The sequence below is a fragment of the Canis aureus genome, chromosome X (genome assembly GCF_053574225.1).
Source record: "Canis aureus isolate CA01 chromosome X, VMU_Caureus_v.1.0, whole genome shotgun sequence".
NCBI classification, from domain to species: domain Eukaryota; kingdom Metazoa; phylum Chordata; class Mammalia; order Carnivora; family Canidae; genus Canis; species Canis aureus.
The window spans coordinates 106689152-106798235 of record NC_135649.1 but is presented as its reverse complement, the minus strand read 5'-3'; the positions used below and the strand labels follow the sequence as shown (position 1 = coordinate 106798235).

The window sequence follows — 109084 nt, the reverse complement described above, 5'->3', positions numbered from 1 at the left end:
TAAATCACCTATAATGTGTAAAGGACATATATATTCTTTTCATCTCAGTTTGAAAAGACATGCAGTTAAACTTGACCTTTTGATAATCGCTCTTTTTTTTTTTTTTTGATAATCGCTCTTATAGGGTCATTGTCATCTATGCTAACAGCAAATTTTAAACAAGCACTTCATGGATACATGGCTCTTGGTCATCAGTTTGTACTATGGTATTTATTGAATGTCCACATACTAATTAATGGTGCACAGGTATTTTTTTCCTACAGATCTTTCGACTGTGCTGTAATTCATTCTTAGTATTTAACTTGAAGATACCATAGTTGCTGGCATTTGATGTTTAGCAATAAAAGAATAAATGTGTACCAGCACTCTATGTTTTATCATATCAGTGTGTTGTCTTTTAAAAAAAATGTATTCTTTTCTATCAAAATTATTCCCTTCACATACATTATGATCTTTGTTGTTTTTAAATTCCTGTTTCTAAGAACAACCTTCAGTTTTCAACCCAAGCAATCTGTATATGAAAGTTGTTGCAGGCCACAGAAAGAAGTCTTTTTTAAATGAGATTCCTGTGGTCTCACTACTGTTTCGGAAATGGCCTGTTTATGGATGAAGAAAGAGGACTATCACATTTCCTTTTAATAGTGTCTGACAGAAGTGTTCTCTGAGTCTGTTTCTTAGGAATTCATGGAAAACTATTTCAATTATCACATTCAGTTCGTCTTGACCTTTTGCTCTAGCACTTCCTCCCTTGTCCTTAGAGCCAGCTTCAATCTCTCTCTCTCCCCCTCTCTGTCTCTCTCTCCCCCTCCCTCCCTCTCTCTCTTTCTGTCTCTACCCCCTCCACCACCACCCCCCCACAGGTACATATTCTCTTTCTAGTTTACCTAAAGGCCAGATAAAATAGGCTGGAAGTTTAGCCCAAATCCTAAGTGGCTAGCATCATTCCATTCCTTTTTGCCTCTGATCCCATTCTACTATAGTTAAGAGTCACAAGACTAGGTTACTGATTATCTAAACCACTTTTTTTTTAGCAGCTTGAGATATAATTAAATACCATAAAATTCACCTGTTTAATGTATACAGTTAACTGTAAACTATTTTTCTTTTAATGACTCTTCAAATGAAAGTATACATAGGCTTTAGTATAATCTAAACTTTTAAGCAAATGAACATGTGATAAAAGACTGGGATAAAAATGTTTTATTTATTTCACAACTTTTTAAAACTCTGAAGTGGTTTTCAGTGCTGGAATAGAGTTAAATAACAAGTCTTTTTTAAGTTAAAGCATGTAGAGGAGTGCCTGGCTGGCTCAGTTGGTAGAGCATGTAACTCTTGATCTCAGGGCTGTGAGTTCAAGTCCCATGTTGGGTGTAGAGATTACTTAAAAATAAAATCTTTGGGCACCTGAGTGGCTCAGTCAGTTAAGCATCTGCCTTTGGGTCAGGCCATTATCTCGGGGTCCTGAGATCAAGCCCCACATCGGGGTCCCTGTTCTACAGGGAGTCTGCTTCTCCCTCTCCCTTTGACCCTTCTCCCTGCTTGTGCTAGTGTTCTCTCTCTCTCTCTCTCTCAAATGAATGGATAGAATCTTTATAAATAACTTAAAAAATAAAATCTTAAAAAAAAATGGTAAAGCATGTGAGGGCACCTGGGTGGCTCAGTCGGTGAAGCATCCTACTCTTGATTTCAACTAAGGTCATGACCTCAAGGCTGTGAGATTGAGCCCTGTGTCAAGCTCTGCACTGGGTGTGGAGCTTACTAAGATTCTCTTTCCCTCTCCATCTCCCTCTCCCTGTTCCCCCACCCCAAAAAAAGATAAAGCAGGTGGATATATTTTCTTTGAGACAATATGCCTTTTTGATCAGTGTATTTGCAAGCTACTCTTGCTGTTTTGGCCATGCTATTTGAATAATCCATTGTATATTTTATCAGACCATGGTAAATGAATTCATTGAAAGGAAAGCCTCTCTTTCAAAACTTAATGCCACAATAGATTATACTCAAGATGGAGGTAGGAAAAAAATGGCTAAAGGAAGTTGCAATTCTAATTACCAAACAGGTTATATTGTCTAACTTAATTTCCCAATGAAGAAAGACAAAAACATCCTGATATCTTAGTTTTATTTAGCTAAAGACTGATAAATATTCAATAATTGTCCCTTCTTATTAACTGACCATTTCTCAAATTTTTCTTTTGATGTGTTCCTGACACTTTAGGGGAGGGAAAAACCCAGAAAGATCTAAGAATAGAACCCTGTAATTGGCTGTCCATCCTACAAAATTGAAATTTGCTTTACCTTAGATTTATATAAATTTTGCACTCAATCAAGTATCAGAAAGCCAGTTCCCTTAAATATGAAACTCTAAACTGTAAAAGAATTAGATGCTAAGAATATTAATATTTTTTTCATGTCTAAAAGACATTGGTAGAAAGTTTATAACAGCTGGTCTGTAGACTAGTTGATAGTCTAGATGGTGTTTTTGTCTATTTTTAGTGAAATGAGAAAAATATATTGTATCTAATTACAAAATAAGGAAAACGTATTTGTGTTGTTTAAGGTGCCTGCTGCCCCTTATCAAGGAGCTCTCCTTTATTTGGATTATGGAAACACATACTTAAATTCACTTAGCACTTCTAGATTTCTCTACAGAATGTCTCTCTGTAATTGACACTCATCAGCTAGGCATGAGGGTTCCATGTTTCCCATGCCCTTTCCTCCACCTGAATTGTCTTTCATGTTCTCACAAATGTGTTGGTTGCAAAATGGCATTTCTTTTTAATTTGCATTTCTCAGATTAATATGGTTGTGCATCCATATACTTGTTTAGCCATTTAGATTTTTCATTTTGCCAATTGCTTATTGATATCTTTTGCCTATTGTCCATTGAGTTTACTAAATTTTTCTTATTGAGCCATAAGAATTTGTGTATTCTAGATTGAGTCAACAAACTGCAGCCTGCAAGCCAAATCCTGCTCAGCACCTATTTTTGTAAAAAAGGTTTTCTTAGAACACAGCCACATTCAAGGGTGCCTGGGTGGCTCAGTCGGTGGAGCCTCTGACTCTTGACTTCAGCTCAGCTCGTCATCTTGGGACCTTGGGATCAAACCCCTCTTCTGGCTCTGCACTCAGTGGGGAGTCAGTCGGCTGGAGATTGTCTCTCCCTCTGCCCCTCCCCCTGCTCTCTCTCTCTCTCTGAAATAAATCAATATTTTTAAAAAACTACAGGGCAGCCCCAGTGGCTCAGCAGTTTAGTGCCACCTTCAGCCTGGGGCGTGATCATGGAGACCCAGGATCGAGTCCCACGTCAGGCTCCCTGCATGGAGCCTGCTTCTCCCTCTGCCTGTCTGTCTCGCTCTCTCTCTTTCTCTCTAATAAATAAATAAAATCTTTAAAAAAACTACAGCCACATTCATTCATTTATATATTATGTATGGCTGCTTTCATGCTACAAAAGCAGAGTTGAAGAGTTGAGCAGTTGCAACAAAGACCATATGACCCACAAAGCCTAAAATATTTAGTATTTAACTGTTTACAGAACAGCCCATGCTCTAGACATCAATGTCTTGTCCATTTTAGATATTGCAAATAATTTTTCCAGTCTGTGACCCATCTATAAATTTTATTTATGAGGTTTTGTTGTTGAACAAGTACCTTTGGTTTGATATAGTCAAATCCATTAATGTTTTGATTGTTTCATGAATCATTTTGATTCATTCACTGAAAAAATGCTGTCCTGTTCCAAAGTCACAATAACAATGTGTACTTTTTTCTATTTGCTTTATTTTTTAAAAAAGATTTTATTTATGTATTTATTTATTTGACAGAAAAGGAGAGAGAGCACAAGCAGGGGGAGCAGCAGGCAGAGGGAGGAGAGGCAGGCTCCCCACAGAGCAGGGAACCTGACGTGGGGCTCAATCCCAGGACCCTGAGATCATGACCTGAGCCAAAGAAAGATACTTAACTGACTGAGCCACCCAGGCACCTCTTCTATTTGTTTTAGAGTTATACTCTCACAGTGAGATCTTTGACTTCTAGAATATATGCTATGAGGTAGGAAATCCGAGTTTATTCTTCTATATAGCATGAACTATTTTAAAAATACAACAGTATTTTCCTTTTTAAGATTGTTAAAACAGTTTACATGAAGTTCTTAATATGGTACCTGCATGCTCAAAATATTACGTACTTAAATTACTTATTTTCACAATGCAGAATTATTTTTTTAAGATTTTATTTATTTATTCATAGAGACACAGAGAGAGAGAGAGAGGGAGAGACACAGGCAGAGGGAGAAGCAGGCTCCATGCAGGGAGCCTGACCTGGGACTTGATCCTGGGAATCCAGGATCACACCCCGGGCTGCAGGTGGCGCCAAACCGCTGTGCCACCAGGGCTGCCCTACAATGCAGAATTACGACACAAATTTGCCCTGATAGTCCCCTCCACACTAGTGTCAGATCCTGCCTCCTTTTGATACGCCTTCATGGCTTCCACTGCCTTCAGGCTCACTCTGGTTGTCCAGAATGTCTTCCAGACCTTGATCCTTTTAAATATTTCCTCCTCCAATCAAAATGAACCAAAAATCTTGATACTTAAGGTGTTGGCTAAAGATTTTGCCCACAAAATAACCTGTGTTTGTGGGTATGCCCATTGATAGTAACTTAGGCATTTAAATCTGATCTTACCCAAACATTTTAACTCAGAAGGAGGCCGTGTGACAAACCAACATGAGAGAGAATCTGAGGTAGAATGGACTTTGAGGACTACATCAGACAGTGGAAAGCTGTCTACTCTGTGCACAGTTTAGGGTATTATATTTCGAAATAAGCTATTTTTTTTACATGCTCACTTTATTTTTGCATTAATTAGAAAAGAAGCTAAGCTTTCTTTTTTAATGTGTGTTCTTTTGTAGATTTTTTTTATTCACATCATTTGTCCATATTTCCCTGCAGTAATCATCACCTTACTACTTTTCATTACTCAGGACTCACGTTTGTTACAAGGGTTTGCAAATATATTTGACCATACCTTAGCTTCTCTTACAGGTCCCTTACTTTCATACTTTATTCCTAGCATTTTTTTCTTCCCTTTCAGTCACTTTGTTTCCATCCTTTAATGGCTTATAATTTTCTTTCTAGGTGTGTATCACCAGAAATTTACAATGGAAATTAGTAGCGCTTTGCAGTTTACAGAATGTTCACTTCTTCAGTACAGGGCACCCCCTTTTCTGTTATGGAAATACCTGGGAAAAATAAGTTGGTAATCAGGAGTTTAGAGAATATAGAATTGAACAGAAGAAGATAGATAATGTGATTTCTTTCACCTTTATAGAAAAACCGTTTTCTGTGGCGCCTGGGTGGCTCAGTTAGTTGAGCATCTGCTTTTGGCTCAGATCATGATCCTCAGGGTCCTGGGATCAAGTTGGGCTCCCTGCTCAGCGGAGAGCCTGCTTCTCCCTCTCCCTCTGCCTTTCGCTCCCCCTGCTTGTGCTCTCTCCCTCTGTCAAATATAAATAAATAAATAAATAAATAAATAAATAAATAAATAAATAAATAAATAAATAAATAAAGTCTTTAAAAAAAATTTTCAAAAGAAAAACATTTTCTTACTAAAAAAATGCACATTTATTATAGAAAACATGTTAAATGAAAGTAAATTGTAATTTATTGAAAAAACGGATTATATTATAGATTAACTGGCAAACTACTTTTTAAATTTGAGGTTTATAAGCAATTTTCAATGTTATTAATACTCTAGTGTTATTTAAGTGAATATATAATATTTCAGCACTGACTATAGCATAAATTTTTTCTTTTCTTTTTATTTTCTTTAAGTAAGGTCTACACTCAATATCAGGCTTGAGCTCACAACGCTGAGATCAAGAGTCACATGCTCTACCAACTGAGCCAGGCAGGTACCTCTGAATATGGCATAATTAACCAACCTCTATTATTTATAATTTTGCAATGCTATAAACAAAGCTGTGAGGAATATACCTAAAACTAAATCTTTCTGTGTATCTATGATTATTTGGTTAATTCTAGAAACTCTTAAAAGAAAAATTCCTATCTTGAAATGTGAACATTTTATATATATATATATATATATATATATATATATATATATATATATCCTTGTTGCAATTACATTTTTTTCTCTTATTTGGATATGCAAAATGGCATCTCATTTTAATTTGCATTTCTTTGATTAGAAAAAGGTTGAACATTTTTAAATGTATTTATTGGCCATTGTGTTCTCTTTTTTTATCCCCATCCTTTGCCCATTTTTCATGGGAGTGATTATTGTCTTACTGCTTTTTATCATAAGCTCAGTTCTGCTATTTGATTTGTTACATGTGAATAAATTAAAACTTCATTTAAGTATAATGCTAATGCTTATTTTTAGGTTTTTATATATCATGATCTGTCAAGGTTTGCCTTATATTTTCCACCTTTGGTAAAATGTTTTCAAAGTCTTCTCAAGATTTTATAAATATTCACAAACATTTTATGATAATTTTATGATTTCATTTTTTCAAACATTAATTTATATGCAATGTATTTTGATATTGGTGCAAAGTAGGAATATCACTTTGTATTTTGTTATCCTCAACTAATTAACCCAGTCATCTCAAAGGAGATGGTTAATCTAAAGAGGTATTTCATACCCGCCAGAAAGAGGAATAAATTTATATCCTTTGGAAAGAATAGAAATAATAAGTGAAATTATCTCTCATTTGATAAGCCATTCTTATTTATTTAGGAGGCATATATTTATCATTTACTTTTTCAATTCAGTAATACAGTGAATTGAGAATATGTCTCATACTTTAATTGACAAGAGTCCTTAAATCATTTTTTCCCTAAGGTATTTTTTTTAAGATTTTATTTATTGATTCATGAGAGACACAGAGAGGCAGAGACATAGGCAGAGGGAGAAGCAGGCTCCCTGTAGGGACCCCGATGTGGGACTCGATCCCAGGACCCCAGGACCATGCCCTGAGCCAAAGGAAGACGCTCAACACCAGTGAGCCATCCAGGTGTCCCTAAGATATGTTTATTTTTATTAAAATAGTGTTTCTCATTCCTAGATTAGATTCCTAACCTATATTCCTAAACAATATAGATTAGCAATCTGGAGATTATCCTTAATACATTATATATCATTATCTAAAGGTACCATTTCTATTAACTTCTTAATTAAAATGTTTTTTTACTTCTTAGATTTTCAAGCTTTAATTCCTCTCTCTGTGGATTGTTTAATATTAGTCTTTAAAGGTTAGAAAAATCTATCTTTGGGTGACGGGCACTGGGGGTTATTCTGTATGTTAGTAAATTGAACACCAATAAAAAATAAATTAAAAAAAAAAAGAAAAATCTATCTTTGGAATAGATGTCCTGATTTTAAAGTAAGTATTTTATCTTCATCTGTTTTAATTATATAATGATTTTAAGTTTGGAGCACTGCATTCCTTGATTACTTGTTCAAAATATGCATTTTTAATCATGGTTTAAAATCATGAAAATAAGAGGTAGCTAGGATACTATGAATTTGTATTTTATTTCTTATAAAATTTGAAAACTGCTTTTTTCCCCATTTAAAATGTTTTTCTTCTGAGATCATTGTAGTTGGTTTTTAAATTTGCCTAATTTTAGAATATGACTCTTGTGAATATGCTACTCCAGGAGATGGTTATTGGATTTAAAAGTTTCCATTTTTCTTGCTTATCCCCATTCTGTAGTCACTAGAACTGATACAAATATTCTTTCATTCATTTAAGAAGTATTTATTGCATACTTACTGTATTCATGGCATTGTCCTGGGTTCTGGGGATACAGCAATAAATAAGACAATTTTCCTCTTTTGTATTTTGTAAGGAAAATGCCATTTATTTTTTTTTTTTTTTATTGGTGTTCAATTTACTAACATACAGAATAATACCCAGTGCCCGTCACCCATTCACTCCCACCCCCCGCCCTCCTCCCCTTCTACCACCCCTAGTTCGTTTCCCAGAGTTAGCAGTCTTTACGTTCTGTCTCCCTTTCTGATATTTCCCACACATTTCTTCTCCCTTCCCTTATTTTCCCTTTCACTATTATTTATATTCCCCAAATGAATGAGAACATATAAAGTTTGTCCTTCCCATTTATTTTTAAAATAATAAATATATGCTAAGCATTACTAAGTGTTATAAGAGATTAAGCCAAGAAGGTTGGCAGAGGCTAGGTCTTAGAAATAGGTTATGGACGTTAGCCTAATTGCAAATGGGAAGTCATTGAAAGTCTCAAGCAAGGGAGTGACATAATCAGATTTGCATTTTGGTGGATCACCTTGACTAAGGGTAAAACATTGGAGGGAGGCAAGTCTGGAGGCAAAGAAATTGGTTAGGAGATTATTTCACTAATCTTGGCAAGAGATGGTGGTTATATAAAATAGAATGGGGACAGAAGAGGTTGAAAGAGAGAAGAGGACAAGGGAAAAGTAGGATCCATTGTGTTTGATGGTTTCATGTAGTTTAGATTCAAGAAGGAATCAAGAAGACTTCAGGTTTCTGGCTTGGACAATTGAATGGTAGCAGTGCCATTAACAGCTAGGGAACATCAGAAAAGGAGTAGTTCAGTTTTGTTTTTTAAAAGATTTTATTCATTTATTCATGAGAGACACACAGAGAGGCAGAGACATAGGCAAAGGGAAAAGCTGGCTCCATGCAGGGAGCCAGATGTGGGATTCAATCCAAAGACAAACGCTCAACCGCTGAGCCACCCAGGCATCCCAGCAGTTTAATTTGGAACTCTTGAGTTTGACTGCCTGGGAAAACTTCAAGTGGATTGTTGGATGTACAGGTCTGAAACTCTGTAGAAATTAGTTGGAGACACCATGTACAAGCTGATGCACCCCAATATGTAATTAAACCCATGGGAGTGGATAGTCTGGAGAGAATGTAGAATAATGAAAAGGAAAGAGAAGGTGTCCTAGGATAGAGCACTCAGGAACACCACCATGTAGGTAAAAAGGGGTTCAAGGAAGAGGAAAAACGAACTTTAGAAAATTAGGAAGAAAACCACAAGTGAGAGTTTGGTATTAGAAAAACAAAGGGAGGGACACCGGGGTGGCTCAGCAGTTGGGTGCCTGCCTTTACTGAGGGTGTGATCCCGGAGTCCCGGGATCAAGTTCCACATCGAGCTCCCTGCATGGAGCCTGCTTCTCCCTCTGCCTGTGTCTCTGCCTCTGTGTGTGTGTGTGTGTCTCTCATGAATAAATAAATAAATAAAAATTTTAAAAAACGGAAGAGAATATATCAATATGTTAGTAATGTGAGATATTACTGAGAGAGGCTGCCAGATGTCCACAGGCTTTAGCAGTTCATAGGTGATCTTGAGAGAGCAGCCTCAGTGCAGCATGGAAAGCTGAGCCAGGTTGTAGTGGATGGAGAAGTGGGGGGTAGGGGTGCAGGGAGAGGCTACAAATGCAGAAAATGTGCCCAAGAAGTTCCATTTTGGGGTGGGCGCCTGGGTGGTTCAGTCAGTTGGGCATCTGACCGTTGATTTGGGCTCAGGCCATGATCTTGGCATCATGGGATGGAGCCTGGGCATGGCACCAAGTCTGCCTGAGATTCTCCCTCTCCCTCTGCCCCACCCCTGCTCACACTTGAATTCTCTCTCTCTCTCTCTCTCTCTCTCTCTCTCTCTCTCTCTCAAATAAATAAAATCTTAAAAAGCAGTGTTCTATTTGGAAGGGGTGGGGAGAAATGGGACTTGATGTAGGCTGTAGAGGAAAGTGTCATTATTGTTGTTATTGTTTTAGCAGTGGGAAAATCATGGGTATGTTTTTGGTGCTGACGGGGAGAACCCGAGTAAAAGAAAGTAGATCATCAAGGGAGGAGATGGGATCTAGAGTGCAAGTAGAGCAATAGTCTTTACCAAGAAAGATGCCTTCTCTAAGAGGGGGAAAAAGGAAAAATGGGTGCAAATACAGTTATCTTGATTCCAAAGTGTCTAGAAGAGTGCTTGACACAGAGTAGGCACTCTAGAAATCTCTGTTGAATAAGATGGAGTCCTCATATAACTGCAAGGAGCAGTTTAGCCAACCCCCCTTCTAGATAAGACATATTGCAGAGGCACTTGAAGAACAGGTGCAGAATTTCCTGATTTTGAGAATGTTCTTTGTTCTCAGGAAACACATGGCTGAAGTATAGAAGTTGAAAGGGTCCAGAATAAGACACTGTGGCATAAAAATGATTTTGAGCTGAAGGCATTTGAGTTACTAAAATGGTTTATCTGCCTAAAAGCAGAGCTTCGCAAAGGATCTCAACTGTCATAAATCTCCTACCCAGGAGCACCTCTAATCTTCTCAAGCAGGCATTGACACAAAACTATCATATCTCCCACCACTTCTTCTAGGGGCCCATTTATTTTTCCAAAAAGTCATTTGTTTTTTTCATAAGTGCCCTCTCTCCCCTCCTTCTAAGAAGTATTTACTCTCCCAGAAGTGACCCTCTGCCCCCTACCCATCCCCTCTTAGATGACTGATAAGCCCCAAATTCTAATTGCCTTGAGTCACATTTCTCTGTGAACTCCTGTCCTATGTGTATAAATCAATGTGTTTTTCTCTTGTTCATCTGTCTTTTGTCAGTTTAATTTGCAGACATCAAATCATTAACCTAAGAATAGAGGAAAATTTTTTTTCTCTCTGATAGACTAAAGGGGCATGATGTGTGAAACTTAACTCTCACATGGTTCAGAGAGAAAGATGATAATACCAAAATGGCAAAATGTTAACAATTGTTGAATCTCAAGGGCATAAGGGAATCTTTTGTACTCTTTTTATTCCTTTGTACTCTTCTTAGAACTTCTGTTTGAAATTGCTTCAAAATAAAATGATTTTTTAAAAAAAAGAACCTGCATTTATTGAATCTATTTTTTTAACTTCCTATTTTATTTCCAATTTCAGTGCTCTTTATTTCACAACTTCCTATGAATGGCAAGAATGAGGAATTTTACTGACAGAGCTCCTTTTTGGATTCGGGCAAATTATCTCTATTTTAATTTTTTCTTTTTGAAAGTAATGCCTTCAAAACTTTGCTATGTTAACTGAAATAGTCATACAGTCGTCACTCAGTAAATGTTTTTCCCTACCTTTTCAGGACCAGATGAAATCACAGTGCCCTTATGAAACCGTCCCTCATCACCTCCATGATAAAACTTATTTTGTATTGCCCCGTACATTTAGCTAAGTGGCTTTTTCATACGTTACACTTTGAATTCTCCCAATAATCTTACGACCATTTTCTTTGCCTTATAGATTAGGACATTTAATTAAGTTAAATGATTTGGCTAGGATAACACAGTCGGTAGAAGTGTAAGGATGAGAACTCCGGTTCTTTTAGTCCCAAGTCTTAGGTTCTTTGTTACACCATAATTTGGTATATCTCCTCAAGTGTTTGGTTTTTTTTTATTGTAGTAAGTAAGGCATACAAACAAAATTTGCCATTTTAATCATTTTAATTGTACTGCATTAAGTACATTCACATTGTTATGCAACCATCACTACAGTCCATCTCCAGAACTCTTCATCTTGAAAAACTGAAATTCCATACCCACTAAGCAATAATAACTCCCATTCCCCCCCTCCCCACAGCCCTTGAAAACTACCAATTTACTTTGGCATACCATCCATCTTACTCTGGATACCTCCTATGAGTGGAATCATATAGTATTTGTCCTTTCGTGACTGTTTTATTTAACTTAGCCTAATGTCCTCAAGCTTCATCTATTTTATAACATGTGTTCCTCCCAAGTTTCATAAATATTTGTGCTCATGGCATTCACCTGTGACCTCATGTGTCCTAATTTACTCCCTAATTTATAAACTCCTGGACGGCTGTGACTCTGCTTACCCTTGGTATGGCCACCCTCATAGTGCCTAGTTCATAACAGTAGTCAATGAGCTCTCTTGAGCGGATGGCTAAGGCCACTCTAAAGTAGAACATGATCCTCTATGGTACATTCAATTTCACACCTACTCTCAACTACTGGAGATAAGAAGATGGATGAGCATAATTGTTCTACTATTACAGTGGAAGACCAGATATAACATAAGAAGTTTCCCCAGGTTGGAAGTATGGCAGGCACATGAATTTTTTTTTAAAGGTTTTATTTACTTATTCATGAGAGACATGGAGACAGAGAGGCAGAGACATGGAGAAGCAGGCTCCCTGCAGGAAGCCTGATGTGGAACTCGATCCCGGACCCCCGGGATCACACCCTGAGCCAAAGGCAGACACTCAACCACTGAGCCACCCAGGCGTCCCAGGCACGTGAATTTTGTACAGTTAGCTCCTTACTCACTGTAAAAATCATATATGGAGTGTTCTTTAAAAAGAGGAAAAAATCTTTTAGTATTATGAAGTGAGTGAAGGTTTGGTAATGTTTCTTTCCTCCCCAGAGAAAAATAAAAGTGACTCACCACATTATGGTAAGAATGAACTCTGGATGATTGGTCATCATCAATCCTTGATATCATCCTAGCATAGTGAAGACGCATTTGCCTTGTCATGTTATTTGATTATTACATAGTTCCTATAAACATTAAAGGACAAAAAGAGGAGAAGTTGAATAAGAATTATTTTTGAGTCCAGGTTTTAGCTCTACAACCTACTCGTGACATTCAGAAGGGGAAGACTTTGCCGTCCCTTCTCACTAGTACACCCATGCCTCTACCTCTGTGGAGCAGCAGAACTTTGGGGGCAAACCTGGCTTCCGAGCCCAAGAGAGAATGTAGCCTGGTCAGGAGCAGCCTAGGAAACTCAAAGGCCTTCATCTCCTTGTCTAACAGGAGATGCTGCTGGACCACGTGCCACCAGTCCCATTCCTGAAGCAGAACGTCAAAGGAGTCTGTCCAAAAAGCAGAGGCCACCTGCCCCCAGGAAGAAAGGCTATTCTTCAACCAGCCTAACTCTACTTCAAGAAGGGGCACCCAGAAGAGACACAACCTGAGGGATTCACCCAAGTGTCTCTGAGCCAGGACCTCTGGCACACTTCGGACACTGGAGGCATACAGTAATTGGATGCAACCTGAAAAGCAAAATTGTTGAATATGCTAAATGACTTCCCTCTGTATGTCTGCAAAAATACCAGTAGCACATTTTTAAACATGCAAGCTCTGTGGAGATCACGCAACACAGGAGCTCTCAAAGGATCTTCCTGACTGAAGAGAAATCAAGCAGGCTTTCAGTTTAGCAACCTACTTATAACCTTAATCTACTTGTGGTTGTTACCTGAGTAGTACTAAATATTTCTCATGCAGGATTAGGTTTCTTAAATCTCTTTTTTTTTTATTTTAAAATTTAAACAGGAAATATAGGGCCGCCTGGGTGGTTCAGTGGGTTAAGTGTCTGCCTTTGGCTCAGGTCATGATCTCGGGGTCCTGGTATCAAGCCCTATATCAAGCCTGGTTCTCCCTCTCCCTCTGCCTGCCACTCCCCCTGCTTGTGCGTGCTCTCTCTCTCTCTCTGTCAAATAAATCTTAAAGAAAAAAAAGATCTTTAAGGAAAGTTGTTCTGCAGCCCATCACGTTGTTCTAACATCTAACCTAAGTGAGACATGACACATTACAATGTAGATTGATGTAAACAGTTGGAAAAGCAATTTAGCAATATTTATCAACTAACCTCAGAAATATCTGGGGTGCCTGGGTGCCTCAGTCCATTAGGTGCCAGACTCTTGATCTCAGCTCAGGTCTTGATCTCAGGGCCCTGAGTTCAGGCCCTAAATTAGGCTCCACACTGGGCATGGAGCCTACAAAAAAAAAAAAAAAGAGAGAGAGAAAAAAGAAAGAAAGAAAGAAAGAAAGAAAGAAAGAAAGAAAGAGAAAGAAAGAAAAAGAAAGGAAAGAAAGAAAGAAAGAAAGAAAGAAAGAAGAAAGAAAAGAAGTGTCCATGGCCCCCTTTGAGGCAATAATTCCTTTTCTGAGAATTTATCCTAAATATATGCTAAGCTTTATATAGAGATATTCTGAGACATCTGCTTCTATGTCTCTGCCTCTTTGTGTCTCTCATGAATAAATAAATAAAATCTTAAAAAGAGAGAGATTCCTAAAAGTGTGATTTACCCCAGTGAAAAACTAGCAAGTACCTAACTGTACCACAATGAAGATAGTAGAATGGATAGATTAAATTGACTAACTTGACTCAGCTTTATGTCCACAGAATGATATTAAAAATTGGGGGGCCTGTCTGGCTCAGTTGGGAGAGTGTGTGACTCTTAATCTCAGGGTTTTGGTTTCGAGCAGCATGTTAGGTGTTGAGATTATTGAAAAGATAAACTTAAAAATTGTTTTACAGAATACACAATAATGTGGGGAAATATTTTCTTTTTTAAAAAAAGATTTTATTTATTTATTCATGAGAGACAGAGAGAGAGAGAGAGGCAGAGACAAAGGCGGAGGGAGAAGCAGGCTCCGTGCAGGGAGCCTGACCCGGGACTTAATCCCAGGTCTCCAGGATCAGGCTCTGGGCCGAAGGTGGTGCTAAACCGCTGAGCCACCCGGGCTACCCGGGAAATATTTTCATTAAAAAATAAAACAGAATATGAAAGTTTGTTTGCTTCATGATTATAATAGCGTAAAAAAAGAAATCATTTGGGCCTGCTCAGGGACTCCAAAAAAAAAAAAAAAAAGAAAAGAAAAGAAAGAAGAAAGAAATCAAGCCAAATCCTATAAACTCATGTAATCAAAGCTGTTTACCCAGAAATTCCACTTCTAAGAGATGATTTTAGGAAATGATTAGCAAAAGGAAATTAATCATTAAGCAAAAAAGTATGAACGACTTTAATGGTTTTTTAGTAAAAAAGTGGAAACCAGATGCCAGGCTGGACCTCACAACCATGAGATCATGACCAGAGCCAAAACTGAGAATAGGATGCTTAAGGGACTGTGCCACCCAGGCACCTCCCAGCTAGAGGATCTTGAAGAGCTAAGGAAATTTTTCCTCCCCAACAGGTGGCCTAATCCGCAGGATCCTTAAACTCGCTGGATACCTCTCACTCTGACACTGCTGCAGCCGAGAGTTCCTCAGGACATCTGACATTCAGCCAGTGGCAGGTAAGATTTCTTACCATGTTAGCCTCCCGGAATCTATCTGTGGAGGCAAATGGAACCAATATGGTAAGAGGCATTTTTCTCTCTTTCTAAATTTCGCTTAGCAGGAGAAAATACTTGTGCAACTGGTTCCTTGGGCTAGGTGACACTTTGCTACATTTGGTAGAGTACTCTTTGGTTCCTGATCCATTTCTTCCCAGAGAGGAAATTATGTCTGTCTTTGGTGTCCTTTAATGCCCACATGGAGTAAAGGCTGTTGCTAAGGGACATGTTGGAAGCCAAAGCGGCAAAACTGGTGGGTACAGGTCAAACACCTAAAAGCTGTTAGAGTGCTCAACATCTCAAGAAGACTCCCATGTTATGATAAGTTGGACACAGAATGGGTTAGGATGACACTTGGTCACCCCCGGACCTGAAGAAAATTTCTGTGCAATGAGATATACTGTAAAACAAGACAAAATCCCTAACCTCGCTGCATATCCCTCCTAGATATTAGTGTGGCTATGGCTCCAAGAGACCCAAGACCTAGCCAAGGCTGTTAATGTGCATATAAGAGATTTGTCCTTTCGTCTTGTTCTGTTTTAGGTTGTTTTTTTTTTTTTTTAAGATTATTTATTTGAGAGAGAGCATAAGTGGGGGGTGAGGGAGAGGGAAAGAATCCTACCTGACTCCCTACTAAGCGCGGAGCCCAATGAGGGGCTTAACATGAGGTTGGATCCTAGGACCCTGAGATCATGACCTGAACTGAAATCAAGAGTCAGACACTTAACCCACTGAGCCACCCGGGCGCTCAGTCTTGTTCTATGTCTTAGGAGTGTAGCCGGGAATCAGGAGTGCATTCCTTATTGCTTCATGGGGTAGTTTCAGTTTCCATCCAGGGATTCTTTGCCCTCAAGAATTTCTGCCTGGGCCAAGAGCTAAGCCAGAAAGAACCCAACTAGAAAGTTCCAAGTCAAAATGGAGACCACCAAGAGGCACCTGGGTGGCTCAGTCAGTTAAGTGTCTGCCTTCCTCTCAGGTCATGATCCCTGTGCCCTGTCCCTCTGCCTCTGCGCCTCCACCTTGCTTGTGCGCTCTCTCTCTCTCTCTCTGTTTCTTTCAAATAAATAAATAAAACCTTTAAGAGAAAAATGGAGGATGGGACGCCTGTGTGGCACAGTGGTTGAGCATCTGCCTTTGGCTCAGGGCATGATCCTGGGGTCCCGGGATCGAGTCCCGCATCGGGCTCCCTGAATGGAACCTGCTTCTCCCTCTGCCTGTATCTCTGCCTCTCTCTCTGTCTCTCATGGGTAAATAAATAAAATCTTTTTTAAAAATGGAGGCAGGGAATCCCTGGGTGGCTCAGCGGTTTAGCGCCTGCCTTCGGCCCAAGGCGTGATCCTGGAGTTCCAGGATCGAGTCCCACATCAGGCTCCCTGCATGGAGCCCGCTCCTCCCTCTGCCTGTGTCTCTGCCTCTCTCTCTGTGTCTCATGAATAAATAAATAAAATCTTAAAAAATAATGGAGGCAGCCAAAGTCTTTCATTTTCAATTATGTCATATAATCTATGTTTCCAATTGTGTCCTACTAAAAGGAAAACATTCTTATTGAATGTATCCAAATATATATTGCCATAAAAATATAAGAACACTCAGGTGCCTGGCTGGCTCAGCCTGTGGAGCAGGTGACACTTGATCTCAGGGTTGTGAGTTCTAGCTTCACATTGGGTGTAGAGATTACCTAAAAATAAAATCTTAAAAAGTTAAAAATCTTGAGATGCCTGAGTGGCTCAGTGGTTGAGCATCTGCCTTCGGCTCAGGGCGTGATCCCGGGATCTGGGATCGAGTTCCCCATTGAGCTCCCTGCAGGGAGCCTGCTTCTCCCTCTGCCTATATCTCTGCCTCTATGTGTCTCTCATGAATAAATAAATAAAATCTTTAAAAAAAAAGTTTAAAAATCTTTAAAAAAAATAACACTGACAGTTTCTGAATTCTGGAGGGATTAGGTAGGGACAAAAAAATAACTGTTTTGATTTGTTTGCAAATATGTATTTTGTCAAATTGCTGTAAATAATAAGCTTAAGAGAGTTTTTAAAGAAGATTTTATTTATTTATTTGACAGAAAGAGCCACAAGCAGAGACAGTGGAGGAGGGAGAGAGAGAAGCAGACTCCCCACTGAGCAGGGAGCCATATGTGGCCTCAGTCCTAGGACCCTGAGACCATGACCTGAGCAGAAGGCAGACACTTAACCTACTGAGCCACCCAAGTACCCAAGAATTTTTTTTAATTTGAAAAACAAAGCATTTTTTAAAAAGCAGCGTTTTAAACAGAAAGTCATAAAAATTACAATTACCTTCCTCAGTTTATGCAGTTTCATGTTATTACTTTTTGTTCTGCTTAAATCCAGTTTTCCCCCTAGTTTTAGAAATTCTTACTTCAGTTTTAGGGTCTTAAATAAAAGATTTTAAAGGCAAATACAGAAGGTCACATAGTAGGGAGCAAAATTTAGCTTTTTTAATATTAAGACTCAGGTTTTGTTTTTGTTTTGACTCAGTCTTTTTTTTTTTTAAGTTATCAAAGACCTGACAAACATAGGAAATTATTTTGGCAAAATACAGAATCCTCGTTTTTTAGGCAGATAATTTTAAAGGTAAAGAAAAGCTTTTGTTTACAATTTCTTAATAAGAGCAGACCAATAGTGCAATAAAACATCATCCTTTTAACAAAAAGAAAACACAATTTTACTTTTTAATATTAAAATTCATTTACTTACTTAAATTGATCTTAATTTTAACTAGTATTGACCACACATAAATTCCTTTCCAAAGATCCCTTTTGTATAAAACTTCTACAACTTTTTTTACATTCACATTTTGTCCTCAGTTTTTCCAAGTTAAATAACCAGCCTCATTTTAAGACAAAATCATTTTCTTTCCCTCAACTCAACAAAAATGTATTTCTATTCCTTATACTACTTCTTTCCAAAAACACGCATCTTACTTTCCTCGCATAGAGTTGTTCCCCTTATTATTTCTAGTCTCATTAACATTTATTAGCATTCATAATTTTTTGAAAACTTAGTTTCTACTAAAAACTAAATAGTAAGCAATTGTGAGCCATCAGTTAAACCATTATTCTTTACATTAGCAAATTTACTTATTATTTATTTATTTATTTATTCATAGAGGCACACACAGAGAGAGAAGCAGAGACATAGGCAGAGGGAGAAGCAGGCTCCACGCAAGGAACCCAATGTGGGACTCGATCCCGGGTCTCCAGGATCACACCCTGGGCTGCAGGCGGCGCTAACCTGCTGCGCCACCAGGGCTGCCCCATTAGCAAATTTATGAATATACTTCATAATTTCTAGAAACATGCTTTTTCATGATATAATTTTTCAGTAAAGCACAAACCAAGTGTACTAACAGACCCATATTTATCAGTAGTCTCTGTGATAAGACAAAAACAGATAAACTTATGTTTAGTACTTGATGTTTTATTATTTTGTCTTATTTAGAAAGAATTTAGGTATTCAATAAATTTAACTTAACTCACTGTTAAATTAGCAAACATTTTTAAAGCTTCAGATTACCAAAGATTTTGAAACTACTTCGAAGTTTACTTATAAACCTTTTTACCTTATTTACATCTATTTTATCTACTTGTTCTTAACAATTGTGTTTAGATTACTCACAAAACTTTATGAGGCATTAGACAAAGTCAACCATTCTTGTTTTTTGGACAAATTTTGCAACAGAGATAACAGACTTATTTGACTTTCAGTGAAAGACAGGTAGACTACAAGTTTTATATTTAATGCTGTTAATTGTAAAAATGTGTATTTTAATTTAATCAACAACCTTAAATTAGCTTTCATATTGAATATTTTCCTGGATCATGTGAACTTGAAAAATATTTGTGTTAGTTTTTGTCTTTCTGAGTTTTATTTATTTTTTTAAAGATTTTATTATTTGACAGAGCAAGAGCACAAGCAGAGGGAGCAGCAGAGGAAGAGGGAAAAGCAGGCTCCCCATGGAGCAGGGAGCCCTATGCAGGGTTGCGGGACTCCATCCCAGGCCCCTGGGATCATGACCTGAGCCGAAGGCAGACACTTAACTGACTGAGCCACCCGGGTGCCCCTCTTTCTGAGTTTTAGATGCCCAATCTTACAAGTGCTTGCCTTCAAATGACTACATAGATCTCTTTTACAAGTTGATTTTAGCAATACTGTTAGGAGCTAGTTGGGCAGTTAGGTAGTCAGAGCCAGAGTCCCCAACAAGAAAACAAGGAGTCGGGACAAGGAAAATAAAACAACACTAACATCCTGCTTCACAACTTAGATAGGACTACGCTAGCATTCTGCTTTGCAGTACTTGCAGAAGTGACTTCTGCAAAACCTCCTAAAATAAGGCAATTGACTACAAAGCACTTGCACTATCACAGGCAAAGGGCAGTTAAAACATAGCCCCCCAGATGTCAGCAAAAAAGACCATCAGCCCAGGGATATTAACCAAATAGGCAGGCAGAAACATGACCAAAGCCCTGATTGCTTAAGAAAGTTCCTCAAAAGAGGATCCCTGGGTGGCTCAGTGATTTAGTGCCTGCCTTTGGCCTGGGGCGTGATCCTGGAGTCTCCTGATCGGGTCCCATGTCTGGCTCCTTGCATGGAGCCTGCTTCTCCCTCTGTTTGTATCTCTGTGTCTCTCATGAATAAATAAATAAAATCTAAACACACACACACACACACACACACACACACACACAAAGTTCCTCAAAAGAGCTCATAAAAATCCCTAAACTTAGAAATTCCAAGAGCAACCCTCTTGGGCTTCTCTCCCTCCTGGGGAGCTTTATACACTTGTTCAATAAACTGTGCTTTGCTGCCCACCACTCTTCTCTGCTCTACCTCTAGATTCTTTGAGGCAGCATGACTGAGAACCTGAACACTAAGGGGACACGGGACACAAATCTTGTAACATTTACATGAGCAACCTGTAAACTTGGAACATAGAATTTAGGCTGGAGCCCTCCCTGTAAATCTTGTAAGGAAAGGGAAATTACAACAGGCAGATGAAGCTGGGTTTTAAGAAGGGAAATTTATGGGTGCCTGGGTGGCTTAGTGGTTGAGCGTCTGCCTTTGGCTCAGGTCCTGACCCCAGGGTCCTGGAATCAAGTCCCACATTGGGCTCCCCACAGGGAGCCTGCTTCTCCCTCTGCCTGTGTCTCTGACTGTCTCTCATGAATAAATAAATACTTAATATTAAAAAAAAATTTTTAAAGAAGGGAATTTTTGTTGGTTGTGGGCCTTTAAGTCATAAGTCTAATTTCCATTATTTCATCTTGTCATGGCAGTCCCTAAGGCTAGCCACTATGCTAATAAGACAGTTGAGAGCTGTTTATTTAAAAAATGTTTTTAATATAGCCAATTTAAAGGATCCATCCTCCAGCCACTGATGAGTAGGATGTATTAATAGCAAATCAAACCAATAAGCATCAGTGGTTTAACCAGAGATACAAGGCATACAGAGAGGGGATAGATGACACAGCATACATGATTCAAAAGTTTATTCCCAGGGGTGCCTTGGTGGTTCAGTCAGTTAAGCATCTGCCTTCAGCTCGGGCATGATCCCAGGGTCCTGGAATGGAGCCTCATGTGGGGTTTCCTGCTCACGGGGGGCCTGCTTCTCCCTCTCCTCCCTGCTCGTGCTCTCTCTCTGTCTCTGTCTCTGTCTCTCTCAAATAAATAAATAAAATCTTTTTAAAAAAAGTTTACTCCCAAAATTCATCTGAGAAAGCAAAGGCCTTCCTTGCACATGAGGTAGGGATGTGTCTCTGGTCCTCACAAAATCATGAGATGCCTCCAGTTACTGATCTGCTCATCTCTAATATGGGGCAGGCACTACTGTAGTGGGACTTGCCAGCACTGCCAAGCAACGAAGGTTGAAATGACAAGAGTTCCTCTAGGCTGGAACCTCTCATGACAAACTTCCCACAGCCAGACACAGAGAGAGAGAGCCTGGGACTCCCAGTCTATTTAGCCACCGACTGCACTCCAAAAAGTGCACCCTCTGAATGGTGGAGACCAAACAGCATATCCTCACTGGTCATAAAGCCAAGTTCTTGAAAGAGGATTTCAACTATCTCCATTTTGACCTCAAACTTTCTAATTGGTTAAGTTCTTCTTTCCGGCTCATTTCTTAACTCAGGCAAAAGACTGTGGGCAAAGAATCCCTGAATGGGAACCAGAACCAAAACTACCCCTGGAGCAATAAGAACTGCCCTGAGCCAGCAAGACCCTGCCCATGCTTGACTTGACAATGATTGACTTGACCTTTGCTGCCCACCTGCAGGTACCCACCTACCTTTGCCCCACATTTTCCTTATGTAAACCTGGAAGTATATTTAGCACTTTGGAGACTGCCTCTGAGACGCTAGCCCACTATCTTCTGGGTGTTGGCCTCACTGAAATAAATTCCTTTCTTGTTTTACCACCACTCCCTTCTCTACCTTTGGATTTTGTCAGCAGGAGTGGCCAAACCTGGTCTGTTTGGGACTGCCAGAGCCAGGTGTCCTTGCACTCCTGTGCCTCAGCTACAGAAACATTGGTTAGATTACCAGGGCTTTGACTGGAATGCCATATTTGAGAGAGACATGCATAGACTCAGATATGACCAGACGGCTTTAAGGAACTAAGGTTGACTTTGTGAAGCCAGTAAAGCCCCTTAGAAATCTCAGCCTGATATTTTGCTCACAGAGTTCCCAGCAGCCTTACCAGATGAGTAAAGGTCACTTCCTCGCAGGTGTAGAACCTCAGAATACTTGGGCGAATACTCAGAGAATACTCAGAGACAGGAAAATCTTCAGCTATTTTAAGCAAAGTCTGTTGGCAAGTATTGGGCTTTCTGGCCTCAAAAGGCTGTTAAAAGTTCAATCTAGAGATTCCTTATAAAAAAAAAAGTGCTGGCAAAGGAGTGTTTAAAGAGCCTGCATGGTCAACTGCTATTCTTATTGTACGTATGTAAATGCCCAGGCCAAGGTATTTTGAAACTAGATTTACTTAGGGGTGCCTGGGTGGCTCAGTTGGTTAAGCATCCAACTCTTGATCTCAGCTCAGGTCTCAATCTCACAGTCCCAAATTCAAGCCACGAATTGGGCTCCATGCTATGCATGGAACCTACTTGAAAAAGAAAGAAGGAAAGAAAGAAGAAAGAAAGAAGAAAAAAAGAAAGAAAGAAAGAAAGAAAGAAAGAAAGAAAGAAAGAAAGAAAGAAAGAAAGAGAAAGAAAGAAAGAAAGAAAGAAAGAAAGAAAGAAGAAAGAAAGAAAGAAAGAAAGAAAGAAAGAAAGAAAGAAAGAAACTACACTTATTTAGCAACAAATCAGTATTAATTCAGCTATCTTTGGTAGAAATGAGGGTGATTATAGAGAGAAAACATTTCAATAACATACCGTGTTAAGTATTAGATTCTTTTTTTTTTAAGATTTTATTTTTATTTATTCGAGAGAGAGAGAGAGAAAGAGAGAGAGAGGCAGAGACACAGGCAGAGGGAGAAGCAGGCTCCATGCACCGGGAGCCTGACGTGGGATTTGATCCCGGATCTCCAGGATCACGCCCTGGACCAAAGGCAGGCGCCAAACCGCTGTGCCACCCAGGGATCCCAAGTATTAGATTCTAATACTGTTCATTATAAACTGGACTAGATCCTGATTTCTTCTAGTTCCAGTGTCTGGTTACAATTCTCCAAAGGAACATTTTAAGTCTTTTCTCAACTTTCTGAGTTGGATTCATTTGAGAACTAAAACTGCCCTTTCTCTTGAAACCCTGCAAACTAAACATGAGCTACTTCAGAAATATCACCACAGTAGCTCACATATAGGCAATCTATATGTCTGTTCCTCTTTGGGCCATTCAAAAAGATCATCACCAGACCCATGGCTGGCTGTCCGTAGAGTGTGCGACTCTTGATGTCAGGGTCATGAGTTCAAGCCCCACATTGGGCATAGGGCATACTAAAAAAAAAAAAAAAAAAAAAAAAAGAAATTAGGTTTCCAGCAGTATGTAACTCTAATAGACATAATAAACCTCCTTGTCCACTTAAAGAAAAAAAAAGATCACCACAAATATTTGAACTACAAACCAAGAAACTCTTATCAGACTGACGCTGTCTGCTGTCAATCTATAGAAAGATGACTTAAGCTCAACAATCTAGAAATCTAGTGGCTGGGTAGCCTCAGAACTCAGAAAATGGTTTATAATTTGATCCAATCATTAACCACTATTTTTCTTTTGTTTCCATAGAAATGCCTCTTATTTAAAACCTGATGGCTAGGGCACCTGGGTGGCCCAGTGGGTTAAGCATCTGCCTCTGGCTTGGGTCGTGCCTGGGGTCCTGGGATTGAGCCCCACTTAGGCTCCCTGCTCAGCGAGAAGCCTGCTTCTCCCTCTCCCTCTGCTTGCAGCTCCCCCTCTCCCCTTGCTTGTGCACCCTCTGTCTGTGTCAAGAGAATAGATAAAATCTTAAAAAAAGAAAAAGAAAAAGAAAACCTGATTGCTTGAACCATGGGCCTAACTTTGAGAACAGAACTGCATCAGCGCCTCCTGAAATGATTTTAACTGAACTGACTTATTATAGGAACTGGTTCAACAAGACAGAATGACCAACCTGATCAACTTTTACGTGTGAACCTTAAGGGAAGTTTCAAAGGAGGAATCTGTAGAGGCCCAGGGCAGGCCGTCCCAAGATGGGCCAATCTGGCAGGGACGTTATTTTGAGTCAAAAGTAATGAAAACCCAGCAAATTCAGGGAAGGATCTATACCTCCCCCCTCTGCCTGCTGCTTCCAGGAAAATGGCTGTTTACAGAGATTCAACTCCATCCAAGAAACTTATCTACATAGCAGGGCCACCTTTGTTTTCCAGACATCTCCTCTCACCTTCCTGCTAGTTGTCTTTCTTCCCTTTGCTTTGTTTGTTTGTTTGTTTGTTTGTTTGTTTTGGGGTTTGGGGGGTTAAGATTGTATTTATTTATTCATGAGAGACACAGAGAGAGAAGTAGAGACATAGGCAAAGGGAGAAGCAGGCTCCCTGCTGGGAGCCTGATGCAGGACTCCATCCCAGGACCCCAGGATCATGACCTGAGCTGAAGGCAGACACTCAACCACGGAGCCACCCAGATGCCCCTCTTTCTCCCCTTTGGATCCTCAAACCCCCACCCTGCTCCTGAGCTCATATAAGCCTCATGTTGCTTGATGTCTTTGGGATTTGCGTGTCTGTGGATTCCCCGTGTTTATGAAATTAAATTTGATTTACTCCTGTTAATCTGTCTCATGTCATTTTGATCTTGGTCCAGTTAGAAGGACATAGAAGGGCACAATCTTTCACATTTACTCATGATATACTCAGCTGGGCTAAAAATGTAGCTTTCTTATTTCTCTAAGTCTGCTCTCATCTACCTTACAAGCTTCCATATCCTAGGTGGAAGCTGGGAGGAGGGACAAGATCAGGTCCAATTTATTAACCTCAATTCAATGCTATAAAATGCTTCTGTAGGTAAACAGTCTCTGCTTGGATGACTCTGTTAAGAACTCAACCAGTGAGGGATGCCTGGGTGGCTCAGCGGTTAAGCGTCTGCCTTCTGGCTCAGGGCGTGATCCTGGAGTCCCGGGATCGAGCTCCGCATCGGGCTCCCTGCATGGGAGCCTGCTGCTCCCTCTGCCTATGTCTCTGCCTCTCTCTCTCTCTCTCTCTCTCTCTCTTTCTCTCTTGAATAAATAAATAAAAATCTTAAAAAAAAAAGAAAAAAGAACTCAGCCAGTGAGATTTCCACCCTCCCTCTACTCCTCTCCAAGAAAACGTCCAGGTATGTGAGGGAAGGATGTGGCTTTTATGATCTCAAAGTGGCAAAGGGCATATGGCAATCCTCTCAAAGAAAAGCAAAATCCAGACCTCTCCATTTCTGTCTTCCGCTTTCCCAACAGCCTAGCTAACCTACTTCTTGCCCCAGTACATCATCCTGGAAAGAGCAGTTGTGTCCTGGGACCTCCCTCCCAAATTCCACTCCCTTGGGTCCCCATAACTGATCCAGAATTGCTTTCCCCCTCATTCTTTATAGCCTAGAGGGTCTCCCTTCTATTCTGCACACAGGCCCTATGTACTAAAAAGAAAGCTTTAAGGAGGGAAAATGAGTGGGGAATATCAGAGAGGGTGACAAAACATGAGAGACTCCTAACTCTGGGAAATGAACAAGGGGTAGTGGAAGGGGAGGTGGGCGGGGGGGTGGGGGTGGCTGGGTGATGGGCACTGAGGGGGGCACTTGACGGGATGAGCACTGGGTGTTATGCTATATGTTGGCAAATGGAACTTCAATTAAAAGAAAAAAAAGTAAGAAAGAAAGAAGAAGAAAGAAAGAAAGAAAGAAAGAAAGAAAGAAAGAAAGAAAGAAAGAAAGAAAGAAAGAAGAAAGAAAGAGAAAGAAAGAAAGAAAGAAAGAAAGAAAGAAAGAAAGAAAGAAAGAAAGAAAGAAAGAAGAAAGAAAGAAAGAAAACGTTGTCATTTAGAAATCCCTCCTCCAAAAAGCCTGGGTTTTATGTACATTGTCTTACTAAAAAAAGGTGAAAAAAAATCAGCTTTGAAATTCAAATAAAGGAGGAAAGACTATCCATTGGAAGAAAGACAGTCTCTTCAATAAATGGTGCTGGGAAAATTGGACATCCACATGCAGAAGAATGAAACTAGACCACTCTCTTTCACCATACACAAAGATAAACTCAAAATGGATGAAAGATCTAAATGTGAGACAAAAAAAAAAAAATAAATGTGAGACAAGATTCCATCAAAATCCTAGAGGAGAACACAGGCAACACCCTTTTTGAACTCAGCCACAGTAACTTCTTGCAAGATACATCCACGAAGGCAAAAGAAACAAAAGCAAAAATGAACTATTGGGACTTCATCAAGATAAGAAGCTTTTGCACAGCAAAGGATACAGTCAACAAAACTCAAAGACAACCTACAGAATGGGAGAAGATATTTGCAAATGACATATCAGATAAAGGGCTAGTTTCCAAGATCTATAAAGAACTTATCAAACTCAACACCAAAGAAACAAACAATCCAATCATGAAATGGGCAAAAGACATGGACAGAAATCTCACAGAGGAAGACATAGACATGGCCAACAAGCACATGAGAAAATGCTCTGCATCACTTGCCATCAGGGAAATACAAATCAAAACCACAATGAGATACCACCTCACACCAGTGAGAATGGGGAAAATTAACAAGGCAGGAAACAACAAATGTTGGAGAGGATGTGGAGAAAAGGGAACCTTCTTACACTGTTGGTGGGAATGTGAACTGGTGCAGCCGCTCTGGAAAACTGTGTGGAGGTTCCTCAAACAGTTAAAAATATACCTGCCCTACGACCCAGCAATTGCACTGTTGGGGATTTACCCCAAAGATACAAATGCAATGAAACGCCGGGACACCTGCACCCCGATGTTTATAGCAGCAATGGCCACAATAGCCAAACTGTGGAAGGAGCCTCGGTGTCCAACGAAAGATGAGTGGATAAAGAAGATGTGGTTTATGTATACAATGGAATATTACTCAGCTATTAGAAATGACAAATACCCACCATTTGCTTCAACGTGGATGGAACTGGAGGGTATTATGCTGAGTGAAGTAAGTCAGTCGGAGAAGGACAAACATTATATGTTCTCATTCATTTAAGGAATATAAATAATAGTGAAAGGGAATATAAGGGAAGGGAGAAGAAATGTGTGGGAAATATCAGAAAGGGAGACAGAACGTAAAGACTGCTAACTCTGGGAAACGAACTAGGGGTGGTAGAAGGGGAGGAGGGCGGGGGCTGGGAGTGAATGGGTGACGGGCACTGGGGGTTATTCTGTATGTTAGTAAATTGAACACCAATAAAAAAATAAATTAAAAAAAAAAAAAGAAATTCAAAGCTGATGAAGTCCTGGCCTCTCTCTTATGAGCAGCACTTGTCTGTCCTTTCTTCCCTGGGAAATTAAGCTTGATGACTCTGGCAGGAGGCTAGCAGGACATAGGATTTTTTTTTTAAGATTTTAAGATTTTATTTATTTACTCATGAGAGACACAGAGAGAGAGGCAGAGACACAGGCAGAGGGAGAATTTAGGCTCCACGTGGGGAGCCTGATGTGGGACTCGATCCCGGGTCCCCGGGGTCACACCCCGGGCCAAAGGCGGCGCTAAACAGCTGAGCCACTGGGGCTGCCCAGGACATAGGATTTAAAGGGGGGAATCAAAATGCATTAGTTTAATTCCTATAAAATATGTTCCCCAGAGAGATGAAATTGGATGAACTAAAGAAAGGAGGTTCATTTTCTTGGGTGTCTTCTGAGCTCCATTTCTTTTTCTTCATAGAAACAAAGTATAACTTTCAAAAACATGACCCTCATGAACATATAGAATTAATACTTGTCACAGGTTTTATGCATTAATGAGGGAAACAGGAGGATGGTAAATCTGGTATAAAGGAGAATTTGAAAGGTAGAGATTTATAGGTTCATAAAGGAAAAGCATGCTGAAATAGTTTGCTAGATTAGAAGCAAAATAGGACAATAAATCCAGAACCTCTGCAGAAATCTTTTCCATCTCTCCTAGACAAAAATCTACCAAGTTAACATGTCTGAACTTTAATCAAGCAACAGTGCATTCCTCTGAAGAACTAAATGTTCCTTGGGTGGGTCTGTTAGATAAAGGCCTTGAAATAAAGCTTTAGTTCAACATTCAAAGGACAAGCAGTCATCCTTTTGCTTCGGTTCCAAGTGTTGGGTAATTTTTCTTAACATAAATAACCCAATATTGCATACCTCCCACCCACCTTAAGGGTTACAAACCAAGTATGGTGGGAGCTGATGAAATAAAGGGCCGTGAATGGATTTATAAAGAACCTACAGAAATAAAAGATGTGGTTTAAAGCAAAGCCAGTTTTCGGCCTTAGGGATGCAAGTGAAAAGGTATCTTTAAAAACCTAAAATTGTGATGTTGCTCCAAACCTGCAGATCTTAGAGATATCTTTTTACTCACAAATTACTCTTTCCTTAGAATCACAATCTAGACCTATTTAATGAAGCATAAATGATTCCCTTACCAAAGCAGATTAATCTGTTAAATGAAACCATAAGGGCATGTGATTATTTTGCAATCATAGGTTACGTAGGTTACTACAGCCCAGGTAATGTAGGCTAGCCTATTCATTTACTGAAGTGACAAACATTATTTCATCAATCAGGCAAATTCAGAGTTGGCTTAACTTTAAGGAATTTCGCACAGTTCACATATAAACCACTCTTCAACTGATAGTTTCCAAAACAGATCTGATTTTTAAAAATTTCGTAACAGCTCTCTTGTAATACCATCCTCCCTATTCAGGTGGCTAATGAAGTATCCTCTTGGTTAGAGAGCAATGGAAGAAAATGAATATCATAAAAGAACAAAGCCTACTCTGAGTAGCAGTTTCCCCATGGAATTTCATTTTCTGAGTAGAGCACAAGATCATCTGATTAAAAAGCTCAAGTTTTCTAAAACTTTCTCTTGATGTCTACGGTGTGTGTAACATGAGCACGTTTCCATATTAAGGTTATTCAGCTGTGGAAAACACGAGAGCTCACACAAAGTTTTTCCTCTAAAAGTTGAAGAAATCTAAGACTGCATGTTGGTGCAGCAATGAGAAATCTTTAAATGTTGGTCACCAACTGCTTGGCAGTGGGTTTTGTTTGTTTGTTTTGTTTTGTTCTTCTTTTCTTTTTGTCCTCCAAGGAAGCAGGGACAAATATTTTGGAAAGCACTATAACTTAAAGGCATGACCAAAGCTAAGAAATTTAAGTAAGCGTGTCACAGAAACACAGGAACACAGATTTTGTTGGCTAATCCAAATAGATAATTAATCATGTTCCTGACAGTGTGGAATGCAGATTTGCCTGCTCTTTGCAGAAACTTTAGCAGGCAGGCCAAGAGCTTTCTTGAATACTGGAATCTGGAGTGGCTTGAGGAGCCATAAGACACGGATTTCAAGATCCACAGATTTCTTGGACCAGTAAAATTTCAAAATAATGTTGAAGACCAACATGGTGTTAACTTCTTATCTTGACAAATAAGAATAATATTGGGAAGGGGGGGTCTTAATATTTGTAATTGACATCCAATTATGAACTAGCCTCAAAGGTTTTGGGTTGGGATTTTTCTTTCTTTTTTAATATTTTATGCATTTATTCATGAAAGACACAGAAAGAGGCAGAGACAGAGGCAGACAGAGAAACAGGCTCCATGCAGGGAGCCCAATGCGGGACTTGATCCCAGGACCCTGGGATCACGACCTGAGCCAAAGGCAAACGCTCAACCACTGAGCCACCCAGGCATCCGTTTTTTGTTTTGTTTTGTTTTGTTTTAATTTTGAGGCTAGTTCATAATGGCTTCACCAGTAGATTTGGGGCCAAGATATCTTTGAGATAACTTCTTTCTCAAACCTTTCATTAGTGACTAACAAGCACCTTGAAGTACCTGCCACCCATGGCTGATCAAAATGAATGCTACTCCTGAGAAAGGTGAGTGTGCTAGAATTAAACTTTGGCTTTAGATAGGGTCCTGGCTCTTGAGAGTTCTTTAGGATCACTTATCTTAAGGACAATTTTTTTCAAATGGTGAGGAGATAGGAGATTTAAACATTGACCAAACTCTGACCGGGACATTTTTTCAGCTTTCTTCTGACCTAAGTGACCTTTAAGCAATAATCAAGTCAAATTCCTTGGATGTCTATTACTAAGAGTGTTGTGCTAAGCTCTGGGGCAAAATTTCTCAAACTTAAAGTCTTAGTAAATAGAGCCTGAGAACTTATCAAAAGGGCAGACTTCTGGGTTTCAGTGCTATAGGCTCTGAATGAAGTCTGAGATGGCCGCCCTGGGATCCCAGTTTTTAACATGCATAATGTAGTTTTGATGCACATGGTCCATGGATCCCTGTCTTGACAAACATTGTTCTAGGAACTATAAAGAAGTCACAATTCCAATTTCAGTAATCACATTAGCTAATTCAGATCACCCCTCCTGCTGAACATAATATACTAAAAATCTTTTTAGAAGCATCAAAAAGCTAAGGGCGCCTGGGTGACTCAGTCACTTAAGCGTCTGTCTTCAGCTCAGGTCATGATCCTGGAGTCCCAGAGTTGAGGCCCAGGATGGGCTCTCTGCTCAGCAGGGAGTCTCCTTCTCCCTCTCCCTCTGCCCCCCCCCCCCCCCGCTTGTGTTCTCTCTCTGGCTCATTCTGTCAAAGAAATAAAATCTTAAGAAGAAGAAGAAGAAGAAGGAGGAGGAGGAGGAGGAGGAGGAGGCGGCGGCATCAAAAAGCTAACAAAATATTGACAAATTCCTAGGATGAGAGCCAGAAGAGAATGGAAATCCAGAGGAGTGAGCCTGGTCATTTTTGGACATGTTCACTTTGTGGTCATTAGCTGATCCTGAAGAGAAAATTGAGAGGTTAACTGTCTTTTTAGCAACCTGATGGGATTAAGGGAACAAAAGTCAGATCAGGACCTGGAAAGAGGGACACCTGGGTGGCTCAGCGGTTGAGCATCTGCCTTTGGCTCAGGGCATGATCCCACAGTCCTGGGATCGAGTCCCACATCGGGCTCCCTGCATGGAGCCTGCTTCTCCTCTGCCTGTGTCTCTGCCTCTGTGTGTGTGTGTTTGTGTGTGTCTCTCATGAATAAATAAATAAAATCTTTAATAAAAAAAAGGGACCTGTGAAGAGTGGAGATATGGTAAGCCATCCCCCTGTTCTCCATGCACACACTTCCCTAGGTGTAAGGGCGAACTGGCAGTGGCTTGCTTAGAAAATCTCAAATTTTGAACTTGAACTAAAATGATCCTGGAAAAAGCAAATGACCATTCTCTCTAGAAGAAAATGTCAACCTGGGTGTCAGGTTGCAGTATCCTCCTTTCTAACTGATCTTTCTGATTTCAGTTCCCCCATGCTTCACATTGCTCTCAGGGCTGTTTATCCAAAGCACAAACTTGACCATGTCACTTCACCTGTTTGTACACTTTCTCCCATTTCCTATAAGTCAGTACAGATCTGGTCTCCTTTGAACCCCTGTCAAGCCGCTCAGTGCACTATGGGGCCTGAGCACACTGGGCCTTGGCAGTGTCCTCTGCCTGGAAAGTTTTTGTCCTGTCCTTGCTTAATGGACTCACTCAGCCTTCAAGACTCAGCTTAACCATGGCTCATTGGAAAATTTTTTCAGGCTCCTCTGACTTAGTTGCTTACTTATTCCCATTTCAAAAATTGATAAGTGAATGAAGTAAAGATAGAATACTAAGAACTGGGGCAGCCCTGATGGCACAGCCGTTTAGCGCCGCCTGTAGCCCAGGGCGTGATCCTGGGACCCCAGGATCGAGTCCCACATGGGGCTCCCTGCATGGAGCCTGCTTCTCCATTTGCCTGTGTCTCTGCCTCTCTCTCTCTCTCTCTCTCTCTCTCTCTGAATAAATATTTTTTTAAAAAATCTAAAAAAAAAATACTAAGAACTGGATCCCAAAGAACACACCCAGCAGAAGAGCAAACAATTTCAGAAATACAGAATTTTACAACTGGAAAGGGAACTTACAGATTTTAAAGATTATCTGAATGCGTTTTTAGATGAGGTTCAGAGAAGTTACATGACTTTCTCAGGATCAGACAGCAGAACTAGAAGTAAGACATGGGTTTTCCAGTTCCATTTTGGGTGCTGTTTTCCCACATTTTGCTGTGAACTTGTTAAAGAATAATTGAATACGAGGGTTTGTGTGGAAGGTTGAGTTTAAAGGTTTGGACGTTTTTGGCTTGTGGACTAGGTTGTATTTGAAGTCAGATACGGAATGATCAAAATGTCAGTGTAACCTTGTCACAGAGATAATTATCTAAATTATGGGCCATGTTCCCAGAGGAACAGATAGAGATCCTGTGTACATACCAACGTGGACATCAAAAACCAGAGTGTCCACTTCAAGGGCTCTACATTTTTTTTGGTCCCAGGGGCCCTTTCAGTCTGGCTTCTCAGAATAATGTCTGTTTTTTACTTTTATTTTTTTAAAGATTTTATTTTTAAGTAATCTCTATACCCAATGTGTAGATCAAGATTTGCATGCTCCACCAACTAAAATAGTCAAGCACCCCAGAAATATGTTTTTGAATGTATAAAATATCATACATAAGAATACAAAGGAAACCAATAACATTGAAAATATGGTTATCAAAGTATAAAAATTTATAAATATGTGATATGTGTAGTTGTTTATTTAATCTTCTAAGTATAAGATCTAAAAGCAGGGATGCCTGGGTGGCTCAGTGGTTGAGCGTCTGCCTTCGGCTCAGGACATGACCCTGGAGTCCCGGGATCAAGTCCTGCATCGGGCTCCCTGCATGGAGCCTGCTTCTCCCTCTGCCTGTGTCTCTACTTCTCTCTCTCTGTGTCTCTGATGAATAAATAAATAAAACCTTAAAAAAATCTAAAAGCAGTCTAATAACTACCGTGATTTTGATGTAACAATGAGCATAAACGATATTTTAAGACATCTGTAACAGGGCTACCTGGGTGGCTCAGTAGCTGAGCATCTATCTGCCTTTGGCTCAGGTTGTGATCCCAGAATCCTGGGATCCAGCCCCACATTGGGATCCCCGCAGGGAGCCTCTTCTCCCTCTGCCTATGTCTCTGCCTCTTTCTGTGTCTCTCATGAATAAATAAATTAAATCGTGAGAAAAAGATATCTGTAATAACTGTCATATGATAGGAAAGTGTGGTTTTATTGGTGACAAGTCACAGGTCTTGCTAACAGAACTGTGGTTTGATACTTATATTTGCAATTGAAGGAGACATTTTTGTTAGGGATCACTGAAAATGAAGAAGAGATGTTTTTCTCTCATGTTCAGTGACGTGCTAAACCTCAGGTTGAGAACCTCTGGGTTAGTCCAATCTCTTCATTTTAAAGGTGAGGAATCTTTTATCTGAAATATGTACAATAAGTTCAAGTAAAATTAATTCAAAGAAAACCACTGGTCTCAGGGTTCTGGGATCAACCCCATGTTGTGTCAGGCTCCCTGCTCAGTGGAGAGTCTGTTTCTCCCTCTCCTTCTGTACCCCCCCCCATGCTAGCTCTCTCTCTCAAATAAATAAATAAAATCTAAAAAAATAAAAATTTAAAATTAAAAAAAAGAAAACCATTGGTAGAGTCTATGCTGTTGGCTTCTCTCAACTCAACACACCTCCTTTAAGGAACTTGAATTAAAAACAAACACTTGGGGGGCACCTGGGTGGCTCAGTGGTTGAGCATCTGCCTTTAGCTCAGGTCGTGATCCTGGGGTCCTGGGATTGAGCCCCATATTGGGCTCCCTTGGGGGGAGCCTGCTTCTCCCTCTGCCTATGTCTCTGCCTCTCTCTGTGTCTCTCATGAATAGATAAATAAAATATGTATAAGTAAGTAAGTAAGTAAATAAATAAATAAATAAATACATTTGGAAAAGGGAAGTTGCCCTTAAACCATTTCAGCTTTTTTAAAAAATGGAAGCATAATTAACATATAATGTTACATTAGATTCATATTACAGCATAATGATTCAACAATTTTTTACATGGCTCAGTGCTCACCACAGTGAGTGTGGTCACCATCTGTTACCAAACAACATTATTACAATATTATTGACTATATTCCCCATGCTGTACTTTTCATCTCCATGACTTACTTATTTTATAACTGCAAGTTTGTACCTCTTAATCCCCTTTATCTATTTCACCAATTCCCTCTACCCCTCTCCCCTCTGGCAACTATCAGTTTGTTCTCTGTATTTAAGAGTCTATTTTTTGTTTGTTTCTTTTTTTTAAGATTTTATTTATTTATTTGACAGAGAGATAGAGAACACAAGCAGGCAGAGCAGCAGGCAGAGGGAGAGGGAGCAGCAGACTCCCTACTGAGCAGAGAGCCCGACATGGGGCTCGATGCCAGGACCCTGGGATTATGACCTGAGCCGAAGGCAGACGATTAACAGCCTGAGCCACCCAAGCACCCCATGTTTGTTTCTTTCTTTATTTGTTCACTTGTTTTGTTTTCTAGAGTCTACATATAGGCTAATCCTATGATATTTGTCTTTCTCTGTCTGACTTACTTCATTTAGCATAATACCCTTTAGGTCCATCCATGCTGCCATAAAAACCATTTCTGCTTTCTGCTCCGTGTTTCTGGTCCCTAAGGCCTGCTTGGTGCAGAGGACCTTGGGGAGGGGAGAAAAAAGAACTAAACTCAACTTAGTATCTCAATGAAAAATGCTGCCACCATACTAAGTTCAAAAAGAAAGATGACACAATTAATTAATTTGGGGGGATGCCTGGGTGGCTCAGTGGTTGAGCATCTGCCTTCAGCTCAGGGCATGATCCTGGGGTCCCGGAATCAAGGTCCACATCTGGCTCCCTGCATGGAGCCTGCTTCTCCCTCTGCATCTCTCCTGCATCTCTCCCTATGTCTCTGCCTCTCTCTGTGTGTGTCTCATGAATAAATAAATAAAAAATATTAAAAAATTAATTTTTTAACAAATGCCAACAATTGGATTAGTGATACATACAAATAGCAAACCATTATGTTGTATGCCTGAAACTAATATAATGTCATGTGTCAATTGTCAATTATGTCTCAAGATAAATAAAGGAATAATGTGACTATAGGTTTGGGATGCACATTCACCTGAACTATATTTTGGTTATTTTTTTAAAGATTTTATTTATTTATTCATGAGAGAGACACACAGAGAGAGAGAGGCAGGCTCCCTGCAGGGAGCCCGACGTGGGACTCGATCCCAGGTCTCCAGGATCACACCCCTGGCTGCAGGCGGCGCTAAACCGCTGAGCCACCAGGGCTGCCCTGGTTATTTTTTTAAAATTCAATTTAGTGTAACACCCAGTGCTCATCGCATCATGTGCCCTCCTTGGAGCCGGTCACCCAGTCACCCCATCCCTCCACCCTCCTCCCCTTCTACAACCCTTTGTTTTCCAGAGTTAGGAGTGGTTCGTGGTTTATCTTCCTATTTTCCCCCACTCAGTTTCCTTCCTTTGTTTTAATTAGGCTCCACTCCGAGCGCGGAGCCCTATTCTGGTTATTTTTTTCTAAAAGATTTTATTTATTTATTTATTCATAAGAGACAGAGAGAGAGGCAAAGACACAGGCAGAGGGAGAAGCAGGCTCCCCGCGGGGAGATACTCAACCACTGAGCCACCCAGGTGCCCCTATTCTGGTTATTTTTAATTTGACTTTAAAAAAAATTTATTTATTTATTCATGAGAGACCCAGAGAGAGAGGCAGAGACACAGGCAGAGGGAGAAGCAGGCTCCATGCAGGGAGCCCAATGTGGGACTCCAGGATCACACCCTGGACTGAAGGCAGCGCTAAACCGCTGAGCCACCCAGGCTGCCCTAATTTGGCTTTTTAAGAATACATTTTGAAGGCGCTTGGTAGATCAGTAAGTTAAAAGTCTGCCTTCAGCTAGGGTCATGATATTAGAGTCCTGGGATTGATTGAGACGCTCATCACATCAGGCTCCCTGCATCAGACTCCCTCTCTCAAATAAATAAATATATTTTAAAAGTAAAAATAAAAATACATTTCGTAGGGTGTGAAGTAAGGCTGTAAAACATTTTTTTAAACCAAATAATTGACTAAATGTGGCAAAAAAAAACTCATTGAATTCATGTCTCTATCACTGATTTATGATGTCTCCTTTATCATGTATAATATAGTTAAATGTACTAGTATCTATTTCTTGAGTGTGTGATTCTTTAATTCTTTTTTTTAAAGATTTTATTTATTCATGAGAGACACAGAGACAGGCAGAGACATAGACAGAGGGAGAGGGAGAAGCAGGCACCTCACAGGGTGCCTGATGCGGGGCTTGATTCCAGAACCCCAGGATCACGCCCTGAGCCGAAGGCAGATGCCCAACTGCTGAGCCACCCAGGCGTCCCTAATTCTTTAATTCCTATACCACTCCACTCATGTGCTATGTGTAGACTCATCTAATTACATCTCTGAAATTTTGGACATTTGAACAATAATAATAATAAAATAATAATATTTTAGAAGAAGTATTCAAAAATTCCCTGTTAAAGAACAGGATGCCGGGGCACCTGGGTGGCTCAGTGGTTGAGCCTCTGCCTTCAGCTCAGGTCGTGATCCCAGACTCCCGGGATTGGGTCCCCGCATCAGGGTCCCAGCGGGGAGCCTGCTTCTCCCTCTCCCTCTGCCTGCTGCTCCCCCTGCTTGTGCTCTCTCTCTGTCAAATAAATACATAAAATATTCTTTAAAATACTTCTATTCATTTGTTTCTACTCAATTTTAAGATCCCCTAAACTTTTAGTCTAAGCCACTAAATTCTGGAGTGGTTTATCTCGCAACTATGGATAACCAGACACCGTGGCATCACATCATGAGGCACATGATGTCAGTTGTCCCATTGTCGGTGATGAAAAGTCGGATCTTTTGGTTAAGGTCTCGTCTACCAGATTACTCCATCATAATTACTAAGTTATCTGTGGGGTGTCTCATCCTGCTACATGAACACAAGACCACCATAACTACGATCAAGGGACCCGACTTCAGAGTTACATTTTTCTCTGTGGAAATACCTGCCTCAATGCCATAGGAATACGGAGAGAAAGCAGCACCTATTGACTGATTACCCAGCAGGTGGACTCCACAGCTTGCCGAGAAGGTGGGAATCCAGCTGTGATGAAAACACGTCATTCTATTTGTAGTTCAACAGAGTCTGTGCTTGAAACAGAATGCTACAAACTCCGTGTCGGTTTGCCAACTTGTGATTCTGATCCCAAATCACGAGATTTGGAGAAAGAAAAGAAGCAAAGAGCTGTCTTTTTATTTTAGGCTTTTCATAAGGAGTTTGGATTGGATGCCCACTGAGAAAGAAGTCTATTAAGGACACTACTTCTCACTTTCAGAGCAATGCAGTTGTTTCCTAGATAGGATGAAGGTCCCACTGTGTAAAACTTGTCTGGTCTATGTGGCCTTCATGGTTATGGCCTTTGATTTCTGCTTTTAAATATATTGTCTGATGATATTCAAGCAGTTAAATCGTAGTCCTTTTATATTCCAAACTTAGAAATCCATGGCCATATCCCTGGTGCCTAGGGTGGCACATGGTAGGGGCTGTGTGCATCCATGCATATATGAATACATGGGAATTCTCGTCCTTTCATTCATTCCTCACAGATCATAACCTGCCCACTCTCCTGTTATTTCCTATGAATTGTTATCTCCAGGAATTGTCCTAGGCATTGAACCATAGAAGTTAATGAAACATATCCCCTGCTTCAGGGGCTCACAGGCGAGAGGGCAAGAGAGAAACATAAACAGTGAATTATACAATTTGGGAGGGGGCAGGCACTGATAGACATATGCAGTGAGTTTGTTTTTGTATTTATAAGGCATTGTCAATTTAGTCACGATTGAGGCACATCGAAATAGGACTCACAGGGAAGTGCAAAAAACTCACAGCGTCTTAGGAAGCAGTGCAAAGAATATATTGCAGTTAGAGAAACGGGTGGAAGACTCCACAGTCTTTTTTTTTTTAATTTATTTTTTATTGGTGTTCAATTTACTAACATACAGAATAACCCCCAGTGCCCGTCACCCAATCACTCCCACCCCCCGCCCTCCTCCCCTTCCACCACCCCTAGTTCGTTTCCCAGAGTTAGGAGTCTTTACGTTCTGTCTCCCTTTCTGATATTTCCCACACATTTCTTCTCTCTTCCCTTATATTCCCTTTCACTATTATTTATATTCCCCAAATGAATGAGAACATATAATGTTTGTCCTTCTCCGACTGACTTACTTCACTCAGCATAATACCCTCCAGTTCCATCCACGTTGAAGCAAATGGTGGGTACTTGTCATTTCTAATAGCTGAGTAATATTCCATTGTATACATAAACCACATCTTCTCTATCCATTCATCTTTCGATGGACACTGAGGCTCCTTCCACAGTTTGGCTATCGTGGCCATTGCTGCTATAAACATCGGGGTGCAGGTGTCCCGGCGTTTCACTGCATCTGTATCTTTGGGGTAAATCCCCAACAGTGCCACAGTCTTGTATACATATTTATCAATGTCATCACCATCATCATCATTTTTTAAAAGTATTAGTTGAGTTAACTGACAAGGACCTGGGATAACCAGAGTTGCTCAACTGTTTTAGAGTAGTGTGCTGAGTTTTTTTTTAATATTTTATTTATTTGTGATAGACATAGAGAGAGAGGCAAAGACACAGGCAGGCTCCATGCCAGGAGCCCGACGTGGGACTCGATCCTGGGGCTCCAGGATCGCGCCCTGGGCCAAAGACAGGCGCTAAACCACTGAGCCACCCAGGGATCCCAGTGTGCTGAGTTTTATAGGGACAGAGAAGAGGGTGGTGAGAAAAGCCCTCCTGCGCTTAACCTGAGGTAAAATTATGAAATACTTTTATGAGATTTTTCTTAGCATAAACTATGGTTTTAAAAATGAAGACAGTTGGGGGGGAAAAATGAAGACAATCAGGGTGCCTGGCTGACTCAGGCCACTGAGCACACAACTCTTGATCTCCAAGTTGTGAGTTGAGGACCCACGTTGGGCTCAGAGTTTACTCTAAAAAAATTAAAAATGAAAAGTCAAAAAAAGAAAAATATTTAAAAGTCATGCATAAATCCACTCAAAGGTAATGGTAAACATCTTCGTTTATCTCCTTCTTATTTTTCTAGAACATATATACTTTAAAATATACAAAAATGGGGGCAGCTGGGTGGCTAAGTTGGTTAAGTGTCTGCCTTGGGCTCAGGTCATGATCTTGGAGTCCTGGGATGTAGCCCCGAGTTGGGCTCCCTGCTCAGTGAGGAGTCTGCTTCTCCCTCTCCCTCTCTCCCTCCTCCTTCTCTCTCTCTGTCTCTCTCTTTCCCTCTCAAATACATAAACAAAATATTTAAAAAAATAAAATATACAAAAATAGAATCAATCTGTATATTCTCTTTTGTGACCTGGTTTTTCTCACTTACTAGTCTGTGAATGTTTTTCCACATCCACAAATATTCTCCTACGATCTCCAAGGACACCACTATATGGAAAGAGAGAATGTTGGAACCCAATTGCTAACTAAGCCACAGAGTTAGGTACAAATGTAACTCTTAGTGTCATTTTTACCAGGCAGAAATCATTTGCAATCCTACCGGACAAAAGAAATCATGTACAGTCTTACCAATCTTTTCAACAAATTAACATGTATATATGTAACTTCATGGAGTCTGGGCCGCAATCAGTAGCAATCAGTAAGTTAGAGTCACATTGCTCTAGATCTACACTATCCAGTGTGGTTTCCACTAGCCCCACATGTGGCTTCTGAGCACCTGAAAGGCTAGTGTGACTGAAAACCTGAAGTTGTTTGGGTTTGGGGGTTTTTGGATATCATGCATATGCCTCTCGCCATAATTAATTAATTAATTAATATTCAAATATAATTAACATACAGTGTTATATTACTTATAGGCATACAATATGATTCGATAATTCTATACATTTCTCAGTGATCATCATGGTAAATGTCTTTTTAACCCCCTTTATCTATTTCATCCTTTCGCCCCCCACACACCTCCCCTCTGGCAACCACGTTTGTATTCTAGTTAATAGTCTGAGATTTTGTTTGTTAGTTTGGTTTTCGTTTGGTTTGTCTCTTTTTTTCTTCGTTTGTTTTGTTTCTTAAATTCCACCTATGAGTGAAAGTACATGTTGTCTTTCTTTGTCTGATTTACTTCATTCATAATTATACCCTCTAGAGCCATCCATGGTGTTACACATGGCAAGATTTCATTCCTTTTTATGACTGAGTGCTATTCCATTATGTATGTGTATATATGTGTGTATATATATATATATATATATATATGATATCTTTATCCATTCATCTATTGATTGATAGATGCTTGAGTTACTTCCATATTTGGGTATTGTAAATAATGCTGCAATAAACAAGAATGTATATATCTTTTCAAATTAGTGTTTAATTTTCTTTGGGTAAATAAATACTCACTAGGTGGAATTCCTGGATTATATAGTAATTATATTTTTATTTTTTTGAGGAACCTCCATCCTGTTTTAATTTTTTAAATTCAATTCTATTTAATCATTTTTAAAAAGATTTTATTTATTTATTCATGAGAGACACACACAGAGAGTGGCAGAGACACAGGCAGAGGGAGAAGCAGGTTCCATGCAGGGAGCCCGATGTGGGACTCGATCCCGGGTCTCCAGGACCACAACGTGAGCTGAAGGTGGCACTAAACCGCTGAGCCACCCGGGCTACCCTAATTTAATTATTCTTAAGTTTATTTTTAAGATGTTTTTATTTTTTATTTTTTTTATTTTTAAGTTTATGTTTAAATTCTATTTAGTTAACATACGGTGTAATATTGGTTTCAGGTGTGTTCTATAGTGATTCAATACTTCCACACAACACCCAGTGCTTATGACAAGTGCACTCCTCCATCTCATCCCCTATTTCACTCATCACCCCACCCATCTGCCCTCTGCTAATCATCAGTTTGTTCTCTAGAGCTAAGAGTCTGTTTCATGGTTTGCCTCTCTCTCCCTTCGCCCTTTTCCTCTTTGGCTTTAATTTAAAATTTCACATACAAGTGAAATCATATGGTATTTGTCTTTCTCTGGCTTATTTCCCTTAGCATTATACTCTTTAGCTCTATCCATGTTGGCAAGATTTCATTCTTTTTTATGAGTGAGTAATATATATACATATATATATATGTATATATATTACTTGTTTTTCTAGAACATATATACTTTATATATATTTATATATATAAAATAAAATATTAAAAAAAACAAACGCAACTGTACTGTTTAGGTAGGACGACATTTCACTTTAACTTTTGCAACTCATAGATATTGCTGCACCATATGCCTGCAGTAAGTACATGAGTCATCTCCAGTATTACACATAAGCACATTATCACTCTAGTTAGTATCAGAAGATTGAGTCAATTATTCAGTAACTTTCTATGCACTAATTTAACATTGAAATGTGTTTGCTTGAACCTTCTGTACAAATTGTACTATTTACAGGGATACTTACATGAATCATAATTTGTAACTAAACCTATTTTTATTTAGAGAGGGAGAGACAGAGGGGAGAGGAAGGGCAGAGGGGGTGGGAAAGGAAGAAAGAGAATCTTTTTTTTTAAGATTTTATTTATTTATTCATGAGAGACACACACACAGAGAGAGGCAGAGACACAGGCAGAGGGAGAAGCAGGCTCCATGCAGGGAGCCTGATGCGGGACTCGATCCCGGGTCTCCAGAATCACTCCCTGAGCTGAAGGCAGATGCTTAACTGCTGAGCCACCCAGGCGTCCCAAGAAAGAGAATCTTAACTGGACTCCACACCCAGGAGCCCGACAAGGGGCTCAATCTCACAACCCTGAGATCATGACCTGAGCTGAAATCAGGAGTTGGATCCTTAACCGACTGAGCCATCCAGCTGCCTCTAAACTGAAATACTTCTTATGCTTTACATTATAATAGAATTAAATTTTTAAAATAAGAAATAAATATGGACCAATTTTTATGTTTAAAATGAAGGCAGGGATCCCTGGGTGGCGCAGCAGTTTGGCGCCTGCCTTTGGCCCAGAGCGCGATCCTGGAGATCCGGAATCGAATCCCACGTCAGGCTTCCGGTGCATGGAGCCTGCTTCTCCCTCTGCCTGTGTCTCTGCCTCTCTCTCTCTCACTGTGTGCCTATCATGAATAAATAATAAATAAATAAATAAATAATAAATAAATAAATAAATAAATAAAATGAAGGCATACTACCGAGGCTGAATTGAGTGGAGATGTCTAATCTCTAAACAAAGAGATTAGAAGAAAGGATGTTGCAAGTGTCATGTAATTTGCTGCAGCCAACCAAAACAGAAAAGTTGTTTGTGGTGTGAAAACTGAATAAACAAAATAGAGTGGACAAGTAGTAAGGGACATTTTTGGCAGATACAGAGTGAATTTGATGAGAAGAAAGAATCAATAAAATTAGTTGCCTGCATTCAAAATTGAATATGCATTAAAAAATATTTCAAAAAAGATAATAGGTGAGGATCCCTGGGTGGCTCAGCGGTTTGGCCCGGGGCACTATCCTGGAGTCCCGGGATCAAGTCCCACATTGGGCTCCCAGCATGGAGCCTGCTTCTCCCTCCTCCTGTGTCTCTGCCTCTCTCTCTCTCTCTCTCTCTCTGTCTATCATAAATAAATAAATAAATAAATAAATAAATAAATAAATAAATCTTAAAAAAAAAAGATAACAGGTTCTGGACTTGTAACTTTGGCCAGCTTGATAATGGCTCGGATTTTTGCCCACTAAAAAACCAGTTTCAGATTATTCAGTTCTGAAACAGACTATGAAACATGTCATGGATACAGTTGTTAAAACTGTTCAGCATATACATGCAAATGCTGTGACTCATCACCAGTGGTTATGGAACCGTTGAAAGAAGTAGACAACGATTTTAATGATCTTGTGTTTGTTGCCAATGGTCTTTGGTTGAGCCATAAAAAGTTTTACAAAGTTTTACTGTGCTGTTGACTGTAATTCAAGATTTTCTTGAGACAAAAGGAATGCTTGCTAAATACTAATTAATTTTTTAAAATGGCAATGTGATTTACATGTTTTCTCATGGATAAGCTTGAAGTTTCATGGAAAGGAAAGGCTTTTTTGTGGTTTAACTAGACAGGTATAAGAATTTATGTTAAAAAAAAATAAAATAAAATAAAATAAAAAAAAAAGAATTTATGTTAAAATTGACACTTTTCATAATTCAAATCAATAATTTTATACATTTTTCTAACATGGATCGATATGCAGAAGATTTTAATTATAACAGTATTATGTACATTGGTTGTAAAAACTAAGAAAAAATTTGAAGAATGCTTTGTTTATATTGATAAATTTAGTATTGCTTTTCAAGTAACATAATTCCCTTTGAAACTAATACTGAGTTGGCACAAATTAATGAATTTACTTAGCTTGAACAGACATAGTTTTGAAACTAACATCCCCCCCCCCGTTTTTTAAGATTTTATTTATTTATCCATGATGGACACCCAGAGTGAGAGGCAGAGACATGGGCAGAGGGAGAAGCAGACTCCACGCAGGGAGCCTGAGGTGGGACTCGAACCCGGGTCTCCAGGATCAGGCCCTGGGCTGAAGGCTATGCTAAACCGCTGAGCCACCCGGGCTGCCTCTTTTTTCTTTTCTTTTCTTCTTTTCTTTTCTTTTCTTTTCTTTTCTTTTCTTTTCTTTTCTTTTCTTTTCTTTTCTTTTCTTTCTTTTCTTTTCTTTCTTTTTTTAGCCTTTCACTTTACAAGGCCGACTTTGCCCTGAAGTCAAGCTTGCTTGTTACCAAGAGATTCAAGCATGTCTCAGACATGGCTGTGGCACCTACACTCCAGGAGACGTGGGTCTTTTTTTCCCTCTTCTTTTTAACAGTCTTAGGTTTTCTATGCAGTCACTGTTTTTGGTAACTTTGTTAAAGGTTTTTTTTTTATTGTTTTTTTTAAAGATTTTATTTATTTATTCATGAGAGACACAGAGAAAGAGAGAGAGGCAGAGACACAGGCAGAGGGAGAAGCAGGCTCCACGCAGGGAGCCCGACGTGGGACTCGATCCCCGGTCTCCAGGATCACACCCCGGGGTTAAAGATTTATTGATTCAGGGCAGCCCCGGTGGCGCAGTGGTTTAGCGCCACCTTCAGCCCAGGGTGTGATCCTGGAGTCCCGGGATCAAGTCCTGCGTCCAGTTCTCTGCATGGAGCCTGCTTCTCCCTCTGCCTGTGTCTCTGCTTCTCTCTCTCCGTGTGTCTCTCATGAATAAATAAATAAAATCTTTAAAAATAAATAAAATAAATGCACGCACAGGAAAGTTGCAAAAAGAGTACAAGGAGCTCCTTTCTTTACCCAGTTTCAACCATCATTGACAGTTTATCCCATTTGCTTTATGGTCTCCCTCTCTCTGCCCCTGCATGTATATGTGCATACACATACTAACACATGCATCTGTCGTTTTTTCCCAAACCACAAATTAGTTAGAGACATTATGCTCCTTTACCCAAAATGCTTCAAGGTGTTATTCCTAAGAACAAGGGCATTCTGTTACGCAACCACAGCACACTGATCAAAGTCAGGAAATTTAACATTGCTACAAAGCTATTGTTCAACCCACAGTCCTTGTTCGACTTTTGTCACTTGTCCCAATCATGTCTCCTATGGCTATTTTCCTTTCTTGGTCCAGGATCCAATCCAGAATCACACGCTGTGGTTTAGTCATCATATCTTTGTAGTCTCTTTTCATCTGGTACAGTTCCTCTGCTTTTCATTGTATTTCTTGACCTTGACAGTTTTGGAAGAATATGGGCAATTCATTTTGTGGAAGTTCCCTTAGTTTGAGTTGGTCTGATGTTTTTTTCATGATTACATTTCAGGTTGCGCATTTTTGGCAAGGAGATCACGGAAGGGACATTGGGTTCTTCTCAGTGAATCTCAGTGGTCCAATCATCGATATTACCTTTGCTTTGTAACAGCAACGGAATGTTCTTTTAGCTTTATTTTTCCCATTTGGCAGACGTTTTGCATTGCAGTACAGGTTTCTTTTTTGCAGAAGCATGAGAATGCAAAATTTCTAAACCTTTTAATTAATTGCAAATAACCAAAATGCAACAAACTGGTGTGCTTTCTTTAAGGCAGCATGTTTAAAATAATGTGTGTTAATTTTTATCTGTGGAGCTTTAATGTCAACTGGTATACCTAGATTGAAACAAAATCTATTTCAGACAAAAATGAGAAAACTATATATTTGTATATAATTTTGAAAAATATGCTGGTTAGGATTAAGAAAAATTTCCTGACACAATGAACCATTAGTCTATCCTTAAAGTTCAAGACTTTTATGATTAACATGTTGATATGCCAGGCGATGTAGTATGAAACCAGAAGAAATCTATGACTTAGTGGGGAGGAGTGAAGTATGGTTTGCCGTGTGAATCTTAACAGTAACTGCTGCATAAGGATTTTAGGTAGATTCTCAGAGCCTGACAGAGGAGAGTCATGGGACTGGTTGTGCCAAGGAGAAGAAGCTGAAAACGGAGCCAAAGAAGATTTTAAAATCAGAGCTGTGTCAACATACATAAATTCACTTGCTTTGAAGAAGCTGCAATGGGATCCAGGAACAGGAAAAAGAATATTTATTGTTTTGCCTTTGCATGCCAAAATGTAATCTCTCTTTTTCTTCTACCCTTTCCTTAAAACAATTGTCTGCATGTAGAATGAGTATATTTTAAATGAGCCATTCATTGCTGTTAATATGCTCTTGTTTCTGGTACGGAGGCAACAGGATAGACCAGAAATTCTCCTGACTTTGGACTCAAACTGACCCGTATTCCTAACCTCGCTCTGCCACAGACTGGCATGTGGCCTTGAGCAGGTCACTTGGCCTCTGTGTCTATGTCTCTAAAGATTTTCTTTTGAAGTCATCTCTATACCCAACATGGGGCTCTAACTTACAACCCCCCAGAATCAAGAGTCACAGGCTCTAAGCGACTGAGCCAGCCAGGTACCTCTGAGCCACAGGGGCTGCCCTCTCACTGTGTCTTTTTTTTTAAGATTTTATTTATCCATTCATGAGAGACACACACAGAGAGAGAGGCAGAGACACAGGCAGAGGGAGAAGCAGGCTCCATGCTGGAGCCCGATGCGGGACTCAATCCGGGGAACTGGGATCACGCCCTGGGCTGAAGGCAGCTAAACCGCTGAGCCACCCGGGCTGCCCTCACTGTGTCTTTAAACAGGAAATCAATTTTGCCAGATTGGAAGGATTTGAGGTGACATACATTACAAATACTGTGGCCCATAGTGAACAACATTCAATAACAGAAGTTGGACATAAAGGCAATAGAGTTTAAGGAAAAAGAGCCCTGGCCTGGAACCTGGGGACCAGAATCCTGCTCCCTGAGCCTTCCTTTCACTAACAAGCACCTGACCTTGGGCTGGTCACTCAAACTTTCTGGATTTTAGTCCCAATAAGGAAGGAGTGTTGGTTGGAGAGAAACACAGGTCAAGTACGAGGGGCACTAGCATGCTGCCACTAATGCAGGGTGGAGAGTTCTTCACTGGAGCGCTGACTGCTGTGCCATGGGATCACAGCTGAGCAAGTGAGTAGGCTGCGGCTGGCACTTGATCTGGGCCTCAAATGCTCATGTGTGGGCTTCTCTGCTGGACAAAGGAGGTGTTTCACGTGAGAACAAAGACCCAAAGGTCCAGTAGGTGAAAGGGCAAAGCCCAGGGGCACCTGGGTGGTTCAGTTGGTTAAGCATCCGACTCTACATCTCAGCTCAGGTCTTGATTTCAGGGTGGTGAGTTCAAGCTCCGCATTGGGCTCACACCAGGCATGGAGCCTACCTAAGAAAAGGGGGGCAGGGAGGGCTGCCATACTGCCAAATGGCAGCTCAACTCCAGTCCCACTGCAATCGGCTTCTAGGACTATCTCTGTTGAGTTGTATCAAGTACATTTTAAGACAAATGGCCCCTCTCTGGGCTTTGGAAATCCTTCAGCTCTGCTGCAGGGAAATGGCAGCTGAAATGGGAGTGCTCTGTAAATGTCCACGTGCTCACCGTTTGGACAGGGCAAAGGAAACTACCAGTTAAACAGTAATCTTAACTCACTAGCAATTGGGATCCCTGGGTGGCTCAGCAGTTTAGCGCCTGACTTTGGCCCAGGGTGTGGTCCTGGAGTCCCAGGATCGAGTCCCACATCGGGCTCCCTGCATGGAGCCTGCTTCTCCCTCTGCCTGTGTCTCTGTCTCTCATGAATAAATAAAATCTCTTTAAAAAAAGAGAAAGATGAGAACATTTGTCAAAGGTCACCTGCAAGCAAATGGAAGAATCGGGGTTAGGATCCAGGCTGGCTGACAAAGGCTCTGACCCTAACTATTCTGTGAACTGCTTCACTTGAGGCAGTAAGAAATCATTTTTTACAGAAAAAGATATATTTAACTAGTACTAGAAGTTGAGAATTTAGTCACATCTTCAAGCACAGCTATAGTAAATGCTGCATTCAGACAAGAAGCCAGGCAGTACTTTTTGGACCCAGATACGCTCTATTATTTTCTTCGGTAACACTTTTGATTGTGTCACTATTTGGGCACAGTCACTTAGGTAATGCAGTGCAATAGTGCAGTCTCCCCTCCCCCTAATGCCATTCTGTGTTGGAAGTGAGAGGAAAGGAGGAAGTGGGAGGAGTTGGACAGCATTTCACGTGGGGGCTTTGTGTCAAGTGGAGGTTCTCTCTCTCTGTCTCTTTTACTTATTTAAGTAATCTCTACACCCAGTCTAGGGCTCAGACTCACAACCCGGAGATCAAGAATCGCAAGCTCTTCCGACTGAGCCAGCCAGGAGCCCCTCAGGTGGAGGTTCTCTTATGGAGGCTGGCCTGGTGTGTCTTCTTGGGCCTGTGTGACAGAGCCTCAAGCTGGCAGTCTTACCTTTAAGTCAGGCTTTCTCAAGCTGGAGGAGCCCTCTGGGGGTGTTCAGACACATCTGAGGGCACTGTGACTCTGCAGGGGTAAAGGAAGTGGTTGCAGGGTAACAGCAAGAAGTGACTCTTCACGTCCTACATGCTTGTTCTGAAAGGGTCAGCAGAGGGGCACCTGGGTGGCTCAGTCGGTTAAGTGTCTGCCTTCGGCTCTGGTCATGATCCCGGGGTACTGGGATGGAGCCCTGCTTCGGGGGGAGCCTGCTTCTCCCTCTTCCTCTGCCATTCCCCCTGCCTGTGCTCTCTTGTTCTCTTTTTCTCTCACAGAAAGAAAATCTTAAAAAAAAAAAAAAAAGACGTGTTTAAAAATTAAAAAAAGGGCAGCCCGGGTGGCCCAGTGGTTTAGTGCCGCCTTCAGCCTGGGATGTGATCCTGGAGACCCGGGATCGAGTCCCCACGTCGGGCTCCCTGCATGGAGCCTGCTTCTCCCTCTGCCTGCGTCTCTGCCTCTCTCTCTCTCATGAATAAATTAAACCTTTAAAAAATTAAAATAAAAAATAAAAAAATAAAAAGGTCAGCAGGAACACAGATGAAGATTATGACTGGCCCTCAGTGTGCTGGCTTGACATATCTTAAGGAAAACCTCTCTTGTCATTTACTTTTCTTGAATCATTGTCCAGAGAGTTCTACCAACAAATGTTTAGAGAACTCGGCCTAGGCTGTCAACTGCCTGGCACCCTGGGGGGTGGGAATGTGAGTCAAACGATGGGGAACAGAGTGGGGATATTGCACAGGTTGCCTGTGAGCCTCATCTCCCTTTCCCAACATCAGTACTCAGAGAACCTGGTCTCTGCGTGGAGTCCTTTGGAGTGTCAAGCAGGATATTCTCTTCCTCAGTTCCTTTCAAAGACACAGATGTTGAAGGCCTACTGTGTGCAGGCGCCGTGCCAAGCACTGGGAGCAGAGAGGTGAACAACCAGGCATCCCAAAGGAGCATGGTGCCAAAAGTAGACTGTGCCGTAATAACCATAGCAACACCCTCCTGGTCGCCGCGACCTCCCATTTACTGACTACTCACCATGTGCCACATATTGGCCCCTGTGCTGGTCACATAGTCACTCATTTAATGGCCTCAACAGCTCTGTGAGGTGGGGACTATTCCTCGATCATTTTCCAGAGGTGGGGAAGGAGGCACAGAGAACTCGAGGGACCTGTTTGTTGACTGTCACATAGCCCAGAGGATGTGGGCTAGCAACTCACCCCAGAAACTGTCTGGGGGAGCTAGGCAATAGCTCCAGAGAGGCAGAACGTCCTCTCAAGCACAGTCACGCCCTGATGGGGAGTGGGCACGGCTTGGCGGGGGGGACTCCTACCCCTTGGCCTCCAGGAGCTGTACCAGCAGGCCCTGCGCTCGGGGACAGCGCCTCGACCGTGTGGGCAGCCCTACTGGGGAGCCACCCTCGGGCTTCCAGTCTTGGCCTTACCATTTTCTAGCCCTTGAACCTCGTCATGCCTCAGTTAACTTGTTGGTAAAATAGGGATAATGACACCTACTTCTCAGAGCTATTGTAATGATTAAGTAAGTTAGCATTTGAGGCTGAAGAAGGCTTTTCTCTGGGAAAACCACAACCATGAGGATGGTTTCCCAGCAGCCTTCAATTTTGCTTTTTCATAAACACCTCACTTCAAATTCCATCCCGCCGGGCATGTACTTGAAATGTGCTTCAGGTAATGAAGTTCATTTAAAAATTCCTTTACAGGAACACCTGAGTGGCTCAGTGGGTAAAGTGTCTGCCTTCAGCTCAGGTCATGATCACAGGGCCCTGGGATCTAGCCCCCCTTTGGGTTCTCTGCTCAGCAGGGAGTCTGCTTCTCCCTTTGCCTCTGTACTCTCTCTCTCTCAAATAAATAAAGAAAGAAAAAACATTTTTAAAGATATTCTTTATTTATTCATGAGAGACACAGAGAAAGGGGCAAAGACATAGGCAGAGGGAGAAGCGGGCTCCCTGTGAGGAGCCCGATGTAGAACTCGATCCCCCGACTGGGATCACGCCCTGAGCCAAAGGCGGATGCTCAACCCCTGAGCCACCCAGGTGTCCCAAATAAAGAAAATATTTTTTTTAAAAGATTTTATTTATTCATGTGAGACAGAGAGAGAGAGAGAGAGAGGCAGAGACACAGGCAGAGGGAGAAGCAGGCTCCCTGCAGGGAGCCTGATGTAGGACTCGATCCCAGGACCCCAGGTTCATATCCTGAGCCGAAGGGAGATGCTCAACCATCCAAGCGTCCCCCTAAAAAAGAAAATCTTTAAAAAAATTGCTTTACAGCAAGGGCGCCTGGCTGGCCCAGTCAGAAGAGTTGGCAGCTTTTGGTCTCAGGGTCTTGAGTCCAAGTCCCACATTGGGCATGGAGCCTACTTCAAACAAAACATTGCTTTTTTAAAAAGATTTTATTTATTTATTCATCAGAGACACAGAGGGAGAGAGAGACAGAGACACAGGCAGAGGGAGAAGCAGGCCTCATGCAGGGAGCCCGATGTGGGACTCGATCCCGGGGTTCCAGGATCAAGCCCTGGGCCGAAGGCTGCGCTAAACCGCTGAGCCACCCCAGGCTGCCCTAAAATACTTCTGTATAGCTTTACGTCACAAAATTGTTTTGGCTCTAAGTCTTTTTTTTTTCTTTTAATTGAGGTAAAATTTACATAACGTAGAATTAGCTATTTTACAGGGAAAATCTCACCAGCACTTAGTACATTTAGAGTGTTGGGCAACTACCACCTGCATCTAATTCCAAGACATTTTCATCACCCCAAAAAGAAACCCCATACGCATTAATCATTCACATCTTCCCCTCACACAGTAGCCTGATTTCTACCTCCATGGAGTTGCCTGTTCTGGACATTTCAAATGGAATCATATAATATTTGTCCTTTTGTCTGGCTTCTTGTACTTAGCATAATGTTTTTGAGGTTCATTTATGTTGTAGCATGAGTTAGTATGGATTCCTTTTTATGGCTGAATAATATTTTGTTTATCCATTCACTTATCAATAGAAATTTGGTTGTTTCTATTTCTTGGCGATTGTAAATACAATTGTGTACAAGTTTTTGGTTGGACCCTGTTTTCCATTCTTTGAGGTACATACCCAAGAGTGGAATTGCTGGGTCATATCGTAGCTGGATGTTTAGATTTTTGAGGAATCGTCAAACTTTTCCAGAGCAGCTGCACCATTTTGCATTTCCACCAGCAATCTCACCATATCCTTGCTGAAACTTGTAACTTTCTGGCTTTCAAAATTTATTCACTTATATCGGAGCTAGCCTTGTGGGTGTGGAGTTGTATCTGTCGTGGTTCACACTGCTTTTTAGCTTTGCAGTGGCACACTTGGTTTTACCTTGGAATCTCCAGGGTTTTTATTTTTTTTGTAAAAATCCCATTGTGTGGTCTGCACCTCTGTCAGCAGCTTTCAAAGCTCCCGAGGTGATTCCAGTAATCAGGCAAAGTTGAGAATCACTGTGTCGAAGATTCCAGGATGCTCTCGGTTACACGGTCTTTTTAATCAGAAATTCAGATCATGTTTAACTTACTGGGCTAGGCCCACATTTATCTGAAAACCGGCGGGGGAGTGATAATAGATTTCTGTCAGCCATTCCAAACCTAATAGCTAAGGCCAGGTTTTTGTTTTTGTTTTGTTTTGTTTAAAAGAAAGGAAGTGATTTCACCACAGCTGCACACAGGGGGCAGGGAGGCAGGGTATCTCCAAGGGTCCCAAGTGAACTGCTGAAAACAGAAAAAACGAAACGGTAAAACAAAAGGCTCCTGGCTTCGGTGGCAGGTGCAGCTGCTGAGGGCTGCTGGTCCCCACTCTGCCCCCCACCTCCGTTCACAAGGAAAGAATGGAAAAGCAGCACAGGTGGTGGCCACTGGGTTCTTACACCCGGGAGAGGTTTCCAGTTAGCACCCTGCTTCTCTGCCACCACCTTCCCCTCTCTAACAGACAGCCTTTCACCACTTTCTTTTTTTTTTTCCTTTTACCATTTTCAACTTCCTTCTTCCCACTAGGTAGTTACTTTTGCTAACTGAGCTGGACAAACTGTGTAGCTATACCTCTGAGTTTATAAAGATTTTATTAAAAAAAAGATTTTATTTATTTGAGAGAGAGAGAGAGAGAGAGAGAGAGCAGGGGGAGGAACAGAGGGAGAGGAACAAGCAGACTCCGAGCTGAGCACAGAGCCCAACGTGGGGCTCCATCTAACGCCCCTGAGATCACAACCTGAGCCAAAATTGAGTCAGCTGCTCAATCGATTGAGCCACATAGGCGCCCCTATTCCTCTGAGTTTACAAAAACTCTGTTGCAGACGTTCAAGTTGGCCTGACCGTGAAGAAGCAGGTGGGCCCATGTGAAGGTGAGCCTTGGATAAGAGTAATACCTGACACAAGTAGCATTTTGCTATAGAGGATCACCTCTGGTTCTTCACTCTAAGCACTGACTTCATGTTACTGTCACAATTGTTACCGCCTTCCAGCCACCCTCCCACCCCCCGGAGCACACTTGGTGTGGAACTCGGACCGGGGGGAGCCGTGTGGGCCTGTGGCAGGGGCTTTAGGGGAGCTTTTAAGGAGGCCAGCTGTTCTCTGGACTGGAGGTAATTCCATGATTGGGGCCCTTGGTAGGTCTTATCATTGGGCAGCAGGGAGGACGAAGACAGGACAAAGGCTGTGAATGGTAAAGAAGCAGCAGTCACTCATATGAGCCAGGATCGGGGGATGTGTGGGGACTTCTGTGGTTTGGACAAGGTTCGCTTGTTCTCCGTGTTCAGACGGGATTACAGAGTGGTCTTGTTTTGGTCTTGTCCCATCCCGGTCACAGAGTGGCCTTGTCTGATGTTGGTGTTCTGGGTAATTATTTATGTTCAACGGAAGACTGTCTGGCCAGTTCCCAGATGGCAGGGGCTGCTTTTCTGTCTCAGGCCTCACTTTCGGCCAAGAGCAGACAAGGTCAGGCCAGAGGATATGAATCCATGAATATCCACATTTTCACCTTTGCCAAGATTCTGTTGATTAAGAGGTTGTTTCAAGAGTGCAGGCTGTGGTTTGGTAAATTTCTCTTGCTTTTCTGTTGTAGGATAGGTTGCTGAATTGGCTGGTGTGACAAAAGCTGCTCAGGATACACCGGTCAACTGTACTACAAGCAATTCCCACAAACAAAATGATTATTCATCCTGTAACACGCCTTGAAGCCAGGGACCTAGATTATAAAACCAAGACAATGAGAACACATTCTAGCATCCCAATAGGTACTCACAGCACAGCTGGAAGTGTTTATATTTTAAAAGATTTTATGTATTTATTCATGAGAGACACAGGGAGAGAGAGAGGCAGAGACACAGGCCGAGGGAGAAGCTGGCTCCCTGCAGGGAGCCCGAGGTGGGACTCGATCCTGGGTCCCCAGGATCACACCCAGGATCACACACCAGGAAGGTGGCGTTAAACCGCTGAGCCACAGCGGTTGAGCTCTGCCTTTGTCTCAGGACCTGATCCTGGAGTCCCAAGAATCGAGTCCCATGTCGGGCTCCCTGCATGGAGACTGCTTCTCCCTCTGTGTCTCTGCCTCTCTCTCTCTCATGAATAAATACATAAAATCTTAAAAAACAAAACAAAACAAAACTGCTGAGCCACCCGGGCTGCCCTGGAGGTGTTTAAAGAGGCCCTCTGTCTCTCATGAATAAATACATAAAATCTTAAAAAAAACCAAAAAACAAAACTGCTGAGCCACCCGGGCTGCCCTGGAGGTGTTTAAAGAGGCCTCAAGGCTTCAAGCCCATGACTTACCTTTAACCATCTTGCCAGGATTGTGTCATTAGTAGGGAATACGCTACATTGCAAACATCTTTACAACTCCTAAAATCACCTCAACAATGTGCGCTGCATTTCGGGGCCTATTTATCTCTGATATTGTGCTATGTCAGGAAGCGTTTTTGTTAAAGTCCACTTCTGTTACGGCTATCTGATTAGCTAATGGCAAAGCATCTCAAGGAATTCCATCTCTATTTTCCACCTTGCAGAAGCAAGGTGGGGGCACTTAGGCTGGCCACTGCTGGCTGCACGGCAGGCCCCATGCTGCTGAGCAGGACCGGCTACATCATTTGCAGGCTCAGTGCAAAATGAAAACACGGGGTCCCTTGTTCAAAACTGTGAAGAGTTTCAAGAAAGTGAGAGCAGAGAAACCAAGTATAGGGCCATTCTGGGTGCGAGGCTCTGTGCCAGTGCACGCGTCACCGGCTCTAGAGGCCCACCCTACTGCGGCATGACAAGAGGTACACCTGAGACCTCTGGAGTCCTACTGTCCATGCTGCCTGGCGAGGGACAACTGTGTCGCCCCGACCTGACTCCAGGGGAGGAGAAGCATTGGAGATTATTCCTGGACAAAAGCAGGAGCTGCATGCAGTCTAAGGTACAGAGGCTGAAAGGCTGAGATAACAGAAGAGCTCGGGGACTCGAGGATCTGGGAATCCCAGGAGAAAGGAAAACACTGAGGGCAACAAACAGGTGGCTGTGGGTAGGAAAAGATGAATGCAAGTCCTGAAAAGGAGATCCAGTTCTTAACGGGATGGTCTGTTAAGAGAACACTAGTGAAGACATTGCCCAGTTTTTGTGAGAGGGTGAAAGACTCAGGAAAACAGCCACTGGGGATTGCTCTTGGGAGAGGTGGGTTTCCTGCCGAGGTTCTTCATGCTTTTTTTGGGGGGGGGGGGCACGGAAGTTCACTCCTTTGACCTCGGTCCAGCCATTCGGGCACTTCCCGGAGCTTGGGGAAGACTGATGGGATGATGGAAGCGTCTGGCTCGTGGCCCTGTCGGTGGAAGGGAGGGGGCTCATGCGCCCTCCTGTTCTGTCCTGTGCCACGTCGCGTTGCAGGCCAGCCGGACACCCAAGGTGAAAGGCAAGCCCACGGCGGGAAGGGCCAGCGCCTCGAACGGGGGCATCAGCCATGCCGGGGCCCTGGGGATGCCGCAGTTCCCCAAATCCACAGCAGCAGCCTTGCCCTCCTCCCACTCGCTTCTCCACCCTTCCCGTTTCTCACGCAAACGTGGGTAACTGAAATACCCAAGGCGTTTTCGTCTGGTCCTGGAATGCGAGCGGACCGTCGCTGATAATCATGGCAACGATTCCAAAGGGCTTAAGTGGAGCGTTTGGAGAGTCAGGGGAAGGGCGGCAGCACTTTCCGAGTACGGGTGGATCGCGGCGTTAGACTTGGCCAGGAAAGAAGAGGGGCCTCGGCTGGGGGATGGTCTGGGGAAGTGCAGGGGGTGGGCCCCCCGGAAGTCGTGCTGCGCTGTTCAAACCTAAGGTGACCTAACGGATGGCGGGAGCGCCCGCCGATCCCGGGCGCGGGAGCGGCCATTGGTGACGCACGCCGGGGAGCTGGGCGCCCACGCCTCCAGCGCTGCCCGCCGAGGCCCCACAGCCTGCGCGCCGAGGTCGGGGCGGCGGGCGTCCTCGCTTCCTCCCTCCCGGAGGCGGGCCCGGCCCCGCCCCCGCGCCCCGGAGCGCTCCCGCGGCCCCTCCCACCTCCTCGCCCGGCCGCCCCGCGCCGCACTCCCCGCCGGCCGCAGCCCGACGCGCCGCGCGGCCCCCCGTCTCCCGCGGCCGCCTGCCCCAGGCATGGCCCAGGGCCTCGCCTCACTATGGCAGCAGCACGGCACAGCACGCTCGACTTCAAGCTCGGCGCCAGAGGTGAGGGCGCGCGGCCGCCACCTGCCCGGCCGCCCCCGCCGCCCGCCGCCCGCCGGGCTGGGGCCAGCGGGGACCGGGCGGGGCGCGCGCCGCGGGCCGAACAATGCGGACGGCCCGCGCGGCCCCGGCGTCCCTGCGGCCGCAGCGCCGAGCGCGCACCGGAGGCCGGGCCGGAGGCCGCGCCCGGGCTCCCGCCGCAGCGCCGGGCCTGGAGGGGCCGCCGCCCGCCCCGGCCCCCCGGCCCCCGCCCGCCGGCGGCGCCGCCCTTCGAGGCCCGGGTCGCCCACCCGCGCCCCGTGCGGGCGTGGGCGCCCCTGCCAGGGTCCCCTTGGCGCCGCGCGGCTCGGGAGGCCCCCCCCCCCCCCGCGTCGGCGGAGCCCCTTAGGGCGGCGGTGCCGGGGCGGGGGGCGTGCGCCGCGCGGGGCCGCCCGCGTGACCTTTTCCTGTTCGCGGAGGCGGGTAAATTCCCTCCAGCCCGGGCGGGGGCTCCCCTCGTGGGAGCGGGGCTGGGGCAGGACCGTGCGGCGCTGGCCGCATTCCTGGCCGGCTGCGTAGGAGACGGGTCCCGCCGAAGGGGACGGGAAAGGAAGCGGCGATGGGGGGGGGGAGTGAAGTCTGGGCGCGGGAACTCCAGCTCCCCGACCCCAGGAGGCTCGGAACACAGGCGGCCACCCAGGGCGCTGGGAGGTGGGCCCCGAGCGGTAGCTACGAACGGGAAGGGCTTCTGCACGCTTTTCTCTGCGGGTTGCTGGTGGGGGGAGGGGAAGCACTGCCCCCCTGCTTTCTGGTGGCTCTGGAACCTTGAAGTGCTGCAGGCTGGGATCTGCGCTGCCCGTACCTCGCACTTGGGACGGCGCCTCTGATCTGGCCTTTTCACCGTTTTCCTCGAATGGAACGGATCAGCCTTTTCTGTTCCCACGTAAAACCTGCACTTTCTCACTTTCTCTTCGCCTTTTGTGAAATTCTGAAAACTCATTTTGCATTTTCGCCCCCAAGCTGAAAGGCCCTCCGAAGGCAAAGATTTAATAAAAACAAAACTTTGAGGATTCGAAGCAAGACCGGGGTTTTTGCATCTTGTCTTTCTCCATTGCCTCTGCATGGAACTTTGGCCTTCTGTCTCCACCTGAGTATTATCCTCCCGGTGGTAAAAAAAAAAAAAAAAAAAAAAAAAAAAAAAAAAAAAGGGGGGGGGGGGAGGACGGCACACACTTCATAAAGCTTAACCTTTATATATATATACATATATTTTTTTTAAAGATTTATGCATGAGAGACAGGCAGAGATACAGGCAGAGGGAGAAGCAGGCTCCATGCGGGGAGCCCCATGTGGGATTCGTTTCCTAGACCTCGGGATCACGCCCTGAGCCAAAGGCAGATGCTCAACCGCCGAGCCACCCAGGCGCCACCCCCCCGGCCTTTTTTTTTTTTTTAAGATTTTATTGGCTTAATGTTAATATTAAGGGACTTACCGTATAACACTACAATGTTCTTAAGTTATGTCAGTGTATTCGTGGTTGGGAAGGGACTTGGACAAAACAAAGCACTTTTGAGTTCCCATGTTTTTTAGTTGAGGCTAGAGACGAGATGACTGGGAGAGTCAGGAGATAAAATGGTGATTGGGGCGTGCAGATAGTGTTGGGTGTGAGGTGCCTAAGGTTTTGTTGAGGAATTACCCTGCCAATTTCAGGGATTAGTGGTTAGTGAAGGTTCTTGCATACTCAATTTAGAGGTGAGAAGGGTGCTGCTTGAGGAAGAATAGTGAGTCAGGGTCCCTCAGCTAGGAGGGGCATCTAGGAAGGGTCCCTGGTGGTAAGCAGGTGTGAACACTGACCTGTACTTATTGAACATGGGTTTTCTAGGCTCTACGGAGGGTGATTTCAGGATGAGGCTGGATGATTCTGGCACTTACTCAGCCTGTGTCAGTGCCTGAAGCCTTAAACAGCTTTCAGCTTAATTCAGGTGTGGTATGTTCAAGTGATGGCTCACAACGGGCTTCTGTGTTCTCTTGGAAAAGACAGGGGAACCTTCACTTTATGGGGAAAAAGTGAGAGAGCTTTATTTCTTAACATGCTTTTTAAAAGATTTTTAAATTTATTTGATAGTGCACAAGCCTGGGGGTGGGGGAGCAGAGGGAGAGGGAGAAGCAGGAAGACCCACACGTGGTTCCATCCCGGGACCCTGAGATCATGATCTGAGCCAAAGGGGGACGCTTAACCGACTGAGCTACCCAGGTGCTCCTTCCTAATCTTTCTTTCTTTTTTTTTTTTTCTTTTAATTAAGTAATCTCTTTGTCCAGCACAGGGCTTGAACTCAGGACCTGGAGATCAAGAGTCCCATGCTCTAGGGACTGAGAGAACTTTAACACTTGGGGCTGACCCTGGCTCGAGAGGGACAGAACCACAGACGCACAGTTTAGAAGGAAGCAGGAGAAGCTGGCAGGTTCTAAGTTGGCAAGGTGTGGAAGCGGCATCTAATTAATTTAGTTGTGCAAGGAGAAAATGAAATTAAAAAAATTTCCCAGCCAATTATCCTTCAGTCTCAGCCTGTTGATCTTAAAGATGAGAAAATTTTGATGGCGAGCTGAAGAACATTCTAGGAAGAAATAATAAGGAGGGGGGTGTGTATATATTCATCTTTGTTAATTCTTAAGTCCCTACAAAAGTGTTTTGGGAGGAAGACCACTCTGATTCTTATTGTGTTTCCCCATCACTTAATTTGGGGGAGACCTGTCACCCTTGCCATCCATCAGTAGGTGTCTACACTTGGAAAACGAGAGGATCTGGCTAGATTGGGATCTTGTAAATTCTTTTAATTTTCAGTGAGGGGCACTTGGTGAGAAATCTATCACCTGTGTGTGAGGTCTCCAAAAACATTTATTTTAATTGATAATAATGAGTCAAAAGGCATTAGTCTTGGCATGGTGAGTCCTGGATGTGACTCAAGGGTGAGTCAAATGCCTGTGGAGCCTGGATTCATGTTCTTTTTCCCATTTGTCAGTAATCCTTCCTAATGCTCCAGTTCCATGATGTGATTTTAATGGAATTAAACTTGAACCACTTAGTTATTATGATGCGATTCCATGTAACTTAGTTAGCAGTGCAAGCCAGCTAGTACCCAGCAGCCACCGGGCCACTAAGGGCAATTATAGGTTGGGCCTGGTGGTGCCTGTTTCGTGTTGTGGCTGATGATGTAACTCAGGAAATTTTGATTTTTGCTAAAAAACAAAACCATCTCTGGACTGGTAGAGGACACATGATTTGTTCCTAGTCTGAGACTCTAGGCAGCAAGCGGGCTGCATACACAGACGTGAGTGGGGTACGCTTGGCCTCTGCCTGCCCTGTTAAAGTCTCAAGCCAGCCTTCAAAAGCTCTAGCAATTTTCCTCTCTCCATGTCTCATTTTTTCCCCTGGGCTGGGAGTATCCTCATAGGCAGACCTCCAGAGTCTGTATCCTGGACACAATTCTGGAACATCAGAGATGTTTGATAAGTGCTGGTTAAGATGGACCTGATGGATGTTATGGTCAAGATGGAAAGCTAGTTCAAATGCCCTGGGGAAAACAAGGCACACGTTTAGGAGTCCTGTGTGAGGAAACCTGCCTGATGCTGTTAGGTTCTTCGGGTTGTGGACCACTGATCTACAGTTTACATGGGGAAATGAAGTGACTTACGTTAGTCCAATTCAGAAAGTTTTATAACAAAGATCTTGTTTAAAAAATAAAGAACAGGGTTGCCTGGGTGGCTCAGCGGTTGAGCGCCTGCCCTCCGCTCAGGGCGTGATCCCGGGGTCCTGGGATCGAGTCCCAGGTCGGGCTCCCCGCATGGAGCCTGCTTCTCCCGCTTCCTGTGTCTTTGCCTCTCTGTGTGTGTGTCTCATGAATCAATAAAATCTTAAAAAAAAATAACAGAAGGCTACTTGAGTAGGGCTTAGCCAGAAACGTTTAGGACAGGGGTTCTTATTTTGTACCTTTGACCTTCATCAAGGAAGACTGGAGCCCCTCTTAGAGTAATTTTACTTTTTTGGTGGGGGGAGGGGAAGAGGGAGAGAATTTTAAGCAGGCTCCACACCCAGGGGCCGATCTCACAACCGTGAGATCCTGATCTGAGCCGAAATCAGACTTAACCGACTGAGCCCCCCCAGGCACCTCTCAGTGTAAGAATTTTAAATGCATAAACTAACCACATTATTTTAAGATACAATTTCAGAATTAAAATCCAAAATAATGTAGCATAGTAGTAATACGTGCTTCTTCAGTAGCACATTTAATATGATACATTCTAGCATCAGGCCTAATAACTTCCATAATTTTGAAGCAGAGCTGAGAAAATCGTATTTCAGCTGTGATGTAAGAAAAAGCTGTGGTTTTATTGGTGACGATGGCCACCATCGTTGATGTGTGGTTTTACAAGCATAACTGAAGAAAATGCTAAGTTTTAATTAGTGAAAATAAGGATGTGTATTTTTTTTTTCCCATCGGAGTTCACAGACCCCTGGATTGTATCCACTGGCCCCTGGGGAGTCCATGGACCCCCTGGTTCAGACCCCCTACAAACTGGAGAGGGAAAGGAGGGGGCCAGTTCTGTATATTGTTTCTTTCAGGCTGAGTAGGTTTCCACTCAAGCCCAGACTGTAAGCAAATGTCCCTGGTTCCTCTTCAAGACAGACATCTCTTTGAAAACATAAAAGCCGGTATTTATTAGTTGCCTCCTGGGCTAGGCATTGCCCTAAGCGCATTACACGTTATTTTACGTAATCCTCACAACAACCCTGTGGTAGGTCCTGTTATCCCCATTTTAAAGATGAATAAATAGGCCCATTGAAGCTTTTCACCTTATAAATGGGGTAGCTGGGATTCAAAGCTCTGTCTATTTGATTCCAAGGCCTTTGTTAATTCCACGACTGTGAAGCCTCTTAGTTTAAGGCAGTGATTCTCAAAGACCCTGTCTCCCTTCCTCCCCCTTCCTGGGGACATTTTATGGTTATTGCAAGTGGGGAGGCACTGCTAGTATTTTGTAGGTCAGGGGTGCTTGCTCAACATCCCCCGTGCACAGGACAGCCGCCCCCCCCCCCCCCGCAGCGTTGACAGCCCCAGATGTCAACAGTGCTGGGGCAGAGAATCCCTGATGGAAGTTCTAGCTAGGCCGTTGCTATAATGCACATGACAGATCATCAGCAAAATTTCCACGGTTCTTTTAGGAAGTCTCCATTAGGCATAAATCAGTAGTTAGAGGGGGAGGGTGGGCTTTACCTTCCTCCAGGGTTTGTCCTGGGGTCGGTTAGGAGCAGAGGGCTCGGCCAGTACTTCCTGCTCTGCTGAGCCTGGGACTTCAGATGATTCTGATGACCCTCCCTCCCTCCCTGATTTCCCGAGCCTTCTGCCCGTCCTCAGAGCTTCCACTCTTTCCGTGTGTTTGTTGAGCGAGCTGCTTTCTGGTAGAAGCATATTGTCTTTGTGTGATTCATAGCTATAAGCACAAAACCTAAGAAATCCAGTTTTGATTGCATCTAGTGCTTTGGTTGTTCAAGAGGAGAAGCAGCTTTCCCCTTTGTCTCAGCATTAGCATCCCTTGTCCAAACACTTTATCCACCTTTGTGATAACAACACCCCTGCCCCCACACTCTCGCTTTAACAATGAAGCCTGAAGGGGGCTGATGACTGGGAAGGGGGAAATGCGTGCTTGGGTCCTTTTCTAGATTGACTGAAGTCTGGGCTGGGGGAGTTTCTGGAATTTGCATTTTTAACCGGCTTCCTCCCAGTAATTCTGATGCTAAGTGAATCCGAGAATCACTATAATAGGATCCTCACTAAAAACAAAAACCCCTTGTACCGGGAACGTGGGGCACCCCCTAACCCCAGGCACCAGTCAGCAGAGCATTAAGTCCTGTGGATTGGGCCTGCTATGCTCTCGGTTTCCTTGCTCACCTTTTTCCTGGCTACATTTCTTGGCCAGAGTCTCCCAGTCTGTCTCCATTTTGGGGAAGGGCTCGGATCACCACAAACTCAACGGATTCCTGTCCCTTTTCTCATTTAAAAAGCCCCCTGTGTGTCCTCATCACCATGTGGATAAAGTAGAAACTCCTCGTTAGCTCTTCCTGGGGCCATCTCAACCCAGCCATCCCTCCCCCAGCACACATTTTGAGTCTCACACTCCCTGTGCTTCCAAGTAGCTGGGAGGCACCCAGGCACAGAATTTAACAGCTCTGGGGAAGGCATTTTTCGTCCTTTAGGTATTCTCTCATACTTGAATGCTGTTTGCAAATGTTTTATGGACTGCTTGGGGGAGGTCTCAATGGAATCTCCCTGCATTTGGCACACTCTTTTGCTTTGTTTTTTTTTTTTTTTTTTTTGACTCTCTTTCCCTTCAACTCTGCAAAAGATTCTTAATTGCACTAATCAAGCTCTATTTGACTCCAGGCTGAGTAATTGCACATTGCTGGGAATTAGTTTTGTGAGCTTGCCATTAAAAAATTGTATAAAGCATAATGAATCTTTTTAGAGTGTAGTTCCAAGGCTACACCCATTTCTTTAAACCTGTAGAGGTAGTGTGCGGTAAAATGAGCTTGTGCTTTATCTCAAGAAGCCTCATCTAGTTATTTGGTCATTCTCTGTCGTTACTTTAAGTGCTGTGCAAGGGATAACAGCTGTTGAAGAAATTGACTCCATCATCCAGGCATTAGGAACAGTCTCCACCCCAGCTAATGAGAGAGGTGCATTTTCAAGTCATCTGAAGCCCTGCACGTGACATTTCTTCAGGATAGCATTTTCCAATTTACTAATCAGCTTCTAGACCCTTTGCCCTGTGTGTTGAGGTGGGAAAGGTGCTTTTAGGGTGGTTAAAATTAAAGACGAGATAGAAAATGTATACATCGTGTGTGGCAAAAATTTAATATTTTTAACGAACAGCAAGCCAGAAGGTCTTATGAATAGATACTAGTATGCCATTAAAAACAAAGTCCTAAAAAAAAAGAAAACAAAAACAAAAACAAAAAAACAAAGTCCTGTGATTAGGTAATGTAACAAAGAAAAAAACATATAAGCTGCCTAGAAGTATAAAGGTGTCCCACGTAACAAGGAGAGAAGCAAATTGGAAACTGAGAAAGACTTAAGGTATTGATAATTAGAGCATGAGGAACTCGTCCACCCAAATGGAAGGTTTTGCAGTGGAGGAGTTACCGGTTTCGAGATCTTTGCATCTTCATTGTGTCATGAAATGGGCTGTATCTGAGTGGCCACTCAGGCCTTTGTTACCTCCTTGGGAGACACAATCTCAGAGTTAGGAAGTTAGAGCTGTGGGTGTCAGGCTTTGTACTCGGGTACAATTTGGAATGACAGGCTTTGTAATTTGACTTGAGACCCACAGGGTCATACTAATCCTTGGCAGGTAAGGATCAGTTAGAAAGTTACTGGGCTGTGGTTGGGCATCTGTTTTTGTATATGTGCTGCCGAAGCGAGCACTGGGCGTCTGTTTTTGCAACAAGTACAGTAGAGCTGTTAGTGAGTTGAGTTTCTGGAGTCCAGCATCGGCCCGCACTTGTAACCCAGGCCTGCCCCTGTGTGCTGCCGCGCCAGCCACCATTTCATGGGAGTTTACTTCCAGGCTCAGTTCTTTTGAAGAGTCAGGAAACCTCCTCAATTGAATCTTGAAACCAAGTATGTAAACCATTGCACAAATGCTCTTTGAAACCCTTACAACTAGGCACTTATCCAGACCCCAGGAAAAACCACTCTGGGGCCCCATGTTGTGGTGGGCCTGGATCTCATTAAACTGATACTGTCATCTGTGTTCCGGAAGGAGCCACTGAGCTAGTGACCATGCTTGGGATCAGACGCGTGTTGGTGTTAAGCAGCAAACCCAAAAGGAGCTGCTAAGAACCGGTAGCATCTTCTAGATGACCCTCGGGTAGTTTCACATGCGCCTTAATTTCTCCCTCTGCGTAAAGGTGCTAATGATACCAAAATCCCACACACTGTGTTGTTGGGTGGGATGTCCAATAAAATGTTTGGAAGACTGTCAAATGATACATAAAACACTTAACACTAATTGCAATACTTAGGGCTGAGTACTTTGAGATTGTGCCAGTGGATAAAGATGCTCAGTTATAAAGAGGTGTGAATTTAACTGACTGAAAGATAAGGAAAGTTCTACTGGCAAAAGTAGAGGCAGAAAATAATGCTTTGGCATGTGATTTGAAGGTTGGTCTTTATTTAGAGGTGCTCTTTAAGTGAAAGCAGAATTTTTTTTAAGGTTTTATTTATTCTTGAGGGACACAGAGAAGCAGAGACATAGACAGAGGGAGAAGCAGGCTCCTCAGGGAGTGCGATGTGGGACTCGATCCCCAGATCAGGATCATGCCCTGAGCCAAAGGCAGACACCCAACCGCTGAGCCACCCAGGCGTCCCGAAAGCAGAATTTTTAGGGAGCACTTTGAGTTTTAAGATATGTGTTTGTGTTGCCTGACTCCACTTTCCCTAGAATAGAAATTTCTCCAGTGAAAGCCCTGAAAATGTATAGGATGCTGTTATATTTAAGACCAAGTCATCTCGGGCGCCTGAGCGGGCTCAGTCCGTTAAGTGTCTGCCTTTGATTCCGTCCGGTCATGATCCCAGGGTCTTGGGATCAAGCCCCGTGTTTGGGAGCCTGTTTCTCCTCCTCCCTGCCACTCTGGCTGCCCGTGCTGTCAGATAAGTAAATCAATGAATAAAATCTTAAAAAAAAAAAAAAAGACCATGTCATCTCATCCAAAGGACTGCAGGTCAGAGTGGTTAAGCAAACTGATATGCTGGTGGACATTCTGAATTTCTAGAGGTGACTGTAAAATGAATATATCTTAAATTTGGTACAGCAGGGAATGCTTTTCTTTTTTTAATGGAAATGATGTATAATAGTTTCAGATATACAATGTAATGATTTTGTATTTGTTAAACACTGAAATGATCACCAACAGTAAGTCCAGGTAACATCTATTACCATGTAGTTACAAGGTTTTTTTTTTTTTTTCAAGGCTTTTTTTTATGAGAACTTCTTTTTTTAAAGATTTTTAAAAAAATTATTCATGAGAGAGACAGAGGCAGAGACACAGGCAGAGGGGGAAGCAGGCTCCATGCGGGGAGCCTGACATGGGACTCGATCCCAGGTCTCCAGGATCACGCCCTGGACTGAAGGTGGCGCTAAACCGCTGAGCCATCCAGGCTGCCCTTGATGAGAACTTTCAAGGTTTACTCTTAGCCACGTTCAAATACACAATAAAGAAGATGTGTTCTATGTATACAATGGAATATTACTCAGCTATTAGAAATGACGAATACCCACCATTTGCTTCAACGTGGATGGAACTGGAGGGTATTACGCTGAGTGAAGTAAGTCAGTCGGAGAAGGACAAACATTATATGTTCTCATTCATGTGGGGAATATAAATAATAGTGAAAGGGAATATAAGGGAAGGGGGAAGAAACGTGTGGGAAATATCAGAAAGGGAGACAGAACGTAAAGACTGCTAACTCTGGGAAACGAACTAGGGGTGGTAGAAGGGGAGGAGGACGGGGGGTGGGAGTGATTGGGTGACGGGCACTGGGGGTTATTCTGTATGTTGGTAAATTGAACACCAATAAAAAAAATAAAAAATAAAAGACAGTCTTTTTTAAAAAAACAAAAAAAACAAATACACAATACAGTATTAACTAGAGTCACCACGCTGTGCATTACATCTCCATGAGTTATGCCACCTTTTTTTTCTTACAGAGTGTTTTTCAGGGCCAGTGCCATGGATCACGCTTTGGGAAACAGTAATGGTGTAGGTTTTATAAACGATCTAACACTGAATCTTTGAACTGTGTATTGCTGCTGCAGAGTGGCCTGGCTGGTTCTAGAGTTCAGAGGAGGAAGAGGGTCCTGGGCCTAAGTGTTTGATGTTCCTAAGTGGGGTTTGTCTAGGTTGGAGAGGAAAGGGCTTAATATTAATTTACACCCCTTGGTATGAGATGCAAGAATTTATAGGACTATTTTTTTAAGGCACTTTGTGAATGTTATTTTTTTTAAGATTTTATTTATTTATTCATGAGAGACACAGCGGCGGACACAAAGGCAGAGTGAGAAAGCAGGCTCCCAGTGGGGAGCCCCATGAGAACCTATCCCAGGACCTATCCCAGGGTCATGACCTGAGCCAAAGGCAGACACTTAAAGGCTGAGCCACCCAGGTGCCCTAGCTGTAGGTTTTTTATGCTCCTTACCAAGTTGTGGAAGTTCCCCTCTATTACTGGTTTTCTGTGTGTTTTTATTTTGAGTGGGTGTTGGATTTTGTCAAATACTTTTTCTGCATCAATTAATATGTAAGTTTTCTTTAATCTAAAAATATGATGGATTTTTCTTTTGTTTTAATATTGAACCAGTCTTGCAAATCTGGAATAAATCCCATTTGATCATAGTATGTAATTATTTTTGTTTATTGCTGAATTCTTATTTGGTAAGGATTTGCAAAGGATTTTCATGCTTCTATATTCATGAGGGATACTGGTCTGTACATTTCTCTGTGAATTGTCTCTGGTTTTGGTATTAGGATAATGGTTTCATAAAATGAATTAGGCATTCCTTTTTTGTTTTCTGCTAGAGATTTTGTATAGAATTGGTGTTATTCTTTAAATGTTTGATAGAACTCTCCAGTGAAACCCGTCTGGCCCTCAAGATTGCTATTTTGGGAGTTTTTATTTTTTATTTTTAAATTTTTAAAATATTTTATTTATTCACTCATGAGACACAGAGAGAGGCAGAGACACAGGCAGAGGGAGAAGCAGGCTCCATGCAGGGAGTGACTGGATCCCGGGACTCCAGGATCACGCCCTCTGCCGAAGGCGCCAAACCGCTGAGCCACCCAGGGATCCCTGTTTTGGGAATTTTTAAATTACAGATTCAATTTCTTTGATAGTTAAATAGGGCTATTCAGATTACTTCATTGGTGAGTTGCGGTAGTTTGTATTTTTTGAGGAATTGGCCCTTTTCCTTTTTAAGTTGCTAAATTTGTGTGTGTAGAGTTTGTAGGATTCCTTTATTATCCTTTTGGTGTCTATAGGTCTATAATGCTCTCTCGTTCTGTTCCTAGTCCTGGCAATCTGTGTCTTCTCTTTTTTTTTTTTTCCCTTGTCAGTCTTGCCTAGAGATTGTCGTTTTTATTTATCTTAACAAAGAAATAGCTTTTTGTTTAGTTGATTTCTTTTTTCTTCCTCTATGGTTTTTCTCTTTTTATAATTTCATTGATGTCTCCTATTAGCCTTATTCCTTTCCTTCTGCTTACTTTGGTTTTATTTTTCTCTTTGTCTAGGTTCTTGGAGTGGGAGCATAAATTAGCAATTTGTGACTTTAAAATGGTGACCGGTACAGCTTCTCCATCGTCTGCTAATGTTACTTCTATGTTTTCCTTAAAACGCAGGGGTCATAGTTATATAGGTTATTAGCTGTTATTCACAGTCCCCCCCCACCCCCGCATTTAATAAGATTGCTAACTTGAATGAAGGAAGTGTTCCTCAGATTATTCTAGTCTCAAATTCTAAGACTGTCCCTTCTGGAAATTCAGGTTGTAGAATTCCAGCTGAGTGCCCCTGTGCCTATTGATTAGGAATTTAGAGCTGGAAGTGACCTTACAGAGGTCAAAAAACTTGGGCTGCTGGGCCATATTCTGTTCTTCTGGCCTCTTTTGTATGGCCCTGGTGACTGATAGAACCGTGATTTGGCCTGCAAATCTTGAAATCTTTACTGTGTGGCTCTTTATAGAACAAGTTTGTCCACTCATGCCTTCAATTTTTTTTAAAAGATTTTATTCATGAGAGACACAGAGGCAGAGACCTAGGCAGAGGGAGAAGCAGGCTCCCTGCAGGGAGCCTGGTGCAGGACTTGATCCCTGGACTCCAGGATCACACCCTGGGCCGAAGGCAGATGCTCAGCCGCTGAGCCACCCAGGCGTCCCTGTAGACTCATGCCTTCAGAACATCTAAGTCCAGTGGATTGCTTTAGAGCCATCTGGAAAAATATTCAAGTACAGATTCCCAGGCCCCCACATGGCCTTTTTCTCATCTGGAATCCATCATCGTACACACTCCTCCCTCTGAACAGGGAGTTTTGACTTATGTCCTTCGACTTTCATCTCTGTGGCACTTACTTTTCCAGCACTTTCCGGGTGGGAGGTTCATTTTGAAGGGCGCAGTTCTGAATGTTGACTTTGCTGAATCTGCCCTGGCCAAAGCTGGAGGAAGAGAATGTGCCGGGGGGTCATCTCAGGGACGACCCTGATAAAAATGTGATTTTTGACGACCCCAACTCCAAACTGATTTCTCTCTGGAAATATTATTTCATTGTTGATTTGCAGCCTGGCGTGGAGTCTTGAGCACAAACCCTAGAATTGTTTGTAGAGACACAAATGGTTAATAGATCTGACCCTGTAAGGTAGTCTGCCCACCTAAAGTTAGTGAGAAGAGTGCTGGACATTCATGATATTGGTTAAGTTCTCCTGAACAATGAAAGTGACAATCCCATACTTTGTACTTTGGGAGAAAAATCTGGTTTTCTTCTGGGTGGAGCTGAAGGAAACCATTGCCATCTGACCTTGGGCCAGCCCGTAACCCGTTTGCATCCTGCTGCTTGTGAGATGAAGGGAGGTGGCTGTCGGCAGCTGGGACCCTTTGCACTCACAGCGGACTGTGGATGGCAGTCGCGAACTCAAGGGAACGGCTGGTTATTTTTCCTGGTCCAGGTGTCTTAAGTCTTCTCCTGGCCTCCAGCCTGACCCTACCAGTCCCCACCTTGCTTATCCCTTTTATGCTGCTGCTGGATCTGGTTTCACCGCATTTCTTGGACTACTTCTGTTGGGTTGAGTACAGTCCCAGAGAGGGGACCTGGTCTCTTCGTGTCCTCTGCCTTGGTGGTCTTCTGCTTTCTTCCACAGCTCTAGCCAGAGTTTACTGCTTCCTCTTCTGAAAACATGGACCTTGAACCGTGCCTTACGTTGCTCAAATGACGCTGGGCAGAGTTCAGGTGGCCAGATGCCTCTCATCTCATGGCCAAAATTGGCAATCTTCTCCCCAAGTGAAAGCCAGGCCTTTGCATTGTCTCCCCTCCCTGTGCCTTTCTTTATAACTCATGCTTAGCCTCCCACGTGGGCTTGGTCAGGATGTGAGGACTGGAGAGTTAGAGCTCTATGAGCACTCCAAGGGGGTGCCTCCCTCTCTGGGCTGACTGAGGCTTGTGGGTTGTGGCTGCTTTGAAGACTCTAGTCTTGTGGGGGAAACGAGTTTACCAGGAAGAAGAGGGTACAAGATTGCATTGCTGTTTGGGTTCCTGACTAAAGAGGGCTTAGGATTGTGTCTCATAAATTATATTTTTATGAACCCTTCTTCAGTGTTCTGAGGGGATTGGGTCATGGAGAGACCTAAGTGCTTAGATTCAAGTAGAAGGGGGCTCTGGCCACTTTCCAGTAGGTGTTAGGTGTTGGGGGTGATGGGAAATGCCTTTCTGACTGTGCTCTTGGAGTGGGGAAGGAAAGGCAGGGCAGTGAAATAATTAGCAACACATTTACAGAACGCCTAGTATACTGTAATGTGGGTTTTAAGAAATAGTCCCTGTGGCTGGTACTGTAAACAGTCCCATGTGGTTTTCCTTAATGCGCACTTGCATGAAAAGAGCTTGGGTGTTATTTCTGTGTTGTGTTGTATGGCTGTCAATCCAGCGTCAGTAGGTCTTTTTCTTTCTTTCTGTAGCTGATTTTTCCTGGTTTGGTTGTTCTTGTGTATGAACATCAGAAACTGCTCTGGGACGCCTGTGTGGCTCAGTTGGTTAAGCGTGTGACTCTTCATGCTTTCAGCTCAGGTCATGATCTCAGAGTCGTGAGATGTAGCACCACATCTGGCTCTGCGCAGGACATGGACTCTGCTTAGGATTCTCTCTTTCCCTCCCCCCCTCCCCCTTCTCTTCACTCTCACACACTTGCTCTCTCGCTTTCTAGAAAGAAAAAAAAACTCTGTAAACAAGCCCTCCCAATTGTTCATTTGGCCCTTTCTGTGTTCTTTGGCGCCATGTCACTGCTATGATTTTTAAATTTATTTATTTATAAAGATTTTATTTATTCATGAGAGACACCGAGACAGAGGCAGAGACAGGAGAAGCAGGCTCCATGCAAGGAGCCTGATATGGGACTCGATCCCAGGACTCAGGGATCACGCCCTGAGGCAGACACTCAACCACTGAGCCACCCTGGCATCCCTGATTTTTAAATGTAAAAGAATTTTTTAAAATTGAGGTATAATGGACATAAACCATTGGGTTTAGGTGTACAACATGATTTGATATTTGTATGTCTTGTGAAACGATCACAGGAAGTCTAGTTAAGATCCGTCGCCACACATAGTTAAGCAATATTTTCCCTTGTGATGAGAACTTTTAAGAGCCACTCTCCCAGCAGCTTTCAAATACATGATACACAGCTATTAACTGTAGTGGCTGCTCTGTACATTGCCATTGTGATTGAACTGAGGCATTGAGACTGGCTGCAGATGTGCATTCGTGGCATGAAAGCCATGTTCAGTGCCAGGGACAGAGCCTGCACATAGCAGCTGCTCAAACACTTGTTAGTGGTTGACAGGTGGGGAGTGGGGATGGGTAGAAGAGAATGCCCATTGCAGCCCCTTTAACCTGGTGCCTGGGGCCTGGCTTATGGTTGGTTGAAGGGGAGCAACTGACTTCTGGAACTTTCTGTCCCTTTGATTACCTCATAGTAATTGAGAATCTAAAAGTTCAGTGTGTGTGTTGGGATTTTTGAAGACAGATTTATTGAGGTGACTCCTGTGCCACACCCTTCCCTCATTTAAGGTATACAGTTCATACAGGTCAGTAATTTTCAGTACATTTGGAGTTGTGTGACCATCACCACAATTTTATTTATTTATTTATTTATTTATTTATTTATTTATTTATTTATTTTTTAAAAGATTTTATTAAGTAATCAATTAATTAATTAATGAGAGAGAGGCAGAGACACAGGCAGAGGGAGAGGGAGAAGCAGGCTCCATGCAGGGAGCCCGGTGTGGGACTGGATCCTGGGTCTCCAGGATCATGCCCTTGGCCGAAGGCGGGCGCTAAACTGCTGAGCCACCCAGGGATCTCCTATTTTTATTTTTTAAAGATTTAATTTATTTATTCATGAGATAGAGAGAGAGGCAGAGACAACAGGCAGAGGGAGAAGCAGGCTCCTTGCAGGGATCCCGACGCGGAACTCGTTTCCAGGATTCCAGGATCACACCCTGGGCTGAATGCAGGCGCCAAACCCCTGAGCCACCCAGGGATACCCATCACCACAATTTTAAAACATTTTCATCACTCCAGAAAGAAACCTGTACCCCTTAGCCATCGTTCCCATTCCTCCCAGCCTTTTGTTCCTCCCAGTCCCTGGTATTCAGTAATTTGCTTTTTATGTCTAGGGATTTGCCTTTTCTGGCTATGTCATATAAATGGAATTCTACAACATGTGGTCCTTTGTGACTGGTTTCTTTCACTTAGCATCATGCCATCCATGTTGTAGCAAGTATCAGTACTGCATTCCTTTTGTGGCTGAATAAATAGGTCATGGTATGGATAGACCACATTTTGCTTATCCATTTATAGCTTGATGGACAGTTTGAGTGTTTCCACTTTTCGATTATTGTGAAACCTGCTGCTCTGAACTTTGCTGTTGTCTTGGGTTTTGTGGGATTAATTGTCTTGCAGCTGTTGTAAAAAGAACTGGACGTGGGAAATTGAAGATGAAGCTGTCGGAGTAAGAGAGCCCGAGGAACCACCTGCTTGACCTTCACTTTACTCTCTGGGAATGTTAGGCTTCTGAATGTCTGAGAAGTCTCCCGATGTACAGACCTTTTGTTAAAATTTAAAGATGAAAAAAATTTAACAATTTTAAGTGTTAAGCTCCTTTTGCTTGTGAAATATGCTTTCTCTGTATATCACTTGATTGCAGTAATCTAGACTTGCTGCCTATCAACACTGATGTTTTTGATTACATCTAGCGTATTCCAAGTGAGTTCACATGATGTTCTTACACCCTCAGGCACTTCTGAGCACCCATGCGGGTGAGAGGGAGCCCATAAGGAATGCTGTGCTATTTTGTTACTCTCAGAGCAGTTATGCCAGTGGTGGTGGTGGTAACTGGAACAGATTTTTTAATTTTTTAAATATTTATTTATTTATTCATGAGAGACACCGAGAAAGAGAGGCAGAGATCGAGGCAGAGGGAGAAGCAGGCTCCTTGCAAGGAGCCCAATGTGGAACTCAGTCCTAGACCCCGGGATCACGCCCTGAGCTGAAGGCAGCCGCTCAACCGCTGAGCCACCCAGGCGTCCCTGGAACAGATTTTTTATTTTTTTATTTTTTTTAATTTTCTTTTTTTTTTTAATTTTTATTTATTTATGATAGTCACAGAGAGAGAGAGGCAGAGACATAGGCAGAGGGAGAAGCAGGCTCCATGCACCGGGAGCCTGATGTGGGATTTGATCTTGGGTCTCCAAGATCCCGCCCTGGGCCAAAGGCAGGCGCCAAACCGCTGCGCCACCCAGGGATCCCTGGAACAGATTTTTTAAAACTTGATATAATTTACATCGAGGAAGTTTTGTGTACACTTCTGAGTTTCGACCAATGTATACAGTCCTGTGACCACCACCACTGTCAAGATTAGGACATCTGGGTGGTTCCTCAAGCAGATACTTGAATGGCTTCAAACTGTGTTGGAGTCCAGATGTCCCCTTGTTGTGAGCTGCTGGTGTATCTGTTGCCACTCTCCATCAGGGGAGCCCAGCTCTCAGGGAGGAGGGGGTGAGGGGGGTGGTCCCTGACCTGGATATCAAGCGGAAGGAGAGGCAGGTGGGGGGTGGGAATCAGGGCACAATTGGACTTTGGGGGAGAGGGGCTTACCAGGGTCTGTGGAGGAGGGGCGAGCTGGAAGGAGGCCAGCATTGGGCTTCACTCACCGCTTGGGCATGGTGCAGTGATAGGAATGATGGACCTCTTGGTGATGGAATAGCTTGGGCCATCGTGGGGAGAACTAGGAAGCAAGGTAACCGGCCAGGGGCTTGAAGGGGAGGTGTGGAATTTCCAGTCCTAGTTAAAGATATGCTTGGCAAGGATAGAAATTTGTCTTCTAATTTCATGACCCAGATGCTGCCAGAATGTGAGTGAATCACACTTTCCTGCCCTCTGGGTGTGGGGAGGCCAGTGCAGCTCTGGCCCGGTGGCCCCCGTGGCGGGGCAGGCTGATGGTCCTGCACAAGGGGTGACTGCTGCACACTCCGTCCCAAGTTTCCTTTGCTCAAGTTTGTGAAGTTGGAAAGGAGTGAAATGTGCAAGTTGAGGTCCTCTGGTTTTTTCTGGATGTGGGAGAATTGCTTATTCCCTCAGGGCAGCCGCTACTGGAAATCACCATGTTAAGGAGGTTACTGCATTTTATCCACTAGAAATGGAAGAAAGAAGTGGGAATATGTATAACTGAAGCACATTGTGCCCCCCCCATTTTTAGATTTTTATCTATTCAAGAGAGACACAGAGAGGCAGAGACATAGGTAGAGGGAGAAGCAGGCTCCCTCCCTGTGGGGAGCCTGATGTGCGGGATGATCCAGAACCCTGGGATCACCCACCCAGGAGCCTGGGATCACGACCTGAGCCAAAGGCAGACGCTCAACCACTGAGCCACCCAGGAGCCCCTGTTCCCTCCCACCCCCCCCCCTTTTGCCCAGGTTGGGCTAGTAAGCCTGGGTGTGTGCAGCTACTCCATGGAGCTTAGGCACTCGGGGCTGCCTCCCTTTAAAGAGCACTGGTTATTATTTCTATTTTATTTGTATGTGTGTGAAGAGAGAGAAGAGAAGAGAGCATGAGCAAGGGCAGAGGGAGAGGGAGAAGCAGACGTCCCGCTGAGCTGAGCCTGATGTGGGAGTCCATCCCAGGGACCCCTAGGATCATGACCTGAGCCAAAGGCAGATGCTTAACCCACTGAACCACCCAGGCGGGCCTGGAGTGCTGATTATTATTATTTTTAAAGATTTTATTTATTCATGAGAGAGAGGAAGAGACACAGAGGGAGAAGCAGGCTCCATGCAGGGCTGCCCTGGAGTGCTGATTAAATGGCAGTACCAGACCATGAGAGATGGAGGGAAGGAACACTGGTGCCCCATTCCCTACAGGAACCCTGCAGAGTGCTATCTCCATCTTACGGTTGAGGCAATGACATATATGGGTGGCAAGGGTACTTGGCCAAGTGAGTTTGGGTAGGTAGAAAGGCTGTGGTGGGTGATTTGTGGGAGAAGCTTCAAGGGGAGCATCATGGGAATTTTAAATAGTGGCAGGGGTATTAACATCTGGGGAGGGAGTAAAGAAGCCCAAGTCCAATTTCAGACTTGACTGGGACAGTGTGGTAGGCAATTAGGCAGGACACCGTTTCCATATGGATTTGGGATTCAGCCATCTGGATGGAGCTGATGGTCAGAGTCTGAGCCCTCCCAAGAGCGGCCTATAGATGGATCTCTGGGAGAAAATGAGGCAGGGAGATGAAATTTGGGCCTTCATTCCCTGTGCCACCCCCACCCCACTTTTTTCATCCCTCTCTTTATTTTGGGAGTGGTACATTTAATTTGGACCAGACCTCCAAGTTAATTCTTTTTAAGTTATTGTTGAATAAACACAAAGTGGGCAATGGTCTGGAAACGGGGACATTGAGTCATTTAACGGACAAAGGACACATTTTGCCCTGGAGACAGGTCACTGTGTTGCTGAGCGCTTTGGAAGGCTGAGTCAGATACTAGTCACATACTAGTTGCATGTCAGTTAGAAAGTTTGAGGTCAAAATCGAGGTAAGTGAAGTCCTTAAGAGTTTTCTAAGAAGTTTTGTTAGCCTAGTTTGGATTACCTTGCCCCCTTGAAAGCCCTGTGATTGTCTTTTACTCCTAACTCTGGGAAATGTACAAGGGGTGGTGGAAGGGTAGGTGGGCGGGGGGTGGGGGTGACTGGGTGACGGGCATCGAGGGGGGCACTTGATGGGATGGGCACTGGGTGTTATTCTATATGTTGGCAAATTGAACACCAATAAAAAAAAAATTCAAGTTTTCTGATTTGCAGCCATTTATGACATTGCAGTCTTGTGTTTCTAAATTTGGGTATGCTCTGACCTAAGGCTTATTTTCACTCCTGTGGAGTATCTAGTAGTTCTCAAGGAATTGTATTGTCCGCCCCACTTCTGCCCCTGGGAGGTGGGGGTGTCTTTTTTTTTTTTTTTAACAAAAGGGGGCACTACCTACTTGTGTGTATGACTGGGATTGCCAAAGACCTGTGAGGGACAAGACACTCTTTCACACCGTATGTTGTCAATCGCAGTTGAGGAACCCTGATACAGTCAAGTACGTTTTGTTTGGTCATGTTACATGTTTCTACTAGACAGGCATGAAGACTGAAATTGGATAACTGCAAAGCATTTTCTGGGGCACGTCCTAGGCTACTTGTTGTTAGTAAGGAGTTTGGGCTTTTTTCAGACCCATTTTAACATTTTCTATAACCATTGGGTGACTTGAGTGTAATTAGTTAGGAAATAGTGGGGATTTCTTGTTCTTGTATCTAGTGGTTTAGCTCGGTGGTTCTCAACCATGGCTGTACATTGGAATTTCCCAGGGACCTCTGAAAAATACTGATGCCTGGTTCTTACCCGCAGATTTTTATTTAATTGATCTAGGATGTGACATACTGGTTTTAAAAACTCCCCAGGTAATTATAATGTGCTGCTAGGATTGAAAACCACTGGTTTAGATATTCTGGAAACTCTGCAAAGATCTAGCCATATGGATGATGAATTTAGCCAGCTGAAATAAATTTTCATTTACCCACAAAGCATTTATTGAGCCCCTGAGATCAAGATGACCAAGCAAGCCACATTGTTGAACCTAACGGAGCTCATGTCTTTGGCTTTGTTTTCATTTTCAAACCTTGGTTCTGGAAAAGAGTTATTGGGCAGTTGATTAGCTCTGGAGCCCTTTGCTGGAGTCTTCTCTCAGGCCCGGGAGCAATGTGGGGGACAAGAAGACAGGAGGAGAGTGTAGAAGGGGGCCGGTCCCTGTAGCCCCGCAGGGCTGGGCATGTCCAGTGCCCACAAAAGACCAGGTGGCGGTGACAGCCAGAAATAACATTCAGACCTGGCAGATTTCTTCTGACCTGAGGAGCAAGCCCATAGTATAGAAATAAGTGACAACTCTCAAGCGGGTCTTTCATAATGTGTTTTTCTTCCATCTGAAGGCTGACTGGAGGGCCTCCATTAGCCCCATCGGTGCTTTTCTGCTACTGGTGCCAGTTAGAAAGGGGGCGGTTGCCAGGCTGTCCCTGGCCGGGTCAGGGGTTGTAGGAGACAAAGCCACCCCTTTTCCTGGCCCAGGAGATAGTTCGCCCCGGCTCAGCCCTGGGGCCCAGGTGCTCCTACGCTGTGCAGCCTGGCCAGTGACCTGCAGGGTGGCCCTGTGTGGGCTGTCCCCCTCACCAGCGGAGGGGACTTGTGTTCCCTGGTGTACTGTGCCAACAGAACCCAGTCTTGAGGCCGTTTACCAGGAGTGATGATTTGTTTTATACACTTCCAAAACAGAAAACATCTGTTCTAGCCAAGGAGGGATTGAATAATGACACAGTGGCTTTCCTGTTCAGGGCAAGGACTGCTGGGATACGTGCACGTCGGGCGTGCCGGGCGCCCCGTGTTCACCACGGTGGCTTGGCCCTGCCAGGCTTCAGTTGACAAGCACACTGAGTAAGATCAGTTCTTTTTGTGAAGTTTGAGATCGGAATTTTTTTTTTGAAGATTTTATTTATTTCATTCATGAGAGAGAGAGAGAGAAAGAGAGAGAGAGAGGCAGAGGGAGAAGCAGGCTGCCCGCGGGGAGCCCGACCGGGACTCTATCCCGGGACTGAGATCACATGCTAGACCGTGGAGCCACCCAGGCGTCCCTAAAATTGGAAATTTTTTTTTTTTTTTGGGAGTGGATTTCTCTCTTACAACCGAGTATCACTCAAAGGGTATAATTCAGGCTCCCCCCTTTTTAAGTTCTGAAACCAATTTCAGAATAGTGAAGCCGGCTATTTTCTGCCAAATGAGTTTCCCGAAGGCACATGAGACACGGTCACCCGTCGCGTCAGTCGGTGCTTGCGCTGGCGGGGGGTGTGCGTTCTGCTGCAGCGCCCTGTCCCTGGCGAGCGGCCTCGCCCTGGCAGCGGCTCCGCCCGCGGGGTGCTCTCGGGCTCCGCGGGCCTCCCGGGGGCTGCCCTCTCCAGGAGGTGCCCGCCGTGGGGGCGAGCCCCAGCCGGTGGGGCCGTGAGAAGTGTGAGGTCCCTTTGTTTCCTGCCTCCTACGGGTCTCGAGGTCGTGACCCTCTTGTCTCCACCTGCTCCTGTTGGGGGGCTCGGGGCTGCACACCCATCTGGTTTGGTTTTAAGTGGTGTCCGTGCCTTTTGGTTGCACCGTCCTAATAGCTCCATCCACATTCAGGGACTGGAAGGATTAAAAAAGGATGCCCTCCCGCCCCTTGGGCCACGCTGTTTGCTATGGTGTTTAGTGAAGTTGAAAATAACACATTTTGGAGGGTGTGTGAGTCACCAGAGCCCAGAGCAAAGTGCTACAAATTGGGTGGCTTAAAACAACAAACATATTCTCTCCCAGTTTTGGAAGCCAGAAGTCCGAAAACACTGTTGGCCAGGCCGTGGTCCTCCTAAGGGCTCTAGGGGAGATCTGGCTTGCCTCTTCCAGCTTCTGGTGGCTTCTGGTGTTCTCGGCCTGTGGCTCTTCAGCGGTCCAGTCTCTAATTTTTTGTCTTCACCTGCTCCTCTTTATCCCTGTGTCTCTTCTTCTGTCTGTCATAAGGGCACTTGTCGCTGGATTTAGGCCCCTCTGGATAATCCAGGATGATCTCATCTCTAGGTCCATAATTACATCTGCGAAAACCTTTCTCCAAATCAGGTCACGCTTCCAGGTTCTGGGGGTTAGGATGTGGATATATCTTTTTGGGGGCCACCGTTCCACCCAGTACAGTGGGGATAGGTGAAGTCTGGGCTCTAAGTGGCAACTAACTTTAGATTTTTAAGATGTTGCCTGTCAGAATAAGACATATCTGCTGTCTACGTCAGCCTCCGAACCCAGTTTGTGGTCTTCATTCTTCCCTGTGCTCTGGAAGGTCTTCGGAACACTGTTCCAGACATTGCTGGAGATAGATTCTATGTAAGGTGAAAAAAAAAAAATCTTAACCTCTAGTCCAGGCATTGGCACTACTTAGTTTATGGAAGAAATTCTAGTGTGATTTTCTTGAGAAACCACACTGCGGTCAGCTGTGAATGTTTTTTTCCTTTTGCCTGGGTTCAGGTCACAGACATACTCTTTGTACATACTCTTCGTTTTGATGCTTTGCAGCCCACACTGTTTTTTCCCCGTCATGTGGAAAAAGCACCGGCCCGTGGAGGGCTCATGGGACGGTACAGAGTAATTCCTTTTGTCCCATCTCAGTTCTTTGCCTTAACACTTCTCAGGCAGTTAGGGGCAGGCAGATCGAACTACAGGGGACCAAACTGCGTTTTGCCTCTCCTCTGTCATAATCTTGGATGTACTTGAAGTTTCTGGCTTTAGTTGACCCTGCAGAGATGAATGCACTTTCTATAACCTTGGCCGAAGTCCTACCCATTGTTACAGGTGATACTGAGCTCCACTTTGGCGGTGGGTGGGAGGGAGAGGGGAAGATGGGCGACTGGCCAAGGAGGGGGTCACAGTGCGGAGTGAGAACAAGGAGTTCCTTGTCCCATAAGGACAGTCTCTACCATTTAGAAATGTATGATTGAGTGGCCCCCTTTATTTTTTCCTATTATAATAACAACCCAGCCTTACTGCGAGATACCTGGAGCATAAAGCCAAAAGTTTCGAAGTCCTTTAGAATACCCATCAACAGCGGGTGGACATGTCCCTTCTAGTACTGTATATCCTCATTAACTTCTTTACTCTAAAATGGAAGCTCATTTATTTGCGTCTCTTTGATTTCTGATTAGACTAAACATTGTTTAGTTGCCTGAACACCTGTCTGCATCCATGACACAATTATTTTGTGGTTGTTTTTTTTTTTTTTTTTTTTTTGGTGTCTTTCTTGTGTTACCTGGTAATCTGTGTAGCCTCTCGTCACGGGTGTGAGTGACATTGGCAACTCTTTGTTCAGGTTTTCTTAAAAAGTTCAGTCCTCAAACCGTGCCTCATTGGCTTTCCTTTGGAATGTGTTTCATCCTGACCACCTTGCCTTCTGTCTCCTCTTCTCCAGCTGATGGCGAGACCATTCTAAAAGGCCTCCAGTCCATTTTCCAGGAGCAAGGGATGACGGAGTCGGTGCACACCTGGCAAGACCATGGTTATCTAGCGACCTACATAAACAAAAATGGCAGGTGAGGCGGCCTTCAGATTTGAGCACGTCAGCTCTTGGGGGATAGGGGCCAGTCAGAAAAGGGGGGTGGAGGGCTAGTATCCAGATATTCTTATTTTCTCAGTGACATTTTGTTGCGGGGGTGGGTGGCTAGAATTCAGTGTTTCACAGCCCTAGCTGCACAGTAGAACTCTCCCGAGAGTGCTTTCACAAGAGGCCATTACCCCAGTCACTCTCCCAGAGGTTGAGGCCACTGGGCATCAATATTTTTCCAAAGCACCCCTTCCCCCCTGCCGAGGTGATTCTGCTGTGTGGCCAGGTCCCAGAACCCCTGGGCAGCAGAAGCAGTGTGAACTGGCAAGCCACAATTCAGACGTGGTCACAGCAGATTCCTGGGCCCCACTCCAAGAGTTTCTGATGCAGCAGCTCTGGGGCAGCACTGTAAATAGCATTTTCAGCAAGCTCCCAGGGCGTGCTGATGCTGCTGGTCAGTGGACCTCACCATGATAAGTTATTAGCAATTAATGCGGATTGTAGTCAAGTGCAGAATGAGAATGTCTACCGGGAGGTTGACAGGAAGCTGAGGGGATCCAAGATACCCAGTTTCAAGTTTTTTTCTTTTCCTTAAGACCTTTATAGACTATCTAGACTTTACCTAATCAATATGTAGATGAGAGCCAGTGTGTTCTGGGACTAGGAAAGGAAATCTAAATTGAGAACTGACCAATAATCGAAGACCCCGGAGTGTTGAGCTCTTTGCACTTTCCTAAGTCTAGGTTTGTATCCTGTCTAGACAGGTTTAGTATGTAAAACTAGTAAGATGCTTCATAATTGGCACTGTTAATTTTCACATGTGAACGCCTGGGTATTTTCAATGGCTTTAATTCCATTTCCCCCAATGAGTACAAAGTACTAGAATTCCACATGGTTTCATTAGTGTCCCACATTCTCTCCCTTGTTTTTCTATTAAAAGGAAAAATAACCACCCCCCAGGATCTCACTGAAGCCCAGAAGGCAATGCTGGAAGATGAGGGGAACTTTTACTTTTGAGCACCCCCTTTTGTTATTCTCTTTATAAGTCAACGTGCCCCACCCCATGTGTGTGTGGGGGGGTAATTGGTTTTCTCTTTCTTAATGCCTCCCGGAGTCTTCCTGGCTCCTCTCTCCCCAACCCAGATTTGTATTTCCAACTATGTAGCAAATCTCCACGTATGTATTAAGCAGATACCTCAGATATATCTAAAATGATTCCCTCCTCAAGCGTGACTCCAAATCAACACCACCACCAAACCCTCCTACCTACCCTCCTCCATGCTCCAGCCCCTAGCACCTTTCCTGGAAGTAGAGGTTTGCAGCTGTCCTTTATCCTTCCAGCTCTGCAGGCTTGCATTCAGCCCCTCTCTGTCCTGGCCTCTTTTCTCCACCTTGCCTGCCACAATCTCTTGCTGTCCTGGATGTGGTCCATCCTTTGGGAACCACAGCAAATCGAACCATGTCACCTTGTCACCCCGGCAGGCTCTCTGAAGCCTTGATTCTCTTAGAATCTCCTAACTAAACTGCCTTTGTAGCCCGGCCCCACCCACCTCTCTACCTCACTTCTTGACACCATTTCCAGTTGTCTGGGGGGCCTAGCATTCTTCCTGGAACAGAATTTTGGATGACAAGAGCTGTTTAGAAGTTGCTTCTGAAAGCAGAAAATGAAAATTGACACGCTTAAAAACTTATTTTCAACCTTGGTCTCCCTCTTTTCTCACTTGGTCAACTGGGACCCATCCCCATGGTACCTGTCCTGAAACCTCACTTATCTACCCCTGCCTGGGCGACCAGGCACCAGCTCAGGTGGACCAGGGGAACTGCACCCTGCTTCTGGCCTGACTTCTTCTGGTTAATGGCCACTTTGTGATGCTGAGGCCCTGGTCCTCAGCCACCTTTTTTTCCTTTTCTCCAGCCCACCCGCCCTGCAACTTTTCCTGTCTCTTTTTTTCTGGTTTTACTCTCTTGAAGTTGGTACTTGATCTTAAATTCCAGCATCGGTTGTGTTCTTGGAGGTCTCTGACAGAGGACACCGCTAGAACCAACCAAGTGGTTAAGGTTAATGTTTTTCTACCCTTCCCTCTCCCCAGCTCCTGTCCTTTGTGCTGATGGTGGTGGAGGGGGAAAGGATGATAGGCACATTCAGGTGTAAATGATTTGTGGTCTCCTGGGCCTGAACTTGATTGGGGGGGCCACTTAAAGGCTGAAGGTGAAATTAACTACTAGTGTTTACTTTTTAATCCAAGCACACAGCCTGTACTCTGAATAGAATTCTTGTCATTTAGTATTTTTCAAATGTTTCTTTAACTATGACTTCTACCAAGAAATAGTTTTTTTAAGGGTACTTATTTATTCATGAGAGGCAAACACATAGGTAGAGGGAGAAGCAGGCTCCCTATGGGGAGCCTGATGGGTGGGGAGTTCAATCCCTGGATCCGAGGATCACACCCTGAGCCAAAGGCAGATGCTCAACCACTGAGCCATTCAGGTGTTCCCCAAGAAGTAATTTTATATTATAAGCCCGTGCATACTCGTCTGTGTCTCTACAGTACATATACACATTTATGATCGAAACAATACTTTCTCCAGATAACTGACTTTTATTGCATGTGATACACTCTGATATTTTAAGAAAAATGTGCTGACCCACTAAATTAAGGGTCAGAAAGCTTGTTCGGTAAGGAGCCGTGAAGAGTCTCTGTCGCATTCTCTGTATTTTAAACAACTCTTTAAAAATGTAAAAACCAGGACGCCTGGGTGGCTCAGCGGTTGAGCATCGGCTCAGGGTGTGATCCTGGAGTCCCAGGATCAAGTCCCACATTAGGCTCCCTGCGTGGAGCCTGCTTCTCCCTCTGTGCTTCTCTCTCTCTCTGTCTTTCATGAATAAATAAAAAAAAATCTTTAAAAAAATGTAAAAACCATTCTTAGTCTGCAGGCTTTACAAAAAAATGTCTTGCAGGCTGGATCTGGTTTGCAGTCCCCAAGCTAAATCAGTTTAACCACCACCTGCTTGCAGTCAGAAAACCACGGCTCTAGTTTGAACTCTCTGAAGGTTAATTGGGAGTACCTAGTTTGTGCTTCTTACCCTCTCTTCACTTTAAGGCCGTGGTTACTAAACCTGGCCGGATCACGTGCCAGGGAATATTCTTAAAACTGAGGTTCACAGGGACACCTGGCTGGCTCATTCGGTAGAGTATGTGACTCTTGATTTCAGGGTTGTGACTTGGAGTGGAGTTTACTTAAAAATTTATATATATATATATATATATATATATATATATATATATATATATAGAAAATATATATATACATTTGAAAAAATCAGGTTCACAGAACTTGCTGCTAAATCACTTTCTGGGCCCAAGAACCTGTTATGTATGAAAACATTAGCATAAGGTGACTGTATAAATCTTCCCTAAATGATTGGTGACTCCCTCACCCCTAAGAGGTTCTCCTAAGAAAGCAAAAGGGTTAACTTTGTAACTTAGGGACAAAAAGAACAATGGTCTTTCCTTTTAATTGGGTGGATTGGTGTCTTTTCTTTTGAACGCCATGATACAGTTCCTAACCTTAAAATTATGCTTTCCTTTGTAGCTTTGCCAATTTGAGAATTTACCCACATGGATTGGTGTTGTTGGATCTTCAGAGTTATGATGGTGATTCGCAAGGCCAAGAAGTTGACAGTGTTGGTTTTCACTTTTATTTATCTAATTTTTATTTACTTGTAATTATAAGTATTTGAGGATCATCAAGTCTCATATTTTTAATGATAAAATGATTTTGCTTAATTGCTGATCTCCCAGCTAACTTTAAACTTTCCTCCCAACAGATAAGTGATTTTAGAAGAAAAACAGTGGTTCCTCAATTGTTAGGAACCTGGCTTGCCATCATTCCCTCGACTGCTTGAATACTGAGTAATTTTACTTTCCATTGGATGGAATGTAAACCTTTAAGCAGGATGTGATATCTGCATTATCCTTAGGTTCTCTCCTGTCCCCATTATCTTGCTGGTGACTTACACTAAGGCTAGGTCAGCGCCATGTGGGCTAGTTGGTGTGGGTGTGGAACTGAGCCAGGCTTGGAGGCTGCTGTAGGAATGCAGGAGGACGGGAGTATCACACAGCTCTGTCACAGTGGCTTCAGCCTTCTGGAAATTTAGCTGTTCCACTCCGCTTATTCTATAAGCCCTTGACTTCTTTTCTTTTAATTGTAGCTTTTGAACAAAGTAGAAGAAAGAATGAAAGAATTGAGTCAGGACAGTACTGGGCGGGTGAAGCGGTAAGTCCACTCCTCAATGTCCTTTCATATTTATTTCACTGGTAAAATAATTGGAATGGTGGCGTTTTCCCGGAGTAGCGTCCGCTTCCAGCAACATGGTAGACTGACTGAACTAATGGGTGCCTCACACTCAAACAAGACCAAAATGTATGAACACACACTATGAGCCATCACTGAGGGAAGCAACCAGAATACAGATTTACGTCGTTGACACTTTCTAGAAGATAGAATTTGTTTTGGCAAGACCTAGTATGTGAAGGACTTAATAGCTCAGTATGCGTAGTTTCATCAGCCCATAGGAAAGCTCCAGGACTGATGTAAGAGAACTAGAAGGTTGGTTAATCTCTGGTAGGGTAGAAAGCAGCAAACTGCTGGTAAACGAACCTAACAGTGTACAACTTACCTGCTTTGTTGGAATCTGTCGGAGCACCTAGATTTGTTTACCCCACCTAACTTCAGTATGCATTTCCTCAGCTCTAAAATTTCCCTCTTCCCTGTCCTTAAAAACATGTCTACACCCACACACTTTTCTGGACTTGTCATCTTTCCGTGCTTGCAGTTTTTCATCTATGCACCAACTTGAATTCCTGCTGTGTTCTGAAATGTGTTAACTCGATGATAGATAAAATGCCTCTGATTTTTCTTGGTCTTGCTTTTTATTGGGGCTACTTCTAGGAGTAAGTAAATAGATGGAAAGCATTTATAGATTTCAGGATTCATGAGAAGTCTTTGTTTTTTTTAAGATTTTATTTATTTATTCATGAGAGACACAGAGAGTGAGAGAGGCAGAGACATAGGCAGAGGGAGAAGCAGGCTCCACGTAGGGAGCCTGATGTGGGACTCGATCCAGGACCCCAGGATCACACCCTGGGCGGAAGGCAGGCGCTAAACCGCTGAGCCACCCAGGGATCCCGAAGTCTTTGTTTTTGCAATAGGAGTTTTATAAGTGAGAGTGCAGTTAAGCTTCAGATTTTCAGTTCAAAATACAGACCTTGCTTTTGCAATGTCCCTGTTCTTACATCTTTTCATAAAATTAGGGTAGAGGGAGTCAAGAAGTTATTGGGAATACTCGATGGCAGGCTTTTTGGTTTGGCCTCAAAAGGACAAGGATGGTGCCATTTTTCTGTCTGAAGAATGACCTGTTTAGAAATTTTATCATTAACAGTAACTTATAACATTATCTGAAATTAGTATTCCCCTGTGGCTGGTGAGTTAAATCTGAATTTTCAGTATTAGAAAGTTTATTTTTGTATTCTATTTTTCAAAAGAAAGAAACCAGGAGAATAAGCTTACATCCATTAAGTTTTGTTGAGGTTTGGAGGTGAGGGAGATGTCACAGTTGACGCAGTGTATGTGAGACCCAGGATGTATTCTGACTTTCTGAGTCATTTTTGATTTTTAGCAGTGAACATTGAAGCCAGAGTTGTGCAGGGCTCCAGAGTATCTCCTATAGCCCATGACAAGGAGATGCACTTCATGCGAGGAGGAGTACTTCATCAAGATCAATGGCTTCCTCAACCCGTTAGAGATCCTTGTTTCTTGGCCAGTCTTTAAAAACCACTGTGCTGTGAGCTGCCTGGGTGGCTCAGTCACTGTGGTATGCGACTCTTGATCTCAGGGTCCTGAATTTGAGCCCCATGTTGGGTGTAGAGATTACTTAAAAATGAAATCTTAAAAAAAAAGAAATAAAATTATAAACCATTGTGTTGCAATCAAAGAAAGAGATCTTTAGCACTTGGTGACACAGTTGAGAATGGATATTTATTTTCATTGAGTTTGTGCATAGTTAGTAATTGTGTCTAGCTGGCTGAGTGTCAACTGGAGGATGGGTTTCCTCCCCTGAAAACCCATGACTTTTTTTTTAAAGATATATTTATTTTAGTTATTCATGAGATACACAGAGAGAGAGGCAGAGACATAGGCAGTGGGAGAAGTAGGCTCCATGCAGGGAGCCCAATGGGAAACTCGATCCCGGGTCTCCAGGATCACACCCTGGGCCGAAGGCAGGCGCTAAACCACTGAGCCACCCAGGCATCCCAAAACCCATGACTTGATACTTGTCACCTTCATCTAATGTCACAAGTGGTTTACTCTCCCACCTCCCTCCACCCGCCAACCATCAGCCAGGGGCAGAAGAGGCCTCTCCCAAGTTCTGTTTGCTGCTGATGGTGGAGGAGGTGGTTGGTATTGCCTGTTTGGAGCTCTACGTTTTACAAAACAAACCTCTGGTCTGTGAACATTCCAGCAGCTGTATTTGTTCACTTGAAAAGTGGTTAAATCAGGAGTTGTTAGGATTGAATGAGAGTTCATGGAAATTTGCTTTGTAAATCTCAGTGTCCTTTTTTCTTCTTAATAGATTATTTATTGAGAGTGTGCTTGCAAGTGCAAGTATCGGGAGGGACAGTGGCGGAGGGAGAGAGAATCTCCAGCAGACTCCACACCCAGTGAGAGTCGGGGCTCTATCCCATGACCCTGAGATCATGTCCTGAGCTGAAATCAAGAGTCAGATACTCAACCGACTGAGCCACCCAGGCACCCCGATCTTAGTGTTCTTTATAGTTAATAGTGTTAGCTCAGAGGAAGCTTCAGTAGGGCAGGTTCAGACTGTATTCCCGGAAACAGGTGAGTGGGAGGGCAGACTCCTCACTACAGCAAGTCCGAGGTAGCAGATCTCAGCATACAGTTGTTTTACTGTTGAACACCACCGTGTTTGAGAACACGTGACTTGGATGCAGTTGTGTTCTGTATGCAGCGAGTTCTCATTTTGTGTTCCTGTTAGATTTGCCAACCCCCTTTTCTGGGTCTGGTTTTCATTGTCATTTAGTGTCCTCTGCTGGTAGTTTCTAATACATTCACGTCTGAAATACTGAGCATTTACAAAAGAAGGGAGTGGGAAAATCATCACTTTGCAGTCCCCTTCTAGTAATAATTGATTCAGGCAAGAATCGTCTAGATGCCAAAGCCACTACTGGAGGTTTATTGGGAGATCAGACCCTTCATTCGGCAGCCTGCTTAGTAATTTCAAAGGGAGAAAATGTACCTTTGCAAATGGAGGGATCTGATGCCATCCACTTTAACCAAGTGGTCACATTTAGTTAGCATCTCTAATAATAGGACATGCACACATCTTCTGGCCCTGATGGTGATGCTTGTGTAAATATATGCCAACCTGACTTTAATGAAGAGATCTTCAGGCAAATCCACCTTAGGGATTTTCTGCGGAATACCTGGTCTGGACTTCCTGAGATGTATTGAAACACATAGGGCAATAAACCTACTAGATGAAATGAGGGTTAGAAAGGAAAACAAAATACAGCATATGATCCTTCATTCAAAAGCAGAACAGCTATAAATGACATGATTGGGACAGTTGTGGGGGTATTTGAATATGGATTCTATACCAGATGATGGTATTACATCCATGTGCGCTTGCACGAATGTGGTAGTGGCAGTGTGGTTGTGTAGGCAGTCTTAAGAGATTCCTGCTGGGGTCCTTGAGTGGCTTGGTTGGTTTGGCTTCTGCCTTCAGCTTGGGTTGGGTCGTGGTCCCGTGATCCTGGGGTCGAGCTCCGTGTTGGGCTCCCTGCTCAGTGGGGAGTCTGCTTCTCCCTCTGCCCTTCCCCCTGCTCATGCTTGTGCGCGCACACGCTCTCTCTCTGAAATACATAAAATCTTTTTTTTTTTAAAGATTTTAAAGAGCTTGAAAGCTCAAGCTTCAGATTTGTATACTATTCAGGAATTGGCCTGAGGTCATGTGACCTGCTTTGGTACACTCCTTCCTGGTTTGCTTTTTTTTTTTTTTTTTTTCTTAAAGTAGTACATCCAACCCGGGGCTTGAACTCCCAACCCTGAGATCAAGGGATGAATGGTCTTGACGACTAACCCAGCCAGGCGCCCCTCCAGATTCACTTTTTTTTAAAAAAGATTTTATTTATTAATTTGAGAGAGAACACAAGCAGTGGGAGTGGGGTGGGGAAGAAGCAGGCCTCCCCATGGAGCAGAGAGCCCAACACGGGGCTTGATCCCAGGACCTGAGATCATGACCTGAGCCAAAGGCAGACGTTTAACCAACTGAGCCGCCTCCAGGTTCACTTTCAAGGCAGCATTACCATTAGCAGTGTTCCTCTGTAAGGCTCATTCTTGTTTTCCCTTTTTCCAGATTACCACCCATAGTTCGAGGAGGGGCCATCGACAGATACTGGCCCACTGCTGATGGTCGCCTGGTTGAGTATGACATAGATGAAGTGGTGTATGATGAAGATTCACCTTATCAGAACATTAAAATTCTACACTCGAAGCAGTTTGGAAATATTCTCATCCTTAGTGGGGATGTTAGTAAGTATTCCATCCCTACCCCAAACACATGGCAAAGTGACAGTGTTTTTTATTTAGATTGTGGTGCTTTCCTGACAAATACCACCATTATGGATTTGTCCTAGTTTGTCCTTGGCAGTGCTGTTTTTTTGAAAGGAATATTTATGTCCTATTAACCTGTGGATTATCTGGGCTTTCATGTTTTCTTTTGTTATTTGACTTTTAAAAGATTTTATTTTATTTATTTGAAAGATAGAGAATGCATGAGCAAGGGGAAGGGCAGAGGGACAGAGGAAGCAGACACTGCTCAGGGCAGAGCTGGACCTGAACCTGGGGCTCTGACCTACGACCCTGAGATCATGACCTGAGCTAGCCGAATATGTAATCAACTAAGCCACCCAGACGCCCCAGGCTTTGATGTTTTATAGCAGAATCATGAAAACTTTGTCTTAATAATTCCTTTTTCTTAGTATTCTTAGTGTTGAGTATTTAGATTATACGTATATAAAGAAAATATGATTGCTTATTTTTTTAATCTTTTTTGTTACAGAAAATTTCAAACCTAAGTAGACAAAATAGTATGATGAACCCATGTGTCCTCGCTATTGAGTGCTAACAATTAGCAACTCCTGACCAGTTTTGTTTCCCCTAAACCCTGGTTAACTTTCTCCTCTCTTATTATTTGGAACAACTCTTAGATGTCATATTTCATGTAATAAAAGATGTAATTGTTTTTAATTAGCATATCAGAACATTCTCAAGACTGAATTTTTTTCCCCTACCGACCAAGGTATCTGTATGTAATATATTGTATTGGGTGTCAGATGAGTAGGGTTGATGAAAAGTCCACAATCAAAAAAGAAAAAAGTACCTCTTCTGCACATGGTTACAGTTTTTGAAGATTGAAAATGAAAAAAAAAATTGCCTTTTAGACTAGATTCCAGCACTTTCTAGTGTGATGAGTCCAGTTACAGTGTGGGTTTGGGTAGAATAACCATTTTGTACCTGTTTTTCCTCCCTAGATCTGGCGGAGAGTGATTTGGCATATACCCAGGCCATCATGGGCAGTGGAAAAGAAGATTACAGTGGCAAAGATGTACTGATTCTCGGGGGTGGAGATGGGGGCATATTATGTGAAATAGTCAAACTGAAACCAAAGATGGTCACTATGGTAGAGATATCCTTTGGAGATCAAGTTCAATTGGGTTCTTACGTTTTCTTCCTCCTTCTTTGTCTTAAGACTCCAGTTACTGTTATGAGGCAAATGCGTTATAAATACTGCCTTGAACAAACATTTCCATTTAGTACCAATAGCCTTTTTAAAAATTAAAAAAAAATTTTAATGGAGTTCAATTTGCCAACATTTAGCATAACACCCAGTGCTCATCCCACCAAGTGCCTTCCTCAGTGCCCGTCACCCAGTCACCCCAACCCCCCCAACCCCCCCCCACCTCCCCTTCCACTACCCCTTGTTCATTTCCCAGAGTTAGGTGTCTCTCGTGTTTTGTCACCCACACTGATATTTTCACTCATTTTCTCTCCTTTCCCTTTATTCCCTTTCACTAATTTTTATATTCCCCAAATGAATGAGACCATATAATGTTTGTCCTTCTCCTATTGACTTCTTTCACTCAGCATAATACCCTCCAGTTCCATCCACCTCGAAGCCAATGGTGGGTATTTGTTGTTTCTAATGGCTGAGTAATTAATATTCCATTGTATACATAGACCACGTCTTCTTTATCCATTCATCTTTCGATGGACACTGAGGCTCCTTCCACAGTTTGGCTAACCAATAGGCTTTTTATGTGGCTACAAACAAAGCAGCAGAGATGATGTAGTTGAGAAAAAGAGAAAGCAACCTTGGTTTTGTGTCTACTGCTTAGCACTTTCTGAAAGGTCTTCACGAGAAGAGAAAATTTAGTTCTTTTTGAGTGACCTTGGTATAAAAATGAAATCATGGTCTCATTCTTCTTTTTTTTTTTGTAGTAAATCTGATATCTACATTAGTGTTGTAAACCTTGTTTGTCTTACCTTTATTTTTTTTAAGATTTGATTTTACTTTATTAAGATTTTATTTATTGGGGATCCCTGGGTGGCTCAGTGGTTTAGCACCTGCCTTTTCCCGGGGCATGATCCTGGAGTCCCAGGATCGAGTCCCACATCGGGCTCCCCGCATGGAGCCTGCTTCTCCCTCTGCCTGTGTCTCTGCCTCTCTCTCTGTGTCTTTCATGAATAAATAAAATCTTTTTAAAAATTTATTTATTTATTTATTTATTTATTAGAGAGAGAGTGTGCGCACAGGGAGGGGCGTAGGGAGAGGCAGAGAGAGAATCTCAGGCAGACTGCATGCCGAGCCGAATACAGGGGATGATCTCACAACACTGAGATCATGACCTGAGTTGAAATCAAGAGTTGGACGCTTAACCGACTAAGCCACCCCGGTGCCCTTACTTTTTCTTTAAAATATTATTTCAGAATTCTTTAGTAGATCCAAATTCAGGATAAATTTCTCCTTGACTTGTTTGAACATCGACCAAATGGTGATTGATGGATGTAAGAAATACATGCGGAAAACATGTGGCGACGTCTTAGACAATCTTAAAGGAGACTGCTATCAGGTAATTATGTTTTCTAGATAACATTTTTAAGTCAACTAATAATATGTTACTGACTTGAATTACACCTTCCTAAACAGCTTTAAGTATAATTGGTTAAGAAGGTAAATCCTCTTCCAGGGAAGGAAATTTACCCCCCCCCCAAACTGAGAAGGTACTTTGTGACCCTAAATCAAAGTAGGCCATTCTATAGGTCTACACAGAGTTTTATTCAGGGACACTGACTGACAGGATTGGGCAGAGAATGATCCATGGCAGCTGTGTAGTTATTCTCTGCAAAGTCCAGACTATAGCCCACAGATTTTATGGAGCGAAAGGACAGGAAGAAAGGGCATGGAACCAATAAAAAAAAAATACAAAAAAAAGAAAGGGCATGGTAGTGAGATCATACAGTTCCCATGTACCTCAGAGGGTAGGCATGCACCTAATTGACCTTTATTTTTTTTTTTTTTTTTTTTTATTTTAAAATTTTTTATTTATTTATGATAGTCACAGAGAGAGAGAGAGCGCGGCAGAGACACAGGCAGAGGGAGGAACAGGCTCCATGCACCGGGAGCCCGATGTGGGATTTGATCCCGGGTCTCCCGGATCGCGCCCTGGGCCAAAGGCAGGCGCCAAACCGCTGCGCCACCCAGGGATCCCCCTAATTGACCTTTAATCAAGCTAACCTTTAATTAGATTTTATGGCACCACCTGTGCATCAGGAAGGGGAAAGGCTGTTACCTCTAAGAGATTCATGGGAAGCCAAAACCCATCCCAGCCTTCCTTGGCAGGCATTTCTGAGGTACGGATATTAATCTCCAAGGTGTTGGAACATGTAGTTCCAAGATAAGAGGGGCAGCGATGGACTCCGTATTATCAGCACCCTTACCTTCTGCTCTTCTAGTTCTTTGCTGAGACTCCTATAATAAAAGAGTAACAAAAGCAGAAGTTGATTGACGTATATACGTCGCGTATACTTGGGAGAGACCCAGAGCTGAGTAACTCAGAGGTAGCTTTAGAATTTAGGTTTAAATATCATCTAAATAGGGAAAGGGGTCAAGGTGCCTTGGGGAGTGAGTGACTTGTAGGAAAGATAATGGGCCCTTGCAAGACTGGATGGGGTAGGTACAATATTTGTGACTAAGTTTGTCTGGATGGTGGTATCCATCTCCTGTCCCGTGATAAATAAAGGTCAACCTTCCCTTGTAGAATCCCCTAGAGAGGGGATCTCCCCCAATTCAGTTTTATTTCGGAGGATCTATGTTTAGGCAGATTAAAGGGAGAATCCAGAGAAATCTGCTTTTTGCATTTGTTGTTTTTCAAGTGCCCACAGCTCAAAATAATCAATATACCAAAGTGCCATATTTTGAGGTGGCATATTCTGCTGCACTTCAGACTCTTTGTGTGAGTTCTATGAATGTCTGAACAGTTGCTTCTTGCTGAGCAAATTAGTTTCTCTCCTAAATTGTACTGTACTTGCAAGTTGATCAATTACTAGTTTGTAGGATACGTTTTGTATTGTATTTTGAGCATGCATGTGTTCGGTGCTCATATCTATACTAATTAGAGCAATATAACATACGTTTTATTTGAACAGGATCTTAAATGTCTCAAAAAAAAGGTATCTGTCTCCAGATTTATTTTTTTAAATTTTTTTAAAAAAAATTTATTCATTTATTCATGAGAGACACACACACACAGAGAGAGAGAGAGAGAGAGAGAGAGAGAGGCAGGGAAGGGACACAGGCAGAGGGAAAAGCAGGCTCCATGCAGGGAGCCTGATGTGGGGACTCGATCCCAGGACTCCAGGATCATGCCCTGGGCTGAAGGCAGGCGCCAAACTGCTGAGCCACCCAGGGATCCCCTGTCTTCAGATTTATAAACCGTTTAGACGAGTGCCTTAATTTATTGATCTGTAAATTGCTTAACCCTACCCCATCTTGCCTAATGTATTTGCATCCAAATTTGATCTCGTGGTGCATACAAGTTAATTTTTTAAGCAGAGAGAATTCTTTCTATATTGCAATGTAGGTGTGATTGTTTTGTGGGCAAAAGGGAAAGGAGGATATATATATACACACACATACATATATATACACACATACATATATATATGTGTGTATATATTTCACATGTACTGTTTGAGAGTTTTAAGAAGGGACAGAGGGTTAAGTTAATCAGAGCATGACCGATTTGTTTAACATGGAGCTAAAAGTTACCATTGTTGTCAAATAATGTTTGCATTGTTAGCCAGACTCTCTGCCTAAGGTGTTTTAACCTGTCATCCTCAAACCTGTACCAAGTGGCTATTGTTTCTATGTTATAGCTAAAGAAGATGAAACTTAACAGAGTTTAAAAGACATTTATTCAAGGTTGTAGGGTAACTTTAGAAGAGTAATTCAGTAAGATTCCTGTCTCCCTGGCTCCTTCTGTTAACTCCCTTGTATGAATTCAGAAAAACAATTTAAGCATAAATAGAACCACAAACCCAAACCTGCAGTAAGGTGGAGTTGTAGGTTGTTATAATTAGAGGCTGAATGTATGTGGGATGATTTACTAATGGCTTTAGAAGACAACTCTTGACTTGCAAGTCTGTCTGAAAGCAGAGCACCAAAGGCAGGTGGTGACTTTGACAATTGGACATTCCAGGAAATGGAAAAGTAGTATTTTATTTGAAGTGGTTCTGCTTTTGAGGAAGTTGGATGCCTGAATGCACCTGCCTACCCCTCCTGTCTTCTTGCTGGATTAGAACAACCATTAAGGGAAGCCTGGAAAATTCTTCTGAGGTTGGGGGTTGCTAGTCTGGGGATAATAATAGGCAAGCCCCTTAGCCATTAAAATACTACCATTAAAAATACACCAGCTCTTTGTAAATGTTTATTTTTATTTTTTTAAATTTAATTATTCATGAGAGACACAGAGAGAGACATAGGCAGAGGGAGAAGCAGGCTCCACGTGGGGAGCCCGATGTGGGACTTGATCCCAGGACCCCACCTGAGCCAAAGGCTCAACTGCTGAGCCACCCAGGTGCCCCTTTGCAAATGTTTATTATTTGGAAAACACATAATTACTCCATTAGTCATCTTTTATTTTTATTTTTTTAATTAAAATTTTTTTTTAAAGATTTATTTTTTATTCATAAGGGACACACAGAGAGAGAGAGGCAGAGACGTAGGCAGAGAGAGAAGCAGGCTCCATGCAGGAAGCCCAATGTGGGGCTGGATCCTTGGACTCCAGGATCACACCCTGGGCGTGAAGGCAGACGCTCAACTGCTGACCACGCAGCCGTCCCCTGTTAATCATTTTTAGAAAATAGGAACTGTTCCAAAACGCTCCCCATTCCTTTTATAATGGTGGAGTAACCTTCATGCTAAAATCCTTAAGGTAGTACAAAAAGGAAACCTAAAGATTGGTTTTGAGGAGTGTATAAGATTTTCAAGTAAAAGAGTAAATTAAATCTAGCGGTTCATTTAAAATAACTCCATTAGGCCCAAGAAAGATTTAGTTCAGAAACATAAAAATGGGAATCTTAAGAAACCTGTCAACATGATTCATTATTAAATGAATTATTTTAAAATATTAACAGATGACAAAGCATTTGGGGGATATTTAGCAGTCATTCTTAATAAAGTCTTTTATCTTAATAAAGATAAAACTGCAATAGAAGGGAGACTACCCAAACATAACAAACTATCAAATTTAATGTTAATGTAAAATGGTGAGATACAGAAGGCATTTCCAGTAAAACTGGAAGTAAAGTGAAGATGCTTATTGTTATCTTTATTCAACATTGTTTTTTTAAGATTTTATTTATTTATTCATGAGAGACACTGAGAGGGAGAGGCAGAGACATAGGCAGAGGGAGAAGCAGGCTCCATGCAGGGAGCCCGATGTGGGACTTGATCCCAGAACTCCGGGATCACGTCCTGAGCCGAAGGCAGACCCTCAACTGCTGAGCCACCCAGGCGTCCATCAACATTGTTTTTGAGGTATTAGCTAATGCAGTAAGGTAGGAGAATGAAAACAGTATAAATATAGAAAGAATCATTATTTGCAGATGATATGAGTGCTTTGAAAATCTAGGAAACTCATCTAGAAAATTAGTTGAGTTAATGAGAATTTGGTAAAGTGATTGGGCAATCAAAAAAAATTTTTTTAAGCTATGTTAAATGCAAAAAAGTTTGAATAGAAATTGGAGGTAGAGAGTGGGCTGGAGAGCCTATTCAGAATAATCAATTTTTTTTTAATTTGTAATTTTAATTCTAGAGTAGTTAACGAGTATTATATTAGTTTCAGATGATAACTGATTCAGTTATAACTGAGTATATATCAGTGCTCATCACGATAAGTGTACTCCTAATCCCCATCACCTATTTCCCCCATCCCCCTGCCCACCTTCCCTCTGTAACCATCTGATGAATATAATTAAGGGTGGTTTTTGGTTTGTCTCTTTTGTTTGCTCATTTGTTTCTTAAATTCCACATATGAGTGAAATCCTATGGCATTTGTCTTTCTCTCACTGACGTTTCACTTAGCATAATACACTGTAGCTCCATCCATGTCATTACAAGTGGCAAGATTTTGTTTTTTTATGGCTGAATAAAATCCCGCTGTGTATAAACACACACACACACACACCCCCCACTTTTTTATCCATTCATCAATTGATGGACCCTTGGGCTGCTTCCATATCTTGGCTCTTGTAAATAATGCTGCCATAAACGTTGGGGTGCACGTATCCCTTTGAATTAATAATGTTCTTGTATTCTTTGGGTAAATATCCAGTAGTGCAATTGCTGGGTCATAGGGTAGTTCTTTTTTTTTTTTTTTTTTTTTTAACTTTTTGAGGAACTTCCATACTGTTTTCCATAGTGGCTGCCCCCGTTTGCATTCCCACCAATAGTGCAAGAGGGTTCCCTTTTCTCCACATCCTCACCAACACGTGTTGTTTCTTGTGTTGTTAATTTTAGCCATTCTGACAGGTGTCAGGCAATACCTCACTGTAGCTTTGATTTGCATTTCCCTGACGATGAGTGAGGTTGAGCATCTTTTCAAGTATCTGTTGGCCATCTAGATGTCTTTGGAAAAATGTCTGTTTATATCTTCTGGCCATTTTTAAGTTGGATTGTTTGTATTTTGGGTATTGAGTTGTGTAAGTTCTTTATATATTTTGGATCCTAACCTTTTATCAACTATGTCATTTGTAAATATCTTCTCCCATTTCATAGGTTGTCTTTTAGTTTTGTTGATTGATTGTGTCCTTTGCTGTGCAGGAGCTTTTATTTTTTATTATTTTTTTAAAAGATGCATTTCATATTTTATTTATTATTTTTAAATATTTTATTTATTTATTCATAGAGACAGAGAGAGAGAGGCAGAGATACAGGCAGAGGGAGAAGCAGGGTCCACGCAGAGAGCCTGACCTGGGACTGGATCCAGGGTCTCCAGGATCATGCCCCAGGCTGCAGGCGGCGCTAAACCGCTGCACCACTGGGGCTGCCCAGGAGCTTTTTATTTTGATGTCCCAGTGGTTTATTTTTGCTTTTATTTCCCTTGCCTCAGGAGACCTATCTAGAGAAAGGTTGCTATGACTAATGTTAGAGGTTACTGCCTGTGCTCTCTCCTAGGATTTTTATGGTTTCAGGTTTTACAGTTAGGACTTATGACCAATTGTTAAATACCTGGGAATATATTTAAATAAGAATGGTATTGTGGTACTGGTAAGAATTATGTCAGGATCTTCTTGAAAGACCATAACTGAAGTTGGAATATACGGAGAGACATGTTATATTTTTAAGACGAGAACACCAGAACAATGTCTGTAACTTCCTAATTACAAGTAGTTCTAATCAGAATCCGAAAGTTTTTAGAATTAGATCAAATGATTTTTGAGTTCATTTGTAACAATAAATACCTAAGAATAGCCAAAAAATAAATTTAAAAAAATCATACTGCTGGGAGATTTTCCTGTTGTTTATCATTTACTGTTAAAGCATAGTAACTAAATAGTGTGGTGTTGACACAGGAATGGATAAAAGGAATGGCACAGAGACTTTGAACATGTCTGAGTATATATTTGTACTAGTAATAGATGGCCTAAGCTATATTTCAGTTTGCTTGGGAAAAGGAGATTTAGTTGATTTCATAGGCCATGCCAACACAATGGGCTGTCCATTCCAATGAGAACAAAGTTAACATGACCTTGGAAGCCATAGAAAAGTTAATCTCAGATGGCTTAAGCTCTGGATACAAAAACTTAATACATTTAGGGAAATTTAGCATATTTAACTTTGGATTTAGGAAACCTTTTAAAAGAAAGACAAACCCAGAAACCATAACAACAACCTAATCCCATAAATGAAGCTGGAAAAACTGGTAACAGACACGACAGGGATTTAATCCCTTTAATAATATAAAGAGCCCCTACAATTTAAAATTTAAAAATTAAGATAATTAAATGGAAAAAATGTAAAGGGCATGAACTGGTATTTCTCAGAAGACGAAAATTAAATATCCTATAAACTTCTAACAAGATGCTCACCCCTTTTAGTGGCCCAGCAAGTTCACGTGAAGACATTAGCGAGGGACCTGTCGCAATAGAAGAGGGACAACATCCAGTGTTGGGGAGGATGCAAGGAAATAGGTGCTTGCATGCATAGCTAGTTGGGGCATGAGTTACTATCCAAACTATAAAAACTAAAATCTACATCCCTTTTGTATCAGCAACCTAGTGTTTGAATGTCTGGCTTACAGCCAGACATCTATACAAGGAGGTTAAAGAGTAGTTTTTTATGGAATGGTACAATATAAAAAAAAAATTAGGGGATCCCTGGGTAGCTTGGTGGTTTAGCACCTGCCTTCGGCCCAGGGCCTGATCCTGGAGTCCCGGGATCGGGTCCCGCGTCGGGCTCCTTCCAATAGAGCCTGCTTCTCCCTCTGCCTGTGTCTCTGCCTCTCTCTCATGAATAAATAAAATCTTAAAAAAAAATCATTATCCCCCCCAAAAATCTACGATGACACCGAACAGTGTTAGATGAAAAATTTCAAGTTCAGAATATGTGTGATCCTAGTTCTAAAAAGAACAGCATGTGTGTTTATCTGAGAACGTGTGTTGGTAAGAGTGTATACGAGCTTAGGAGAAAACTGAGCATATCACACAGGATTGATTAGTGTCTTCTAGATCTTCGAATGGTTGTACTTAGATGATACATTAAGTGAAGCAAGTTATAAAACCTTAGGGCTATAAGATCGAGTTCTTAAAATTGTGACTGAGGATCTCTGTGAGAACATTCATAGGAAAAATCCTGGAATGGGTTATTTTAGGGAATTTTGGCAAACGACTTCTGACTTCTATGAATTTTTCATGAGTATGTATTTTGTAACTAGAAAAATATAAGGCAAGGAGAGTAACTCCTCTGTTAGTTCAGGATGTTACCTACAGCCAGATGGGTCCCCAGCCTATGGCTTCAATACTTAAAAGATAAGGAAAGCCCCAAACTTACTTCCTTGTACAGTTGACCCTTGAACAACATGGGGATTAGGAATGCTGACCCCTACACACAGAAATTTGCACATAACTTTAAAAAAATTTTTTTAAAGATTTTATTTATTTATTCATGAGAGAAGCAGAGACACAGGCAGAGGGAGAAGCAGGCCCCATGCAGGGAGCCCGATGTGGGACTCGATCCTGAGACCCCCAAGGGTCATGCCCTGGGCCGAAGGCAGTGCTAAATGGCTGAGCCACCTGGGCTGCCCTGCACGTAACTTTTGACTCCCCCAAAACTTTACTTAATAACATTCTTTTGACTGGAGGTGTTACCAAGAACATAAATAGTCAACACATTTTGTATGTTATATGTATTATATACTATATTCCTACAATAAAGTAAGCTAGAGAAAATGTGATTAAGAAAATCATAAGGAAGAGAAAATATTTTTACAATATTCTACGGTATTAGGGGAAAAAAACCTGCAAATAAGTGGACCCAGACAGTTCAAACCGATGTTGTTCAAGGATAACTGTTTATTGTAAAGGATCTGTTTGAGAATTCCAGCTCTTAACTGCTGTACTCATTAATAATTGTGATTGTGGGAGTTGGTATTCTTTTACATAATTGTATTACCAACAGTATTCAAAGTGGTAAAAAAAAATATCTTGAAAAACTGTAGGTTAATAGTTTGAGGTGAGATGTAAAAAATCAATAGACAATGTAGTCATTAAGTGGCATAAAAAGAAAAACTAAAAGTAGAAGAAAATATAGATAGTAGTAGGAGAGGCAATATAGATTCAAGTGTGAACTTGGCTTTCATATAGATATAGGTGTACTTCTTGGCTCCATTTCCTATTGGGTACCTTTGGGCAAGCTACGTAACCCTTCTCCTCTCCTTCCCCCCCTTCTCCTTCTCACTCTGTCTCCCAAGAGTATGGGATGCTTCATGAATTTGTCTCTCATCCTTGTGCAGAGGCCATGCTAATCTTTCTGTATCCTTCCAATTTTAGTATGTGTGCTGCTGAAGCAAACGCTGCATATCCTTTCCCTCTCTCTCTCTCTCTCTCTTTTGGAGGGGCAGAGGGAGAAGAAGAGAGAGGGGAGAGAAGAGAATCTTAAATAGGCTCCACTCCTCACCCAGCACAGAGCCCAAGTGCTCCATCCCACAACCCTGAGATCATGACCTGAGCCAAAATCAAGAGTCAGGTACTTAGCCAACTGAGCCACCCAGGCGCCCCTTTGTAACCCCTCTTAATTTTTCCCATTTTAAACTGTGGATAATAATAGTACCTGTAGATGTGTTGCTTAGATTAAATCAGAAGGCAGACAAAGCATATAGTAGGCACTGATTTGTAGCTGTTATAGGCATGGATGGAAGTCATTTTTGTTCATGTGGCAGGTGCTGTGGATCCCAGCAGCAGTTTGCATTTTCCTCCCTCCTCTAGAAGGGTGTATATGCTTCCATAGGAGCCAGCTTACACGCATCTATTCCTCTTTTTTGGAAGGTTCTAATAGAAGACTGTATTCCAGTACTGAAGAGGTACGCCAAAGAAGGGAGAGAGTTTGATTATGTGATTAATGATTTGACAGCTGTTCCAATCTCCACGTCTCCAGAAGAAGGTAGATTCTGTTTTTTCTTTTATAACCAACATGTTAATGAAAATGATTTTTTTGGGGCGCACCCTGTGAGAATGGAAGGCTCTTAGAGATTGTCTCCTTAATAAGTTCCTTCATGTTTTCAAGGGTGGTTCAACTGAGGCCCACAGTGGAAGGATGGCTGGGTTTCTGTCACCAAATGAGTAAATTTACTCAGTCATTTGAGAGAAACATTAAATAAAATGATGCATAATCACATCATTGAGAAATTAGCTTGTTTGGTAATTTAGTTCTATTCTGTGATTTTTAACTTGTCATGGGACAAACTGGTGACCTTTCTAAGCAACACTAGAAACAGTTCCCCATTCTCAAAACACACACTCCAAACCACTGCCCGCTTGGCGTTTTGGTGTTACTGTTCTTTCTATAACTTTGCCTTCCTGCTGAGTTTGCAAACTGAGTCCCCACCTGATGACCCTTGCTGTTTGTCTCAGGATGTCACTACTTCCCCCTTAAAGCTGTTATTTTTCAGATTTCCACTTCTGCCTTTCTGTCAAATCATTATTGGTATCGTGAAAGCAGTGCTCAGCACATGGATATTTGCTTTTGATCATGCGTAAGTCTGTGCACATGTGTGCAGGACACCCAAAAATGACAGCAAATTTTCACGAATGAGCTCTTGAATATTGGGTCTTAAGCTCTTGGCTGTTTCTTTTTTTGGTATTGTTGAATATTAATGTGGATATTTGACTTTATTTATTTTTTTGATACTTGACTTTAGATGTTGTTTCTGATGCACGCAAACCCATGTTTGTATAACATACATTTTTCTTTTTAACATCCAGATTCCACATGGGAGTTTCTCAGACTGATTCTTGACCTCTCAATGAAAGTACTGAAACAGGATGGGAAATATTTTACACAGGTAGACTGCTTAACTGTTTCTTCCCAAAACTCTCCATAAGAATTTTATGTTTGAAATTTGCATGCATTTTATTGGAATTTGTCTCTTAAGGATAGAACATTGTAACTGAATTATGTTCTTTCAAACAGTAGGTTATAAATAGCTGACCTGTCATCTTGTGGGAATTAATGAGTTCTGTTGTGTCCTTTTATTGCGCAGTGTCCTCACTCACTGACCTGGGGCTGTGGCTGTACTATGATGTACTGCCACCAGATGGAGACACAGATCGTGATATTTTTGTTTGGTCTTGTTTTTTAAAATTTTCCCTCTCATCCTCTAGGAGATTCTTCACTGGAAAGCCGATTTATCAACATAACTTTCATAAATTGCTTTGACTGTAGTATGAGCTCCTACCACCAGATGGAAGCAAATTGTTTTTTTTTCCTCCTTCTCTATGGGATTCTTAAATTGGAAAAAAAAAAGTTTAAAATTTGTATGTTATATAAAAAAATATACATATAACCTACTAAAGCCCTGAAGAAAATTCTGAAAATGACCACAAAAGGAGCTAAATGATGATCTGAGTCACTTTATTGCTACAACAATCCCTTGATTCATTAGCAGAAGATAAGCACTTACTTAGGTAGTACTGCACTATGGTCCCTATAATTCTTATTAAGTGCTTTCGGGAGATCTCCCCCACCCCTTTAAAAAGCTTTAGTATATTTAAATGTCAAAAACTAGTAGAGAGGTCTTAACTTTATTCTCCCAAGGAGGCATTTTAATGCAGGCCCGGGGCAGTTGATGGAATCTGAGATTAATAATGCTGAAAACAACTTGGCAACTGTCAGACATCTTGAATTAGTCTTCAGCCCATCCCATTTTCTTCCCCTTCCCTTCCCCATGGTGATTAATCCTAGACCTTGCCCTTGGTGAAAGTATTGGGAACTTCAAGGGAAACAGATGACTATATGAATGGATTTTTTTGGCCTGATGTTTAGAAATGAAATTTTTTTAACACATTCTAGGCTTGACTCTCTTAAAGCAGGGGTCTGCAAACTATGGGCCAGATCTCTCCTACTGCTTGTTTTGATAAGGTTTTCTTGCCAGACAGCCACACCCATTCGTGACATTTTACCTTTGACTTCTCTAATGCTCTAGGTGCCCACTGAGTGGTTGGGATGGGGACTGTGATCTCTATGCCTAAACTCTTCATTCTGGTCCTTTACAGATGGAGTTTGCAGACCCATGATTTATAGGAAGTCTACCATGAAACCTGCTTAAAGTTGTCTTACTTTTGTGAGAACAAACCAAATTCAATGAGTTAGGTTTTTTTCATGAGTGGCTATTTCTCAAGCCGAGCATATGGCTAGAATTTGGTTCTTAGGTTTCCGTAAATAGAACTCTCTAGCAGCTTAAGTTGGGGAAGAATGGGAGGTTCTGGGATTTTTCACCAAAAGAGACTGAAAACCGTTCGGGGCCACTGTAGGCAGCGTGGCACAGAACAGGCAGACTTAGGAAGGAAGTGTGACTGTTCTCTTTTGTTGTGTTTGCCTGCTAGAGTGCTGTCTTGGGGAGCTGGTATCATAGGGTGGGGGGCTACTACAAGTGCTGCTTGCTGAGCAGATCACCACAGCTGGTTTGTAGATACTAATGATCCAGGCTTTGATAATTTGCCATTACCAACCAACTTTTAGGAAAAATCACGCCCAGGGCTGTTCAAAAGATACATTAGGATAGGTTTCCTGTCCCTGCATTCATTACAGTTGGAAACACAGGGCAAGCTCCTTTACGATACTCTGGGATCATATGGTACTTTCAGTGGTTGAATGTGTCACATGGTGCAATCCATGTGGAGTAAGTGTAGAAGGCCTTGGAAGAGGCAGTAGTTGAGTCAAGAGCACAGGGTGGTTTGATTCAGGATATGCTGATTTGTCATGATGTATGTTTTAAATTTTTAAAAGTTTTTTTAAAGATTTATTTATTTTATTTTATTTTATTTTATTTTTTTAATTAGATTTATTTATTTTAGAGAGAAAGTGCATGTGTGTGCCCACGTGCATGACTTGAGGGGAGGGGTAGAGGGAGACTCTCCACTGAGCCTGGAGCCCAACCTGGGGCTCGCCCACAGCCCACGAGATCATGACCTGAGCTGAAATCAAGAGTCTGACATTTAACCGACTGAACCATTCAGGCACTCCCGTAGTCCTTTTTAAAACTGCCATGTGATAATGTTCAGGAGATACTCTTGATTCACGCCTACCTCCCCTTCCCAGAGCATCTAGCTCAGAACTGAAGTGTCAAGATGGGATGAAAATGTTGTTTGACCTGTTACTTGGCGACAGACAAAACCTGAATGTCCTGCCTCAAATCGCTTGCATCACAGTAGCAAGTTCTTGATGTCACTAGTATGACTGTGACTGCACGAACACAGCCTAGTTACTGCACCACAAAGCTGGGGAGGTGTAGGGAATGCTGTGCTGTGGAGTGGGTGGGAATTGAGTGGCTCTGGTGGGCCAGGGCAGGGGGCGGTGGGGGTTGAATCCAGGGAAGATTTGCTTTCAAGAGACTGGAAGAGATAGGTCCTGGGACTTTACCTCCCTCACTTGTCTTCTCCACTCCCCATTAAGATAAACCCTGAAGGTCTTTTGATATAAAATTATGTATGTGGCATTCACATAAGTTATGCAAAATACCACCACCCCTCGCTTGAGAAGTGGACATTAACTAGTACCTTCGCTTGACACATCAACATTCCTTCCTAATCCCTGTCCACCTTCCAGAAGGTAACCTATCTTTACTGTTATTCTTTTTTATTCCTGTTTTTCTCTTATTTCCTCTTTCTCTCCTCTTCTCTCTTGTAAACTCTGTGCCTAATGTGGGGCTCAAACTTTTGACTCCAAGATCAAGAGTCACACACTCCTGACTGAGCCAGCTAGGTACCCCCATGTACTTTTCTTCCTTTTTTTTCTGTTAAAGATTTTATTTATTTATTTGATAGAGTGAGAGAACACAAGCAGGGTGAGCAGCAAAGGGAGAGGGAGAAGCAGGCTCCCCCACTGAGCAGGATGCCTGATGCAGGGCTCGATCCCAGGACCCTGAGATCATAACCTGAGCCAAAGGCAGACATTTAACCAACTGAGCCACCCAGACACCCCTCCACCCTGTACTTTTCTTTGTAGGTGTTTTACATGTGTAATTTCCTAAATCATTATATTTTGTAGTTTGCTTTAACTTGATAAGAATGGTGTTGTTAAGGATGTATTCTTCTGGACCTGTTAATTTTTTTTACATTACAGAATTCATAACCTGCTAACTTAAATTTAAAAGAAAAACAAGGGTGCCTGGATGGCTCAGGCAGTTAAGTGTCTGACTTTTTTTTTTTTTTTAAGATTTATTTATTTTATTAGAGCATGAACAGGAGCAGCAGAGGGGGAGAGGGAGAGAATCTCAAGCAGACCCTCTGCTGAGCATGGAGCCTGAAGCAAGGCTTCACCTCATGACCATGAGAACATTACCTGAGTCGAAACCCAAGAGTCAGACACTTAACCGACGGAGCCGCCCAGGTGCCCCATGTGTCAGACTCTTGATTTTGGCTTAGGTCGATCTCCACATTGGACTGTATGCTGGGTATAGAGCCTACTGGGGATTCTCTCTCTCCCTCTGTGTCCCTCTCTGTGCTCTCTCAAATAAATAATAATAAAAGATAAAAACAATACAGAATTCTATAAAAAGTGTCACCTCTACCCACAGCTAACACGGGGCAAAGAAAACTTTCTAGAGCCGAACTACTAAACTGGGATTCACCTCTTAGGATGGCACTCCTCCCCACCCCCTCCAACATTACTCCCTTCTCATCCTTTTCTTTTTTTTTTTACTCCCTTCTCATCCTTAAGAGGTGTTTAACTCTCTGCTCTTGGGTTTTTGTTCTGCATCTCCAATATGTCTTTTCTTCCTTTTTTTTGGGGGGGGGGGTCCATTGAGGCATTTTATTTGCATCTATGTATTACATCCCTAGAAAAAGGAATCACAGGATTTTCCCTCTTGTATATTTTTGTATTGCTTCTTCATGGTCCATGATGCCAGCTAAAGTTGTCAGCACAGTGAAACCAAACTGGTGGAGGGGGAGCCGTTTTTCTAGATCGTTCAGTTGTACATCAGATCTGGGGCTGATCACTCTGCATACACTTGTTTTACCTGCCTGTGAGGTTCACAGCAATTTTCCCAGCTCTGTGATCATCAGTGATTTCAGATTCACCAATGTAACCATGCTTCATCATCACAGTTAGAAATCGGACATTGACTTTGGAGCATGGCTTATTAAGTACCTGGCATTTGCCTCTCTTTTCGGCATTGTTAATGTTCTTGAGAGCATCTGCCAGGACATTGATGTGCGCCATTATGGCAGCAGAGACAGATCCAATATGTCTTTCTTAAGAAAAAAAATGTATTTCCATTTAAAAACACAGGAAAGTAAAGTAAAATGTATCACATTACTTTTTTTGGGTAGGTCTCCATTTGTGGTGAGGTTTTTTTCCTTTCTTTTTTTAAACTACTTTTTGACGGTGTTGGGGAAGAACAAATTGAAACTTTCCTATTTCCTTACCACATTCTTACTAAGGACATCCTCCCATATGCCCTCAATAAAGAGAATGCAGTGTCAATTTTAAGATGGCAAGAAAAGCCATTGAACTGTGCACCTAGGTGGCATTTCCATTCTATAGCTTCCCCAGTGGTGATGTGTTCTAAAAACATCCAGGCAGTGTTTTCTATTTGTGAATCTAAAATTACACATGTGGTGTTTATATACTCTCACAGTGAACTTAATGTTGAAACCAAATTATATACTGGTGAAGGGCACTTTGGCCAAATCCCACTGCAGGACCCTAGATGATGGGTTACTAAACCGGCTGGCACTGAAGGACGACGTCATGCTGAGCAAATGTGCTAAGTTAAAACCACTGAGGGCAGCTCTCAGAATAGTTCTTTTTGCCCACTTGCCTGTAGCTGGTTGGTTGATTTCGAAATATCCTTCTTGGGGATGCTTACATCACAGGATGCCTTGCCTTCATTTGTAAGTGATTTTCATTTTACATTGTACTTACCTATTCTAAGGCACAGTGATAGTGAAGAAGAAATAGAATCAGCACACATGTTCAGTAATCTTCAGAATGTTAAGAACTTCAGAGGTTAAAAGGAAATAGGTGGTATTAAGTACCCATTTTGAAAAGCCCTTGGGGGAAAATTGTGCTAATATGATAAGCCCTACCCCAGACCTACCGAACAAAAATCACTTGTGATTCATACACACATTAACGATTAAGAAGCACTGCTCTAGGGGTGCCTGGCTGGCTCAATCAGTGGAACGCGGAAAGTGGCACTCTTAATCTTGGGGATGTGAATTCAAACCCCACGTTGGGTGTAGAGATTACTTTCAAAAAACAAACAGCAGCACTGCTGTAGAACCATGCAGATACTATATCCACAGCTCTACCCTGTTCTTAGCCAGCATCTGATTCATCCTTTTTTTTTCTCCACGGTCACAGAGTAGCTCACTCTTTATCCTTGATGGTCCAGAAGTGGAAACTGTCCCTGTAGCCCCCAGCCGACTTCACTGTGTCTCCTTGACCACAGTTTAGAACAATGAAGTCAGGAGAAAATGATAAGGAGTCGAATTTCAGGATAGCCTTAGCACATATATTCTGAGTAAACTTTTGTCCTCTTCGGCCTTAAAATCACCTATTTGGGGGAAAGCATGGAGATGGGAATATAGTTCTGTGTCATTGTTTCAGATTGTTAGGGAGGTTGTAGTTTTAAGCCATTCTGGAAATGGAAAACCTGATCATTTTGATGCTTCATTCTCAACACTGTGGTGACAACTGGGCAAACATTTTGAATGACTGTGTATGAATCTTTGCTCATTGCAATGGTGTTGATACAGTGACTCTGTTACTAGTGAGACATTGGTCTTCCTGCTTTCTGTTGCTTCATACTCTGAAGAGTTTGAAATGGCTTGGTAAATGAGGTAGAAGGATAATGAGCTAATGGATCTGTAAGTAGAACTGAATGCAGTTTGTCAAAGTACAGAAGCCTTATCTTCAGAGATGAACTTTTTCATCTAATGATAAAATTGGTTTCATTTATTAGAGACCTTCCCATGAGCAGGGGCCCTCAGTAAGACTCAAGAATCCCATTGTTTGCTTTTCTCTCTTTGATTTAGGGTAACTGTGTGAATTTGACGGAAGCCTTGTCGCTCTATGAAGAACAGCTTGGGCGCCTGTATTGTCCTGTGGAATTCTCAAAGGAGATCGTCTGTGTTCCCTCATACTTGGAATTGTATCCTTGGACCATAACACTGTATTGTCAGATCAGAAGACCCAAGTAAATCCCATGCCAGTTCAACATTTGAAATCCAATAATAAATGGGATTAGCTCTGTACTATATAAGGCCACGGTATTCAATCGTGGCTGCACGTCGGCATTCCCCAAAACTTTGAAATAGTGCTGCTTCCTGGGTCCCACCCTCCGATTCTGGGGCGTGGCTTACCACAGCCTCCCTAGGTGGTTCCGCTTATAAGCGCCATTGGTTGTCAGAGGCTAGCCCCAGAACTGCAGCATCCCCTGGGAAGAAGTTAGGGTGCAGATTCTCAGGCCCCACCCAGGAGAGGCTGGAGGGAAGTCCTGCTGAGCCGTCTTAACCGGCCGGCCAGGAGACTGACGTACATATATAGCTTCGGAAGCCCTAGTCGGGGAAGCACCACTTGAGCTGTAGCAGGCAAAAAGAATGAATATGCTCATGTTATTTTATTTTTTTTACACTGAAAAAGTACTCAAGTTTTTAATAAGATTTTGAAAAATATGGTTCTAGAGACTAATATCTCAATGTAACAGAAATACACTTAATTGTGTATCACTTTATTTACAAACTACTTCCACATTCTTATTTCTTTTTTTTTTGCTGGAGTTTTATTTTATTTAAAAAAATTTTTTTTATTGGAGTTCAATTTGCCAACATATAGAATAACACCCAGTGCTTATCCCGCCAAGTGCCCCCCTCAGTGCCCATCACCCAGTCACCCTAACCCCCCGCCCACTTCCCCTTCCACTACCCCTTGTTCATTTCCCAGAGTTAGGTGACTCATGTTTTGTCACTCATTTTACTTTTATATTGAGGTTCTCCCACCTTAATATTAGCTTCTACGCTTCACCTGATCCTGGCTTGTACTAGAAACCACGAGCCAAAAATAATGCCGGGGATTGCAAAGTTAATAACGTTGGTCGTCTTTGTTAGTTCCCCTTTGTAAAGTGAGTCCTGAGAAAAACCAGAATGAGAGTATTATCGTTGGAAATTTAAGATGCCGTTCTTCCTAAAAGGCAGACTCTAGTCTCCAGATAAAAGCTTCCTTATCTGAGGTGGCCGAGTCCAGTTTCCTGTCACAGCAGTCTTCATTGCTGTCTAGGATCCTGTGACTGCTCCTTGCCCACGAGCCCTGGCAGCCTGTGGCAGAGACTCAAGCCCTAAGAAACCCCCTAGGTCCTGGGAAGGAGGGGAGCAGTCTGTGGGGTGGCCGTTTGCTTCCATGGCGTGTGGGGATCCTTGACCTCTCTCCCCCTCCCAACGGTCTCCTTTTGGAGCACTTTTTACAGTCAGATCTGTTTATATACTGAGAGATTGTAGAAACTCTCAGTCTCTCCATCCTTCTACCTTTTCTCCTCTTTCCTCCCTACCTCTCCTTTCTCCCCCTCCCCCCATCCCCAATCTCTCCCCTCTGTCCCACCCTTCATTGTCATATTCATTCCCTAAAACATCTAAAGACTTAGGAAGCAGTAGCATCACCTGAGGGAATATTTGTATGCCTTTACCTTTTTCTCCACTTGGCTCCCTTCTCCCTTCCAGTGTCCTCCCGGTCACAGAGGGGAGGAGTCCAGGTGGTCAAGTGGCCATGTTTTAAGAGGCCTTAATTGCCATCACCTCAGTGCTTCAATCCATGAAGCTTTCAATCCATCTTCCAATTTGTAGGTTAGCAAACAAATTTTAAGTGCTGTCTGTTCTTCCTTGAATTGCCTGCTCTTATTCCTTGACTCCCTGTCCAGGTGGGTATTTTACACTGTTTGGAAGAAAGCTAAACCTTGAAGACCAATCTCCTAATCATGTGTGCTGCAAATAGCCTTCCTGACCTTCATATGCTGTACATGACATCGAAATGAGTCAGGCAATTGATTGTGAATTCCTTCAAGTTTTCTTTTTTTAATTATTATTTTTAATTTAAACAAAACAAATGGAAAATGTATATTTTGATGCGCTGGGGTGTTAATTTTTTTGAAAGTCAGCTGAAGGATGATTAGACAGCACAGCGAAGGCTGCTAAATGCACTGAACCCCTAGAATGTGATTTTTGTTACTTTTCTGTGTGTGTGTGTGGGCTTTTTTGTTTTGTTTCAGTAGACTTCAAATTCAGTTGTTTGGAGGAATGAACATCATTGTTTTATTCTGGAGGGAAGTTCTTTGATGGTGTTTCTTTCCCAAAAAAATTGACCTAGATATTAAAATTTGGTGCTTATAAGAAAGAGTTAAGAAAAAATGAATAGCAATGCTTCGATTAAAATTATAAATGAGAAATTTCATGTGTTTGTTGTTTTATTTCAGCCAGGTCCCCGTTTTCTCACTGTTGATCTCACAGAACAAAAGTGTCTCCTGGTCTCATTTATCTCTTTATAACAGGATGGCCTTAGGGCCTTTTTTGAACAGTAGTAATGACTTCATTTACCACCGTGGTAAATGATACACAGCCTATTACATTCACCAGTTCTTCGTTATAAAATTGACCCGAGGATAGGAAGAGATTTGGCCTTACTGTAAAGTTGAAAGTCAGAAGCTTATTTCTATTCCCACTGTTATTGGTGTATCGGATGTGGAAATACAGGTCCTTTTCGATTGCCGCAGTGAAACTTTTTAAGATTTTTAGAGACACAGGGATAGGATGATAGTTTGTGGAGAGACCCGCA

The 109084-nt window shown here is 42.7% G+C and overlaps 1 protein-coding gene, 1 non-coding gene and 1 pseudogene across 7 annotated transcripts; 1 reads left to right on the top strand and 2 right to left on the bottom strand.

Annotated features, from left to right (window-relative positions):
* Positions 1–54127: 54127 nt before the first annotated feature.
* Positions 54128–108698, top strand: SMS (spermine synthase). Of its 6 annotated transcripts, none has more exons than XM_077888131.1 (11): positions 54128–54152; positions 78766–78886; positions 82492–82582; positions 83111–83175; positions 87335–87510; positions 88512–88668; positions 90023–90110; positions 99085–99199; positions 100021–100100; positions 106300–106415; positions 108174–108698. In XM_077888131.1, the coding sequence occupies exons 2-11, from the start codon at positions 78819–78821 to the stop codon at positions 108211–108213; spliced, it is 996 nt and encodes a 331-aa protein (XP_077744257.1). In that variant the 5' UTR covers positions 54128–54152; positions 78766–78818; the 3' UTR covers positions 108214–108698. The 6 variants fall into 6 exon arrangements, with proteins under 6 accessions (XP_077744257.1, XP_077744253.1, XP_077744255.1 ...); XM_077888127.1 differs by lacking the exon at positions 54128–54152 and adding an exon at positions 54514–54634; XM_077888129.1 differs by lacking the exon at positions 54128–54152 and adding an exon at positions 54843–54927.
* LOC144309256 (U6 spliceosomal RNA) lies at positions 98508–98609 on the bottom strand. Its single transcript, XR_013375315.1, has one exon. It is a non-coding gene; the product is annotated as a U6 spliceosomal RNA (small nuclear RNA).
* LOC144308012 (small ribosomal subunit protein uS8 pseudogene) lies at positions 104107–104539 on the bottom strand (annotated as a pseudogene).
* Positions 108699–109084: the final 386 nt, after the last annotated feature.

Excerpts from the sequence above, each read along its gene's own strand:
- SMS (XM_077888127.1), top strand. The coding sequence starts at position 54,526 with ATGATGGAAGCGTCTGGCTCGTGGCCCTGTCGGTGGAAGGGAGGGGGC. Across the intron at positions 90,111-99,084 it reads TTAAAGGAGACTGCTATCAG|GTTCTAATAGAAGACTGTAT; the intron begins GTAATTATGTTT and ends CTTTTTTGGAAG. Across the intron at positions 100,101-106,299 it reads ATGGGAAATATTTTACACAG|GGTAACTGTGTGAATTTGAC; the intron begins GTAGACTGCTTA and ends TCTTTGATTTAG.